The sequence below is a fragment of the Nipponia nippon genome, unplaced genomic scaffold (genome assembly GCF_047370975.1).
Source record: "Nipponia nippon isolate SJK-2023a ecotype South Korea unplaced genomic scaffold, ASM4737097v1 scaffold_40, whole genome shotgun sequence".
Lineage (NCBI taxonomy): Eukaryota > Metazoa > Chordata > Aves > Pelecaniformes > Threskiornithidae > Nipponia > Nipponia nippon.
Window position 1 is genome coordinate 6,394 of NW_028262359.1, and position 112,139 is coordinate 118,532.

At 59.5% G+C, this 112,139-nt stretch overlaps 7 protein-coding genes and 1 pseudogene across 11 annotated transcripts; 1 reads left to right on the top strand and 7 right to left on the bottom strand.

The window, feature by feature from the left end:
- The window catches only part of LOC148053022 (uncharacterized), a 14,044-nt pseudogene extending 3,596 nt beyond the window's left edge, over window positions 1–10,448 (bottom strand).
- A 4,255-nt stretch (window positions 10,449–14,703) lies between these two features.
- On the bottom strand, window positions 14,704–49,961 carry TLN1 (talin 1). Of its 4 annotated transcripts, none has more exons than XM_087777579.1 (57): window positions 49,827–49,961; window positions 43,851–44,014; window positions 41,515–41,612; window positions 41,156–41,285; window positions 40,784–40,936; window positions 40,337–40,479; window positions 39,798–39,925; window positions 39,282–39,342; window positions 38,884–38,988; window positions 38,391–38,546; window positions 38,026–38,127; window positions 37,724–37,800; window positions 37,363–37,543; window positions 36,579–36,692; window positions 36,132–36,240; window positions 35,441–35,649; window positions 35,225–35,323; window positions 33,068–33,235; window positions 32,535–32,829; window positions 32,267–32,433; window positions 32,018–32,146; window positions 31,550–31,663; window positions 31,213–31,326; window positions 30,926–31,060; window positions 30,643–30,771; window positions 30,420–30,522; window positions 30,136–30,344; window positions 29,922–30,041; window positions 29,558–29,755; window positions 29,085–29,224; window positions 28,892–28,985; window positions 28,634–28,723; window positions 28,336–28,458; window positions 28,007–28,150; window positions 27,512–27,673; window positions 27,283–27,423; window positions 26,849–27,030; window positions 26,365–26,497; window positions 26,141–26,242; window positions 25,847–26,017; window positions 25,532–25,681; window positions 25,302–25,403; window positions 25,059–25,178; window positions 24,612–24,758; window positions 23,512–23,678; window positions 23,084–23,267; window positions 22,691–22,816; window positions 22,271–22,387; window positions 22,006–22,191; window positions 21,790–21,897; window positions 18,700–18,805; window positions 18,434–18,558; window positions 18,011–18,136; window positions 17,805–17,867; window positions 17,366–17,548; window positions 16,571–16,696; window positions 14,704–15,931 (listed from the first exon to the last, which is right to left on the bottom strand). In XM_087777579.1, the coding sequence occupies exons 2-57, from the start codon at window positions 43,978–43,980 to the stop codon at window positions 15,800–15,802; spliced, it is 7,626 nt and encodes a 2,541-aa protein (XP_087633705.1). In that variant the 5' UTR covers window positions 43,981–44,014; window positions 49,827–49,961; the 3' UTR covers window positions 14,704–15,799. The 4 variants fall into 4 exon arrangements, with proteins under 4 accessions (XP_087633705.1, XP_087633704.1, XP_087633706.1 ...); XM_087777578.1 differs by having other exon boundaries at window positions 43,851–44,017; window positions 49,827–49,924; XM_087777580.1 differs by lacking the exon at window positions 49,827–49,961 and adding an exon at window positions 44,100–44,239.
- Window positions 49,962–50,290: 329 nt separating this feature from the next.
- Window positions 50,291–57,646, top strand: CREB3 (cAMP responsive element binding protein 3). 2 transcript variants are annotated; one of them, XM_087777687.1, is made up of 11 exons: window positions 50,291–50,363; window positions 51,317–51,438; window positions 52,140–52,277; window positions 52,360–52,633; window positions 52,847–52,959; window positions 53,144–53,236; window positions 53,688–53,794; window positions 55,153–55,221; window positions 55,380–55,464; window positions 55,600–55,681; window positions 56,116–57,646. In XM_087777687.1, exons 3-11 carry the CDS (start codon window positions 52,140–52,142, stop codon window positions 56,475–56,477), a joined length of 1,323 nt encoding a protein of 440 aa, XP_087633813.1. In that variant the 5' UTR covers window positions 50,291–50,363; window positions 51,317–51,438; the 3' UTR covers window positions 56,478–57,646. The 2 variants fall into 2 exon arrangements, with proteins under 2 accessions (XP_087633813.1, XP_087633812.1); XM_087777686.1 differs by lacking the exon at window positions 50,291–50,363 and having other exon boundaries at window positions 50,396–51,438.
- Window positions 57,647–60,885: 3,239 nt separating this feature from the next.
- LOC148053023 (avidin-like) lies at window positions 60,886–62,409 on the bottom strand. Its single transcript, XM_087777688.1, has 4 exons — window positions 62,338–62,409; window positions 61,592–61,802; window positions 61,354–61,486; window positions 60,886–60,919 (listed from the first exon to the last, which is right to left on the bottom strand). The coding sequence occupies exons 1-4, from the start codon at window positions 62,407–62,409 to the stop codon at window positions 60,886–60,888; spliced, it is 450 nt and encodes a 149-aa protein (XP_087633814.1).
- Window positions 62,410–74,008: 11,599 nt separating this feature from the next.
- LOC148053024 (avidin-like) lies at window positions 74,009–76,051 on the bottom strand. Its single transcript, XM_087777636.1, has 4 exons — window positions 75,915–76,051; window positions 74,933–75,143; window positions 74,350–74,470; window positions 74,009–74,280 (listed from the first exon to the last, which is right to left on the bottom strand). Exons 1-4 carry the CDS (start codon window positions 75,984–75,986, stop codon window positions 74,247–74,249), a joined length of 438 nt encoding a protein of 145 aa, XP_087633762.1. The 5' UTR covers window positions 75,987–76,051; the 3' UTR covers window positions 74,009–74,246.
- Window positions 76,052–76,377: 326 nt separating this feature from the next.
- Window positions 76,378–77,950, bottom strand: LOC148053025 (avidin-like). Its single transcript, XM_087777641.1, has 4 exons — window positions 77,810–77,950; window positions 77,468–77,678; window positions 76,805–76,925; window positions 76,378–76,533 (listed from the first exon to the last, which is right to left on the bottom strand). The coding sequence occupies exons 1-4, from the start codon at window positions 77,879–77,881 to the stop codon at window positions 76,488–76,490; spliced, it is 450 nt and encodes a 149-aa protein (XP_087633767.1). The 5' UTR covers window positions 77,882–77,950; the 3' UTR covers window positions 76,378–76,487.
- A 15,800-nt stretch (window positions 77,951–93,750) lies between these two features.
- Window positions 93,751–95,825, bottom strand: LOC148053026 (avidin-like). The gene is made up of 4 exons (XM_087777637.1): window positions 95,689–95,825; window positions 94,673–94,883; window positions 94,092–94,212; window positions 93,751–94,022 (listed from the first exon to the last, which is right to left on the bottom strand). The coding sequence occupies exons 1-4, from the start codon at window positions 95,758–95,760 to the stop codon at window positions 93,989–93,991; spliced, it is 438 nt and encodes a 145-aa protein (XP_087633763.1). The 5' UTR covers window positions 95,761–95,825; the 3' UTR covers window positions 93,751–93,988.
- A 326-nt stretch (window positions 95,826–96,151) lies between these two features.
- On the bottom strand, window positions 96,152–97,725 carry LOC148053027 (avidin-like). The gene is made up of 4 exons (XM_087777643.1): window positions 97,585–97,725; window positions 97,243–97,453; window positions 96,580–96,700; window positions 96,152–96,307 (listed from the first exon to the last, which is right to left on the bottom strand). The coding sequence occupies exons 1-4, from the start codon at window positions 97,654–97,656 to the stop codon at window positions 96,262–96,264; spliced, it is 450 nt and encodes a 149-aa protein (XP_087633769.1). The 5' UTR covers window positions 97,657–97,725; the 3' UTR covers window positions 96,152–96,261.
- Window positions 97,726–112,139: the final 14,414 nt, after the last annotated feature.

A 112,139-nucleotide genomic window follows, 5' to 3' on the forward strand; every position in this document is an offset into this window, starting at 1 on the left:
TCGTGGACCCCGCATCCCTAAACCAGAGCAGGCCAATGCCCTCCACGGCAGCATCCCAAACCCAGGCACCTGCCACGCTGTATGGCTGCAGTTTTGGGAAGGGTGAGAGGACACGGGCATAATGGGGTCAAAACCCACACAGGACGGCAAACCCATGCCGGTGCACCGATGGCAGTGCCAGCCCCCCGGCCCCGCACCCACTTACCTCCTTTAGTTTTTCCCCTAGAAGCTTGATTTCCTCCTCACTTGTCCTCCTTGGTGGAATACTGCAGAGACAGAGATGGGCGCCTGTGAGCCTGCCATGGGACGCCTCCAGCCATTCTTCACCCCAGGTGGGAGACCCCAGCACCCCCAGACCCCCATGCACTCTTGCCCAGCCCCAGCAGCCCCGCCGGGTCCTACCTTATTGTCAGCCTGGGCCTCCAGGGACTTCAAGTTGTTGGTGACAATTTTCAGCTCTTCCTCTGAGGTCACCACATGATTACTATATCCCAAGCAGGGGCCGCCAGGAGGAAGCAGGGCGCAGGGCCGGTGGGGCAGGTGGAGAAGTGAGGGGGGAGCAGAAAGAGCAGGCGCAGGGAAGGAGGAAAGAAAGAGAGAGAACAAGTTGGAGAGAGGGAGAAAATTCAGCGCAGGTGGAGAAGGAGCAGAGCCGCTGCAAGTGGGAGCTGCTGGGACGCATCTGTTCATCTCCGTTCCTCGTGCCTCCTCACACTGCGGACACCCTGTGCATCACCGCCGGCCGGGCTCCTGCCAGCCCTGCCGAGAAGGAGAGCAGGCACAGAGGGGATGGAGGATCGCGCCCAGCCTGCACCTGCCTTCCGGAGTGTGGGAGGCAAGGGCAGGTCGGTGGTGGAGGCAGCGGTGCAGAGAGGAGAGAGGTGGCTTCGCACGGTTTGAGAGACAGCGACAGAGAGAGGGGATCTGCTGCGCGTCGCCCCGTGCCCCTGCCCCAGTACCCTCTTCCTCTGAGGCAATGAGGGATTTGAGGGTCTGGGTCCATGGTCCGCAGCTCTTCTTCCAACTGTCTCACTCGGCTAGGGTGGATGAGGGGCACCCCAGGGGGGGGGACGACAGCAGGAGAACAGGGTCCAAGTATGTGCGCTGACCAGCAGGCTGGCATCCCCTGCCCCCAGCCTGCGAGCCCAGGGACCATCCCAATGGCAGACCCTGCCGTTCCTAGGAGGGACATCCCCGTCCCCATGGCAGCCCCTTGGGGCAAGGGCTGTGTGGGACCCCTGCATGCTGCCCACTGGGAGCCCCGCTCACCCTCTCCCGCCACCTCTGCCCTCTCCTCCGAGCGCTCCAGTTCTCCCTCAAGGACGACCAGCTTGGCGGGCGACCTGTTGATGGCAGCAAGAGGCACATGTCGGCCCTGAGCTTGCCCCGGCTGGAGGCACAGCGCTGTGAGGAGGCGGCCCCGGGTGCTGCCGGAGGTTCAGGACTCCTGGGGGAAGGGGACATGTGGGTGTGGGCACGCACCTCCTCTATTTGCGGTCAGCCTCCTCCGCTATGTGCTTCGCCTCCTTCAGCTGCATTTCCTGGAGCTCCATCTTCTCCTCATCCTTCATGGCCCTGTTTTCGATGACCTTCATGCCTTCTGAGGAAAGCCCAAGCCAGAAAATATTACATTGCCGTGCTGGTTGAGGTGGCACCCGTGCACCTCCTGCCTGCTCGCTGTACCCTGCCGCGCCATCCGCCAGCCCCAGAGACATGGGACATTGTCCAGGGATGCTGGGACTCGCTGGTCACCCCATGCAGTAAAGTCACACCAGTGGTACCCCAAGGATGCTCCTGCACACAATTAAAGCAGCGGAGCTGGCCCCAGGACCATATTCCAGAGTGAGGAGATGTGGCTATGGTGCCTCTCAACCAGGCAGGTCCTGAACCCATCATTTTGGGGGAGAATGTGTGCAGCCCAGGAGGAGACAGCCACAACCTTCACAAAAGCAGCCTGACAGGCCAGCAACCTTTACAAAATACTAAAAAACATCCCATGGCAAAGCCTTTTCCCATTCAGGAGTGACGCTTACGCACAGGGGGTCACCGAACCCCCGCGAACAGGGACTCCTGGAGACTCTTCTCGTCTTGTCTTGCTCAGATGCTGTTGCTCAAACTGGTCTTTGCCAATGGAGAGGAGAGCTCATGCAACTGTTAGGAATGCCGTAACATGTCTGGGCACTCCCGTACAACCTGAGCGCCCTTGCCTGCATGGCTCCTGCCTGGGAAACCTGCTTGCCGCAAGGATGGGGCAACACACTTTGCAGGACTGTTTTTTTGAATTAGGCTGGTTCGTTCCCAAAGCTGACTTTGGTTCCCAGGCACAGATGTCCCCTTCCTGGGCTGTTGTTCAGCCCTTGAGCGTAGCAGGGTACTCTGGGGCAGAAAACAAGCTCCAAGCACCCTCTGGCTTTGGTTACAGCCTGGTATTTGTATAACAGCAGATCAAATTTTTCAGGATTTTATGGGTGCCCTGGAAATTTCAAAGCCTTTTTAAGAATGTCTGTATCTGGGGGACTTCTCTGCATTGTGGCTTTGCTCTCTCCCTTCGGGGTGAAAACCAACGCAAACTTCATACGGTCACTTCAGGGGGACCCCACTGTGAAACCAAGGGGGCTGCCTGCAATCAACGGTGACCCGATGCCACCCCTGCTGTCCCTTCCCATCACACCTCTCGCTCTCATCAGCCGCCTTCTCAGCCTCCTCCAGCTTCTGCAGGGCGGTGGCCAGGCGCTCCTGGGCTCGGTCCAGCTCCTCCTCCACCAGCTGGATACGGCGGTTCAGAGAAGCCACTTCAGCCTCAGCCTGGGGGAGCAGAAACCCCTTGGTCACCCCATGTCTCATGTATATTTTTTATATATATGTAAACCATTTTCAATGGTTACTTCCGCATTCGCTGTCCAGACCACCCCTTGGCACCGTGCAACAAGGCAGCGCCCACTGGAATGGGATGCCCAGCCACGCATCCCCTCGCCTTTCTATAGGGACAACGGGGTTTTCTCCATTCCTAGCACCCTCTTTGATGCTGGCTCCTCCTGGCCACACAACCAGAGCCCAGCACATGCAGCCCCTCCACCGCATCCTCGCACCTCCAGCTCCAGCCCTGGAGAGGAACGAGGTGTGTTTGCCGGGGTAGGGTGGCCGGAGCAGCCATGCTGTCACAGGGATGGTATTTGGGGTTTGCAGAACAGTGAGTAAAGGGGGAGGAATGCCCTGTGCAGCTTCACTCCCGAAAAGGAGATCGGAGCTGCTTGTGGATTTCCTGTTTACGGAGGCGGCGGAGCAAGTCGGGAGCCTCTCCTGCGGGAACCCCCCCGGCCCTGCGCGACGGAGCTGAGCACGAGTCCCCCCACGGATGATGTACAGTGCAGCGCCAGGGGCAATGGAGCGAGTCGCCCTCAGCAAGATGGTGCCTGGCCAAGCTGCAGCCGCCGGGGCCCGCGGGACCAGGGCCCCCTGCTTTCCCAGGCTCCCCGTGCACGGGGCCGGGAGGTGGGGCCGGCTGGGAGCAGTGGCCCTGGCCCCTCGCCAGCCCCTTGACGCCTGGCCTTGCGCTCATTCCATTTGGTAAAGACCTCCAGCCCCTCCGCAACCCCCGGGAAACGCTGCCTCAGCAGCTCCTGGCCCCACTCTCCGCCGGGGGGGCTGCGGGGAGGACAAACCCCGGGTGCAAAGGGATGGGTGGCGATGAGATCTCACCGCGGGGAGCAAGCCCCGTGCACCAAGACACAGGCAGGCATGCACCAGCCCAGGGGGTAATGTCTCCTGCTTATTCACAGGCTGGAGCAGGCCTGGCTGGCTGCAGCGCCCAGCCAGCTCGGCTCCAGCACCGGGAATACCCTGGGGGACATTGGCCAGGCAGGGGGACTGTGGGAGCAGCGAGGGGCTGTCACCCTGCGTGGCCCTGCTGAGCACTCACGGTCCTCCGTGGCGAACCGGCAGGGTGGGGACGGGCACAACCAGCACCTCTCCAAGCAGGGCAGCCCAGCAGCATGCCGGGAGGGTGGCTGGCCCCACGGCTGGCACAACAGATGCCTCTGAACTGTGAACACCCTTTTTTTCTGGGCTCACCGAGAGCTCATCCCCAGCCATACCACTCAACAGGGACCTGGGGCTGGCCCCACGGGGTGATGCTCTGCCTGCGGCATCTGCCTCACCCCAGTGGGAGCTTTTTTCCCAGGGAATCACCCCCAAAGTGGGTCAGAGCTTCCCGGATGGACACTTGGGAACATGAGCTCTCCAGCAGTGCCAAGTGACCGGGGAACCCGATCTGCGGCTGCAGGAAGGGGCCATTTCCTCCACACACCGCCCGAGTGACAACAACCCGGGTACCGCACCCAGCTCTGCCGCTCCTGATATGGTGAGGATGTTAAAGGAGTGGGCATAGGAAAAAGAAAGAAAAAAACCCCAGCCCCAACAACAATGCAAAAGCCAAACCAGGAACAAGCTGCAGCTTGGAAATGCCGTCCCGCTGCCAGAGTGGAAATTTTGGCCTGTGGCAACGCGAAGGGGTGGCTCATCCCCACGAAGCGACACGCTGGAGAGCTGAGGGCTCTGCAACTGCTGCGGCCTGGACCACAGAGCCCGCTGGAAGCCAGACAAGAGCCTGGGCGTGGGACTTTTTAGCTGTGCACACCGCCGGTCTCCGAGGGAGGGGATCCTTTCCCAGGATCTGCCCAGACCCCAAGCAGAGCCGAGGCAGAGCTCGCCGCTGCCCTGCCAGCCGGGGAAACCCAGGGGAGCCCCGCCGCACCGAGCATCCTTCGCAAGACCCATGGAGAAGGCAGCTGGAGGAGGCAGCCCGGGGGCAGGGACGCTGCCCGAAGCCCCCTGCCCCGGGGTCTCTCGCCAGCTGCCGTCGCACCCGGACGGCAGCACCCTCCGGGCCCCCCCCGGACCTGCCGGCCCCCCCCCCCCCGGGGGGAGCCGCCCGGGTTACCGGGGCGGGGGGCTGCGGGGGGGGACCGGGGCCAGCCCGCGGGGAAGGAAGGATGCCGGCGGCGGGGAGGGACGCCGGCGGGGGGGTCGGGGCCGGGCGGGCGTCCCGGGGGGGATCGCCCTGCCCCCGCCGCACCCTGCTCCCCCCCGTCCCCCGTCCCTCCGGCGGCCTTACCCGCTCCCGGGCCTGCCGCCCGGCATCGGCCTCCCGCTGCAGGTGCTCGGCGCGCTCCTCCGCCTCGTCGGCCACCTGCTGCAGGCTCTGGATCTTCTTCTTGACGGCGTCGATGGAGCTGATGCCGGCCATGGCGGGGGCTACCGGCGGGGAGGCCGCTCCGCCGAGCCCTTTATGGGATCCGCCCGGCTGGAGCAGGAAGCGCTCAGGCAGCGGCCGCTCCCGCCGCCCGCCCTGCCTCCATCCCTTCCTGCTCCTCCTCCTCCTCCTCCTGCTGCCACCCGCCGACCTGGGCCGCCGCTCCCCGGGCCGGGTGCACGGTGCCCACCCCCGGCAGGGGACAGTCCCCACATCAGGAGGGGCGCACAGTGTCCGTGTCCGTGTCCGTCCCCCCGACAGGACACAGGGTCTCCCCCTGGGCAGGACTCACGGTCCTCCCCAGGCAGGGGTCACTGTTCCTAGCCCCCCCAAGCAAGACGCGCAGTTGCTTCTGGGCAGGGCATGCTGTCCCCCACCCCGAGCAGGGGTGCACAGTCCCCATCGGCACGGCACATGGCACCCCCAGACAGGGCACACAGTGTGCCCCCAGGACATGGAGGACAGCCCCACCCTGGGCAGGGTGCATGGTGCCCCCCGGGCGGGGGTGCACAGTCTCACTGAAATCCCCAGAGCGATGGAGAGCGATGGAGAGGAGCCACAGTCCATTTCCCCCAGAAAAAAAAGGGCCCAGGGAATCTGGGAGTGCCAGAGCCTGGCCCCTGTGAGCTCCCGTGGGCGCAGGAGCAGTGTACCCAAGGGTGCTCCCCACACTCTGCCCCCCACACCCCCTGCCGCAGAGCTGAGGGGGTCATGGATTTTTGCCCTGTAGGGGCCATAGGTAAGTCAATGAGAGGCATGGGGCAGACGGGGCAGAGCCCGCTCCTGGGCACCCTCCCAGGTGCCTGGGGCTGGAGCCCCGGGGCACAGCCAGGTCCCCAGCAGCCATCCCCCTCAGCCCCTTGGCATCTGCTCCCCCAAGTGAGGACCTGGCTGGCAGCCCCACAGAGACCCGTGGGGCCCACGGAGACCGCTGCACCCCCCAGCTGCCTTGGGGGCTCTGCCCTGTGGGGAGGCCAGTCCCCAGCTCCCGGCCCTGCATCCCAGCTGGGACACACGCCCTGATCCATCAGGAGGGGCCGGCGCAGGTGGCATTCAATCCGCCCTTAAGGAGCTCTGACAGCTCCCGGGCAGCCCTGGCTGCACTTTGCGCCCGTCTCCAGGGAGGCCAATGCCCTGGCTGACCCCACTGGCTGCCTTTGGCTGTGGGGCCAGGGGGTCCTGGGGGGACCCGGCCATGCTGCCGGCAGAGCCCCCTGCAGCCCCGCGTCCTCCTGCCAAGTGGCAGCGGAAGAGGAGGCGCTGAGGGTCCCTTGGGAGCACATGGCCTCGGGCTTGGCCTCAGTCCTGGTCGGCACTGCCCCACTCCCAGCCCGACGCCTGGGTGCCAAGAGTGCTCCCAAGCCGGCGCATGGGGCCTGGAGCTGAAACCGGGGTCCCCGCCAGCAATGGGGCAGGGGCGAGCTGGCTGCAGGCAGGCGGGGGGCAGGTTGGGGGGCAGGTTGGGGTGACAGCCACCCCAGTGCCGCGGTGGCCAGACTGGGTGCCTCCTGTTCTGGCCCCACCCAGGGATGCAGTCACTTCCCAGCAGAGTCCCGTTCCCTCCCACCGGCTCGGGGAATCGCCAAATAAGAGCAAAGTCTCGGCAGGGGAGAGCAACCGGGGCGGGAACTTGGTTGAAGCTTTTCGGGATCATGGCCTGGGAGCGGCGGAGTTTCCCTAGGCCCTGCTGGGGTGGCGGGGGACAGGCCACCGGCGGGGGACGCGGGGGGCTGGAGGGGGCTGCTCTGGTGAAACTCGCTGTCCCGGCTGCACCGTGCCCAGCATCCCCTGCCTGCATCCAGCCCTGGGCGCTGAGGGCTGTCCCTTCTGGGGACAAGTGGTGGTGGGGCCACGGTGGCCTCGCAGAGCTGCTGGGAAGGGGCCGCCAGCACCGTGGAGCTGCTGATCAAGGATCAGGTGCTCCCCCGGTCTGTGCCACCATCTGACTCCCCTCCAAGGGCCCAGGGGGTCACTTTGCACCCCTCAGTGCAGTGCCGGAGGGCTTCATGCACTGCCACCCAGTGCCGGAGGCAGGGCAGTGCCAGAGCAGGGGGAGGTTTATTCTTTTAAGGCATTTGTTGACATTTTTGCCGGGAGCAGGAGCCTGCCTGGATCGCTGTGACGGGCCCTGACCTTGCCAAGGAACGCTCCGTGCTCGCAGGCACGCGCTCTCCTGGCCGCCAAGGGGGGCACGGGAGGCCCCGGGGTGGGCTCCGGGGCCTACCCTGCGCCTCCTTCTCCGGAGCTGGGAGCTGCGCTGCACCTCGCCCCGAGAGGAGGTGACACCAGCCCTGGCACTTAGCATTGTCAGCACGTTCAGGTCTCTGGCGTGGGGACCTGGTGATTCCCAGAGCCCCGCGCGCGGCGCAGCCTGTCCAGGCTTCGGCACGGACCCGGGGTGGCGGTGCTTGTGATGGGCTCCGAGCCCTGCTCGCAGCACCCACTGCAGCCAGCCGGCCCTCCCTGACGCTGCTCCTTCACCATGCCTCCCCCTCCAGCCCTTCCCTGGAGGGGCTGGTGGCTCCCGTCCACCCGTATCTGCTGGGACAGGACTCTTCCGTGCTGAAGCCTGCATATTGGCCAAGCTGCTGTGGACAGAGAGCGGGGACACGCACCCTCCCTGCCCAGGACGGCGCCTCACAGACCACTGCCAGCAGCAAACCACTCCACAACTCATGGCCAGCATCTGCCCTGTGCCACCGTTTGCCCCTTCCTCTGAGCCCCACACTGGGGACGTCCCATCCGTGCTCAGCCAGACCCCAGAGTTTGCCCTGTCCTGCACCGGCATGGATCCAGTCAGACCAGTACGGACCCCGCTACGCGTGGCAGCCACCCCATCCAGCTCAACGTGCCTGCCTCAAGCCAGGATAAACGTGCCCTTCCAGAGGACTGTCAATGTTTTAACTACTTGGTTTAGTATCTAACTAAACCGGGGCAGGTCTGTAGGGTCAGCAAACAATGCTGGGGAGCCCCCCTGCCGCTGCCCGGGGCTCCGGGCTGCCCCAGGGACTTGTGTTGCCACTGCTTGTCCTTGTCTGCTCGCCCCTGTCCTTGGCGGCCTCCTTGGAGATTTGACGCATCTCCCCCATTTAGCTCCATAAACCAGCTGGGATTGAATTTTTTGTTCTCAATCTTAAAAAGCCTGGCTGTGCCCTGCTGGCCGTGCTCCAGCCGGCTCCCCTTTAGCTTCTCCTCCAGTTTCCAGGGTTGGTTTTCATCAAAGAAGGACTGGCTATCGAAAGGAGGATTTATTTATAGGGTGTCAAATACCCTGTGTGGCACCGCAGGTCGTTATACCCCATTGCTGAGCGGCTCTGTGGCCACACACAGCTGTTCCACCCTTCATCCTGGCCGGGCACAAGCCAATTTCAACACCTTCCTAACATCTCCCCGGCGGGATCCATTTCCCTGGAGAAACATCAGTCACAGCACTAAATAAAACTCTTCCTGGCCTTGCCCTTCCTAGGGTACAGGGTGGCACGCTGGACCCCAAAATGACCAAGAGTCCAAGTCCCACACACACCCCGAGCATCCTTCCTTGCATCCAGCACTCTGGCCCCGGGCAAGAGCTTTTTCTATTTCTCTACTCTTTTTCGCTTTCCTGCCACAGTTTAGCAAGTGCCACAGAGTTTTTCCTGCAAGCATTGCAGAGGCACATGCCTGGGGACTGGCAACACAGCTCGGGACACTCATCCCCGTTAGCTTTGGGGAGCCAGGCAAGTGGCTGCCCACAAAGCTCCAGGCAGGACAGGCTGCCCGAGCAGTGCCCACCACAGCTGGCCTGGCCCCTGCACCCTGAGCAGGATCCATCCAGTCCCTGCCCTGCATCTCATCCTGGTTCAGTGTCAACGTCGCAGGAATGGGATCCTGACAGTCTTCCCCACGGACGCTTTCCATATAAGGCCCCCCTCTTCCTTCACCCCCCCGAGGTCCAGTGCCTGCGCAGGCAAGGAGTTGCTGGCGCGCCTACGTACGTCTGTAGCTTTCTTCTCCGCCTGCTCCAGCTTCTCCTGGGCCTCCTTGACGGACTCGGAGTACTTCTCCACCTCATCCTCCGTGCCCTTCAGCTTCTTCTGCAGGCCCTGCTGTTCCTCCTCCAGCTGGGGAAGGGACAGAGGGCACAGGTCAGGGGGATGGCGGTGCCCACAAGGCTAGGGGGATTGGCCATCCTCCTCCTGGGTACACCCAGGCTGTGGGCACAGCAGGAGAACACGGACACACTCCCTCTGTCAACTCTGGGGCCACACGTCCTTGGGGAGCCCTTGGTCCCCAGGGCCAGAGCAGCCCCCAGCATCCCTGAGCCCAGCGAGGGTAAGGGGACTGTGGGCTCCCTCCCTGTGTAGGGGACTGGAGAGGTCCTGACCTGGGGACACAGCGCGCCGGGAGGCACCGAGAAGGTCCCCATCTCCGTGTGGCTAGGGTGGGAGTAGGCTGTCCCCAAGGGCCTCCCTGGCAGAGGAACAGGGAGGTGGCACTGGGGTGTCCCGCCAAGATAAGGCATGTTTGAGGGGACCAACGCGAGTGGTCAGGGGTAACACGCTGGCATGCTGATCCCTGGGGAGAGGCACCCAGCGGGGTGAGGTCCCCAGGGGTGGGCACGCAGCAGGGTGAAGTCCCCACTTACAGGCACCCAGTGGGGTGAGGTCCCTGGGGGTAGGGACCCAGTGGGGTGAGGTCTCAAGGGCTGGGCATCCCTAGAGCTGGGATCCACAACCTGGACGCCCAGCGGGACAAGTTCCCCAGGGCAGGACACCCCTAGGACAGGGGTCCACAGGCTGGACACCCAGTGTGGGGAGGTCCTCAAGGCTGGGCACCCCTAGGGCAGAGGATCCCCAGGCTGGACACCCAGCGAGATGGGGTCTCCGGGGCTGGACACCCCTAGAGCAGAGGGCCTCTGGGCTGGACACCCAGCGGGACGGGGTCCCCCGGGCTCGAGACCCTTAAGGCAGGGGTCCTCGGGCAACGCCGGGGGGTCCATGGGACACCCACCTGCTTGCAGCGGTCCTCCGCCTGCTTCTTGTCAGCCTCCGCCTGCTCGGCGCGGTCAATGGCGTTCTCCTTGTCCAGTTTCAGCATCTGCATCTTCTTCTTGATGGCCTCCATGGTGGCGGTGGGGCGGCGGCGGGGCGCGGGGCGGCGGCGGCGGCGGCGAGGCGCGGAGCACCGGGGGCGGCGGGAGCACCGGGGGCGGCGGGAGCACCGGCACTGAGCCCCCCGCCCCGCCGCACCGCCTAAGAGCCGGGGAGGGGCCGCGCCGGGCGGGGGCCGCCCCGGTACCTCCCCCGCCGCCCGCCAGCACCTTTTAGGGACAGGCTCGACACCGGCCGCTGCACCCAGCGGGACGGGACGGGGCGGGGGGGCGGCACCCCCGGCGGGCACCGCCGCAGCCCCGGCGCCGGGCACCCCCGGGGGCACCGGGCGAGGGAGACCCGGGACCCTGCGCTAGGGGCAGTGCGAGAGGGGCGCTCGGGAGCGCTGCGCTGGGGGCACCCGGGGGCACCGGGTGAGGGTCACCCCGGGACGCGGCACTAGGGGTACCCCGGTGGCACTGGGTGAGGGGCACCCCGCGGCAATGCTCTAGGGGTACCCGGAGGCACCGGGTGAGGGACGCCCCGGGACGCGGCACTAGGGGTGCCCTGGTGGCATTGGGCGAGGGACACCCCAGGACACTGCACTAGGGGTACCCGGAGGCACTGGGTGAGGGACGCCCTGGGACGCGGCACTAGGGGTGCCCCGGTGGCACTGGGTGAGGGACACCCCGGGACGCGGCACTAGGGGTGCCCCGGTGGCACTGGGTGAGGGACACCCCGGGACGCGGCACTAGGGGTGCCCCGGTGGCACCGGGTGAGGGACACCCCGGGACACTGCACTAGGGGTACCCCGGTGGCACTGGGTGAGGGACACCCCGGGACACGGCACCAGGCGTACCCCGGTGGCACCGGGCGAGGGACACCCCGGGATGTGGCACTAGGGGTACCCCAGTGGCATTGGGCGAGGGACACCCCGGGACGCAGCACTAGGGGTACCCCAGTGGCATTGTGAGAGGGACATCCTGGTGGCACTGCATTAGGGATATCCTGGTGGCACTGGGTGAGGGACACCCCCAGTGGTGCTGTGCTAGGGGTACCCCAGGGCACTGAATTAGGGACACCCTGGTGGCAGTGAGCAAGGTACACCCCAGGCCAATGTACTAGGGGGACTCCGGGGGCACTGTGCTATGGACACCTCAGGGCACTGCATTAGGGACACCCTGGTGGCACTGGGCGAGGGACACCCTGGAGCACTGTACTAGGGACACCCCAGTGGCACTGTGCTAGGGACACCCTGGAGCGCTGCAGTAGGGGCATTTCTGGTGGCACTTCCCCAGTGGCACGAGGCTGGGGGGGACACCCTGTGGCCTCTCACCACAGTGGGGAACACGCCGTGTTTGGCCCTGTGCCTGGGGACTGTGCTGGCAGCACGCTCTTATTGTGCCCCAGGGACACCGCCAGCCGTCCAGCCCCAGGGCCTGAGACCTGCCTCTGCTCCGGCCAGACCTGTCCCCGCACTAGAGGACATCACACGGCTGGCACTGCCCTGGGCACAGCCTATGCGCTGTCACTGCACTCTGGGGCCTGAGGGACCCTGCTTGCTGGCACTGGCTTGGGGGCACCTCAGGGGCTGGCACAGCACTTGGGGACACCCATGGGCTGGCACTGAAATCTTGGGGACACTCTCAGGCTGTGATTGAGCTCAGGGATGCCCACGGGCTGTGATTGCAGCTGGGGACACCCATAAGCTGTGATTGCAACTGGGGACATCACAGGCTGGCACTGCAGAGACACCCACAGGCTGTGATTGCACTCAGGGACACCCATGGGCTGTGACTGCCGTTGGGGAAACCGTGGGCTGGCACTGCCCACATGGGGAAAATCCCCTGGGAGAGAAGCGAACTGAGCCCCTGACCTCCCCATCCAGCTTCTGTGGGGCAGGAGGGCCCCAACTCCGTGCAGGGTCCCTGGCACCCACCTCCCTGCTGCCTTGCACCCTGGTGCCACTGTCCCCAGCACCCACAGGGACACTGAGCACACGCACAGCCCATGGGGTGGCATTTCAGGGCGACACGGGGTGCGCGGGCAGCCCACTGCCCCCTCCATCTTTCTGTTCTAAATAAACTGTATTCCACAGGCAAAAAAATGCAAACCCTTCAGATCCTGGCTCCTCCAAAAATAACCCGTGCTTTAATAACGCTCGTAAATGCTTCTGGCGCATTCCCAGCTGCAGGGTGGGCTCTGGGCCGGGGGCTGGAAAAGCCGGCAGAGGGGCTGCGGGAGCCATGCGGCACATGGGGAGGCTGGGATGGGACGGGGACAGGAGGGGTGTGCAGGCTCCCCCAGCCCATCGCCCTGGGGCCGCATCCAGCCCTTGCCTGCTGCAACTTTTTGGCACCGGTGCTCCAAGCTGAGAGAAGTAAAAAGCTTTTAAGAGCTGGAGAAAGTGGCTTTCTAGGAGCCCCCAGCCCCGGGTTGCAGGGGGTGTAGGAGGGACGGGAGCAGCCGAGGACCGAGGGGCTGCTGGCGCCAAGGGGAAAGCAGCAGAAGAGCCGCTGCTGGACTCTGGAGAGTGGCTATTAATACTGACGAATTAGGCACATATTTGGACAGGAGAGTCAGTAACTGCCAGCACGCAGCTTCTGAGGGGAGGGGGAAGATCCGTCTCATGTCATTCCCGGGCGAGGATGGATGGTTTTCTGCGAGATGCTTCAGCCCAGAGCAACTTCATGGGGCTCAGCGCATGAGGGAAAAATGATGATGGGCATGGTGCAAGTAGCCAGGCAGCTGCCCTGGAGCCAGGCAGGGCTTCAGACCTCAGATGTTCCCCCAAACACGTGCAGTTTTCCCTTGCTGCCCACTCCCCTTTGCTCCAGGTGTCACGGCTGTGTCCAACCAGTTGGGGCCACCCAGGTGCCCAGGCCCCCGAGTCTGCCCTCAAGGCCGTCCTCTGGGGTGACCTCTGGGACAAGGGGGTGCAGAGGAATGTGGGTGCGCATCCCTCCCATTGCTGCCCTGTGCCCAGCCCCGTCCTGGGCTAAGGTCTCCGAGGATGGGAACCCTGCCCTGTGCCCTGCTCCAGGGTCCAACCGCCTTCCCAGGGAAAGGCTTGTCCTGCTGGTCAATGGGAACTTCCCAAGTGCAACCTATGCTGCAGCCTGTCGCCCCGTCCCTGGGCTCCCCGAGAAGTGAGGCTGTGGCTTCGCTGCTTGCCCACGACTTGGCTGGATTTGGGTCCCCACAGAGGTGCTGGCACCTCGTGACTGTGGCATCTGTGGTCCAAGCCCCGGCGTGTGCTTACTCAAACCTCCGTGCCAAAATAACCCCTGCCTCCAGTAGAGGAGATTCAGGGCGGTCCCAGTCCCGTGTCCCTCTCCTGGTGTCTGTGCCACCTCCCCTCACCTGCACCCCAGCCCGGAGGACGTGGCGGGGGGTGCGTTTGCAACCCTGTACTGGGGGTGCCGGATCTCCCTTGGCCCTGGGATGCCAGGATAAGGCCAGGGCTGCTGCCGCACTGTGCCCGCTTACTGTCCTTGCTCAGAGGGACCCTGTGCCCGGCTGGTACCTGGGTGAGAGCCTGGAGCCAGGTCAGGCCAGTGCAGATTGTCAGGGGACAGCTGAGAGGACTGGGATGCCTGCAAGAGTCACAAATCCACCCTGGAGCCCAGCCAGGGGTGAGTGTCCCAGGGGCAACAGCCCCTCCACACCCCCGGGGACGTGCCCGCAAGGGGACAGGGGTCACCGGCCATGATGCTGCGGGATGCTGCCCTCACCGCTCATGATATTGGTCCCGGAGGCAGGGGACACGTGCCAGCCCGCCCGCGTCCCCGCTCCACCCCGCAGCATCCCTGCCCGCCCCGCCACGGCTCGGGCCCCCGAACCCCCGCTGAGTGACGGGGTGGGAACAGGTGGGACGCGCTCGGGGCAGCTGCTGCCGTGCAGGTCGGCCCCGGGGGGCTATTTCGGGGCGTGAGCTCAGCGTCGGCAGCCGGGAGAGCTCCGGCCACATTCCCTGACCCACAGCACACCAGGCACTGCCGCTTCCCCACCAGTGGGCCGCCAGTGACCAGGGGGTCCCCCACCTGCACCCCTGTAGCACCCTACCCATGGATGTTTTTGGCTGGCAGCAGGAATGGCGCCAGGAGCCTGGCTAGCCACCCCCCAAGCCCAAATACCCCAGCAATAAAATCCACAGTGCCCCCTCCCCGCGGCGGCGGCCCCGGCAGCACCTGCGAGGGCCGGCACATGGCTGGCAGCGGGGGTCCGGACCGCCGGGTGCCTGGGGCTGGACATGCCTCAAATATTTTCCGTGCTGTATAAGCACCCGTGCTACACTCCCCCTCCTCTGCAGGGAGGGCAGGCGCCCGTGGCCCCCCTGCCCACCAGCCCTCCCTTTCTCTCCGCTGATACCCAGGCAGCAAGAAAGCAGGAAAATCATTTAATTGATGAATGCGTCTTTCCGAGGAGACATCAGCATCCCCCACCCCACCCCGGAGCCTTGGGGGGAGCTGGGTTCCTCCAATGTTTAATATGGGATGATTAAAGTATCAAAATAGTGAGAGAAGCCTCAGCGAGTGCAAAGGGGGAGTGATGGGGGTCCCGGAGCCAAGGAGGGGTGGGATGCTGGGCTGCAGGACCCCGACGAGAGCTGGGTGTTAGTTGGCAGCACACGAGCTGGGGGGGTAATAAATGAACTTTGAAAGCTGCAGGCTCAATACCATAGAAATGGAAAAGTTACAAAAATACTGCAGATCTTGGAAAACGATGCAGGCACTTGGGAAGGAGTAGGAGGGCAGAGCTGGCTGGGGCCGTGGGCGGGGGGAAGCCCCGCGGGAAGGCAAAGAGCAGCTCCAGGAGTGAACCCATTGCATCCCCCCCATCCTGAGCAGAGGCACTGTGGCTTCCAGCCCTGCTGCTCCCCAGAGGGACCCAGGCTGAAGAAGATGCTCATGGAAGGGGCTCAGTGCCTCCCAGGAAAGCTGCGGAAGAAAAGGAAGAGGAGGAGGAGGAGGAGGATTTAGCCAGCAATAAGGCATTGGAGGTTAAAGGAGGCTCTGTGCGAGAGCTCAGCGAGGGACCATGCTGCTCCTTGCACCCCTTCGCACAGGAGAGGGCGAGCCGCCTACCTCGCCCTCTCCTGTGCAGAGGAGAAGAAAGGAGCATGAGTGGGAACGACAAAGGCACACAAATATCCCCTAAATTATAGAGCTCCCCAGCCCCGCGTCCCGGGGCTGTCGGGTGAGCCCTGAGCCGGTGCACCCCAGCTCCCACCCCAGCCTGGTCCCTCCGGGCGCTCTGGCCGTGCCCTTGGGTGCGCGTGGGAAGGTGGGCTGGGAGGAGAAGCGGAGATGCTGCTGCAGCACCAGCTTGGAGTGGTGGCTGGGTTAGTACCGGCGCTCTGGGTGCGGGCAGAGCTCTGGTCTAGCCCAGGCAGCCCTCCGCTCGAGGCGGGTTGTCTTAAATAGGAGCGGTCGGGCGGGCAGCAGTCTGTGCGGTGAGCGGCGGGAGGGCGCGGGGCTCAGTTCTGCTCCTCGTCCCGCAGCTCCGAGGGCAGGAACTTGTACTGCTGCTGCCGGATCATGGCCAGCTTCTTCCGTGCTTCCTCTAGCTCCCGCTCCTTGCGCAGCATCTCCTCCTGGGCGGCGATGATCTGCCGGGAGAGAGCCCTGGGATCACATCTGCCTCTGACAGGGATGGCCGGAGCCTCTGCCATGGCATTGCTGAGCCCAGAGCCAGGCTCTCCGGCTCCTGCTTCCCCCCCGTCACAGCCACAGCCTCCCTGGGCTGGTGTGTCCCTGGGCACGAGGGCTGTTGTCCCTGCGGTGGGACCACAGTCCTCTAGAGATAACGGGGAGCAGCACAGCTCCTGGGGTAAAGCCCCCACATGCCCTGTTCTCAGCTGCAAGCCTGTGGCCAGGAGGCAGCACTGGGACCCGTGGCACCCCATACCGGGCAGCTCTCACCCCTTAAGCGGTGCTCTGCCCTTCACACATGCCACGGACACTGGGATGGTGCGGCCACTGCGCCAAGGAGAACCCAGAGCGTTATGCTCCTGGGAGTGTGCGCCATCACTGGCTGTGCCTGCTGCTACACATGGCAGGACGAGGGTGAAGCCACAGTGTTCAACTGGCGCTGGGTGGGATGGGTGCACCCACAGCATTTTTGTGAGGGTCTCTGGAGACATGCCCCATGCCGGTGGGTGGCAGGACATGCTCCTGAGACAGGCATGCACAGGTTGCAGTGGCAGCCAGAGCTGCCCCTGCTCCATCAGAGCTGCCCTGTTCCTCACCTGTGCAATTCCTCCAACCATCTTCTCCTTGACCACCACCGTCTCATCGTGGTCCTGGAAGGCAGCTGCCTTCTGCGCTGCCTTCACCAGATTGTCCGATGCTCTCTTTACCGCATTGCCAGCGGCCTGCAGCAAGGAAAGAGTGGAGCAGCAGCCTAAGTCCCAGCCCCAGGGTAAAGGAACCCCTGCTCCAGGCCAGGCTGGCTGGCAGGAGAGGCAGCCAGGCGCGCTGGGAGCTGCAGGCAGGGATTCCTTTACATGGCTCGCTGCCTTGCCAGCCGCTCATGACCATTTCAGGCGCTGCTGCTCCCAGCTGGGCTCTGGCTCCTGTCTGAGCCATGGGGCAGGGACTGGAGGACAGCCCTGCTGACCCTCCCCAGCCCTTGGCCCCAAGGGACCAGCGCTAGGACCCGTGTTAACCCCCCAGAGCATGGGCATTAACCTCTTGTGTGCCATGGCTTCTGAGTATTAAGGGTGCTACAAAATATGCCCCCCAAACATTAACCTCTCAAATGCCAGTGATGCAGTGCACACATTTCAGGCGTTCATGTGCCCGTTCATCATCCCTGAATGCTGCCGGGCTCAGCACCCCAGCATCACTCACACGCCTGGCATGCAGCTAGCGGCTAAGTCCAAGCGACCTGAAGCCTGTGCTCCGATGAGCTCACCGTTGATGGCACGCAGGCAGAGAGAGTGAGCCCTGGGGAGCACCCATGTGTCCTCACCCCACTCCCACCCACCCCTCGAGCAGCTGCGAAGAGGCAGCTGGGGCTGGAGGGGCAGCCCGGGACTCACCTGGAGCCGCTTCATAGCCTCCGAGTCATGGTCAGCCTTCACCTTGCAGGCCACCAGGAGCTGCGCCGTGGAGGCAGCCACCTGCTTGGCGGACGAGATGAGCTTCTCTTCGCTGGCATGGCCCTGCACCGCTGCATTGGCGGCTTCGCACAGGTTGTTGGTGGCAGCAGCGACCATGCGTGCCTGTGGCGAGAGAGGCTGTCAGGCTGGGTATAGGAGCCTCCCCCGGGAGGGTATGCCCTGACTGGCCCCAAGGAGGTTGTGGGGCATGGGATGGCAACAAGCAGCTTCCAAGCCATGTCTCAGGTGGTGGGAGAGGGAGCAAGAGGCATGGCTGCTTCTTCCACTGAGGAGAAGCGCAAGGGCAGAGCATCCTCATCTTTGCCATCTGAGCCAAGAGGAGGGACCCCCATCCCCTGTGCATGACCTTGATACTCACAGCTGAAATGAGTCCCTGGGACCACTGTCCATCATCCACGGCGTTGGCGGGGATGGCGCCCACCTGCGAGGAAGGAGAGGAGGAGTAAGGCTCACTGCCCCGTGCACCCCTTGCCATGGGGCACAAGGGCTACAAGCAGCCCCGGGAGAAGGGAGAACCCACCACAGCCCTACGTTTCCCTGCTTCTTTCTCTCTTCCAGCCTTACCTTTCCTTGGGCCACTAATTCTCGCTGGGCCGCTGAGGCTGCCTTCACCAGGGCGCTTGTGGCTGCAGCAATGGATTTGGCAGCTTCCAGGATCTGCTCCTCGAAGTTCAGGCTCTCGTCTGCTTGCTGCGGGCAAAAGTGAGGTGTGAGTCCCAGGCAGGGGTGCTGGGACATACGGAGCAGAGCAGGATGATGGCTGCAGGGGGCTGAGGGGGCACATATAAAGCTGGATAAGGGCTGTGGGGTGCAGAAGGGCATGGGCTGCCCGAGGAAGGTCCAGCTGGTGATGTGGGAGGCAGCGGGAGCGCAGGAAGAGGGACCGGCTGTCGGATGGGGCTTCACATCTGGCTGAAGCACAGGCAGGAGAGCCCCAGCCCACCCCACGCTGAGGCGCAGGGGTCAGCCAAGGCTCAGCACCACTACCTTGGGCTTGGCTCTTGGTTTCAGCTGCTCCAGCTTCTTGGCTGCAGCCTCAATAGCAGCCGCTGCGCCCAGCAGCTCATTCTCAGCGATGACAGTGGGGTCTTCTGGATCAACCCACTCCGTCCCTAGAAAAACCAGGAAGCGAGGAAGGTTAAACCTGCATGCAGCCTCATTTCTGCCTTGCCCTACCTCCTCTGTCAGCTGCTGAGCCCTCCACCCTAATCCCAGCCCTCGGTCCTGCCCCTTTGAGCAGGACCTTTCCTTACCTTTCATGGCCTCAGCTGCCTGGATGAGCTCGGTGACAGAGCTGGCCACGCGTTTGGAGTAGCCTGCCAGCTGCTGCTTCAGCTCGTGAGTTGGCTTCTGCAGGATCTGTGGGGAAGGAGCAGATGTAAGCACCTGGAAAAGGGGGACCTCGTAGGTCTGTTCGGGGTGTGCTCCCCAGGGAAGGAGACAACATTCGGTGTTGTCTGAGATGCCTTCTTGAGTGACCCTGGCTGGTTTCCCCCTGCCCGAGGACAGGATGAGCTTCCCCTTAGCCCTTCTGTATCCACAGCTTCTGGGACATCTTGCAGACACAAGACCCTCAGCACAAGCCTTCCTGCACTCAGCAGCTACCCGCTCCAGGATTTCTTCCCCCCGCCCACAGCATTTTGAGCTCCAGAAGCATTTCCCCCTCACTGTCCCCATTTTGGAGATTTGTCTTCAAACACAAGCTGGGCAAAGTGGGGGACCCTGGAGCCACATCCCAGCTCAGGAGGGCTGGCCCTGCTGGGACAAGGTGGCAGGCAGAGCCGTGAGGGTCCTTCACTGGGGTGGGAGGGACACATGCACACACCACAGCACACACGTGTGCACACACACAGGGTCTGTACGCACAAGCAGAGCTCACCGCTGGCCCGACTTGCACCGCACAGGCAGCAGCTGCCCATCAGCTAGAGCGGGTGTGAATACATACGCACACACGCGGACCCCAGGGTCCCTGTGGACACACGCCAAGTGCCACCCCAGCACTGGGCTGGGCACACAGACACGCTGTGAGCAAGGCTCATGCTGAGGTTAGACACCAGCAGGCACCCCAATGTCGCCTTACTCACCGGCTGACGGGGAGGGAAGGAGAAGAGAGAGAAGAAAGCAGTGAACGCCCTGGCCGGGACTCGCGGGTGCTGGGGACGGGGGGCACGGGGAGGGCAGGAGAAGGTGGGTGCTCTCCTGTGAGGGGTGAAGGGCAGCCAAGAGGAGAGGAGGTGGGAATGAAGGATCAGAGGTCCCGGGTGGGGAGCTGCACTGCCATCATTAGCTCACACTTCAGCCTCGCAGGGCCGGGGGAGCCAGGGCACCTGGATGAGGCTTCCACGGCCGGAGGAGCCACCTACGCCCAGAGCAGCCATGGAGCCGCTCCCCTCCTCGCCCCCTTTACACCTTATTTCTCCCCACCCTGAATTGCTTCACTGCAGTTTTCAGCCACCGGATCTCTGCTTTTGGAAGGAGAGACCTATCGTTACCAAATACCAAGTCCCTGTGGAGGTTCAAATTCCTTCCCCTCCCCAGTGAAATATGCAGGCTTTTGCACTCCTCCGCCGGGAGCCGTGTTTTCCATCCCGAGTCAAATAGCCCTCTTTCTTGAACCCTAACCATGCTTGTTCAGTCTCCGTGCAAGGCACTTCTTCCCATGGGGACCCAGCATACGGCAATGGACTTTCTGCTGCCAGGGAGCAAGGCAGCATCGCATCTGCCATCTCCCCTCCCATTCCCCTACATCCTTCCTGCTCGCAGCTTTCCAGGAACCTGCTGCCCTCCGATAAATGTGACCCACGTGCTTTGCTCCTGCCTTCACAGACCAGAGTGCTGTGGATGCTGCGGGGCCGGGGGGGGGCATGGCTTCATCCTGGACTTGCGTGGGGCCATCCCAAGTAAAGTCACCGGAGCTGCATGTGGCTCGGAGTTTCTGAGCTGATGGCACACAGCGATGGCTGGTTTGCCCTCATAAGCGCATCCAGACTAAATGCCACATTATTAAGTTTGCTATCTGCTCTGAGAATGTGTTTAAAACTGCAAAATGGTCTCTGTCTGGAGCTGAAGGAACCCTGGAGGCCATGAGCTTACTAAGATGCACCTCCAGTGAACATTTCACGGGATGTACCAGTGTATGATATACAACAGATGTTGCATGGCAGCTGGACAGTTACATCCCAAATACAGGGGAACAGCATGTTCCTGCAAGTAGGCTGACCTGGGGCACTGCCACACTCAGTCATTAGCCCCAATCATCTGTTAACAACAGGTCAGCCAGAGAATTTCTCCTCCGCACTCCATCCTTGGCTGCCACGACTTACGTGTGGCTAAAGCATCTTCCAGACAGACATCTGATCTAGATGCAGAGGACAGAAAACTCACTGGTCCCCGTGGAACTGTACCCCAGTGGTTACCTCCTTTGGATAAAACCACCCTTTCACTTCCCCTCCGCCCAGCTTCAATGTCTAACCATCGATTCCTGCCCACCGCCTCTTTGTGCTGCCAGTGTTGGTTACTCTCTGCCTAAAGGGGCTTTCCCTGCAGGAAACCGCAGTTTGAGCTCCACCGCCTTGTACCTGGTGAACCTGAACAGCAGACTCTCACCAAGCCCTTCTAACCAGCTTAGTGAAACCTTGCCAGGGAGCCGAGTCGCCCTCAGTCTTTGTCCTGACCCCGCCTCGAGGGCTCTCGCAGCTCCGCGGGCTGGGTGTGTGCATCCCTCCAGTGCCCCTGACCACCTCTGTGATCTTGCTAAGGACGCAAACCGCTGGAAGGACCTCACTGGATCCTTTCTACCACTCTACAGTCTTAATTTGCTTCTTGTAAACTACACTCATCTTGTAGGACAGCTAATGAAAGCAGCCAGCTGAAGTCCTTGGGAGGACTCAGATAGAGGAAGACCGGATCAAAAGGGTGCAGCTGGTGCTTGCAGTCAACACCTCTGCTATCGCGGGCACTGCCCATCTCCCACTCTGCTGTGACCTTAACAAGCTCTGTTTTCACACTGCCTGAAGTCTCTTACTCCCACCACTTTTACTGGAAGCCGCTTCAGGATTTTGCTCCCATGTTGTCGAATTTCCAGCCTCCATCTGTTTATGGCCAGTTAATCTCCATCTGTTGTTAGCCAAATACCTTTTTTCAGAGCCTGTTCATCTCTCTGACATCTGCTTCCACAGCAGGGGCTCAGCCATGTGCTGTGCCGGCCCAGGCAGTGAAGGGAGACATGCAAAGACCTCAGCGGGAGGAGATGCAGAGCCCGGATGACTTTGGGAATTTGGGGAGCACCCTGGCATCCATGGGCAGCCTCTGCCCACCCTGGGAACTGGGGTGGGGATACTCACCACCAGCACATGCTCCAGCAGCTCCAGATAGCCATCAGCACACTCCTTGCCAAAGCGCAGCGCCCGCTGCCGCACGTCCCCGCTCACCTCCGGGTGGTAGGCGGCTTCCTGAAACACGGAGACAGGGAAGCCCCAATTCACATCCAGCACCATCCCTGCCGGCAGTCATGGCCACCCACAAACCTGTGCTAGACCCACGTCCCCTGCCCGCCCCACCTTGCAGGCGCGCAGCATATCCGCGATGGCACGACGGCTCAGGTTGGCCGTGGCAATGACGTCCTCCTGTCGACATGAGTTGCCAGCAGCCACCGCTTTGGCCGTGGCCATCGTGATGCCTTTTGTCATACGGATGAAGTCCTCTGGGGTGGAGACCTTGGCAGGAGGCACGGGGGAGGAGAAGACCTGCGAGGCGAGAGGCGGCGGTGAGGCACGGGGCAGCTGGTGAGGGGGATGGCAGCTGCAGCACCGCGGCTGTACTCACTGCCAGCTCTTGGCGTATGTGCTCTATCGTGGCCTCCAGTGCCCGCGTCCCCTTCGTGGCCTCGTCCTCGACGGCCTTCACTGTCTTCAGCAAGGAAGTGACGTTCGTCACCATCACCTGTGGAAGGGAGAAGAGAGCCAGGTGAAGCCCCACACAAGCTTGGGCTGCTGCTGGCACCTGTCTCTCCCTCATGGTTTGGTCCAAAACGACCCTGTTCCCATACACTACTTGCAGCACCTCATCTTGTTCTCCCACCAATGCATGTTGTGCCCCACCTTTTATGTGCCCCTTCCTCCCCCACCTTGCCCTGACTGCCTCCCAGTTGTTCTCCTGCCCCCAGACAGGCAGAGGAGCCCCCCTGCTCTTTCTCCAGCCCCCTCCCGGCCCCATCCCCTCCTTCCCATCACGCCCAGCACAGACCTTGGCAGAGTTCTTCAGCTGGTAGACAGCAGGGTCATCCCCAGCTTTGCCAGCAGCTGCCTTGGTGGCACCGATCAGATCCCCAAGTGCCTTGGCCACATCCTTCACAGCATTGATCAGGACTACCTGGGGAGAGCAAGACCAGGACAACAGCTTGGCTACAGTCACACGCAGGCTGGGGCTGGTGTGGCCCAGCGATGGGAAATTTGGGCAGCCCAAGACACACAGTATACATGTATACAGCATACAGCACAGCCAGGACAAGCCAAAGCCCAGCCAGCCCTCTCCATGATACACAGAGTCCAGCCCAGAGCACCAGACAACACCTTCAACCCTCAGCCCCTTCAAGCAAGCTACGAGCAGCTTCTGTTCACCCCACACCTCCCAACCCACCTGAGTCTCCGGGTCCTCAGATCCCAGGCTGGCGGCACCCAGTTTCACCACCTCGGCCAGGCGGGTGATGGTGGACACTGAGGACTGGGCAGCCTGTGCTAGTTTCTCCTGGCTGGCCGTGGCGTTCTGCACCAGCACCTTGGTGTCCTCCACCAGCGCCTTGGCTGTCTTCAAGATGCCCTCCCTGGGGAGAAGAATGGAGTCAGAGAGGACACAGCCCTCTACAGGCACACATGGTCCTTGGGGTGTAGAGAGACTGTGGACCCTGCCTTCTGTATGCACAAGCTGGAGGGGAAACAGAGTCAGCGTGACCTGAACTTGCAGCTCTCCACGGAGCTGGTCCACTGCTCAGAAAGACGGGAGACCACGGGACACAGTCTGACCCCTCGTCTCTGTCTGAGCAGAGGCCGGACGAGGTGCCTGGGTACCTGTGGTCAGCGAAGGTCTCCGAGTTCTCCCGGTTGAGCGTTCCTGCTGTGGCAAACATGATGGTGGTGTCGAGGTCAGCAATGATGCCAGAGACAGCACTGGCTGCTGTGATGCAGGCTTGCGTCCCGCGGTTCCCAGCCTGCAGGGCTGCCAGCACGTGAGACACCTGCGGGGTACGAGTAGGGTGACTGGGGAGCAGAGCAGGTTCAGGCAGCGCCCACCGCACACATTCTCCGACACCTCCCAGGATGGAGCCACTTCACACCAAGGAGGGGAACAGGGAATCACATGGTCTGGACAACCCTTATTTATTTTTACCCTGTACCTATCATGTTTGAGGGTCCAGGAGATATTGGACTGCTAATTTCCAAATGAATAAGGTTTGCATGATGGGCATCAGAAGATTGCAGCTCATTCCTGCTTTAGCTGCTAAACGCAATTTCTGTACCTGGGCAAGCACTCATAGAAGAGCAAGTTTCCCGATGGAAAGCAATCTTGGAAAGGAAGGACCTGCAGGAGGTCCTGAGCGTGTGGGCATGCGCCAGGCACTATGAACAAGTGCTTTGCTTTTCTACTCTTGCTTACAAGCCTTGCTACTCTATCACTGCCTTATCGACTAGAGTCTTTTAGAAATGTGTTCATCTGTTATTCAGAAGTATGTTTTTTAGATTGACCGATGGACAGGACACTTTCCACCACACCAGCAAAGGATGAAGGGGAGATCAATCACCCAGCATGAGCTGCAGGCTTGGCTGGAGATGCAGCAAATGCTACACCCACCACTGCAAGAGCTGATTTGGAGACCCCTGCGCTGCCACCAGTGTGTAGATCAGTCTCCCCTGGCAGGCCATCATCGGCATGTCGGCAGGCAGCACCGGGACATCGCACCCACCCACCACAGCACCAGCTGCCGTTATGGTGCCTGGAGAAGGGGATCCATCCTCCACCCCACCAGCTGGGCAGGGCGAGTGTGGCTGAGAGCCAGCAGAGCCCAGCAAGACCAGGGGAGAACCTAGCGTGGCGGCTCCAAGGGCACATGGCTCAATCCAGCATCCCTCCCACCTCATCACACCATCATCCCTCTCTCGGGGCCGCTCACCTTCTCAGAAACCTTGCGCGCACTTTCTATCAGCTCCTTCTTGGTGTAGGCATCGCTGGGGCTGCACTGCAGGGCTCCAGCCTTGGTGACCAGGGCAGCACAGCCATGACCCAGCTCCTGCACCCGGCGCTTGATGTGGGAGCCGATCTGGAGAGGAACGCGTGCATGAGAGAGCCAGCAGGGAATTAAGCTCTGCATCCATAATACCCGCTGGGAAACACCAGCCACCCCCATCCAGCTCCATTCTCCCAATCCTCCCACTCAGGAAGGGGAAAAAGGAAACACGGCTTTACTCCACGTTTCCACACCGTGTTGCAGGGGAGGTGTGAATGCTGCCTGTCCCCAGCTCCAACGGGAGGTTCAAGTGTCCCTATCCTCTGCTCCCACACCCCAGCAGACCCTGCTCTGCCCCACGGCACGCTCCAGCACTCCCCCCCATGCTCACACCTCCTCGTTCTCGGCGGTGAGTGCAGCCGGCTTGGCCTCTTGTGCCAGCTGCCCGTAGTCGTTGGTGAGTTGGTTGGCCAGTATGCCCAGCTCGTCCGGGTTGGTGGTGGATTTGGTGACCTGCAGATGGAAGAAGAGCAGGAGTTGGAGGGGCCCTACGCTGGGACAGGCAAGCAAGGAGGGCAGTTGCCTGCCTGGGTGGCAGGCAGCACTTTCTGAAGTGACAGGCTTGCTTGCACTCACCATCTCCTGCACAGTCACTGCAATGGCCTTGGCTGTCTTCACCATCGTGGTCTGGTAGTCCACAAAAGTCCCCTCTGGCTCGCCCATCGGCCCCTCATCCAGCTGCAAGAGACCATCAGGAGACTCTGGCTCTAGCTCCAGCCCAAAGACCTTGTTTGTCAGGCTTTGACACCGAGTCTTCCACTCTCCCACCCCCAGCCCTGGCCAGGTCCTCTCCATGCTCCCCTCACCTGGTTGATGGCTTGGGTGATGGAGTCCACCATGCCCCCCACAACACCCGCAGCGCTGGCTGCCTCATTCAGGGTGGTGGTCAGGTCCTCCACCGCTTCCTTCATCATCTGCACGGCCTCCTCCAGAGCCTCCTGGGTGTGGGCAGCTTGCTGCAAGGATGAGCCAGAGTGAGGGAAGGCGGGCAGTGGCTCCCCCCCTGACAGGGATGCTGCACACACTTACCCCGGGTTTCCATGTCTGGCACACGCGTGTGCACCATGCAGCACCCACACGCGAAAGGGAGCATGACGCTGACATGTGCCCCTCCTGCTCACCTTGGGGTTCCCACCCGCCTCCTTGGCTGTGTACAGCATCTGCAGGGCGGACTCAGCCAGCGTTTTGGTCTGGTCCAGGAGGTTCATCTGCTGCTGGTGGTTTGGCGTTTTGGAGGCAGCGCCGATAGCTGCCATAATGAGTGGCTCAAAGTACTGAGCCATCTGGGAGACCTAGGAAAGAGCAGCATCAGCACCAGCAGCTTCCAGTCCCGGCTGCCTTGTGCATCTCCTCCCGCCGTGAGCTCCTCCGCGCGCACCGAGCGCCTGCGTAGCAGCTCCCCATCCCTGTGGTACCTTGTGCCCCAGCTGCGAGGCCTCGGCCCGTGCTGCACTGGCCACGGGCTCAATTAGGTTGCTGATCTCCTGGACAGCCGTAATCATCTGGTTGTGCAAAGCCTGTTGCAAAGAGAGGGCATTGCATGAGGCTAAAGCAGGGCTGGGGTCACCATGTGCCGCTGGGAGCCGGGGGGAAGGACACCCGCCCCCGTTGAGCCTGCAGCAGCGCATCCCCGACCCACCTCCTGGGAGATATCTTCTCGGGGGGCCAGCTGCTGGCTGATGGCAGCGAGGGAGGCCTGGTCCACCTCCCGCATGCATCCGTTCAGGACCTCAATGGCCTCGTCACATTCCCGCTGTCCTGGAGCTTTGTCCCTGTGTGACAGATGGATCAGCCCAGCACCGGTAGGTGCTACGCAACCCCTTCGCCCCCAGCCTCGACTGGTGCCGGTGAGGGGCAGGACTCCTCTCCCGGGCTTCGGGGCAACCCAGTGGCATGGAGCCCAGGCACGCCGGCACACATCCCCACCAACCCATGCCAGGGCTGCAGGAGCAGCTCCCACGCAGGACAAGACGGTTGGCATGTTCCGTCCCGTGCCGTGCCTCCTGCCACCAGCAGCAGCCAAGGAGACGATGAGCCAAAACATCCCCAGGGATGCTTGCTCAGAGCAGGGGTACCTGCCAGCAGGGACAGCGCCACAGTCAAGTGGGCAGGACTCTCCTCACCTCATGTTGGTGATCAGCTTCTTGATGGAGTCTGAGACTGTGCGAGAGTGGCCAGCCAGCACCGACCACTGCGGCGGGTCCTTGGGGTTGACAGCCAGAGAGCGGGCAGTCTGGATGAGGCCAGCAGAGCTCTCCAGCATGGTCTTGGCCGAAGAGACGATGGGCTCCATGGCTCTGCGCCCCTGCACAGGGAGACGATGGGCTGGTGAGGCAAGGGACTGTGCATGGGAAGCTACTCCCTCTCCTGCAACCCTCACTCTGGAGCAGCTCTCAAAGCCCAAGGCTTTCTGCCACCTCCCCATCACACCCCCTCAAAGCACTAGCCCTGGACTGGGACTCCATCCCAAGCTCAGGGGGAGGCACAGCTCCTCTCCACCCTACAGCAGCCCCTGTCACAGCCAGGCCACATCCTCCCTGCCCCTGCGGCATCCCACCTCCGGGCTGATCTGGGCCGGAACGGTGGCAAACTCCGGGTTGGAGGCGAAGGCCGTCAGGTTATCCACGGCCTCTATGAGAGGGGCAGTGGCGGCGCGGCACCGCTCCCGGTTCTCCTCATTGAACTCGCCATCCAGGGCCTGGTGTAGAGAGACCAGAGCAGTTATCCAACCCCCACCATGCCCCAAATCCCATCCCCACCATGGTGCCCCGACAGGGAGGCCGCACCTTGATGGTCTTCACCAGGTTGGCCGTGCTGTTGGCCACCTCCTTGGCTGATTGGACAAACTGGCGCTTGGCCACAGGGTTGGCGGTGCGGGAGGAGGCCAGGCGGCATGTGTTGCAGAGGGCCGAGGTGTGCTTCGCTACGATGGTGGCTGCTGACAGCACCTGTGGGGAAAAGCAGGGTAAGGCAGGATCCACCATGACTCCCCATCCCCACAGCAATCCCTTCTCGCCAGCCCCATGTGGGGCACCAGTAACCACAGGGGTCCCTCTTGGGATCCAAGAAGGATTGCCAAGGTCCTGCATGCCCATACAGCCCCCCATCTGGACTCTCACCATTGCACCAAAGCTGCCAGCTGGTTCCCAGTACACCTGATGAAGCCCAATGAGACACTAGCCATAATCTTGGCCAACTCCTGGAATGCAGCTCTTCCAACTAGCCTCACAATCCCTTTCGTGCAAGAAAATGCCTGTAACGGTGCCCCACCTCATGCTCACCTGGGACTGGGTGCAGGCAGGGTCCACCAGGTTCTGGCAGGCCATCTGGATGGCTTGGTTAGCTCTGGCAAACTGAGTGGGGTCTACCAAGCCCTGTTGTCCAGCCTGGCTGTTGGGATCTGAGACCCCCACAAGGTAGGCAGCCTAGGAGCATGAGAGAGGCGGTAAGAAAGAGCTTGCACATGGTGGGGAGGCTCAGAGCAGGCATGGGCTGCGGAGGAGGCTGGCAGCACTGTCCCACGGGCCAGGCTTGGAGGGGCAGGGGAGGGGTGCGTACGGCAACTACACACCAGGGATAACGCTCAGGGCTGGGACCGAGTGTGTCTCACCTGGGCAGCTGCCTCCGTCAGCCCGCAGAGAGCTTTGGAGGCGGCACTGATGGAGTCGCCGAACTCGGGCAGTTTGCTGTTCTTCGCATTCTGGGAGATGCCAGCCATGGACTCGCCCAGCACCTGCAGGACACACCACGCACTGGTTATGGAGACCATATCTTGCTGCCACAGCGCTCCCAGGCTCAGAGCTCACTGTTCTTCCTCAACAGCGGAGGAGGCACTTTTCCCTTTGCCCTCACATCCTTCCGGAACCTCCCATCCTTCCCCAAATATCTGTCCCCAGCTCAGGGCTCACCTTGGAGTTCTCCATGACGCTGTCGAGGCAGTTGAAGTAGGACATGTCGTTGACAGTCTGGGTGGGGTTCTCCAACAGCTCCTTCACCGTCTGCAGGAATACAGGTGTCACATCCAGGGGAAGAGTCTGTGCCCTCCACTTCATCTCTTCTTTGCTCCCTCCTGCCCCTCGCAGCGGGGTGCAGATCTCCCCTCCCCACCATCTCAGCACCCAGCCATCTCAGCCGCTCCACTGCCTCGTCAAGATGTGGCTTCTCACCTCCAGCTCCCGCAGGGCGTTGTCGCACTCCTTCTGGCCCGGCGCCTGCTGGGTGCACATGGTGATCAGCTGGTTGATGCTGTCCGTCACGGCCCTGCCGGGAACAGGGGAGAAAGACCCATGGATCAACGCCAGCTCCGCCACCCAGACCCACTGCTACAGCGAACACCTCACAGGGAGCAGTTCCTCCTACCGTGCTGCTGCTGCCAGCTGATTCTTGAGGTTGGGGGCTGCAGGGTCGGCGGATAGCGCCTTTGCAGCCAGCAGCAGCTTGCTGGAGGACATGGAGATGCTCTTCAAGTTGGACACCACCTGCGCCTGGTCTTCCTTATTCTGCAAGGAGCCAAGAAGAGTTACCTGCAGCAGGTTTCCAAGCTCCACACCCACCCTGGGTCTTCTCTGGTGGTTTTCAAGCTGAGCTGGTTCCCTTCATCAAACTCATCCACCAACAGCAAGGACATGGCGGCAATGCTTGCTGAACAAATGCAAGCCTCTTTCTCCCTGCTGCTGTAGTTTTGTGCAGCCCCAAACCCCATTTCACCAGTTGCGTTGGCCACAGCCACCCTAACCACTGCTGCCCAGCCACTCTGCCTGCAGTCAGCTGCCTTCCCAGCCTCCCCAAACCTCCACTGTACCCAGGATCCCTCAACAGGCGTTTGCTCTCACCGGGGACTGGCTGGCCATCTCCACTCCCGCCTGCAGGAACTCATTGAAGTCCTGCCCAAATTTGCCAGAGGACTTGGCCAGGTCTTGAGGGGTGCCACGAGACGCCTGCACCAGCTCGTTGGCAGACTGGTTGAGCCCGGCGGCTGCCTGGTTCAGCTGGCTCTGTGCCTCCTGGAAGCTCTTGGTGCTGGGAGGGAACTGGAAGCAGGGAGAGGGGTTAGGAGAAGCAGCGAGGAGGATGGAGATGGGAGGATGTAGGTCTGGCACATGCTTGGGGATATGCTACAGAGGAACCTGGTGGGGACAGACGGGCTTGCATCCCTACAAGGCTTCCCCCTTCCCCTCCCGCCCCTGCTCAGCTCACCGAATCCGTCAGAAGCCTCTTGCTGGCCTCTCCCACCATGCGGATGGCAGCATCCACATCCCGCTGCCCTGGCAGGCAGTTGACACAGCGGCTCAGGGCCTGCGACACCGCCTTGGCCACCTGCAGAGAAGCAAAGAGTGGTTACGGTCCCCCAGCCAGCCCCATGCCCTTCCCATGGGCTGGCGGGGGGCACCAGGGTCCCTGTTCCCCCTACCTGGGCCAGGCGCTGCTGGCTCTCTGGGTCCCCGGGCTTGGCCACTGCTTTCCGCGCCTCCTCGATGAGGTTGTTGGCTTTATCCATGACATCGCTGGCGCACTCCAGCATGGCGCTCTGCGCCTGCGGGTCGGGGGTGCTGGCTGCCACGCCGCGGGCGGCCTGGCTGAGCGAGCGCAGAGCCTGGGCCACCTCTCGCGCAGCGATCCCTGCAGGGATGGAAAGGTCAGTGGCTGCCGGTGCGGCCCCCTCCCCTCTCCCAGCCCCAGTGGGGAAGCTGGTACCTGTGTAGTTCTCATTGCCCTGGGCCACCTCTCCCAGAAGGTGAGCGATGGCAGAGCTGACGGCTTTCGTGCTGTTCCCCAGGTCCTGGGCACACTTCTCCATCTGTGGGGGGATAAGTAGGGACATGCTGATGGGCTGCACCTCCAGCCTCCACCCCCTGGGGCTTCCCCACCCCAGTGCCCATCCCACATCACCCCACGCCACCCTTCCCCATGCCCTCACCGTCTCTCCCGGCAAAGGCTTGAGCTTGCCATCGCGGGCAGCTGCCTTGGCTTCCTGCAAGTCCCTCTCCAGGCTCTGCACCAGACTCAGTGCAGAGTCTATCTCCAGGGGTCCGCATGCCTCCTGAGCCTGCGATGGGGGAAAAGGGAAGGTGAGCAGGGCGACCACTCAGCCCACCCTGCTGGGGCAGAGACCATGACCTGCCACCAGGCCGTCCCTGCTGTCCCCCGCCCCAGCTCTGCATAGCCAGGGTCCCGCCATGGGATGGGACCCAGCCTCTCACCTTCTGGGCGGCCGTGCGGAGCTCAGCCAGAGCTGCAGCCAAGTTCTTGGCACACTGGCTGAGCTGCATCGCGGAGGCTTGGTCCGTGATGGTGGGGACGGTGGCCTTGGCTGCAGCTACCATCTTCCCACCAGGCTGCCAAAACAAAAAGCAGTGAGATGGGGACAAACACGCAGCATCTCTCTGCTGCCCACATGCAGCAGGTTTCTTAGGAGGGCCAGGCAGGGTACGAAAGCTGTAATGCCTGTGCCGAAGCTGGCGTGGGAGGCTCTGGGCAGCGTAGGTACCTGCAGGAAGTTCTGGCTGGCGGCAATGAGAGCCAGCTGGGCGCTGGGGCTGTCCGGCTGGGACTGGCTTCCTCGTACGCCCTGCACCAGCATTGGGATCTGCTCTGCCACCACCTGCCAGAGAGGGAGGGTCACTGGAGAGGCTTGGCTGGGAGGAGACAGATCTAATCCGGGACTGGTGACCGAAAGATCAGCTCCTCGGGGAGCTGCGTGAGGACCCCAAGGTCCTGCTCGCTCCCTGCGGCCGAGCACAGAGCCCCAGCACGGCTGATAGGAGAAGGGACAGGTACAGACGGCACAGGAGACACCAAGATCAGGATCAGGCCTGGGCTCTTACCTTGCAGCTCTGCACCAGTTGTTGCTGCGCGGCAGGGTTCTTGTTGGAGGACGCGGCGTGCTGCGCGGCAGCGATGGTCTGGGTGGCGGAGGCGGCGGCCTGCTTGGCTGCGTGCTGGGAGGGGCAGGCATGGGTTAGCACTGGTGGCAGGGCAGCCTGTCCCAAGCCCTGCCCCCCCCGCCCCCCCCCCCCCCGGGCCCAGCTCCCCCTAAACTTCTCCTCCCATGCTTCTGCCTGCGACACTGGAGCACCCCCAGCACGCTCAGTGCCCGGCATCCCAAAGTGACACGGTGTGCACAAGGGAAGGGAAGGGAGCAGCGGTGAGGTCTCTACAGGATGCAGCACAGATGCTGTACATGAAAAGGACTTTATCCCTCTGGAAGGTGCAGGGCTGTGGTGGCTCCTGGCCAGGTCTCGCTTGCAGACCGTGCCTGCTTGCCGTCCGTGGCCCCTTGCCCGATATCTCACCTCTAGTTTGTGCACGAGCTTCTTCTTGATGGCATTCTGGGCTGCGGCGTTGGTCGCCATGCGGAGCCCCTCTGCTGCCTCACGCAGCCGCTGCTGCTGCTCCTCACTGTCTGGGTGGGCTGCGGCTCCCTGGAGAAAGCAGGAAACCCATCACACCTTGCAGGCACCACCAGGTCCCTTGTCTGCACCGACGGCGTCAGATGGGGCTGGGGGCTAAAGCCAGTGTCCATCCTCCCCCACACCACTGACCTTTGCAGCCTCCACCATCTTGGCAGTGGCATCAGCCAGGATCTTGGCCGCGCTCAGCAGCTTGCGTGAGTTCTCCAGGTCCGTCTCTCCCTCTGCGTCGGCTTTGATGGCATTGACGAGGTCGGAGGTGGCCTGGGCCAGAATACGAGCCTGCCGCACCATTTCCCCTGGGACAGAAAGGAAGGGTGGCCTGTTAGCAAGTCCCACGGGCTCTCCAATACCTCCCCATCTACCATGCTCTACCCCAGGTGCCATCAGCTGCTCTCACCAGCATCGCCCATAGAGCTGAATATGTTCTCGGTGACATTGAGGATGGTGTCGGTGGCCTGGTCGTAGCGCCCGATGGGCTGCCCGCCCAAGGCATGCTGCTTGATGTGCTGCAGCAGGTCGTTCAGGGCCTGGGTGACGGCTGTGGCTGCCATCCCCACCTGCTTCAGGAGCTGGTCATCATCGGTGGCCGCCTTGGAGGCCTCCACGCAGCCCTCCGCCGACTTGGCCACCAACTTGCCAGCCTCGATCAGCTGCTCCTGGCAAACTGGGGAGCTGATGGTGGGAGCCACTACCTGCAGGGGAGGAGAAAGCCTGGGCAGTAAGCGTGGTGAGCTCCTTGTAGGAGCTGTGCAGGGACAGCTGTCCCCAACTTGTGCTCCTCCAAAGAGGATATTCAGTGCTTGGGCACAGTGACAGGGACCCCAGCCCAAGGCAGCCCACGCTTCTGGTGCCAGACCCCTAACATCCCACCTGAGGACATGTGGTCTTGGCACACCTACGACCCCACCAAGCGTTAACCTGGCTGCTTACCTTGGTGCAGGCCACCAGCTGGGAGGTGGAGAGGGCGCACTGGGTGGCAGCAGCTATCACCTGTGTCTGCAGTGCCGCGTCCTCCGTTTTCTGAGCCACGTTTTTGGCTTTGAGCACCAGCGTGGCGGCGGTGCTGGCCACCGCCTTCGCCAGCTGCATAAGCATGTCCTGGGGGGGGACAGAGAGTGTCAGCGTGGGAGCCACGGTGGCAGAAGCACCTCTCGTGAAATATTCAGCAGGGAAACGTGAGCTCTCAGGGGCCTTTCATCCACTTTGTCTCAGCACTGGCAGCACTGAACATATGGAGTGTCTGACAACACCTTCACCCCATCTCTACTGTGTGCTACAGCCGGTGGAGAGGCTGTAACCTGGCCTTGAGCCACAGCCTGCACCACAGCACCACCACAAACGCCACCCAGAGCAGCTCGGGCAATGCTCAGCATCATCCCAAAACTCACGACCTGCTCACTGCCCACTCCCCAGGCAACAACCTGCGCCGAGGTCCTGATTGTACCACAGCAACAACCTGCTGCAAGGCACTGCCAGCACTGCCAAATGGCAAAAAAAAGGACAAACCCCTCCGGCCAAATGGCGGGCACAAGCTGGCCACGACACAGCCACACCAGGGGCAGCTGCCTGCCCACGGGCTCACCCCACCAGCAAGAGGTGAGCGGGAGATGCTGCCCACACTGGTCACCTATACTGCAAGCATGACAGCTATTTTCTAGCTTGTTAGCGACAGACCACATCTCTGCTGTCATTCCCGGGGCTAAAGGAGAGGTATAATGCAGCAACCAGCCTCCTCTCCCCCAGGGGCGGCACGAAAGGCACTGGGCCGCCCTGCCAGCATGCAAGAGGCACACAGCAAACTGCTTTCCCGCAGGGCATCAGAGGTGAGAGCACGCTGCAGACATCAAGATTAGCTCCCGTGGCACGCTGCCAGTGAAAACTGGCAGCACCAGCGCTAGACAGCAATCGCTCAGGGCGAAGACCTTGGTATGCAGGGCAGCGCTCTGCCTGCTGCGCCTGCAATCCTCCTGCCACGTGTGTGCTCACGGTGAGCGGCCCCACACCCTGCACCCAGCACCAGCTAAGTCTCCGTCCACCAAGCCAGAAGTGTCACGGCCTCCCCTCGCCTCCTGCAAGCCAAGACTACTCCCACTGCAATCCACCACCTTTCCAGACAGGAGGAGAGACCAGAGAGCGCATGCACCCAGCTCCAGAGTCCCCAGGCTGCTACATCTGAGCCCACGGAGGGAAGTAGATACACTCGGGTCTGGCAGCTGCAGGGCAGAGGATCCCACTGCATGTCTGCAAATTTTCTTCCAGGTCCTAAATCCACCCCTTGGGGCTGCCCTGTCCTGGCACTGCCGCCTGGCCAAGCACGGCTTCCTGCCCTGGTGCTAGCTTTTCTCCTCCCCTTGGTTATCTGTCCAGGCTTTTCTGCTCGTGTTGAGGCTGTGTGACCATGAACAGAAATCCCTTCTTTCTGGAGTCTGTTTTGGTTTATACTACAGCTGGATCCTCCTCCCCAGCACGGTGTGCTACCTCCCTTGGGCTGGAAGAAGCATTCGTGGGAAAGCAAGCTGGCTGGAAGTCAGCTCAGCCAAAATAAACTACCCGACAAGGCTCCAGCCACCCTGGGTCTCCAATGGGGGCAGGCAGGCAGCTCCCACAGGCAGGGAGCGGCAGGCAGGAGCCAAGGCAGCTGCGAAGGAGGACTTCCAGGGCAGCGCTCGCCCAAGCGGTGACCCGAGTGCATGGACTTCTGAGAACCAACCACCAGAAAAGCAGATGTTTGATAAGAGCCCCTCTCCAAAGAGTTCAGCTGACAGTCCCCAGAGGAGCACTCCTCACGGTGGAGAGGGCAGGGACCACCAAGCCATGCCTACAGCCCCCTTTTACCGTCTTTGGGTCAGAGGCAGGCAGGATCCAAGCACGTCGGCTTTCTGGGATCTACATGGGAATCCACAAGATAAGAGGCGTTATATCACAGCGGCTCTAGGGACAGAGATGGGCAACGGACTGTCCCCTCCCTCAGCAAAGTCACCGCCGGGCACTGGCCAAGCTTTGGCCTGGAGCAATCCTGCAAGGTCCTGTGCAAAGGCCGATGGTTTTAGGGAGCGGGCATCCCTGGGTGCCACCAGGTGCACTCACCTGGAACCGAGGGTCGGTGTCGCTCTCCCCGATCTGCTGCAACAGCTCCCCGCTGGTCTGGCCCACGAGTCCGGCAGCCTGCAGGAGATTCTGGCGAGGCTGCAAGAAATGAGGGAAAATCAACACCAGGTTCGTGAGCAAGCCCTAAAACCTCACCCGATGGTTCCCCTTGGCTTCTACCCTCCTCTCGGCCCCACGGCCCCTCCTGCTCCCCACCTCAGCGCTGGCAGGCTGTGCCGTTTTCAGCAGGTCCGAGACGGCGCTCGCCAGGTTCTTGGCTGCCTGCAGAAGCTGCCGCCCGTTCCCTCCCTCATCCTCCATCAGCGCGGCCAGCAGCTTCACGCCCTTGGACATCTCCGTCAGGTTCGAAGAGATGGTGGTGACAGCGCAGCCCACAGCGGTGTAGTCCGTGTCTGCTGGATCCCCTGCACAAGGAGGAGACAAGTCAGGATGGGACATGCTTCAAGTGATGCTCCAAGAGCAACCCTGCGCCTGTCACTGAAGTGGTTCTCCTTCCTGGGAGTGGGGGGAGAGAACCTCTGCTTCCTAAGCCTGAAAGATGGTTGCATCAGCTGAGTATGGGCAGGAAAGCCTGGGAAAAGAGAGCTGCACTGTGCCATGGCTGTGCCTGGAGCTATGGCAGGGACCGGACAACACATTCCTGGTCAGCCAAGGACTGGAAGGACTGGGCTGGGCACAGGCAGGGATCTAAAGGCAGGGTGAGCTGCGAGGGCATGGCCAGCTCTACAAGCATGTTAGCAGCAGTCGGGGCTGATTTAGCTCTAGCTGGGTCAGGCTGGCTCCTCCAGTCTCTGATGGAGGGCAGGAGCCACGACTTTCAGCCAGACAAGAGAGACCAAGCCTTCTCCAGAGATGAGGCATCCCTCTTCTCCAACCCTCCACACACCTGCAGTGAGGTTGACGACCGAGGCTGTGCCAGCAGTGATAGCATCCACTTGGGAGTGGATCTCATGCTTCGACTCATCCATCTTGTTTTTGCGCCAAGCTTTGGATGCCTGAAATGGGGAGAACAGGGTCAGGAGATGGTGGTGGAGGTGGTGGGTAGCTGCACCCATGCTCACACAGAGAGATGCAGGAAACAGGAGACAAGGAAGAAGGAAGGAAGAACTGCGACCACCCAAAACTCCCCAGCCCATCCTGACCAAGCAGCATGACCAAGCGTCCCCTCCACTCCTGCCCCCAGAGTGGGATACAACCCCACCTCTTTGCAGGCAGCAGATCTTCCCAGGAGCTGCTGAAACCTCTCCTGGGAATGTGGCCAGCCTCACCCAGCCCAGCCAACAATCTCAGCAAGGTCGTCCCCCACAGCACCCCACCTTCACCCAGCACTCACAGCATCCTGCCCGAGGGGCGGCAAGGTCTCAAAGTCGTCCAGCGTGGCCTGGGCTGCATGCACAGCCTGCATGCTGGAGTTGATGGTGCCGGTCAGGGCTTGCTGGGCTGAAGTCTGCAACACAGGGACAGACTGAGGTGTGCCGGAGCTTGAAATCTAGGCTTAAAGATTTGGCTCACGCACCCCCCTGCAACATGGTGATGACAGTGCTGTAGGTAGGCACCTCCACAAAGCAGGGTGCACCTACCAAAAGGGGGTCTCGCCTCTGCACCTCACACTGGGGAATGCCCCGTCCCACCATGGGTACAGGTGAGTCTCACAGTTAACCAGCTCTTGGGGAGTGGGGAGCAGATGCAGTGGGACCTGACAAGGCTTTTACAGCAAGCCCCACAGCAGGCTGAGCGGGGCCAAAGAAAACAGCCTCCTTGTGGCCTTTTCCAAGCACTTCTCCAGCTGCAGAGACACAGAGGCCACCAAAGCCAGGCACAGAGCTCTGCTGCAAACCACGCACTGGTGGGGCTGGCCAGGCACAGCAGTTTGGGGCAGCTCAACCTGAAGGAGAGGCTGCAGCTGCCGGCCAGGGGAAAATGTCAGGGTGTAGCTCAAGTTTGCAGGGAGGATGCCAGCTCAGCCAGGCCAGCAAGCACACGAGGCCAGTGGCACAGAGACTCTGCTCTTCATAGCAAGCCAACGCCTGGCCACAGACCCAAATGGATGGGTCTACACAAGCCTGATGGGCACCTTTTGGAGTTCATGTCCTATGGTGGGCACAGGGAGAGCTTACCAGGGGAGGCATGTGCCCTCGGTGCATCTGGCCACTGGTGATTTGCAGTTGAGGCTGTGGCATCGTGCCCACCTGGAAATTTTCTGGCCCTCCAGCCCCTGTCCGCATGATGGCTGGCAGGGCCACCGAGCCCAGCTCTGCCTTGCCTACACGGTTAAACTGCTGCTGCAAGACAGTCGACCTGAATCGGGGAGAAATACCAGGTGAAGGGATGCCCACGGCACCGGCACCAGGCTCTGCGGGAGTGCTGCCACCGAAGGACTGGCAGCTCTTCCTCCAGACAGCTGTGCTGCAAGCTTGGCTGGAACCCGCTTTCCATTCAACTTCTGCTTGGCAGCTAACTTGCTCCTGGAGGACTTACTTCTTTGGAGACACGGAGTCTTCCAGCATGGTGGACTCCTCATCCCCCTCCAGTCCAAAGTGGTCTTTGCTCTTTTTCTGCAGAGGGAAAGAGAAAATGTGTCAGCCAGCACATATCTCCCAGCCTTCCCCATCTCCTGCAGCCCAGGCACGGTACCGGGGCCACAAGGTCCCCTTGCCCCGTCTCCAGCTCCCCCAGCAGCACCATGTGCCAACGGCTGTCTGGAGGCAGCTGGAAGGGGCACCCTGCACCCCTCTCCGGAGAGGAGCCGGTTATCACTGCTCTTCTCAGCACAGCCTCACCTTTTTGAGGATGATGTCGATGTAGCCGGCAATCAGCTGGGCGATCTGCTCCCCCTCCGTTGTCTGCACTGAGTAGTAACCATCCTGGTAATCTCCAAAATCCTGCAACGGCAGGGCACAGGGTAGCACCGGAGCTGGGCACTGGCGGCCATCCTGAGCCCCTCTGGTATGTGCTAAGCGCCCAAGCGCCAGCCTTTGAAACAGCAGCCAGGAGAGGCACCAGAGGAGGGCAAGGCTGTCCCACTGTGGGGCAAGGCTGTCCCACCGCAGGGCAAGACCCACGAGAGGGGTGGGCGTGAGAGAAGCCCCCTATGGGGGCACCGCCGGGAAGGGGGGCAGGGTGGAGGACCAGGACTGATCCCTACCAGGGTGAAGCTCTTGGGCGAGGCTGCCCAACGCTTGATGTTGGTCAGGCTCCACTCCTGGATCACTTCCTTGGTCTTCTCGTCCACGCGCATCACGCACTCCTTGGTGATCCCCAGCAGCCGTGGCACCAGCTTGTTCTTCCCCTTCATCTTCTCCTGCGGGCCACAAGAGAAGGCTTGTGGGCTGTCCCCGGGATGGATCCATCCAGCCAGAGACCTTTGAGGCCTGCTGTGGCTACTGAACACCGTTAAAGTCACACTTTCTGGTGGTCACAACCATGACATGGGGCTTGAAAATGAGAAAAAGCGTGAACCAAGAAGTGGGAAAGCAGTGCACAGGGAAAGACAAGAAGAGGCAGAGAGTGGAGACACAGGGAGTACTGAAGCAATGTGTGTTGAAGGGTAGCAGCTGGAGACACGAGGGACGGGGGGATGCTGGAGAAGAGGAATTTTGGCCGGTGAGAGGTGGGACCGGGGGAAGCCACTGCTCTACCTTGACCAAGAAGAAGGAGACCCCGTAGGTCTTGAGGGAACGGGCAAGTTTCACGTAGCGAACTTTGGCCTCAATCTCACTCATGTTCCCGCAGTTCTTGTGGGCCTGCAACAGCAAAGAGAGAACATCATGCTAGCTTCACAGTCCCCTGGCTGTGCCACCATCGCCCTGTCACAGCCTTTCCAAGCTCTCCCCGCCCCACCGGCATCCTCTGCCCCTGCTGCAGCATCCCTCTGACCTCTGGGACCTCAGGAGCTGCCTTGCCTGCCCACCTCAGCTTCCTGCTCCTGTTTCTCACCCGCCAAGCTGCTACGTGTTGCCTCCAGACACAGGAGCAGCCTCAAGCTTTGGCAAGGAGGAACAAGCAGCCCAGGTCTCAAAAGCCCCCCTGCACGTACCATGAAGATCTTGCGCTCCCCTTTCTGCTTGATGTACTCCTTGGGCAGGAAATCCTTGAGTCTGCCAAGAGACAGCCAAGCCAGCTGTTAGCAGCAGAGCTAAGCCAGCATTTGTCTTCGACTACAAAGAGGCGCAACCCAGAGCCTCGGACAAATCCCTGCCAGGGCATGGTCTGGGAGTTTTTGGGAGCAGGAAGGATGTGGGAGAGGTTTCTACAGTAATGAAAGCTGCCCCAGGAACTGCCCTGCTGAGACTGGGGTGGAGGTGCCAAGGATGCAGCTCTTCATGCAGCATCAGGGGGGACCGTATGGTGGGCTGGGATCCCCCGCCATCAGAGCTGGCTGCATGTCCTGGGGGGTGCCAGAGGGAGCAGGAGGTGGGGCTGGCACCCCTTGCAGCCGGCGTGGACCTCCACGCTTGGGCACTGTGCTGCAGGGAGGAGAGGGGTCACACCAGAGGCGGTGCTGGGGGCTGCCAAGCTGCTTGAGCCACCTGGGGCTCCCCAGGACACTCACTCCAGAAAGCCTGGCTTGTGCTTCTGTTCGTTGTGTGACCCAAACTGGATCTGGCACTGGTAGCCAGCAAATTCACAGGCTTTGTCAAAGGAGACAGGGTGGGAACCGTTAAGGATGTCATCGCGAGCCTGTGTGGAAAGAGAAGACACTGCTGTGGGCTGGGCAGCCATGCAGCCCTTCCACTGCTCCCCTCCACGCCGGGCAGGACCTGTTTTCCAGACAGAAAAGAAGTGGCCATGGAAAAAAGGAGGATCTAGGGGCAGGCTGTCCCCTGCAGGGACCATCACCATTCCTGGGAGAGGAACAGCAGCAGGACTTCAGGATGGTTCCCACCAAGCAGAGGAGACATGGGATCCCCTGGGGAGCTCCGGAGTATGCAGAGGGCAGGGCTGGGATTGCCAGTGTTGGCTCTTACCCAGGAGATAACTGGGCATCCTGAAGTGCCCCCCCGTGGTGGTTGCTGGCCAAACCCCTCAGCCACCAGCCTTGGCAGGGGACTGGTATGGGGCAGTGGAGCCAGGCACTCTGGGGAGCTGTACCTGCACATAGAGCAGGTTGAGCTGCACCGGATCTCGCGAGTCCACGTTCTGGTCGGAGTAGAAGAACTTGCGCCGCAGCAACAGCGTTTCGTTGTCATCGATGCCTTGCTCGCGCAGGGTCCGGCCGTGGTCCAGCCAATTCACTGTAGGCAACGCCAGGGCGTGAACAAGGACAGGCGCCCAGGCAGGGTCACTCCCAGCCCTGGGGCTGCTCAGGCGGAGCAAGAAATGGATGTCCCTCTGGTGCATCCTGGCTCTCACCCCTCTGCCTGGGCTTCCAAGCAGGAGACACCCCAGGGAGTGTGGGCACATGTCCCCTCATCACAGTCCTCTCCACTGTCGCCTCCACTCCCCTGCATTGGGTCTTCCCCTTGCCAGGGTCCCTGCCCCCCTCCCCGCTACCCTCGGCACGGGCTGACCCTGTTCCCAGCTCATGCAGGCACGTACACTCGTCATCCGTGTGCAACTTCTGCTTGAGCTTCTCCATCTTCTTCTCATCTCGCAGCAAGGTCTTGTCTTTCTTGAGGGTGCCAGTAACCTCCTCCTTCTTCTCTTCCATAATCTCCCGAACAAGCGAGTACTCATCATAGTTGGTGATGCCTGCAGGAGAGCAGAGGACCAAGCTCAGCACGACATTGCTGCCAAATACAGAGCCTGGAGTGATGCAGGGGTGCAGAGCAGTGTCCCCTCCCCAGCGTCACGCACCCTTTGGACATCCCCGCTGCCAGACCATCTGCCGCAGAGCTGCTGCCACTCCCCCAGTACCCCCATCTCTCCCCACCTCCCTTCCACCGCCCTGTCGCTGCTCCCTTCTCTCACCGATCCGGGCACAGATTGTCATGAGCATGTCTGTGACGGTTTTGGAGTCATCCACCATCACTGTTTTCACTGTCCCATCCAGCATACGGATCTTCAGGGGCCGCTGCTTCTTCTTGTACTCCATGGTGTCCTGCACGCACAACAGGGCACAGCTCCCAGCAGTGGCACTGGCGCAGGGCGCCCAGATCCCACCATCACGCCAACAGCTCCCTCTCCCCAGTGCAGTTGTGGGGGGGACATGGGGTGCTGTGGGGCCCAACGCAAGGCAGCAGGGCAGGCACCCACACCACCTCCACACCGAGGGCACATCCAACCACAGGGCCAAGGATCAGCTGGAAGGACGTGGGATGGATGCTTACCCCATTGCGAAGCATGTAGTAGTCCAGAGCCTTCCCAGCCTCCAGCCAGATCCCCTTCTTTGGGTCTTCATCCGAGAGGAACAGCCCAAAATCATTGGCTGAAAAACAGGTAAAGTCTCTGCCAGGGTAATCCTCAGCAGGACAGGGCCACAAAGATGCCAGCCTGCACCCAGGGATGTGCATTGGTGCAGCCCAATGCGTGAAGCACAGCAGCATGGTGAATGCTGGAGCCTAAACCTAATGAGTGGGCAAAAAGCTGGCAAGCAAGCTTCGAGGTTCATGTTTTACCAGTTATCTACGGAAAAAATCATCTGAAGCATGCCTACGCAATGTTGAACTTGGAACTGACAGTCACAACAGAAGGAAAAGCTTGGAGTTGTGGTTGACAGCTCTCTGAAATCTTTGGTGCAACCTGTAGCAGCAGCCAAAGCAAGGCAGTAAAGTGCTGGGAATCACCAGGAAGGGCACTGGGAATTGGTCTACAAACCCTAAGCACATCCACACTTGGAGTACTCCGTGGTGGTGTGGTCTGCACCTCCCCAGAAGGACACAGCAGAGTTTGAAAAGACAGAGAGGCAACTTAAATGATGGAGCCTTTGTATGAGGGACTAAAGGAGCTGGGACTCCTCCGTTTGGGGCAGAGGTGGCTGAAGGAGGATGGGATCAAGGCTTACAAGGTCTCAGAGGGGGTGAATAGGTGGTGTTCACCAAATCCTGCTACCTCAGGGCTGGGGTACCTGGTGAAAGTGCTGCTGCTGGAGCTTGGGCAGTGGCACCCCAGCTCGGACCCGCAGGGACAGCCCTGTTTTCAGGCTGCAAGAGGCCAGGACCACACCTGGCTTTGCCCTGGGAAAGGTCCTTCTCCACCTTTCCAACAACCCCACGCTGCATGCTGCCTTGGCCGGCTGCTAAGTTTATAACGAGTCATCTCGTTGGCAGCCCTCTGTGGGGAGGGACAAATTCCTGAGCCGCCCCGCTCCTGCCTGGCTAACACTGTCGTTAGGATCCTACTAAACAGGGAACAGAAAAATCACAGAGGCTTTGCATTTTATTTTCAAATTTAAAAAAAAAACCAACACCCTATTTTCAAAGCAAATTCCAAGAGGATACCTCTAAAGCACTGAAAACTGAGCAGCTTGCCCCAGATCCATAACTTGGGCAGGCAGAGGCGCCTCCCGAGACAGAGCAAGAGCAGAGCTGGAAACCTACACCGAAGCTCCCCCAGCCCAAAGGTGACAAAAAAACAGGGCAGCTCAGAAAGGGACCGCCGAGTGCCACTGGGTAAGGAGAGCAAAGAGAAACAAAAGCTGCAAGGAACTGATAGGAAAAGAAAAGCTGTGAGCAACTGAAAAGGAACTCAGGAATAAGCAGTTCCCTTTAAGGCATTCCCCTTGCCTTTTTTTGTAAGCAGGCTGGCTCACGCCCAGCAGCAGGAAATGCAATGCTCCCTCCAACATGCCTACAGCCCTGCATCCACATAAACATTCAGTCCCTCTCCAAAACCGAAAGCTGTGGTCCGCTGGACTGCTGGCCAGCCGGGCACGGCGCGAGAAGGCATTTCCTTTCGTCCTCAAGGAATTTGCTGCTCCCAGATGTCGCCGCGCTCCCCCTCCTCTTCCCACGACTCCTGACCTCCTGTTTGCTGCCTCTCCCCCGTGGCACAGCTGCTTTCGGAGGCAGCAGGGACCCAGGAGAACCCCTGAGATGTTGTCCCAGTGCTCCAGCCACCCCCCCCACACCGGGGACAGGCCACGTCCGCATGGGTGTGAATCACATCATGAGCTCATGAGCCATAAGCTTAATTTTGAGCCTGGCGGCAGCAGGAAGCTATTAGAGCTGAGAAGGCTTAGCAAGGTAATGGAGTACCGACGCGGGTCTGGCAGAGAGCTGCCAGTAGGGGACAGACCTGACGGAGAACTATATATCCTCCAAGAAAGGAAAAATTAACTTATATGGTTTATTAACACTCGCTACGATCCCTGCAACTGTTTAAACCCACCTACCCCTGACTAGTAGTGATAGACGCGAGTAGGAGAGAGGAGCAGAGACAGAAAGGGCAGCAGGCTCAAAGAGCTTGATGGGTATTTCACTTCCAAATGTGGTTTCCTACCTTCCAAACCCCAAATTTCTTCTGGGGTGTTGAGGAGGGAGCCCAAAGAGCTCAGCTCCTTGCCTCAAGTGGGCAGGAGGACTTGGACCTGGCTCCCCTCACCCCACCCCTGCTCTGGGAAAGCCCAGATGGGCACAGAGACAGGAGAGGAAAGGGAGACCGGTGAAATGCCAGGAGCTAAGCCGGCATGGCCCTGGCACGACAGCCAGCCCCGCTGTGGACTTACGCTGTCCCATCTGGGCCTCAGGCACCCGCTCGCGGATCATCCGGCAAGCGTCGTACACCATGGTGGAGGGCTCGAACTGCATCGTCTTCACCACATTGCCGATGCTGATTTTCAGTGAGAGGGCGACCATGGTGGCGGCTGGGCTGTCCCCACTCCTGCGTCACCTGCTGGAGGAGACAGGTGGGTTAGCTCTGACTGCTGGCCCCTCCGGTGTGCAGGGTCCTTCCTCCTCCTCCCTTCTGGCAGCACCTCTGCTCCCCGAAAGCCAGGACCCAGCTTCCAGCGGCAAGCAAGGGCTGCACCCTGTCCTGGCAAGCGTGCAAGGGCGTCTCGCTTTCCAGCCCTGTGCTGACCCCGGGGACTCTGGCCAGTGTCGCGACGCTTGTCTCCTCGTCCCAAGGTCCCAAAGCCTGCTCGCCCGCGGGAGCAACAGTAGCTGGTACTCGGCAGAGAGGCTGCCAACGGGGAGGAAGCAAGCGCATGGGAGCATACATGATAAGCCGTGAGAGCGCGACAGACGGGGTTATAATTAAACCTGCCGTGACATAGAAGCCACAAGAGGAAAACCAAGGTTTGACCCAGAGCTGGCAGGGCCCTGCCCTGGCTATCAGGGCCCCCCATGTCACCAGCAGACAGTGCTGGGCCGGCAGCCTGAGCACAGACGGACCCAGGGGGACGGAAAAGCCTGGAGCCGCTTGGGGAGGCGAGATAAGGGCAGCGGGCACCAAACCCACCCGTTAAAAATAATTACCTGGGGAAAGCACCACTCACACCCAGTGAGTGCTCAGAGGTCAGGGTCTATGGCAGCAGCTGCTGCACAAACCCAGGGCCGGAGAACCCCTGCACAGGATGATGTGCAGAAGGGCAAGGGACAAGATGCTGCAGGTTTCACTGCAAAGGCACGCAAGAGCTGCACCACGCCATCTGAAACAGGCCTCAAGCCGGGTCCAGCTTGAAGGATCAGCTTCAAGCTTGAATGATTGCGTAGATCAGCTTCAGAGCAAGTACTTCTCAACAGAGCTTTGACACACCAGGTTTAATAATGCTTAATTAAAACAACGATATTCTTACAGCAGAGCAAATTGAGAAATAAATGACAAAAGTAAAAAAAGGTTGTAAGTAAGCCCCCCGCGTGCCTGCTGCAGCTTGTAGTGCTTGTAGAGCCTGTTCCTTTGGGTTTACCCACTGTGCAGCAGCTTTCAGCTCTTCCCCAGGTTGCTGCACCCCGCAGGGTCCCTGCACCAGGTCCCTGCCCTTCTCAGCATCCCTGGTCCCTAGCTGGCCCCAACCCGACACTCTCCAGCAGCGACACCCCTTCTCCTCTCCCCAAGAGCCTGCTTGTGGGGAAGGAGTCCCCTGCTCTGCTCTGACCCAGGCTGCCTTGTCCTTAAACCCCAGCTGGTGGGAGGATGCAAGAGCACCAGCTGGGATGCACCATATCCGCTTGTTCTCTTTTAGATTGATTTTCTCCTATTAGGCCTCCTATTATGGCTGTCAGGGAAAGGTTGCTGGCCACGTGCACCCTCCGCCTTCCCGGGGAAGGTTCTTGGGCAAGGCTTGCTGGCAGCCTCCCTCGCCTGCCGTGCACTGCAGCGGCACATGATGAGCCTGTGCATCCCTGCCCGGCGCTGCCAGCTCCGATCCCCCGCAGAAGGGGGTACACCAGTGTGGGCTGCTCCCAAGCACAGACCCGAGTGGGCTAGGGGCAGGATCTGCAACGGATAAAAAGCTCCTACATCTGATTTTGGCCAGGAGCAAGTCAGAGGGCAGAGGTCCTGCTCCTGCAGAGCCATAAAGCCATGCTGGTGGTGCAGGGAGGGAGGCAGGGATGGAGGAGTGTGCCGCCTCCGCCAGCACATGGAGCGGCTCCAGCTCTGCATTCCTGAGCCATTCGGCAATGTTTCTGTGGAGGCCCACGGCCCCCACTGGCTCTGCTGACGAGGAATGAAATGCATTTCGGGTCCGGAGCGAGGGAGCCCGGCAGCAGTGGGAAGGAGGCACCCGCCTGTGCCATTGCTGTCCCTCCAGGAACACCAGTGAAGCTGCGGAGCTGAAGGGACGAGGAACACCCTGACATAGAAAGGGCTTTCCAAATATTTCATACGCAGGGTGGGCTGCTGTGATCACCAGGCCATCTTCTCTATATCTAAAAATATTTTCGAGTTGAGCATAAAGCTGCTTTCCGTCCCTCCGCAGGAAAAGGAGAACATGCCACCGCCAGGACAAGGTCAGAGACCACGGAGGAAGGGGAGGGGAGGATGCCGGATGGCAGAGAGGAACCGAGAGGAGCCAGGCCATGCCCAGCCATTTCTGCAGCCTCCTCTTGCCCTCCCAAAGCCAGCCAAAATCAGGTGCTGTGCCAGAGGCACCCCTTAGCACGCCCTTCATGGGGGCCACCACGCTTTCCAAGACCCTGCAGAAGGATGACTGCTCAAGCCTTCCTACTCCTGAGCTCTTACAAAACCGACAGAGCTCAGCAGGGAAGGTGCTCACAACATCAAGGAAGCCCTCAGAGAAAAGGGAGAGGCTTCATTTTAATTCCTATATTCTACAGAAACAGTTCAGGCTCCAGCAGCTGAACTTTGCTGACATCAATGTCTACAGCAGAAATGCTCTCTGCTGCATAAGAAGTGCACCTCCTCAAACCCTGGAGAGATTTGTCAGCAAACGTGGCAATTAATCACACGGGATTTGCAAATCTGCTTCCTTCTCCGAGGGCACCAACACAGGGCTTGGCCCCCATGGACCTCTCCCCTCCGGGTACCACGTGGGATAGGAAAAGCCAGACTAGACATAAGGGATGAGACAGCGTGGGAGCCTGGCGCTGCAAACCAGAAAAATAAAGGAAAAGGACAGTGAAATTCAAGCTGTCCCTCTGGAAAGAAAAAAAAACAAACAACCAAACAAACCAAGTCTCGATGAACACACACCGAATTTCTGTGCTGGCTCACCTCCAGAGCAAGCAAACCCGTTCTCAATCGGTTGTCAGTATGCAAAGGCAGATAAGGCACCGGAGCAGCGAGCCGGCCAGCCGGCAGCCAGATTAACACATGTCTGCATTTTATAGCAAGCTGTGTGCAACCCTTTGAGCCACAAGCACGCTGCTGAGCCGATCCCAAAATGGGGGGGGGGGGGGGGGGTGTTTCTTGATGGGGTCCAGCCCTGCTGGGACCCATCCCGGCTGCCTCCATCTCACCCCACACAAGGTGTGCAAAACCACCACGGCGGTGGAGGTCTCTGGGCTCTGCTTGAGGGCAGGGGCAGCGCAGGCAGGGACGGCTGCGGGCAGCGCCGCGCCGGCCCGAGGAACCACCGCGTCATTGCCGGGACCACTGAGAGCGAGTTTTCCGTCACGTGACGTAACTGCTATATTTGTATCGGCCGAGTTTAGCGCTGTAAGAACGGTTACAGAGGAGGTTTTATATCTTAAAAAAAAAAAAAAAAATCAACAAAAATCCAATAGCAGCCTGCTGGTGCACTCGCGGCAAGTTTCCAGAACAAGCGGCAAATCTTCAAATGCGACAATTTTGCCATTTTTAACATGCTCTTTTGAAGGGAGACTCCGGATGAGGTTTGGGTTTGTTGGTTGTTTTTTTTTTTTTTTTAACAGCAATGCCGAATTTCACTTGGGAAAGGCCCCACACCGGACCACCCCCAGGCTGGGAGTTGGTTGCAGGAAGCTTTATCAGCTGCAAACCGCACCACTGCCGGGGCTTTCCGCAGGCACGGATGCGGCTGCCGTCCCGGCCAGCGCAGCTGCCAGCACAGCCAGGCAAGTACCAGGCCATCGCGATGCTTGCCAGCGGTGGCTTTGCCGGCACATCGGTGTCTGCACAACAGCATGATGAACCGGGTCAAAAATTAACGTGGCAAGAAGATGGACCAGGCTTTGGCTGGGTTTTCCAGTACGGGACCAGTATACACAGCCACGGCAGGCACCAGGGGCATGCGCTCAGCCCCGCGCCGCCGAGAAGGCTGAGCCGGCTGCCCCGGTTGGTGATGGTGCTGCACACTGCTGAGCCCATTCAGCCCAGTTCCTCTTTCCCAGCCGTGCATCCACATCGGATGGGAAGATAGTTTCTTCCAGCCGAGGCCGAGCTTGCTCCCATGGAGTGTGAGCGGCTGGCGAGGCCAGCCCCAGCCCCGCGGCACCCCTGTGACCACTCGGCTGGGGCAGGAGCATCCTCTCATCCCCACAGGGAGGGCAACCCCGCTCGGCATGGGAAACGGGCAGGGGACGGGCAGCGGGGCTGGAGGATCACAGCTGCAGCCTGCCTGCCTGCATGCTCCCCCATGCTGAGGAGAAGCAGCTCTGGCCATTAACTGCTGCCATTTCCCAATCATCCCCAGGCCTGTCCGCTCCTGCCGGGCATCCCCTGCCCTCCAAGGGAGGGGGCACAAATGGTGTCAGCCTCTCCTGCGTCCTTAGTGAGCTGGCCCTCCGGCACAGCACCCCAAAAGCAGCACTCGGGGTGCAGTGGGTGCTCTCACGGCCTCCGGAGAACACCAGGCACCCCAATCTGGGCACCTGCGCTTGCCAGGGCAAGCGACTTGCCTGTTGCTGGCCAGGCAGAAAGGGGAAAGTGACAGGAGAGCGTGGCTGGGTTTTGGGGGGTATTTCTCCACCCAGCAGTTGGCAAAGCTCAGCTCTGGAAAGGAGGCTGCCCCACAGGTCCGTCTTTCCCCTTTCTCAGCTTTCCTACTCCCCATCCCCAAATCTGCTGAGACGCGCCGCTTCGGGACACACCAAGCTCCTCCTGCTGCCGTTGGGCGAGCAAGCTGCCTGCATGGCCGGTGCTCGCCACGCACCATCACCTGCTCATTTAGCGCTTGGGGGTTTTCACCCCACGGTCTGCGGGGGGGGGGGGGGGGTTCGGACCCTTTACCAGGCAACCCGCAGGCTCTGGCAAAATTAAAGATCCCAAAAATATGTCCCCTCCCCTTCTCAGCAGCGAGGCTCGGGGAGAGAGGAAAAAGGAGTAAACAATTATTGCTACCAAATATGGGTCTAACAGCCAGCGATGAAGCCACGGCAGAAGCATGTAGACATCCTGCCGGCAGATTCAAAGGAGCGGGGAGCTTGCAGGGGTGCGGGCAGAATCCGGCAGGGAACAGGCAGAGGACGGGGCAGGGTTTCCCTTGCCCGGTTAGCCGCTCCAGCCGGGGCACGGTGGGAACCCAGGCTTTTCCCCGACGGCGGTCAATCCCGCCCCACAGCGCCCACCCCAGCCCCACGTCTCCCACCCCATCGCCCCGTCCCGGGGGGCCACGACCAGTTCTCCGTCCCCGCAGGACGGGCGGGAGCTGCGGGGCCGTCTCTCCCGGTTGCGGCGTGGCCGTGGGCAGCGTGTCCTCCAGCGTCCCCACCCAAAACCGCGCCGCGGGCTGCGGACACCCTTCCCGCTCGCCTCCCCCTGCCTGCAGGCAGGGTGGGCAGGGGGAAACCTTCCCCGCCGTGCCCGCCCGGCACCGCAGCTCGCCCCCGTCCCCCCCCCCCGGGGCGGGGATGCTGGCCCCGGCCTGGCGAGCGCAGACTTTGGGCCCAGGCCTGCAGCGGCGGCGGTTGCTTTAGGGCAGGGCAAGGACAAGGCTGGGATTAACGGGGGCCGGGCCCAGCCCGGCCCTGCCTGCCCGTGCCGCCCCGGCACCCCCCGGTGGGTGCCGGTGCTCCGGTGCCGCCGGCCCCGGGGGCGATGGGGCGCGCCCCAAAACCGGGCCGAGGCGTGACCGACCCCGGGGAGACGCTGGGTCGCGGCAGCCCGGGGCAGGCGCCCCGGCGGGCGCGGGGGGCCCCGGTAAGCGGGGCGCTGATCGCCCCCTGCCCCCCGGTAAGCGGGGCGGGGGGGGGGTCCCCCCGGTACATCCGTTTCCGGCACCCCCGGGAACCAGGCCGCTACGGGTCACCCCGTGCTTCGCCCTCCTCCCCTCCCAGCGCCCCCCGGTTACCGGGACCCCGTCTCTGCCCCGTCCCCGTACCTGTGCGCGGGCAGCAGCAGCGCGGCGGCCCCGCCGAGGCTCTGCGGAGCGGAGCGGAGCGGGGCGGCACCGCCCGCTTCCCGCCCCGCCGCCCCCCGCCGCGCATGCGCCGGGGCACGGCACAGCTCGCCACGCCGCGGTGCCCCGGGGCTGCGCTCCGCCCGGCTTCCCCCCCACCCCGCCCGCACCCCGCGTCCCGGCCCCGCACCCGGGGCTGCCCGGTACCCGCGCCGCCCCACCCTGCGCCCCGGGGCTGGGCACGGCTCAGCGCCCGCACCCCGCCGCCCTGCTCCGCCCGCTGCTCGCCCGCTCGGGCCTCCGCAGGGCCCGGTGCACCCCGGGGCTCGGCCGGCCGGCCGGCCGCCCCCCGCCCCCCCCCCCCCCCCCCCCCCGGCCCGGTCGCTGCCGCGCGCTCCCGCCCCGCCGCCACGCGCTCCCGCCCCGCCGCGTCACCCCCGGGAGGGGCGGGGCCGCCCCGGGCGCGCGGGGCAGGCTGGGAGCGCGCGGCGTCAGCGGCGGCGCGGTGGAGGCGCTGAGGTGAGGGGCGGGCGGGGCGGGGGCTGCGGGGGTCGGGACCGCCGCCATCCCCTCACCCCGGCCCGGGGGGCTCCGCGGGGCGGCCGCAGCGGGGAAGCGCGGGTGGCAGCCCCGGCGCTGACAGCCCGCCGGTGCGGGCCGCGGCCCACCTCCTCCTCCTGCGGCACCGGGCCGCCCGCTCAGGCCTGGGGCTGTGCTGCCCGGCGGGGAGTCGGCGGCTGAGGGCTGTGCGGGCCCCGCTTGCCCGCGGGCCGGCCCCGCGGGTGGGGCGGTGAGAGGCTTCCCTGGGGCGGGTGTCGGGGCGCGGGGAGCCGGCCCGGCCCGGCCCTGCTCCGCCCCGCCCGCTGCTGGCGCCCCTCCTCCCACCCCGCTTGCTGCCGCCCGCCCCCGCCCTCGCCGCCTGCCCGACGCACGCTGCCGGGGCAGGGAGCCCCCGGTGTCGGTGGAAGCACCGGGCCGCGGCCTTGCCCGGGCTCTGCCCCGCTCCCCCGCCGCTCCGGGGCAGCCCCGCACACCGGCCTCCCGCTCCCAGGCAGCTGGCACAGCAGCCCTGTGGCTGGACCCTGCTGGTTTTGGGTGGGGTTTTTTTTTGGTCTCCGGGGGGGTTTTGGTTGTTTTGGGTTTTTTTTTTTCCGGACTGCCACACCTGCCAGCTAGATGTAAAAGCTTAGCGGTGCTAATGGGGAGGTGTGATGGATGCCCCCCCTCTGACCGAGTGAGCAGTGCTTTGGTTCAGGCATCAGCGACAAGCGGGCCTGACCGATACCAGCCCTGCCAACCCTGAGAACCGCATCTTCTCAGGGACTGGGGCGTCTAGGCCATGTCTTATCGGGAGGTAACAGCAGCCCGCGCTGGGACTAGGCAAAGCTAAAGCTGCCACAGCTGCGCGCCTGCACAAACACCAAGCGGGGGTTGACTGCGAGTCCATCATTTTATGCTCCACATGCCTGTAGCCTCCCCGAGCCCACTGAGCTCCCCTGCACGGCAGCGATCTCCCCCTGGAGCAGGGACACCTCTCACGGTTGCTCCTCGAGGCTGAGAGACCCTTTACTCGGCATCTGATATCTACAGCAACGTAAGCGACATTTTTACATTCAGCCTAAAAGTATATTGTATGCTAGCGACATTGAGATATATATGTATCCAGCTTAATTATTAGAAGTGTGGTCAGAGGTAGAGTGTTTGACCGCTGCCTAAATTATTGTTTAAATCATCGCTTAAATCATTGTCAAATCACTGTTTAATTACCATTCAATTATTGCTTAATCACCATTTGATTGCCATTTCATTTTCATTCAATCGTCAATTAATTATCATTTGACCATTGTTTAATCATTAATAAAACCCTTTTAGTTAACCCCATGACGATGACTTCTCTTAATAATTTGCCTGCGATAGGATGCTGGCCCCACTGGCTGCACGCCGGGGGTACAGCACCTTCAGGCTTCAGGGGAACGGCAGGATCTTGCATGCTCTCCACAGCAAAAAGCCTGGGGCCCTTCCAGTTTCCTTGTCCTGCAGCTTTTGTGTTCTGGGTCGAGCAGGGCTCCTGTGGCTGGGTCCCAGTAGTCTAGTGGGGAAACTGTGTGTGGTGGGGCCACCAGTGCTGGTATGGTAGCCTTGCTGGGGAAGTACTTATGGGCTGGTCGTCGCTGCAGGGCCCTGGCAGCTCTTGCTGTTGCACGGGGAGACTTCATCTGTAGGGGCTGAGGGACATCTCAAAGGAGTGCTGATGTCTGCTACTGTGCCTGTGCTCACTTTGGGTGTCCTGCTCAGATGTCGCGCCCAGAGGAACTGGCTGCTTTGGCAGATGAGGACCTGCTTGACTTCCTCCTGAAGGATGATGCTCCCTGCCCTGAAATCCCAGGGGAGGAGAATGGTCTGCTGGAAGACTGGGGCCTGCCAGAGCCTGAGGTGAGTTCTCTGGGAGGAATCGCTGCCGGGTTGTGGTTCAGGAGGTTTGGCTCCCTGCTGAGTAAAAGCTTTTTCTTCACAGCTCCTGGACAAGGAGATGGATGTCTTCATCAACTCCCTGCTGAGCGCCTTTGAAGATGAACCAGGCATGCTGCAGGGTTATTCGCCTGCTGACAGTGACAGCGGCATTTATGAGGATCAGCATCTGTCCCATAGCCCTGGCAGCGACTTTGCTGGCAGCCCTCGGAGCTCAGACATTGTGCAAGTTGATCACAACTATTCCCTCCATCAGGATTGGTCTGCGCTGGAAAGCGTGAGGTCTGACATGGCAGAAGGAGATGTTTCCATTGACCTTGGTAAGTGATGTGTGAGGGCTCTTTCGCTCCTGGGTACAGGCAGAAAAGCAGTCCCACATTGGCATTTTTTGGGTGGGTGCCAGGCAGTGATGGAGAGAGCCGAATTTAGTGGCTTTCTGCTGCTCTAAAGTTGCAGTTTCATGCTTCTCAAAGTCGGCTGGTCAGGTGCTGCCTCACTGAGGCCCAGCGCTTGACTCTCGTTTCCTTCCCCAGAGACATGGACGGGTTTGGAAGGCACAAGCAAGGCTCTGGAACAGAGCTCTGGTTTCCCCATTGCTGTTGCTGTGGATGCTGAACCCCAGCTTGTACCTGGAGCCATCATGCAGGTACTGATGGCCATGCCTGTGGGCCTTTGCTTCTGGTCTTTTCCTCAGATATCTCTGAGGAAAGCATGATGCTGCTTTGGGAGAGCTGATCCCGGTTCTGTGTGCTTCCTACATGCCCTCTCTGCCCTGGAGTGGACTCCCTTTACTTTGCATTCTCAGCGGGCATATTTTTCCTGTTTTCTAGTCCGACTTCCCAGAGCTGGTCTTGACAGAGGAGGAGAGACAGCTCCTGGAGAAAGAAGGTGTTTCATTACCAACCTGTCTGCCACTGACCAAAGTGAGTCCTCGCTACAGCCTGTCACTCCCAAATGGACTTGGACCACTCGAACGCTTCAGCCAGAGCAGGGCTTTGAAAATACAGGGTGGTGTCTTGATGAGAGCATGGGTGCCCAGGTGCTGTGTTCAGGGCAGCATGCGGCAGGGCTTGGTGTCCTCTTCCTTTCCTTGGTGTGTGTCCGCATGCACAGCAGCCTCTGCTTTGCTGATCACATAGAAAAGCTGCGTGCTTTTCATCTCCCTTACGTATGCCTCACTTTTGCTACACCGGGGAAGCTGCTGGCCGCATCAGCAGGCCAGAGTTTGCCTTGCAGCCCCTGCAGTTCGTTCAGTGGTGTGGGAGGGACAGAGGACAAAAGCATGCGGGCCAAGCGCTGAGATGTGTGCAGGGTTTGTGAGGGCTGGATTGCAACGCCTGTGGGGTTGCTGCTAATGAGAAATGACCCTTGCAGGCTGAAGAGCGGCTTCTGAAGAAAGTGCGTCGGAAGATCCGGAACAAGCAGTCAGCCCAGGATAGTCGTCGCAGGAAGAAGATCTACGTGGATGGCCTGGAAAACAGGTATGGGCACACAGCAGAATCACCCAACACTGAGGGGACAGACAGGTTCTTTTAGGGATCCTTGGCAGAATGATGATGGCACTAAATCGTAGTTTCAATTAAAGCGTTGCGTTCTTAACGTTTTATGATTAATGTAGCACAGAATTTTTGATTAGAATGGCACAGGATTTCTACAAGCAGAATCAATGTAGTACAATCTATAAGCAGCATAATACAGAATTTATAATACAACTTCACTTATAAGTTCTAGTCACCTAGATCCTAATACAACTGAACTTAGGGTTTCTAATCACCCGGACCCTCTGCAGATCAGGTCGGGTCAGATCTTAATGCATGGTTTTCTGAATCAATATAAGGATCATAATCTAGACTTGACAATGACATAAAGGAATACGAGTCACTCCCTCAATCATGGGAGGAAGCAGATGACGGCGGCAGTGTCTGTGGCCAGGGCGGGTCCCAGGTCTCACTGTCCAGCAGCAGCTCCAGTCCAAGTTCCCCCTGAGGACTTCTAACTGCTTGATTTTATGGACAGTGCTCTGTGTGCTGTTACGCTTCCCTGCTCTGTGACAGGGTTGTCAACAACACCGGGCTGGCCGGCTGCCTGGGACCTTCAAGGCTGGTGAGGAAGGGGTAACCGGCCCAGCACCCAGGAACCTTGAGGCCGGCAGGGAGGGGAAGAAGAAATCTGGTTTCTCAACTTGGTGCCAGGACCTTCAGGGCCTGAGAGTGAGGGGAAGGGAACAAATACGTGACTCGCTCGGTCACAGAGAATGTCTGCTCCCCTCATAAAGTGGCGTTTGTTGTGCTGACCACATTGCCAGGGGTCGGGAGCAGGGGGAACCGGTCAGAAGCAGCTGTGCTGCTGATGGGGTCTTGCCACCCTGGGCAGAAAGCGAGGCTGACCCTGTGGGGCAGCAGCTCTCCCTGATCAGGGGGCTCAGAAGCTTGTGGCATAGCCTGCCCTGCTCTCTTAAGCCTGGAGACGGCCCAGAGCTTGCTCTGTTCAAGCCGGGTGCTGGCCTGCCAGGTCCAGCGTGTTCTCCAGGTCAGGCTAGTTTGCAATACAGCCTGACATTGTGGATCTGCAGGGCTGGTGTGCTGCGAGGAGTGAGCATCCTTAGGGATTAGTCTGGTGCTTCTCTGTGGGACTGGGCAGGGCTTACCCCTCCTGAAACCTGGTGTGAGATGTTGCTCTCTGGGCTTTACTCCAGGTAGACCCCAGGAGCAATTTTATCTGCCCCGGCCACCCAGAGGTGGTGGCCGATTCCCTGAGGAGAGACTCTGGTGAAGTCCCTGCTGTTGACTAACAAAAACCTCTCTGTTTTTCCCCTGTGCTGTTCGTCTTTCCTGGGAAGGGTGGCAGTCTGCACAGCTCAGAACCACGAGCTGGAGAAGAAGGTGCAGCTGCTGCAGAAGCAGAACATGTGAGTTCTTATTGTTGGACGTGGCAGGAGATGTGGTGGGGAAGGCTGTTCCTCTTCTTGGGATTGTGGCCTGTCCTTGACTGCACAGGGGGGAGGAGGGGAGCGTGCAGCTCTTGGTTCAGCCGCTGCGCTAACCTGCGTTGCCTGCTCTCCTGCAGGTCACTGCTCGAGCAGTTGCGGAAACTGCAGGCTTTGGTGAGACAGTCCACCACCAAAACTACCACAGCAAAAACCTGCACCATGGTGAGTGCTCTCAGCCCCAGTGTCTGCAGAGGGGTCTCTGCTGTCTGTATAAGTTTGGGAGAGAGGTGTTTATGGCAGCCCATGATGCCTATTCGTGTCCTTTGCTCAAGTCTGTGCTGATCTTTCTGTTTCCAGGTCGTGGTTCTGTCCTTCTGCCTCATTCTCTCCCCCAGCATTGGCTCGTTTGGGAGCAGAGAGCCACAGCCAGAGCTCAGAGGTGAGTGCTGGGGGGCTGAGGCATGGCTCCAGGTGAAGTGCTGCCCTCCAGGGCAGACAGAGCACCTTCCTCAGAGACAGCCCGAACTCTGGGGCTCCTCCAACCCAGCGGCCCCTCGCCTGGGGTGACGGCTAGCTTTGGCTTTGCTGTCTCGCTCCAGCTCTGGACTCTTCCTCAGCTCTATTGCAGAGGCCCACCTGGGGGTAGGGCCCTGGGCCAGGAGCGGTACAAGAACTGGAGGGATCCAGTCCCCCTCGGAGCACAAGCTGTGCTTCTGCCTGGCAGCCGTGCAGCGTCCTCTCCCTGCCTCCCCTGGGAGGAAGCAGCCCTAGTTGAACAGTTTGTTCCGCTCTCGTGGTCTCTGCGGCAGCCCGTGCTCAGAGCAGGACGGTGTGAGGCTGGGAATGACAGGGCTGGCTCTACCTCTCTTGCAGTGCTGTCACGGCAGATCCGTGAGTTCCCAAACCGGGTGGCACCTGATGTGCAGGAGGACGCCGCGCTGGAGGGGTTCAGCCCAGAGCCTGAGGACCCCTCGCTGTTGGGCAGCCTCAATCAATCACGGGACGAGAGGCAGAGTCCACCCAACCCCGATCCCAGATCTTTCAACAGCAACTCATCCTCCGACCCTCCGGTGGCAGCGGGCTCCGAGCTGGGCCCTCCCCAGCCACAGGAGCAGCGTTCCCAGAGCGACCCTTTGCAGGCAGTGGTGCTGGCGGTGGGGAAAGCGAAGAGGCCGGAGTGGACGGAACACGCTGCCAGGGTTGTCATCCAGCAGCACCGAGCCGATGAGATGTGACCACCGCCGCCTCCTGCCTGTCGGGGTGACGCTGGGCACCCTGCTGGGCAGGGACAAACAGAGCTACATTAACAGATAATTTATCAAAGCAGATTTTTCTGAATACCCTCCCAATGGCTGGCAGCTCAGAGGGTTTACTGGGGAGGAATTGTTTTAGGGTTGACATGTTCTGACACTCTGCTCTGTGTATCTATAGCAGGACTCTATCCCAGACGGGGCAGGAAACTCTGGGAACGTTGCTACGGCTGCTGATGTGGCTCTGCAGCCCGGGGTGCGTCCCGTGGCTCGTGGGGATGGGCTGTGGCATGGGGATGGGCTGTGGCATGGAGGGTGAAGGCGGTCGGGCCTGAAGGCGCCCGTACCTGGTCTGACTGGATGCAGTTGGTGATGGAGGCCACTGCCCTGCTTCTTCCCTGCCCAGGTGGAGGTGAACAGGCTGGGTCCTGCACTTCTTACTGTGTCTGGTGGCCACAAGCATCTGTCCCTTGTCCTTCCCCCTTAATCCTGCAGTGTTACCTGATTTCTAGCTGTGAGATAGCTGACCTTCAGTGCCTGCACAGGGAGTGGCCATGCCTTTGCAGACCTGTCAGACCCTGCGTGTCGCCTGTTCCTGCTAGCTTTTGAGCCACGGCCGCAGCTCCTGGCGCAGCTGGGGAAGGTAACGTGAAGTCCTTCCCAAGCTGTGCGTGCCGTTTCCCTTCCGTAGGGACTGAGCCTTTCATGTCCCACAGCCCTGGGAATGGGGCTTCTGGGCCTCGAGCCGGACTGCTGAGGGGGTGTGGAGCAGAGAGCAGCAGAGCTGCTTGCTCTTCTGAAGGCTTTCCTGGCCACTGGACGGTTTCAAAGCTGTGTCCTCGTGTGCCCGAGCTTTGCTGCACTGACCGGTGATGTAGTCATCTGGCTCTAGTTGCTCCCTGGGGCTGAGCAGAAACACTTCGAGCTGGTGAGCGGTGTCTTTCCTGGAGTGCAGCTTAGTGGTACATGTTGCGCATCTCTCCTCATCCTACTTCAGGACATTTCATAGAATCCTATAGAATGGTTTGGGTTGGAAGGGACCTTTACAGATTATCTAGTCCAATCCCCCTGCAATGAGCAGGGACATCTTCAACCAGATCAGGATAATTCATAATTTCTGCAGTAATAACATGTAAATAAATACTAATCACGTGTGACTGTCCCCTCTGCGGTTGTTTCGGTGAGGGGCTGCGCCAGGGGCTGGGAGGTGACCGTTCACTTCCGCAGCCTAACGAAGGGGAGAGGGTGCTGCCTTCCCTTCCCGTGGCTGCGGCTGTGCAGAGGAGCTTGTTGAGGCACGGTGCGAGTTCGCGGGCTGGTTGCTCTGCTCTCACCCCCCTTCAGGGGTGCGAAAACACCCTTGAACCACCTCTACAGACCAGTGAGTGTTGTGAGCACCCAGCACCCACGTGTGACCTGCGTGCACCCAAGACACCAGCGCCGCAGAAGCGAGCAGCTTCCCCGGTAGGAAGCGCGAGGAGCCGGTGTCTGCCCCCACCACCGCTTTCGTAACGGGGAGCTGCACAATCGCAGGAAGCGGAGCAGAGCCAGGGTGGTGCAACGGCCCTGTCCCCTCAGCCGGGGGCCGTGGGGAGGGCCCGGCCTGCTAGCTGGTTGCTAAATCAGGGCTGGGCCCTGGGTTGGGATCGCTGGGTCCACGGGAGGCACTAACGGAGCCTGAGCTCAGGCTGCGGAGCCCGGCGTGGGGTTTGGGGGCGTGGGAGCCCAGCGAGGCGATGGGTCTGCACCCACCCGGGAGGCAAAGGGTGGTTGTGCAGGCCAACGAGCTGTAAAATTGAATGTTGTGTCTCTGCCCTGGGGAGGAGAGACCGCCAAGGGGAGGCTCACCCACGGGCCCTGTCTCAGGACAGGCAGCAGCACGCTCGTAACAGGGTCAGGTCGCAGCTCTGCCCTGGCCGGGGCAGGCAGCCCGTGGGCATCCCCGGGGAACCACTGCACCTTTCTCCCCAGGAGCCGTGCGCGGTGGCAGGAAGGGCCGGGACCCCGTCCGCGCTTTCGTTTCATTTTTTGCAGTTCAAGGCTGGGGTGCGTAATGCCACTGATGTCACCTGGAGTCGCTGGCCCAGCACTAAGTGATACTGCATAAGTCATCTGAAATAAAACACAATGGTGTTGCCAGCAAAGCAGGGAGTGGCCACCAGGGCCGGTGTTGGGCCAGGGGCAATGGGGTCAGCACCGCGCTCCGCAGTGGTGTGGCTCGCGCAGCCTAATGTCAGGAGGGGAGAGAGCTCTGGAAGAGCGGGCAGGGAGCCAGGCGAGCGCAGTGGGCACCTCATCAAACGCAGGTGCTGCTTGCACCAGCCAGCACAGCCCTTCCACGCAGAAAGCTTGCGGCAGAGGCTGGGATATCGCAGAGCCCGGAGCTGGTCCCCGTACTGCACTGGGGACGAGCCTGTGCTGGGAGTTTTGGGAATGGCTGCTCCACGGTCTCAGCCTGTGCTGCCCCAGGGCTGTTATTTTTCACCGTTTTCTGTGTTCTTGCGCCGGTCCCACAGTGGTTAGCTGTGAGCCAGCAAGAGGAAGGAAGCCAAGCCTGGGCCTCACGCCTTGGGTTAAAGGGCAGCAATGATAAAAATGCCCGGAATGAGTTCTTTGGCTGAGGAGGAGGCTCGCACCTTGTTTCCATCAGGCAGAGGAACAGAAAGAGCCTGGTATTTCTGCCACGCTGCTCCTCCTCCTTGCCGCAGAGCCTCCATGACACCTATTTCCCTCGCACGCTGCCGGGATCGGAGCGCAGGCTGTGTGTGCATCGACGTGGCTTGCACGCACGCGTGGCCCCACACTCTGGCTTAGGTTGGTGTTACAGCCCCTGCTTGCCCTCCCCGCTCTGTTCCCTCTGTTTTTCCCAAGATCGACCTGCATCCCATGGATGTCCCAGCAGGTGCCTGCATTGGCGTCGTGGGAGCACGCCAACACAGCAGAAACATGAGCTTTTCAGGGCAAAATATCCTGCTCAGCCCTTGGCAAGTCCCATCTGGGTGTTGCTGAATGGAAACCCTCTCTTTTTTGCGTGGTGACTCCCCGAGTGTCGGTAGTGCCATCTCCTTTCCACCATAGTGACATATTGACAGTTATGAAGGCATGAAATGAAATTTGCCTCCTATTGCTGAGGAGGGCTGTGTGGCCAGTACAAAACACCTCCTGCTCACCGCTTTAAAGGAATGAGGTTTTCCTTTTTTTTTTTTTAAAGGAATCAGGGTTTCTCGGAGAGGTGGGAATTTCAGTCAGTAGCAGCAGTAAGGCACACCCTCCTTTTCAAGGGAAACCTAAACCCCCTGTCAGCATCCATCCTATTTTTATCCACTAGCACCAGCTGCTGGATATTGGTGGGAGCAGAAAAACTCGCAGAAATCTGAGCGCCTGGTTAAAAAAGCAGCTGGAAATACAGCAATGGAGCCATCGTCTTCCCCCCCCGTTCCTGCAACCGGACACCTCAGCCCCGGGGCTGCTGAACCCCCAAAGGAGCCGGTTGTGTTGGGACTGCTTTGGCAAGGTGTCTGAGGCAGAAAGCAGAGAGGTCGGGCTGGGATGCCTGAAAAAACCCCAGCCAGGGCCAGATGCGTCCTCCCTCTCTTCCCTTTCCCTGGCCACGCGCGGTGCAGCAGGGGCTTGGCTGGAGAACCCGATGTGTGCGTTGCTCAGGGGACGTGTCCGTGCCGAGGAGCCTCTCTTGGGACGAGCTGTTTGGGAGCTTTCCCCACCCCTGGGGCGGCTGGCAGCCAGCCGCCACAGCGCATCCGCCGGGGCTGGGAACAGGAGGCTGCCGGCTCTGCAAAAGCCATTTGCAGCTGCTCCATGCATTTGGGCACCCGAGAAACTTCCTCTGCTCCGCTTGCACGGGGAAGGCTCTGCCTGGAGCCTGCCCTGCATCCCTGGGACATGCTGCCCACGGCAGGCCACCGAGGCTGTGCCTCATCCCGCTGCCTGGTCACAGCCCAGTTTGCCCCGCACCCCTGGGCACATTTGGGAGAGACACCGAGGGACAAGTTACCCACAGCACAGCGGCAGGTTTGCAGGCGCAGCACTGCTGCCCGCTGCCAGGGAGGGGACATGGGACAGCCCCCATCCCCAGGGACCCTGCTGCCCTCGGCGATGCTGCACGAAGCCTCCCCATGGGAGGGTGCTTGTGGGGCAAGACAAACCCCGTGGGTTTGAGGCAGGGCAGAAAACAGAGCCAAGCCCTGCATCCCCACAAAAACCCTTTATTTTGCACCTTGTGCCCAGCCTTCACGCTGGGCTGAACTTGCCTGGGAGAGCATGAACCTGTGGGCTGAGAGCTGCTGAAATACAGCACGTCAGCATGGGCAGAGCCTGGCTGGGGGAAGCGCCATGTCATTGCCATCCTGGGCCTCCTGGATTTCCCCACTTGCTGTTATTTTATCCGGGTGAAAACACTGGTGCCAATCCTGCAGGAAACCCCAAATCACAGTGGTTCATCCATCTGGGGTCACCTGTGCTGTGGTGGAGGGTACAGAGGGGAAACCCGAGGGTGGGCACTGTGTTCCCTGCTGCCTCGCTGGATGCTGGTGGTATGCCCTGGGCTCCTATACCCTGTAGCAGAGGCTGCACCGAGTGCTGGTATCATGTCCTGCTCTCTCCCTGCTGGGGAAAGTGCAAGGAGAGTCCCTGGGCCCTGTCCTGGGGTCACCCACCCTGGGGCACGCCTGGGATGCAGGGGCTGGCCAGGTCACAGGGATGCTCCTTAGCCCCTGCTCGTCACTGGTAACAAACCCATTTCACCCTCGCAGTCCTGCCATGCCTCGTCCTGGGGGATTTCTCCCTTCTCCAGCCTGGGGTGCAGGAAAGTTTGGCACAGTGGTGGCCAGGACCCAGTGCTCACCGGGTGGCTTTCCAGTCCTCAGCGGGGCTGTCGGCTGCCTCCCGCAGGAGCCACAGGGCGTGCAGGGTCTCCTCCCCATTGGTGCCCACATAGCACTGGCCCAGGAAGGCAGTCGTCCGGGCTGCCTCTGAGCCTGGAAGGGTATGAGGTGGCATGAGTTGGGGTGATGAGGCACAAAGGCACCCCCCTGCATCCTGCTGGCATCCCTGCTGCAGGGTGATGGCCCCCTCTTGCCTACCTTGGAGCCGCCAGTGCACGGTGAAGGAGAAGGTGGGCTGTGGGACCAGCCCTGCATCCTGCTGGGACCCCTCCAGTGGCGAGGTGAGGATTTCGGAGTCACCGGCGGCTGGCCCCGGCAGGTAGGAACCGGAGAACCTGCCATCCTTGCCCAGGACAGACACGACCATCCGGCAGCCGGTGTCGCTCCGCCACGACCCAGAGAGGAGGCACTGCAAGGCCAGGGCTGTGTCTTGGGGTGCCTGGCCAGGCAGGGGGGGCATCCTGCTCCCGCCTCACCACGCTGGCTCTGCCTGGGGGTGCCTACAGCAGTGGGGGCCATGCCACGGACCCTGTGTGAAGCGGGTGCCACCGGCATCGCCACCATCACACCCGTGGCACTGATTGCCTTCAGCCCAGCTGCTGCTCTGGGCTGTTTGCTGCTGCCACCCAGGGAGAGCGGGTCCTCCCCATGCCAAAGCAGAGGGTGTGCTCCTTTCCCTGCATGCTTGGTGGGAAATGGGCTTTCTCCAGGGCACGGCTCCATTTGCCTGTCTCTGGACAGATTCCCGCAGCAAAGAGCATCCTCGCAGGAGCACTCCCTCCCTCCCAGCCTCTCCACAGCTTCCCTCAGCACTGTGTAGTGCTGGTCCCACCAGCTCCGGCAGCCCAGCCCCGGCTCCCTGGTGAGCACCACGGCCCCAGCAGCAGCCTTCGGGGTCTAGCAGGGTGCCAACGCCACATCCCCATCGCCACCCATCCCCGTACCTTCCTCTCCGCAGGGCTGACGCACGCCACCAGAGCCAGGGTGAGGACCAGGGCAAAGGCACCACTCCCCATGGCCACGGGGCTGCGAAGGGCCTGTTAGGGCTCCCCCCCGGCCCCGTGCCCTGGGCCCTTTATAGGGCTGTAACTGGAGCCCCGCGGGCACCGGGCTGGGAGCCGTGGGGCGGGTGGCCGGGTGGCAGGGTGCCCGGGACAGGACAGGCGAGGTGAGGAGGTCTGCGTGACCTGGGCAGTGCCGGAGGAATGCGGGGATGAGCACGGCTGTGGAGAGAGGTGGGGGCACGGGTGTTTTTTTTAAGGCCTTTATAGCAGCCTGGAAAGCATCAACTACCTCCCTCGGGAATCCGTCTCCTGCGCATGCAGGCTGGAAATCATTACCTGTTTAAACATTTAACCGCTCCCTGCTTTGCTGCTGCCGCTGCCTGAGCAGGGTGTCACCCAGGCGGTGCCAGGGCACCCCTGGCAGAGGCAACTGCAGCGGCTGCAGCGCTGCACGGGAGGGAAGGCTCGCCCTGCCTTCTGCTTTAGCAGCAATAACGTTTCCCCAGCATCTTCTGGATATCAGCTGCTAATTTTGCTGCATTTGCTTTTACAGGCGTTAGAGGAAGAAGTAACCACAGGGGGGCACTGGAGTCCAGGCGAGTGTGTTTGCTAAACACACCCAGCATGCTAACCAGCCTTGCACTTGAACCTCTTCTTTGTACGCGCTGCTCTTAGGGGCTTTGGATGTAGAAAACACAGAGTGCGCTGTCCCTGTGTTCCTGAGCTGCTTCTCTGCTCGCTGCAGTGCCTGGAGCAGTCTTGGGGCTGTGGGCAACTGAAAATCAAGGTGGGATTCAGCTGCATAAACAGACGCTGCTCCCCGGGCAGCAGTGTCTGGGGTGCTGGACGGCCCAAGGGCTGCGGTGTTGTGCATACTGGGGGTGGGGGACTCCCACCCTGGGGTGGCACCGCTCGGTGCCCACCACGAGCCCCAGAACAGCCCGGGACCCCGCCGCTGCGGCTGCTGCTCAGCGCCTCTCCCTGTGGTCTGGGTGACCTCAAAGGCTGGGGCGAGCGGAGACCACCCCTCTCCTAACACACCACTCCTCCTTGTCGCCTTTTACAGTCCCAAACTCATGGGCTTATCATAGGGGCCTGAGAAATCCTCCCCCCGCAGGGGATCTCTTGCCCTTGCCCTGGATGCTACACTCCATCCTTTCGGCCTGGCACCAGGCCATGCCTTTCTGCGCTCTTTGGCAGGGACAAGCTGCCCTGTGTGAGGTGCCAGGGAGGTGGCAGCCACCACTCCACGTCACGGCAGCGTGCACCAGCCTCGCTGGGGCTGGGCCAGGCTCGACGGACTGTACGGCTAGTGTGCTGGCATCCCCAGGCTGGATTCTGCTTGTAACGCTTCTGCAAGAGGCTTCGTGTGCACCCATGGACCTGCCAAAAACTTTGCGTCAGAAGAGCTGACTAAACTTGGCAGGTGTCCACGGAGGCAGATAGAGTGGCACTGCCAAAATGCAGCGGCAGAGAAGGGTAAAATCCCTTGTTGTAACCCAGGGGGATGGGATGGGATGGGATGGGATGGGATGGGATGGGATGGGATGGGATGGGATGGGATGGGATGGGATGGGATGGGATGGGATGCAATGGGACCCAATGGGATGCAATGGGATTCAATGGGATGTGATGGGATGGGGGCTTTAACTGTGCACATTTTACTTCGGGTGCTGTGCAGCACAAAGGAGGCACTTTGCTGGCACCTCCCATCTACTGGTACCGTTACCTCCATCACCCAACCCTATGGAGCATGGAGTCCCGGGACTGGAAAGGCATCTGGTGGGGATGGGTATGAAGGCACTGCAAGGAAGGCGGCTGGATTCGGGGTGCTGATGCCACCTCTGCCACCAGCAGGCAGGCAGGGAGTGATGGCGCAGGGTGGAAGTTCGGGTTAGGATGAGGGGGGAAATGACCCCAGGGAACTGGATGGAGGGAATCAGTGAGGGATGCAGATGTCCCTGGGGAAGGGCAGTGGTCAGCCCTTGCCTCTGGAGGGGTACCCCTGGGAACAGAAGGTGCCTCATTTTTTTAAAAAAGACTACCACAGCGGACAAGATTTTTAAATTTTATTTTTATGTGAGAGGCCGGTTTTGCTTGCCTTGTGGGGACCAGGCTACAGCCAGAGCATGCCGTCATGGGGTGGGCCAAGATGCGTCCTCACAGGATGGGGACAAGCTCGGCAGGATCTTTCCTTTTGGGATGCGTTTGCGTGTGAAGACGTTTCTGCCCACCCTGTGGGAAGCAGAGAGTTCCTGTGGGATGACCTGCAGACATGGCTCACTCAGGGCTGCCAGTGCCGGCAGGTGACAGGGGTGTCCCTAAATGCCCCACAACTTGCCTGGAGCAGCTGCCTGATGCTCCTGGCCAGGGGAAGCCCCTTGCCAGAAGGCACTGGCAACCCCGCTGCAAACCCACCCTGGGGGGTTCCCAGGGGTGCTCCCCTCGCTCAGGGGGATGCTCATCTTCAGGGGTCCTAGGAAGGGCCCCTCTGTGGGGCCGCTGCCCCCACATTCCCCCACTACCTCGTGGCTTTCCAGTCCTCCTTGAGGGACCCGACAGCTTCGCGCAGCAGCCACATGGTGGTCAGCGTCTCCTTCCCGGCCGCATCCACGAAGCACTGCCCCGCGAAGGCGGTGGTGGCGTCTGGGGGAAGGGGTTGGTGGGGGGTTGGTGGGGACGGCACCCACGCTCACTGGCTGCTTCCCCCTCCCCGGGGTCCTCCCAGCCGCAGCCATGTTCCCACTCCAACGGCTGCCCAGCCCATGCCAGGTGGACCTGCCCTTCCCAAGCGGCTCCCTCGGGTGAGACAGGCTCTGCAGCACGGCATCCACCGTGCCCTAACGGGGTCCGGACCCACCACGGTCACCTTGGGCTGCCCAGCAGGGATGGATGCAAAGGTGCTGGGTGAGGAGAGGCTGCCTTGTGTGAGCCCAGCATTGCCCATTAGCCACATGCTGGGCAAGCACCGCTGCTTCCCTCTGCTTAGCTGCACCACAGCATCACCCAGCAGACTTCCCAGCAGAGGAAAAATCCACCTGCGCGGCTGCCGGTGTCCCTGCGGTGCCGTCCCCAGTTGTCCCAGCACTTACTGGAGAACTTGTCCCAGCGCACGGTGAAGGCGAAGGTGGGCCAGCCTCCCTCGCCGGGCTGCTGTTGGGCGCCTTTCAGGGGGGAGGCACGGGCGCAGCCACCGGTGAGGGTGACCTGCGTGAGGTATTTCCCATGGAAGTCTCCGTCGTCCCTCACTGCCGAAATCTCCATCAGTGAGTCCTGCTCATTCCTCCAGAGCCCGCTGAGCCGGCACTGAAGGGACATGGCCACGGGCCCTCTGACCCCGCACATGGCACGGAGCGGGACCCCATCCCTCCCATGGCCGGAGCTGCAAACCCTGCTGTGAGTGCGACTGAGAGGCGCGGCTCTCCCCGTCCCCAGTTTGGGGAAATGCTCCCCCAGGTGCTGCTGGCTGCTGAGTGGATGGTGCAGCGAGGCCAGCGCGTCCCAGCCCATCAGCACGCATGGTACAGCCAGACACAGACCCCATGGGAGGGGATGCCCTGCACACTGTACCCCCTGAGCACAGACCCCATGGGAAGGGATGCCCCGAGCATGGTGCCCTGGACACATATCCCATGGGAAGGGATGTCCCATGCACGGTGCTCCCAGGCACAGACCCCATGGGAGGGAATGCCCTGTGCACGGTGCCTCTGTGGGAGCAAAGCTTTGTGGAGGTGGTCCCAGGTGGCTGGGGGTGACCCAACGATACCCTGCCCGTTGCCTGGACTAGGTGCTTGCAAAGTTCTCCTGCTTGTCCCAGTCTAAAACAACATTTAAGAGAGAACCCCTGGCTGCCCACACAGCATCCCACTGCCATGTCTGCCATGTCCCCATCATCACCCGTCCCTGTACCTTCCTCTCCACAGGGGTGACGAATGCCGCCAGAGCCAGGGTGAGGACCAGGGTGAAAGTAACACTCCCCATGGCAAAGGGGCTGTGAAACGCCCAGCACGGCTCCCTCCCAGCCCCACACCCCAGTCCCCTTTATAGGGCTGTAACTGGAGCCTCACGGGCACCGGGCTGGCAGCCGCGGGGCAGGTGGCCGGGTGGCAGGGCGCCCGGGACAGGACAGGCGAGGTGAGGAGGTCTGCGTGACCTGGGCAGTGCCGGAGGAATGCGGGGATGAGCACGGCTGTGGAGAGAGGTGGGGGCACAGGGGTGGTTTGCACATCCACTATCCAAGAGGCTCTGCCAGCCCATTCCTTGCTCGGCAATGGAGTCCTTGGGGTGGGCACAGCCTGGCGCTGCCCCACTGCCACCGTCCCAGTGCTGCCATCCAAACACAGCGCTGCAGCGTGCACAGCCTGACCAGCTCTTCTCTGCTGCACTGCGGGGTGGTGTGTCTGCCCACGGGAGCTCGTCCTCGTGGCAGTCCCCTCCTGCGTTACAAGTTTCTGCTGCGCTTTCTAGGCTGTTTTTTCTCCTGGCTGTGCTGGGCTTTCCCTGGGTCTGAGAGCTCCCACTGCAGTGGGAGCACTAGGGCACCTCAGAATTAATCCCTCTTGTCAGTGCAGAAAGGCTTTTCTGGAAGATAGGTAGGTATTAAAATTTGCTTGTTCCCGTGGAGGGGATGCCCTGTGCATGGTGCTCCCATGCGCAGACCCCATGGGAGGCGACACCGCATGCATGGTGCTTTGAGGCTGGGCAGGGTACAGCTCCAGGGCAGAGCCCTCTCTGAGCCCTCCCAAGGGGTCCCTAGTGATACAAGAGCGTAGCAAGGGTGGGCAGGGGTCCTTGGACCGCCTGGCTCTTGCACAGGGACATGGCACAGCCACCTCCTCCAAGATATCCCTGCAGCTGGGTGAACACATCGCTGCTGATGCTGCAGGGGAAGACAGAGCTGGCAGCTGGCTGCGTCCAGTTCAGGAGGGATCTCTCTGGCCCCTGCCCTGCACAGGGGATAAGCATCTGCTTGGAGCATCCTCCAGAGACACATCTGCCCTGGGCTTGAAGACACCAGGAGGGCCACTCTCCTCTTCCCGGGGAGCAAAGCATGGCCCACAGAGGTGGTGGTGGAAACCACGGGGAAGGGGTGGGAGGTGGGAGAGGGTGCTGGGGTGGGGTCTTCTCTCTGTTAGGCAGCCAGCTTGCCAGTTTGGGAGTGGAAAAGGCTGCTTGTGGGTGGGCGACGTTTCCCTCCCCAGCCTCCTGTCCTGCTGGCACCAGGGACACGGCACTGGACAGGCATGGGATACGCAGGCCGTGGTGGGATGAGCCCAGCTGAGCCTGCATCCAGCTCTGTCTCACCTCGTCCTGGGCGGGATCTGCCTGGACAAGAGCCGGAGGTGGGGAGCAGGAGATGCCAGCAGCCATGCAGCTCTGGGGTTGGGGATGGGGGAGCACTGGGGACAGTGCAGGAGAGGGGAGGGGACCATCAAGGACACCACAGGGAGGGCAGGGGAGCTCTGGGGACACTGCAGAGATGGGGAAGCATTGGGGACACCACAGAGGAAGGCGGGCGATCATCAAGGATGCTGCAGGGAGGGCAGAAAAGCATCAGAGACATCCCAGGGAGGGCAGGGGAGGTCTGGGGACGCTGCAAGGAGGCTGGGAAAGGAGAAGCACCTGAAAATCTCCAGTTGACGGTGAAGCTGAAAGTGGGCTGCCTCTTCTGGTTCGTATGGTGCTGGGACCCCTGCAGTGGTGACAGCCATGTCTTGTTCATGGTGGCTGTCTCAGGCATGCGGTAGGAGCCTGCAAAGTCACCTTTTCCATTCACGGCCCCGACGGTCATGTTGGAGCCCAGGTCGTTGATCCAGTTCCCGGTCAGCACGCACTGGAGTGGAGGGGACTCGGCGCTGGTGCCACAGCACAGCCCGGGTGCGGGCAGGGTGGCAGGAGCGGGCACCCGCCGGAGCCTCAGAGGGGAAGCTGTCCTGAGACAGATGATGTGGGGCACTGAGATGTTCAGTGCTGAGACATTTCTGAACAGTCGATAGGAACAGTCCCTGCAGAAATGGTTGCATAGGATGGTCTTCCAGATACGGTTAAGACATATAAGTGCTGGAGGACCCCTGCAACAGCGACTCCTTCTCCATCCAGGCAGTGACCGACTGTTTGAGGGATTTGATCCCCTATGTGAGCGTGCCAAGATCCCAGTACATTAGTTTTTCTTTTTTTAACGAATGCACTGTGTGAGCACCTGTGCAACACAGACGCAGCAGCAGTGATACACTGCGTGTGACTGCAGGGTGCCTCCTCCTGCTCCCCGTGCCCCTGAAGGCGTTCATGGGGAATGACCACGACCAAGGCTTGCCATGCAGCGGCTGGTTTTCCTCCCAGAGGGAAGTCTGCAGCGGGGCTGAAGGGGACCCCGCTGCTCACCTTTGCTGTGCCAATGAGCTTGAGCTGGAAGAAGGCAAGTAGTGCCGGGTTTGCAGCTCGGAGAGGCAGAGCAGGCACAAGCAGCGTGCAAAGCACTGCGAGCAGGTCTTGCAGCTGGGTAAAACCCAGTGCTGATGAATGCCCAGTGCCCATGGGGAAGCGTTCTCAGCCACAGCATCCCCCCGGCCCCTGTGTGCACCCTGGCACACCACGTCCTGTCGCCTGCCACCCCAAAAACGAGATGCTGCATGCATCTCAGCCTTGCTGGGTGCCCCGATATAGGGACTGGCCTTGCAAACAGCTCTGCCAGTCCATGCCCACTGCATTTCTCAGCGGCACCGTGGCTGCCTGCAAGGCTTTGCAGACTGCTCAAACCGCGGTCAGCACTGCTGCCTTGCTGGAGCACTTCAGAACTGCTGCACAGCCCCCAAGGAGCCCTGCCCCAGGGAAACGTTGACATGAAGGCAATAATAAAATCAGGAGGATGCATGCAGAGAGGATGCATGCAGCAAGGCTGCAGGCTTAGCGGGCCGCCCCTCCACTGAGCTGGCCACGCTTCAGGGTGAGAGCAGAGTCCTGTGGTCCCTCTGCCACCCTCTTTCCTGATTCTCGGGTTCCTCTAAAGCAGGTAAAAGGCTGCACAGGCCAAAGGACACCACAGCAGAGGGCTGAGGTAAGAGCATGCTGCTCAGAAAGGCTGTAAGGGAACTGAAAAAGCTGGAGAAATTCCAGGGAGGCACCGCGAAAGAAGCAGCAGCATCGCTCCAGAACCAGAAGATGGAGCCAAGGGAGAAAAACATGAAAAGCAAACCACATGCAAGACTGCAACGAGGTGGGCTAAAACACAGAGCAGGTGGAAAACTTGCTAAAGCCACGGATGCTGTTAGCAAAGCTCTCCCACGGCATTCATGGCAGGAAACCTGGGGGAAAAGCGGGAGGTGGCAGCCCTGCCAGCCCACTCCTGCCTTTCGGCTGCTCGCATCCCAGGCAGGGTGCCAGCGTGGGGCGTGCAGCACCGTCCGGGTTTTTTTTGGGACTGGACAGCTCGAAGACCAAATTTCAGATTCAGACCTGGAGCTGAGTTTCCTGGAAATCATTCCTTTTGGCTGGGAGGGGTGACTGAGGCAGCACTGGCACTGCCCATTACAGTAAGTCACAAAGTCTGGCAGGCAAGGAGTTTGGGGCTGGATTTGCTGGATGTCCATTTTCCAGTAAATCACACACGTGTTCCTAGGAGGAGCTTTGGGGCTGGATGTGCTGCAGCTACTGGCGCTGTGCTGCCGGTACGAGCAGCCCTCGCTGCTCACCAGGTTTGCGGACACAGCCAAGCCCCCGTGCCGGCCTGCCTGAGGGCTGCCTAGGAGCCAGGGGGACTCCCAGCCAGGTTTTTGGGGTGCAGAAGGGCCCCCCAGCTTCCCCTCCCATCATCTTCACCTGGCATTGAGCAGGGAAGAGCCAGTGCTAGCCTGTGCTTGGTGTGAGAGGGTCACTTTGGGGACACACCATCCCATTTGGGCTGGAAAAGGGGCTTTCTTGCAGACGGTCTCTTCCTGGAATCACAGGGTGTTAAGTCCCGGTCTGATTGTAAGGCTCGGGGAAGGTTTGTAATGATCCCAAGGGTGAAATTAAGACACAAACGAGGTCATATGCCGCCAATCAGACATTTTATTGGGTAAATATAAAAGAGTAAAGCGATAGGAAAGGCAGGAAATACTAGGAGGAAATTAAGCAAGCATTCAGAGAGATAAGCAAAGGATAGTCACCACCGTGGATCCAGCGGCGTCCCGTTGGTCCTCAGTCTTCAGTTTTTCGGTGGTGGATGGCCACACTCAGGTTTTGTTGTGCCGTCTTTTAGCTGGTGTTGGAGAGGGAGTTTGCCCTCTCGTTTCCGTTTGGTTACCCAGGGCAACATCCTGGACCCAACACATGCCCATCAACTGGTGGGGCAAGCGGCCTGACCCGGATACCAGTTGGTGTCCTATTCCTGGTGGTACCTGGTAAGCCAAAGAATGGCCTGCTGCTTCAGCAAGTTTGCACAAGTTGCCTTGCCAGATGGTGGTACTTGATAAGCCAAAGAGTGGTCTGCCCTCGGGTCTTATCAGACAAAAGAGTGGTCTACTGTCCGGTCTGACCAGATAAACACACACAAGCAAGCTTTGAGACAATTGTTCTTAACACTTTGGTCTCTTACACAGGGTGAGAGCTTCACCCCACACCTACGGCCGTGCTTTAGCCTAGCTGCCCCAGGACATATCCACAGACTGCACAAGGTTGGGTTTAAAGGAAAAAAAATTAATTTTATTTGGTTTGGGGGGATACCTTCCCCCAGAGCTGCTAACAACCCCGATGCTGGTACACACTGATGCTGCTGAGGGGTCTCCCAAGCCCAGCTGAAGTGAGAGGGTTCTCCCTCCTCCTCTGAGCCCATCCGAGTGAAGACGTTGTGGCCGGGTCCTGCGGGGAAGCAGAAGTCCATCAGTGCCCAGCCGGCGGAGAGGCAGGAGTCCCAGGAGGGGGTCCCGTGGCTCAGCCGGTGGCTTTCCAGTCGCTGGGTGGGAAAACTTCTTCCAGTTGATGATGAAGCCGAAGGTGCACTGCCCATCCTCATCCGAGTGCTGGGAGCCAATGTGGGCGGCCGGCTCGATGGCTTTCTGGGCGCTCAACACAGCGGTGTGGTACTCGCCGGAGAAGTTGCCCTGGCTGTCGACTGCAGACCCGTGCGTCCTGGAGCCCAGCTCATTCTCCCACCAGCCGGCCAGGTCGCAGTGCTGGGGGACAAGCAGAGGTGTCCCTGGGGGCTGCCTGCACACTGCCCGGACCCCTGCCCCGCGGGCTGACCCCCTGGCAGCCGCACAGCAGGGTGCCTCCAGAGCCCCGCGTGTGCTCAGGCGCTCATTTTTAAGAGACATGATTTTGTAAAGTCACTGCCACCTCAGCCATGTCAGGAGGGCCAAAAGCTGGGGCAAGCCAAGCAGAAGGGGAGCGGTGAAGAGGAAAAGCTAAAGGCAGGAGCCCCAGAGAGGTAGGAATACAGGAAGGACCCCCGCTCCAGCCCCACCAGGTGAGCTGTGTGACCCCAGGACACGTCTGCCTGTGCATGTTGGGGATGTGTGCTGTGCTCAGCACCGATGTGTGGCACGAGTGGAGAGCCCACTGGGATGGGCAGAGCCTTTGGGTTCATGGTGGGCTCCTGCACAGCCAAGCAGGCGGCACAGCCGGTGCCCTGCAGCATCCCTCCTGCAAGGCTCCGGCTGCAAGCGCTGCCTGTCCTCTCCCACACCGCACCTCGCCGGGCAGGGGCAAGCCACCCCTTGGGGCAGGGCCCCTAGGTTATCCCTGCACCAAATCCCCTGCCGGGGGGGTCCCCACATGCATGCCCCCCTACAGCAGGGAAGGGAAGGCATCCCCATGCACATCCCTCCTAGGGGACAAGGACGACACCCGGAGCATCGCCCCCTGCCTCAGACTGGGATGGGGACAGGGGTGGGGATGGGGACAGGGATGGGGATGTAGGCAGGGCTGCCCGGAGCTATCCGCTGACACATCCCAGCCTGCGGGTCCCTGGCCTGGGTCCCAGTGCCTCCTGGCTGAGGGCTGTGCCTGGGCTTCACCCCTGCCCTGCAGGAGCCCCTGCGCCCCAAACCATCCCCAGGTTACTACAGGGCACGGACAGAGGGACAGGGAGTCACGAGGGCAGGGCGAGGGAATGTGTGCGGGGAGGGCGGGTGATCTGCAGTGGGTCCAGGGATTTGACAGACGAAGGAAGCGAACCTGTCCCAACAGCAAGAGGAAAACCCCAGGGCAGCCCTGCTCGCACGGAGCAGGCGAGAGCAAAAGGCCAGTGAAGGTCGGGGCAGGATCGGGCCAGGGTGGGCTGTCGGAGTGGGGAAGCAGGACAGCCCCTGAAGGAACAGGGACGGGGCCGGATGGGAAGCAGGGCCAGGATGGGGAACGGTTGGGACAGCTGGCAGCGTGGCGTGGGGGGCGGTGGCGGTGACACTGTCGGTGCCGGCTTTCTGCAGACCTTATGGTTTTGCTTTCTGTTTCCCTTCCCCTGTTCAGCAGGCAGGAGGCTTCCATCGTCTCCTGTCGCGTGGGCTGCCTTCTTAGGAGACCCCAAGAGGCAGGGAATTTGCAGCCGTGGGGGTGATGAAAGGACAGAAAGGAAGTCTTGCTCCCCGGGGGTCCCATACGGCTCTCGATGGCCCCACGTCCCCTTCCCCCACCAGGGCTCCCAGCCTCATCCTCCCACTCCCGCGGGCGTCCCAAGGTTTTAACCTTACAGCCTGTTTGGAGAAGTGTTTGGGGACCCACTCGTGCTGCTGGTGACAGCCACAGCGGGAGTTTGGGGAGGGTGAGAAAGAGCACGGGGTAGTCAGGGCAGTGCTAAGGATGGCAGTGTGCAGCGGGGCTGAACTGCGGGGCTGCGTGTGGAAGGCAGGGGTGAGGATGAGGGTGCAGGGTTGAGGATGAGGATGCAGGGGTGGCTTCCCGTTGAAAGCTGAACCACCGGGCGTGTCAGCCCGTTGGGCTCGGCTGGTACAGGCATGCCCAGGATAGGCTCTGCTCCGTGACCTCTCCAGGAGCCGTGGGGGCTGAGAGCAGCCCCAGAGCCCAGCAGGGGAGGAGGGAGCGGAGCAGAGGCTGAGGAAGGCTGGGGAAGTGCGGGCACACCGGAAGAGCAAGAGGATGGTGGACAGGCCCTGACACTTTCCCAGGCTGCTGTGTGCTCGCTGCCCCAAAGTCCCTGCCCCATCCAACAGCCTCTTCCCCCAGCAGCCCTGCAGCCCCAGGCAGCACCCTCCTTCAAGCCCTTCATGCCTCCCCCTGCCTGCACAGCTTCTCCCCGCTGGTGCCTGGGGTGCAGAGATGCAGGATGAGGCCAGGCAAGTGTGCTGGCTTGCCTGCACGCAGCCTTCACCCCGACCCCTGGCTGTGTGGTGTCCCGCTGCTCCACGCCAGGGATGCTGCCTGGGGCCACCCACCGCAGAGCCCCTGCGGGGGCCCCGAATGGGCGCACGGTCAAGAAGGCACCTGCCGAGGCCCGAAGCCATGCCTGGGAAGCGGGATTACCCAGCTGCTGTCCTCCCCTTGTCCCCCAGCCCCGTCCCTCCCCATCCCCCAAAACACCACCCTGCCCTCCCCGAGACACCGCCCGCCCCCCACCTTGCCCTGCCCACGGCCACAGAGTGGCTTCTTGCACCCCAGGGACAGACGGGGCACGGCTCTCTGCCAGGCAGAGCAAGGTTTATTCAGCTCCAGGTGTGGCGGCAGCAAGCTCTGGGAAGGGGGAGCCCACCAGTAGGCTGCTGGGAGGCGCTGGGAGGCACTGGGAGGAAGCAGGGCAGGGTGAGGGTGTGTTTCCCAGCCAGGATGCTGGGAGCAGGCGGGAGCGCAGCTCGGGAGCAGGGCAGCAGAGAGCCTCGGTCATGCAGGCAGGGTGCAGGCAGCTCCCGTCCCCATCCCCATCACTTGACGCGGGTGAAGACGGAGGTGCCGACCCTGCGGGGAAGCTGTGTCAGCAGCAGGGCAGGCAGGGCTGTGGGGCAGGAGGGCAGGGTCAGCACTCACCTGGTGGCTTTCCAGGCATCCCTGTGGGATGGGACCTCTTCCCGCAGGAGCCACACGGTCTCCAGCATCTCCTTCCCACGGCGGTCCACGAAGCACTGGCCCACAAAGGCGGTGGTGGAGTCTGGTGGGGTTCAAGTGGGGCAGAAGGGGCTCAGAGCCTGCACCTCCAGACTGGGCAACCTCGGGCACCTGATCCTGGCAGACAGACAGACAGACAGACAGACAGACAGACAGACACCCCCCCCCCCCCCACATGCCCTGGACAGACAGATGGACCTCCCTGCCTCATTGCCCAGATGGGTGGCTTCCACCTTGCCTGGACAGAGAGATGGGCACCATACCTGCTGTGTCCCTCGGACAGATAGACAGACAGACAGACATCCCTGCCTTCCACCCTGGACAGACAGCCCTCCCCCCGCCCTGTCCCATGTCAGGAGCGATGTGCATGGCTGGTCTGTGACCACAGCCAGGGTTTCTCTGGGTGCCACGGCGGGTATGTGGGACCAGCCGGGGGGCACCCTGCTCCCGTCACGGGCAGGGGATCCATGGCTGCCCTGGGATGCTGTGCCGGGTGCTGCTGTACCTGCGAACTGCCACTGCACGGTGAAGCCGAAGGTGGGGTGCCCCTTGTCACCGGGGTGCTGCTGGGCCCCTTGCAGAGGTGACACCAGGATCTGCTTGTTGGTGGCCGTCACGGCAGTGTGATAGGAGCCCGAGAAGGTCCCAGCCGTGCCCAGGGCTGAGAGGGTCATGTTGGAGCCCAGCTCGTTCCTCCACAGGCCCTGCAGGTTGCACTGGGGACCGGGGGTTGTGCCGGTGCCTTGGGCAGTGCCGAGCCATGGCCCCCCTCCAGCTTGCCCGGGCAGTGGGACATGTGCCCCGTGTATCTGGGGCTGGCACGGCCCCTCTGCACGGCAGCTGGGACCGGTGGCACGGGCACAACCCGGGCCAGCACCTCTGCCTCCTGTGGCAGGGCAGTGCAGAGCTGGGGGTGCCGGGTACCCCCTATAGCAGGGGGAGGTGACCAACACTCCCCCTGGGGACAGCACAGCCAGAGCTGGCAGCCCCCTCGGTCGTGCACACTGCACCCTGGGATGGCACAGCCTGGCATGGCACGGCACAGCAGAGCACAGCGAGAGCAGGCAGCCCCGAGGACACAAACGCTGTGTGCTGCGATGGCACAGCACAGCATGGCACGGCGGAGTGGAAGCGTGCAACACACTCAGCCGTGCACACTGGGCTCCAGGGGTGGCACAGCACAGCACTGCACAGCACAGCACGGCACAGCCCAGCACAGCATGGCATGACACACTGTGCCAAAGCACAGGGAGGCACAGCGCAGCATGGCACATCAGGGCACCAGATGGCACAGCAAGAGCAGGCAGCCCCTTGGCGGTTCACGCTGCACCCCAGGGATGGCACGGCATGGCACGGCACGGCAGAGCCAGGGTGTGCAGCCCCTCGGCCAGTCACCCTGCACCCTAAGGACAGCACGGCATGTCACGGCATGGCAGAGCAGGAGCGGGCAGCCCCCCGGCCGGGAGCTGCCCCCAGGCTGCCCTTACCTTCCTGGCAGCAGTGGCGCGGGGGCCGAGCAGGGCCAGGGCGAGCAGGAGGCAGCAGCTGAGGCTCCCCATGGCAGCAGCGGCGGCAGGGGCGGCCGTGCGTGGTGCCCGGGCTCTGCCTGTGCTGCTGCCCTGCACCCGCTCGGCCCCTTTTCTAGTGGAGGGAGCTGCGGCTGGGCAGCGGCCGCCCACACAGGGCCTCCTGCCAAAGGCCACCCTGGTGGGAGATGGGCCACCAGCCACCGTGTCGGACTGAGCGGGGTCCTGCTCCCTCAGGCGAGGCAGGGATCCCGAGGGAGCACGGCGGGGCAGTGGGGGCTGCGACGGAGGAGGTCGAGCTAAGGGGGGATTCACGGCAGGGGACACACACCGGGCATTGGGAACGGTGACAGGAGAGGCCATGGGATGCCGTGGCGGGGACGGGGGAATGTGGGCACTGAGCCACGACACAACAGGAGCCAGGTGGTTGTTTACAGCAAAGCTTTATTGGGAGAAGCAGGTGGTGGGGCAGGAGGAGGGGGGTCTGCATCTCCGGCACCGCTGCCGGCCAGGGAACACCCCGCGCTGCCGCCCTCACTCCTTCTGCGGCTGCAGGCGGACGAAGACGTTGGTGCCGACCCTGCAGGGACAGAGCAGGAGGAGACATAAGGGTGGGACATGCAGCCTTGCACAGGGCAAATGCACCCTCCCCGTGCTGAACGCCCCCTCCCACCCGCCAGCAGCATTTACACCGTGGCAGGACCCCCAGGGAGGCCGTGCACAAGTACCCCATCCCCCGTCACCCCCACGCTGGCAGCAGCTCCGACGGGCGCTGAGCACTGCGGGGTGGGAGAGCCCCGACCCCCAGGGATGCGCAGGGGACCTGCCTGGGGCAGGGACAGGGGGCTCACCTGGTGGCTTTCCAGTCGTCCTTCATGTTCTCCACACGTGAGCGCAGGAGCCACATGGTCTTCAAAACCTCCTTTCCATTCTTGTCCACAAAGCACTGGCCCGTGAAGACGGTGATGGAGTCTGAGGGGACGGGGAGGGGGTCAGTGCCGAGATGTGGCCCTGCAGCCTGCCCCAGCACAGGGGGCAGTAGACCCAGGCTGTCCCTGCCCTTGGGGACAGCGGTGATGGGGAAAGCAGGCAGGAGGGGGTCAGAGGGCTGGGGGTCTCGTGTGGAGATGGGCAGACAGTGGCGGGCTTCAGCCCCCAGCGCACCCTCTGCGCGCTGGGACTGGGAGATGACACCAGCCAAGGAGCCCTGGGGTCAAGGGCGGGGGAGCATGAGGGGCACCACAGGGGACGGGACAGCACTGGGGACACTGCAGGGGAAGGCAGGGGACCATCAAGAACACTGCAGGGGAGGAGAGGGGACCATCAAGGACACCACAGGGAGGGCAGGGGAGCTCTGGGGACACTGCAGAGATGGGGAAGCATTGGGGACACCACAGAGGAAGGCAGGGGATCATCAAGGATGCTGCAGGGAGGGCAGAAAAGCATCAGAGACATCCCAGGGAGGGCAGGGGAGGTCTGGGGACGCTGCAAGGAGGCTGGGAAAGGAGAAGCACCTGAAAAGTTCCAGTTGACAGTGAAGCCGAAGGTGGGCTGGCCCTTCTGGTTCGTACGGTGCTGGGACCCCTGCAGTGGTGACACCGTGGGCTCGTTTGTGGTGGCTGTCACAGCTGTATGGTAGGAGCCAGTGAACTCGCCTTTTCCATTCACGGCCCCGATGGTCATGCTGGAGCCCAGGTCGTTGGTCCACTTCCCGGTCAGCACGCACTGGAGCGGAGGGGACTCGGCGTTGGTGCCACAGCACAGCCCGGGTGCGGGCAGGGAGGCAGGAGCGGGCACCCGCCGGAGCCGCAGCCCTCCTGCCCACCCTGCCCCGTGCACCCCAGCCCTGCCGTTACCTGTCTTGAGGAGAGACTGGGAGTCACCAGGGCCAGGCTGAGCATCAGGAGCAAGGGAGTCACTTGCACCATCTCTGCAGCGGGCAGACAGCTGGCGTACCCGGGGATGTGCTCCTTGCAGGGCTCTGCCAATGTGCCTGCTCTCCCGCCTTTTTATTGCTGCCAGGGCTGCAGGTGGCAGCTCTGGCCAGAGCATTGTGCAATCGGGGTGTTTCCCAATTTGCAGTTCCCGGCCGTTAGAGAGGCAGATATTGCCAGAAGAGCCTGCTGAAACCGTCCCTCTTTGCTCACTCCTCCCTGGCACCTCAGGGGGAGGCCCTGGCCCCTGCAGGTCAGTGACTGCCAGGATGGATGCTTAGCCAGGGAAAACCCCTCTCGGGGGCTGTTGTCTCTTCTGCCACCCAATGCGCCCCAGGATCAGCCACAGCACACGGCCTCACCCTGCTTCTCCTCACCAGGTATCCTCCTGCAAACCCCGCCAGCACCGGGCTCCTTCTGGGGCTTTGCTTCATTCCCCTCCCTGGTACTGAAGTGGCCGCAGATCAGGCTACACAGCGCCCCGTCTCCTCTCGCCTGGGGCTGGCATGAAGCCTTGCTGCTCTTTTGACAAACTGGTTTTTGTTGGAAGGAAATTATGTTGTTTATGAAAAACGAACATTGCCTGCATATCTTGTACGGCACTTTTAAATGCTGACAAAAATTGTATTCACACAGGGATTCTTAAATAACTTGAAGTATGTACTTATATCATTCCCTTTACGTTATAGTTGTTGCTGGCCAGGGAGGCTGAAGTGGCTCGGTTCACACCAGATTTTCCCACCCATTCCTCCGTGAGTTTCAAGGCAGTCTCCTAAAAGATGTGTATTTTAACTGCACAGACATCACAGCAAGGGCTGATGGAGCCCTGTTCACCCAAAAGTGCTCCTTTTCTTAAAATGGAAGCAAGGCAACTCTTTGCAACACCTCAGAAATCCTTCCCAAATTTTGCTTTCCCTTTAATCTCCCATTTGACCCCCATTGCTCTCCAACAGTAGAATTCATCGCTACCCAGGCTGGGGAGCATTGCATTTAGGCTGCCGGCATCTCAAGGCCCCGCTCTCCTCTCTGCAGGAGACCCACAGCCCTCTCGCACCCCTGCCCGCAGGAGCTCCCTGGCCAGAAAGCTGCCTGCCCGCGGGAAACTCCTGCCCCAGTGTTGGCCTTCCTCTGTCTTAGAAATCAACTGCACGACCAGGTATGTTTTTCCCACACAGCTGCTCTTTGCTTTGGCTGTTTTTTCAGCAGGCAGGCACTACCGAGAGCATGGCCGTGGTTCCTGATGAAGAGCACGGTTGCTCTGGGAAGGCTGCAGGGGACAAGAGGGGCAGCCATCACCCCCTCGCCATCACCGCCTTGCCACCATCCCCTTGCCATCACCTGGGTTGAGGGAGCTCACGGAGGGATCCCATGGCTACCGGTGGGCACGGGGATGGGTAACACAAGGTCTCCGTGCTGGCACCGCTGCTGATGGCAACCCACAGCTCATTTACAGCCGTAGGTTTATTTTAGCGTCACACAAACAATATTGGTGCTATCTGCCCATAACCTTTATTTTTCCTGTATTTAACAATCCCCATCCCAGCGGCGTATCCTGCAGGTGCAGGGACCAGCTCAGTGCTGCAGGAGGTAGATTTCTTGACCAGCCTCAGCCAAGTCAACAGTAAAACAAGCCAAGAGCTGGGGGACCTCCGTGAGGTTTGTACCCTCCAAAGGGCAGCCAGTGAAGCGGCTTGGGTCTTGATACAAAAATTCACGGATGCTTCTCCGCACAGCCCGAATCTCCCCAAGGGAGAAACGGAGTATTCAGAGAGTCCCCGAAATGAAACTCAATAGCAACGAAGTTACTATTAAGCAGGTATGCTTTATTGCAGCGCTGGGCAGCGCTGGGGATTCTCCACCATAAGTGCTCCAACGAGTTGATGAATTTTTAGAAAATATCTACTACGCAATCCTAAATATTCACAGGATTTCCGGGAAATCGTTTACATAAACATGAGATTTCCCCAAACTTATTAGCATATGTAAATATCCAATTCGCATGCGCAGTCATCTCTCGTGGTGGTCTTCAAGTGGTCTTTGGGGGTCTTCAGATGAACGCTCGTAGTCTTCTTCACTGTGCTCGCTGATTGACCCTTGCTTCTGCGCAAGCTCAGTCCTAGGATCACGTAGACATTGTCCTTCAAGGCTGTTGTTGCCATTCTTCTGTTTCTTTCTGTCTTCATGGTTCCATGTATCTGGTCTCCCAAGGCCCAGTTGCCTGTAACAAGATTATCCCAGAGCCCCCGCTTGCTTATAACTATTCTTCTAGCTACTCCGTAAATCACAACAAACCATAAGGCATTCACCCCACCCTTAAATCACACCAGGATGTCTTCTGATGTCATGAAGTGGCTAGAGTATTTACGACATCTTTCCTGCTCTTGTGGTTTTTAGCCCTTTCATTTCCCCACTACCTATTGAGGGTTGCAGCTCTTTAGAGCCTCAGTCAACGTTCAGAGAGACTGGAGACACAAGAGCAGCATTGTATCATAACACAGGCTAGGATGCATACGTAGATCACCATTATCCCCATTACAAACTGATTCCTTAGCCATGTCCAATTAGGTAGCCGTGAGGTAAGATCATGCCATAATTCTTCAAAACCCCAGGATGTGTTGTCTTGGGCAGTCTGCTGTAAGACTTCCGTTTGTTCCCACATTTCTGCCAGATCCGTAGAGATCCTCCCCCTTTGATCGACATACGTACAACAACCGGTATTGATTACAGCACAGACTCCCCCTTGCGAGGCCAGCAATACATCAAGGGCCATTCTGTTTTGTAACACCACCTGAGACAGACTGGACACTTCGATTGGTAACGCCTGTGTGGCGTCTGTGGTTCTATTTACCATCTTTTCCATTGCAGCAGATACGTTTACGGTTGTTTTCTCTAGCTCACGTGCGCCAAGCCGAGGGAGGAACCATCTTGCAAAGCTGTGAAAAGTGTAAGGGCGATCTGCTACGGCATTATGAGTCCTTTTAATTCGTTTAAGATAGGTTTTTATCCAACCACTTTGTTCCTGTAACCTATTGATATTGTCATGTTAGGGACCACTGTTCCTAGTGTTCACGTTCCCGACCAATTTGGAGGCAAAGCTTTTCGGGCTTGGCCACCGCATAACCAATACCGACCGCCACCTCTAGGAACATTCCAATAATCATTCTGCTGTTTCTTTCTTCGTAGTTGCACCGGCCGATCGCAATATGGGTAACGTCCTACTGAAATATGACCCATTCCAGTCTTGTTTGTCGTTACGCGCTTGACATTGGAAAGATTAGGGTTCCATACATCCCAAATTTGAAGGTTGGTTTCATTCTTTTTGGTGAATTTGGGATTTATCCACAAATTATTCCAGGATGGATTGAAAGGAATTGGTATTCCTATTAGAGGCACTCCCTTATTGCCATATTCGGGAAAAGGAGGCAGCGTGCTTCTCCAGCTTGACCGCAGTGTAGGTCGTGAGCAGAACTTGGAAAGGGCTGCTCCGTTTTCCTTCGAGGGGATCACTTGAAATATTTTTAACATAAACCCAATCTCCAGCTTTAAACAGATGTATCGGGGAGTCTAAACCCCATGCTCTATTGGACATGACTAATTCATTTACCTTTTGTGATTGTTTCCCTAATGCTATTAAATATCGTTGCAGATTAACCTCTCCCACCTGGGTAAGATCTTGCCCCTGATACCTGCTTTGAAATGGTCTCCCATACAGGATTTCAAAAGGGCTCAATTTTTCCTGAGTCCTTGGTTTGGTTCTGAGTCTTAGCAAAGCAAGAGGGAGGGCTTGCTCCCATCTTAAATCGGTTTCCTGACAAATTTTACTTAGTTGTGTTTTTATTAAATGGTTCATTTTCTCCACTTGCCCGCTTGCTTGCGGGCAATAAGCTGTATGTAATTTCCAATTCATCCCTAAAAACTTACTAACTTACTGGACCACTTGTGATACGAAATGTGGTCCTCTGTCAGAAGACATCGCCTCTGGTACTCCAAATCTAGGAATAACTTCCTTTGATAGACTTCTTGTTACCTCTCGGGCTTTATTTGTTCTGCAAGGGAAGGCTTCAGGCCGTGCAGAAAAAGTGTCAGTTAGTGCCAGCAAACACCTATATCCCCCTTTTCTGGGGAGTTCCGAGAAATCTCTCTGCCAGTTTTGACCTGGACTATCTCCGCTGCTGCTATTTCCAGACCTCACACGCTTTTCTACTTTTGGGTTGTTCTTTAAGCACACTTCACATCTATTAACGACACTCTCTAGAGTCTGATATAAATTTCTAGCTACAGTTTGCTTAATAAGAGAGTTGTATGAGGCTTCAGTTCCCCAATGAGTTTTGTCGTGCTCTGTTTTTACAAGTTTCCACAATATGCTAACGGGAACTATTATTCTGTTATCTTTCAACAGTGCCCATCCTGATGGGCCGATTTCAGCTCCTAAGTTAGTGATCAGCTTTTGATCCTTTTCCTCATATTCAATTGTTTCAGGTAGTGGCAAAGATTTTTCAGGGATTAAACTTAATACCTCACCTTGCTCTGCAGCTCGCCTTGCCTCGTGATCAGCCAATGTATGTCCCACTTCCCTGTCAGTGCTACCTTTCTGATGCCCTTTGCAGTGCATAATCGCCACTGCTGACGGAAGTTGTACAGCGTCTGAAAGTCGCAAATTTCTATCAGCATGTTTTATACCTTCCCCTTGAGCAGTCAAGAGTCCTCGTTCCTTCCAAGTTGCTCCATGGGCATGGACTACACCGAAGGCATGTTTTGAATCCGCCCAAATATTTACTCGCAGCCCTTCGGCCAGCTCCAGCGCTCTCACTAGGGCCCTTATTTCAGCTCGTTGTGCAGATGCACCCTTAGGGACTGAGTTTGCTTCCACCAGTTGGTCGGTGGTGGTTACAGCATACCCTGCCGTTCAAACTCCATTCTTTACGAAACTGCTCCCACCAGTAACGAAACTGCTCCCATCAGTATGCCACCTTCGGTCGGCTTCCTCCAGTGGCTCCTCCTTCAAGTCGGGTCTGCTTGCATATACAGTTTCTATAGTTTCTGTACAATCATGCACGACAGTCTCCATTTCCTGTTTATCGCTTATGATTTCTATATCATCTAAAACGGAGCTTACAGTGTGGGCAGTGTGCGCAGTCATCTTTTGTCCCAAAGGAAGTTTTCGAGCTGCTTGGATAATCAAAACCGTGGCGGCCACTGCCCAAAGGCATCCCGGCCATCCTTTGCTTACTCCATCCAATTGTTTAGAGAAGTATGCTACAGCTCGTTTATAAGGACCCAGCCTCTGGGCCAGAATTCCCAGAGCCACTCCTTGCCTTTCATGCGAGAACAGCCAGAAAGGTTTCCTTACCTCTGGTGGGCCCAAAGCTGGAGCCTTCATTAGCTCCAGTTTCACTTCCTTGAATGCCCTCTGAGCTTCATCAGTCCATATGAATTGTCTCTGGCTGTTTTTCAACAGTTCATACAGAGGTTTAACCAAAAGTCCATACTCACAGATCCATAGTTGGCACCAACCTGTCATTCCCAAGAAGGTTCAAAGCTCTTTGACCGTGGTTGGTTCCGGAGTTCTGCGGATACCTTCCTTTCGGTCCTTCCCGAGCTGTCTTTGTCTTGTGTTAGAAATCACGAATCCCACGTATATTACTTCCTTCTTCAGGATTTGGGCTTTCTGTAACGAGACTCGATAACCACTTAATCGCAGAAAATTCAACAAGCTCGCAGTCCATTCCTTGCACTCTTCATCCTTTTCTGTGGCTATGAAGATATCATCCACATATTGCAAAAGAATCCCATTTCCTGGCGGCCTCTCCCAGGTCTCTGATTCCTTAGCTAATTGATTCCCAAAACTGGTAGGGCTGTTTTTAAGTCCTTGGGGTAACACTGTCCAGGTCAGTTGGGTTTCTCGTCCTGTATCAGGCTTTTCCCATTCAAAGGCAAATAAGTTGCGGCTTTCTGGAGCCAAGGTCAGGCAAAAGAATGCCTCCTTTAAATCTAATACAGTAAACCATTCATAGGGTTCCTTTAAACTGGTCAGCAGAGTATATGGGTTTGCCACTACCGGATACAAATCTTCAACTATTTGATTGACATTGATTACATCTCAAACTGCCCTTACCTCTGTTACTCATTCCTCGCCCTGCTTGCCCGGCTCCTCCTGGTTGCATTCTTTCCAAATTTTGCTGAGCTAACGCAGCCACTGTCTCCTTTCCCAGTCTCCTTCTGTCCTCCCCCTCCCCATTCCCATATACTCTCCACGCTTCCTCCAGCAGCTGTTCTAAATTCCTTATATCTGGTTCCCTAAGTTTCTGAAGTTTCTTTCTGGTATCATTAGTGGGTTGTCCCAGAAACAGAGATAGCAGCTGCTGTGTGGCAGCTTCTGACTCCGGTTCCATGGTAGCAAATCCTCTCACAGCAGCCCGTAAGCGATCTAAAAACTCCGTGGGCGCTTCAGTCTGCCCCTGCTTGATAGCATACAGAGCAGACCAGGTAACCGCCTTTGGGATCGCGTGTTCTATTGCAAATTTGATCCGGGTTCGGTATCGTTGCAACGAACGGCATTGAGCTGGATCCTTAGGGTCCCAGCCCGGGTCCCTGGAGGGCACAGGACCTTTGGCCGTGCCCTGTAAAACTCCTCCCTCACCCTGCCTTTCTACATGAGCTCGGGCTGCCTTCAACGCAAGCTGCTTCTCAGTTTCAGTCATAGCATCTAGCATAAGATCCACAGCTTTCCAATCCGGGTCCAAATTCTTAGTAATCCACTCAAACCTTTTCACAACGCCACTTGGGTCCTCCCCGTACCCCTTAACTGCATCCTTCCACTTAGCCACGTCACCCACCTGGAGAGGCACTCTTATTACCCTGGGTTCCCCAGGGCCCATTGCCTGCCTTAAAGGCGCCTCTACAATCCGTCTCGTTTTACTGCGGGCCCTGGTCGTAACTGGGGAAACAGAGGGTCCCGCGTCTCCTTCCGAAACCTCCTCCTCACTGTCTGGGACCGTTGGAGAGGTTGAAGTTGAAGCTGGTCCCGGACCCCCGGGTGCCACATAGTCCTCTATCCTTTCCTCCGCCTTTCCGGGTTTCTCTCTCACCTTCAAACACCTCTGTCCAATACTACATGCCGAACAACACCGCTTCAGCTTCCCTAACTCTTTCTGATTTTCCTTTTCCAAAGCCAACACCATGGGATCTTGGGGAGCAAAGTTAAAACCACAATCTTTCTGCCACGCAGGGTGATTTCGGAGGGTGAAAAACGTATCTGCATCCGTAGCTTCGTCCCGTTTTCCCGCCCTCCTTAAAAATAACAGGAGTTGCAGCAAGGCGTTATACTTCAGAGTCCCATTCACAGGCCACTTTTCTTCATCATCTAATTTATACAATGGCCATCACTGATTACAAGACTCAATGAGAGTTTTCTTGCTCACGTTTCCCCCAGGAGAACCCCCTACGTCCTTCCAGCGATATAAAATGCAACCTGATGGAGATTTCTTTGGTACCTCTTTACTCGGCTGTGACCCTCCCATTTTATTGGTCCCAGTTCTCTCCTGTATTCCCGCAGTATCTTAACAGTTAGTTCCATGCTCCACACTTTGCCACTTAGGGGGTTACAGAATTACTGGTTTACATCCTTACAACCTTTTTCTTTCGCTTCGTCCGCCTCCGGCCGTTTCCCTCGCGGGACAACGCAACCGCGGACCAGGACTCCGCACTCGCTTCGTACTGAAAGTGCGTCTCATTCGCACACGCGCAGGACAGCATAGACACTTTTGACAACAAAACGCTCACATACCAAAACAATGAACAAAAATCCTAAAAGCAAACACAGAGCAACTACTTGTCCTCGTAACATGCCAAACCCAATCCCCAAATCAAATAACTGAGTTCCACAGCCAAGATGCAATATACCCAAATGCAAGAGTTCCAAATAACCACCAAATGAGCACCAAAGTGCCACCAAATGAGCACCCAAGTGCTCCCCAGTGTATACCTTCAAGGCGCTAGCAGCCCGGTATACTCCACCCAGCGTGAACCACTCACGGCTTACACGGGTTTCTGACAAATGACTAGGCCCAAACCAAATTTAAGAAAGAAGACCTTTTTCCAAAGATGGTCCTTGCCTGCTCCCGCAGCGATCCGATGGAGGCAAGGACTCCCTCCGGAAATTTTCCGGGGGTACCCTGGGGAGTCCCGTTCTCAAGGGGTCCTGCAGCCGAGCAGAGAGGGTCCCACCTGGGTCGCCAAAACTGATACAAAAATTCACGGATGCTTCTCCTCACAGCCCGAATCTCCCCAAGGGAGAAACGGAGTATTCAGAGAGTCCCCGAAGTGAAACTCAATAGCAACGAAGTTACTATTAAGCAGGTATGCTTTATTGCAGCGCTGGGCAGCGCTGGGGATTCTCCACCATAAGTGCTCCAACGAGTTGATGAATTTTTAGAAAATATCTACTACGCAATCCTAAATATTCACAGGATTTCCGGGAAATCGTTTACATAAACATGAGATTTCCCGGAACTTATTAACATATGCAAATGTCCGACCCGCATGCACAGTCATCTCTCGTAGTGGCCTTTGGGGCTCTTCAGATGAAGGCTTGTAGTCTTCTTCACTGTGCTCGCTGATTGACCCTCGCTTCTGCGCAAGCTCAGTCCTAGGATCATGTAGACGTTGTCCTTCAAGGCTGTTGTTGCCATTTCTTCGGACGACACCCGGAGCATCGCCCCCTGCCTCGGGATGGGGTTGGGGACAGGGCTGGGGATGGGGATGTAGGCAGGGCTGCCCGGAGCTATCCGCTGACACATCCCAGCCTGCGGGTCCCTGGCCTGGGTCCCAGTTCTGGAAGACAGGTAGGTATTAAAATTTGCTTGTTCCCGTGGAGGGGATGCCCTGTGCATGGTGCTCCCATGCGCAGACCCCATGGGAGGCGACACCGCATGCATGGTGCTTTGAGGCTGGGCAGGGTACAGCTCCAGGGCAGAGCCCTCTCTGAGCCCTCCCAAGGGGTCCCTAGTGATACAAGAGCGTAGCAAGGGTGGGCAGGGGTCCTTGGACCGCCTGGCTCTTGCACAGGGACATGGCACAGCCACCTCCTCCAAGATATCCCTGCAGCTGGGTGAACACATCGCTGCTGATGCTGCAGGGGAAGACAGAGCTGGCAGCTGGCTGCGTCCAGTTCAGGAGGGATCTCTCTGGCCCCTGCCCTGCACAGGGGATAAGCATCTGCTTGGAGCATCCTCCAGAGACACATCTGCCCTGGGCTTGAAGACACCAGGAGGGCCACTCTCCTCTTCCCGGGGAGCAAAGCATGGCCCACAGAGGTGGTGGTGGAAACCACGGGGAAGGGGTGGGAGGTGGGAGAGGGTGCTGGGGTGGGGTCTTCTCTCTGTTAGGCAGCCAGCTTGCCAGTTTGGGAGTGGAAAAGGCTGCTTGTGGGTGGGCGACGTTTCCCTCCCCAGCCTCCTGTCCTGCTGGCACCAGGGACACGGCACTGGACAGGCATGGGATACGCAGGACGTGGTGGGATGAGCCCAGCTGAGCCTGCATCCAGCTCTGTCTCACCTCGTCCTGGGCGGGATCTGCCTGGACAAGAGCCGGAGGTGGGGAGCAGGAGATGCCAGCAGCCATGCAGCTCTGGGGTTGGGGATGGGGGAGCACTGGGGACAGTGCAGGAGAGGGGAGGGGACCATCAAGGACGCCACAGGGAGGGCAGGGGAGCTCTGGGGACACTGCAGAGATGGGGAAGCATTGGGGACACCACAGAGGAAGGCGGGCGATCATCAAGGATGCTGCAGGGAGGGCAGAAAAGCATCAGAGACATCCCAGGGAGGGCAGGGGAGGTCTGGGGACGCTGCAAGGAGGCTGGGAAAGGAGAAGCACCTGAAAATCTCCAGTTGACGGTGAAGCTGAAAGTGGGCTGCCTCTTCTGGTTCGTATGGTGCTGGGACCCCTGCAGTGGTGACAGCCATGTCTTGTTCATGGTGGCTGTCTCAGGCATGCGGTAGGAGCCTGCAAAGTCACCTTTTCCATTCACGGCCCCGACGGTCATGTTGGAGCCCAGGTCGTTGATCCAGTTCCCGGTCAGCACGCACTGGAGTGGAGGGGACTCGGCGCTGGTGCCACAGCACAGCCCGGGTGCGGGCAGGGTGGCAGGAGCGGGCACCCGCCGGAGCCTCAGAGGGGAAGCTGTCCTGAGACAGATGATGTGGGGCACTGAGATGTTCAGTGCTGAGACATTTCTGAACAGTCGATAGGAACAGTCCCTGCAGAAATGGTTGCATAGGATGGTCTTCCAGATACGGTTAAGACATATAAGTGCTGGAGGACCCCTGCAACAGCGACTCCTTCTCCATCCAGGCAGTGACCGACTGTTTGAGGGATTTGATCCCCTATGTGAGCGTGCCAAGATCCCAGTACATTAGTTTTTCTTTTTTTAACGAATGCACTGTGTGAGCACCTGTGCAACACAGACGCAGCAGCAGTGATACGCTGCGTGTGACTGCAGGGTGCCTCCTCCTGCTCCCCGTGCCCCTGAAGGCGTTCATGGGGAATGACCACGACCAAGGCTTGCCATGCAGCGGCTGGTTTTCCTCCCAGAGGGAAGTCTGCAGCGGGGCTGAAGGGGACCCCGCTGCTCACCTTTGCTGTGCCAATGAGCTTGAGCTGGAAGAAGGCAAGTAGTGCCGGGTTTGCAGCTCGGAGAGGCAGAGCAGGCACAAGCAGCGTGCAAAGCACTGCGAGCAGGTCTTGCAGCTGGGTAAAACCCAGTGCTGATGAATGCCCAGTGCCCATGGGGAAGCGTTCTCAGCCACAGCATCCCCCCGGCCCCTGTGTGCACCCTGGCACACCACGTCCTGTCGCCTGCCACCCCAAAAACGAGATGCTGCATGCATCTCAGCCTTGCTGGGTGCCCCGATATAGGGACTGGCCTTGCAAACAGCTCTGCCAGTCCATGCCCACTGCATTTCTCAGCGGCACCGTGGCTGCCTGCAAGGCTTTGCAGACTGCTCAAACCGCGGTCAGCACTGCTGCCTTGCTGGAGCACTTCAGAACTGCTGCACAGCCCCCAAGGAGCCCTGCCCCAGGGAAACGTTGACATGAAGGCAATAATAAAATCAGGAGGATGCATGCAGAGAGGATGCATGCAGCAAGGCTGCAGGCTTAGCGGGCCGCCCCTCCACTGAGCTGGCCACGCTTCAGGGTGAGAGCAGAGTCCTGTGGTCCCTCTGCCACCCTCTTTCCTGATTCTCGGGTTCCTCTAAAGCAGGTAAAAGGCTGCACAGGCCAAAGGACACCACAGCAGAGGGCTGAGGTAAGAGCATGCTGCTCAGAAAGGCTGTAAGGGAACTGAAAAAGCTGGAGAAATTCCAGGGAGGCACCGCGAAAGAAGCAGCAGCATCGCTCCAGAACCAGAAGATGGAGCCAAGGGAGAAAAACATGAAAAGCAAACCACATGCAAGACTGCAACGAGGTGGGCTAAAACACAGAGCAGGTGGAAAACTTGCTAAAGCCACGGATGCTGTTAGCAAAGCTCTCCCACGGCATTCATGGCAGGAAACCTGGGGGAAAAGCGGGAGGTGGCAGCCCTGCCAGCCCACTCCTGCCTTTCGGCTGCTCGCATCCCAGGCAGGGTGCCAGCGTGGGGCGTGCAGCACCGTCCGGGTTTTTTTTGGGACTGGACAGCTCGAAGACCAAATTTCAGATTCAGACCTGGAGCTGAGTTTCCTGGAAATCATTCCTTTTGGCTGGGAGGGGTGACTGAGGCAGCACTGGCACTGCCCATTACAGTAAGTCACAAAGTCTGGCAGGCAAGGAGTTTGGGGCTGGATTTGCTGCTGGATGTCCATTTTCCAGTAAATCACACACGTGTTCCTAGGAGGAGCTTTGGGGCTGGATGTGCTGCAGCTACTGGCGCTGTGCTGCCGGTACGAGCAGCCCTCGCTGCTCACCAGGTTTGCGGACACAGCCAAGCCCCCGTGCCGGCCTGCCTGAGGGCTGCCTTGGAGCCAGGGGGACTCCCAGCCAGGTTTTTGGGGTGCAGAAGGGCCCCCCAGCTTCCCCTCCCATCATCTTCACCTGGCATTGAGCAGGGAAGAGCCAGTGCTAGCCTGTGCTTGGTGTGAGAGGGTCACTTTGGGGACACACCATCCCATTTGGGCTGGAAAAGGGGCTTTCTTGCAGACGGTCTCTTCCTGGAATCACAGGGTGTTAAGTCCCGGTCTGATTGTAAGGCTCGGGGAAGGTTTGTAATGATCCCAAGGGTGAAATTAAGACACAAACGAGGTCATATGCCGCCAATCAGACATTTTATTGGGTAAATATAAAAGAGTAAAGCGATAGGAAAGGCAGGAAATACTAGGAGGAAATTAAGCAAGCATTCAGAGAGATAAGCAAAGGATAGTCACCACCGTGGATCCAGCGGCGTCCCGTTGGTCCTCAGTCTTCAGTTTTTCGGTGGTGGATGGCCACACTCAGGTTTTGTTGTGCCGTCTTTTAGCTGGTGTTGGAGAGGGAGTTTGCCCTCTCGTTTCCGTTTGGTTACCCAGGGCAACATCCTGGACCCAACACATGCCCATCAACTGGTGGGGCAAGCGGCCTGACCCGGATACCAGTTGGTGTCCTATTCCTGGTGGTACCTGGTAAGCCAAAGAATGGCCTGCTGCTTCAGCAAGTTTGCACAAGTTGCCTTGCCAGATGGTGGTACTTGATAAGCCAAAGAGTGGTCTGCCCTCGGGTCTTATCAGACAAAAGAGTGGTCTACTGTCCGGTCTGACCAGATAAACACACACAAGCAAGCTTTGAGACAATTGTTCTTAACACTTTGGTCTCTTACACAGGGTGAGAGCTTCACCCCACACCTACGGCCGTGCTTTAGCCTAGCTGCCCCAGGACATATCCACAGACTGCACAAGGTTGGGTTTAAAGGAAAAAAAAATTAATTTTATTTGGTTTGGGGGGATACCTTCCCCCAGAGCTGCTAACAACCCCGATGCTGGTACACACTGATGCTGCTGAGGGGTCTCCCAAGCCCAGCTGAAGTGAGAGGGTTCTCCCTCCTCCTCTGAGCCCATCCGAGTGAAGACGTTGTGGCCGGTCCTGCGGGGAAGCAGAAGTCCATCAGTGCCCAGCCGGCGGAGAGGCAGGAGTCCCAGGAGGGGGTCCCGTGGCTCAGCCGGTGGCTTTCCAGTCGCTGGGTGGGAAAACTTCTTCCAGTTGATGATGAAGCCGAAGGTGCACTGCCCATCCTCATCCGAGTGCTGGGAGCCAATGTGGGCGGCCGGCTCGATGGCTTTCTGGGCGCTCAACACAGCGGTGTGGTACTCGCCGGAGAAGTTGCCCTGGCTGTCGACTGCAGACCCGTGCGTCCTGGAGCCCAGCTCATTCTCCCACCAGCCGGCCAGGTCGCAGTGCTGGGGGACAAGCAGAGGTGTCCCTGGGGGCTGCCTGCACACTGCCCGGACCCCTGCCCCGCGGGCTGACCCCCTGGCAGCCGCACAGCAGGGTGCCTCCAGAGCCCCGCGTGTGCTCAGGCGCTCATTTTTAAGAGACATGATTTTGTAAAGTCACTGCCACCTCAGCCATGTCAGGAGGGCCAAAAGCTGGGGCAAGCCAAGCAGAAGGGGAGCGGTGAAGAGGAAAAGCTAAAGGCAGGAGCCCCAGAGAGGTAGGAATACAGGAAGGACCCCCGCTCCAGCCCCACCAGGTGAGCTGTGTGACCCCAGGACACGTCTGCCTGTGCGTGTTGGGGATGTGTGCTGTGCTCAGCACCGATGTGTGGCACGAGTGGAGAGCCCACTGGGATGGGCAGAGCCTTTGGGTTCATGGTGGGCTCCTGCACAGCCAAGCAGGCGGCACAGCCGGTGCCCTGCAGCATCCCTCCTGCAAGGCTCCGGCTGCAAGCGCTGCCTGTCCTCTCCCACACCGCACCTCGCCGGGCAGGGGCAAGCCACCCCTTGGGGCAGGGCCCCTAGGTTATCCCTGCACCAAATCCCCTGCCGGGGGGTCCCCACATGCATGCCCCCTACAGCAGGGAAGGGAAGGCATCCCCATGCACATCCCTCCTAGGGGACAAGGACGACACCCGGAGCATCGCCCCCTGCCTCAGACTGGGATGGGGACAGGGGTGGGGATGGGGACAGGGATGGGGATGTAGGCAGGGCTGCCCGGAGCTATCCGCTGACACATCCCAGCCTGCGGGTCCCTGGCCTGGGTCCCAGTGCCTCCTGGCTGAGGGCTGTGCCTGGGCTTCACCCCTGCCCTGCAGGAGCCCCTGCGCCCCAAACCATCCCCAGGTTACTACAGGGCACGGACAGAGGGACAGGGAGTCACGAGGGCAGGGCGAGGGAATGTGTGCGGGGAGGGCGGGTGATCTGCAGTGGGTCCAGGGATTTGACAGACGAAGGAAGCGAACCTGTCCCAACAGCAAGAGGAAAACCCCAGGGCAGCCCTGCTCGCACGGAGCAGGCGAGAGCAAAAGGCCAGTGAAGGTCGGGGCAGGATCGGGCCAGGGTGGGCTGTCGGAGTGGGGAAGCAGGACAGCCCCTGAAGGAACAGGGACGGGGCCGGATGGGAAGCAGGGCCAGGATGGGGAACGGTTGGGACAGCTGGCAGCGTGGCGTGGGGGGCGGTGGCGGTGACACTGTCGGTGCCGGCTTTCTGCAGACCTTATGGTTTTGCTTTCTGTTTCCCTTCCCCTGTTCAGCAGGCAGGAGGCTTCCATCGTCTCCTGTCGCGTGGGCTGCCTTCTTAGGAGACCCCAAGAGGCAGGGAATTTGCAGCCGTGGGGGTGATGAAAGGACAGAAAGGAAGTCTTGCTCCCCGGGGGTCCCATACGGCTCTCGATGGCCCCACGTCCCCTTCCCCCACCAGGGCTCCCAGCCTCATCCTCCCACTCCCGCGGGCGTCCCAAGGTTTTAACCTTACAGCCTGTTTGGAGAAGTGTTTGGGGACCCACTCGTGCTGCTGGTGACAGCCACAGCGGGAGTTTGGGGAGGGTGAGAAAGAGCACGGGGTAGTCAGGGCAGTGCTAAGGATGGCAGTGTGCAGCGGGGCTGAACTGCGGGGCTGCGTGTGGAAGGCAGGGGTGAGGATGAGGGTGCAGGGTTGAGGATGAGGATGCAGGGGTGGCTTCCCGTTGAAAGCTGAACCACCGGGCGTGTCAGCCCGTTGGGCTCGGCTGGTACAGGCATGCCCAGGATAGGCTCTGCTCCGTGACCTCTCCAGGAGCCGTGGGGGCTGAGAGCAGCCCCAGAGCCCAGCAGGGGAGGAGGGAGCGGAGCAGAGGCTGAGGAAGGCTGGGGAAGTGCGGGCACACCGGAAGAGCAAGAGGATGGTGGACAGGCCCTGACACTTTCCCAGGCTGCTGTGTGCTCGCTGCCCCAAAGTCCCTGCCCCATCCAACAGCCTCTTCCCCCAGCAGCCCTGCAGCCCCAGGCAGCACCCTCCTTCAAGCCCTTCATGCCTCCCCCTGCCTGCACAGCTTCTCCCCGCTGGTGCCTGGGGTGCAGAGATGCAGGATGAGGCCAGGCAAGTGTGCTGGCTTGCCTGCACGCAGCCTTCACCCCGACCCCTGGCTGTGTGGTGTCCCGCTGCTCCACGCCAGGGATGCTGCCTGGGGCCACCCACCGCAGAGCCCCTGCGGGGGCCCCGAATGGGCGCACGGTCAAGAAGGCACCTGCCGAGGCCCGAAGCCATGCCTGGGAAGCGGGATTACCCAGCTGCTGTCCTCCCCTTGTCCCCCAGCCCCGTCCCTCCCCATCCCCCAAAACACCACCCTGCCCTCCCCGAGACACCGCCCGCCCCCCACCTTGCCCTGCCCACGGCCACAGAGTGGCTTCTTGCACCCCAGGGACAGACGGGGCACGGCTCTCTGCCAGGCAGAGCAAGGTTTATTCAGCTCCAGGTGTGGCGGCAGCAAGCTCTGGGAAGGGGGAGCCCACCAGTAGGCTGCTGGGAGGCGCTGGGAGGCACTGGGAGGAAGCAGGGCAGGGTGAGGGTGTGTTTCCCAGCCAGGATGCTGGGAGCAGGCGGGAGCGCAGCTCGGGAGCAGGGCAGCAGAGAGCCTCGGTCATGCAGGCAGGGTGCAGGCAGCTCCCGTCCCCATCCCCATCACTTGACGCGGGTGAAGACGGAGGTGCCGACCCTGCGGGGAAGCTGTGTCAGCAGCAGGGCAGGCAGGGCTGTGGGGCAGGAGGGCAGGGTCAGCACTCACCTGGTGGCTTTCCAGGCATCCCTGTGGGATGGGACCTCTTCCCGCAGGAGCCACACGGTCTCCAGCATCTCCTTCCCACGGCGGTCCACGAAGCACTGGCCCACAAAGGCGGTGGTGGAGTCTGGTGGGGTTCAAGTGGGGCAGAAGGGGCTCAGAGCCTGCACCTCCAGACTGGGCAACCTCGGGCACCTGATCCTGGCAGACAGACAGACAGACAGACAGACAGACAGACAGACACACCCCCCCCCCACATGCCCTGGACAGACAGATGGACCTCCCTGCCTCATTGCCCAGATGGGTGGCTTCCACCTTGCCTGGACAGAGAGATGGGCACCATACCTGCTGTGTCCCTCGGACAGATAGACAGACAGACAGACATCCCTGCCTTCCACCCTGGACAGACAGCCCTCCCCCCGCCCTGTCCCATGTCAGGAGCGATGTGCATGGCTGGTCTGTGACCACAGCCAGGGTTTCTCTGGGTGCCACGGCGGGTATGTGGGACCAGCCGGGGGGCACCCTGCTCCCGTCACGGGCAGGGGATCCATGGCTGCCCTGGGATGCTGTGCCGGGTGCTGCTGTACCTGCGAACTGCCACTGCACGGTGAAGCCGAAGGTGGGGTGCCCCTTGTCACCGGGGTGCTGCTGGGCCCCTTGCAGAGGTGACACCAGGATCTGCTTGTTGGTGGCCGTCACGGCAGTGTGATAGGAGCCCGAGAAGGTCCCAGCCGTGCCCAGGGCTGAGAGGGTCATGTTGGAGCCCAGCTCGTTCCTCCACAGGCCCTGCAGGTTGCACTGGGGACCGGGGGTTGTGCCGGTGCCTTGGGCAGTGCCGAGCCATGGCCCCCCTCCAGCTTGCCCGGGCAGTGGGACATGTGCCCCGTGTATCTGGGGCTGGCACGGCCCCTCTGCACGGCAGCTGGGACCGGTGGCACGGGCACAACCCGGGCCAGCACCTCTGCCTCCTGTGGCAGGGCAGTGCAGAGCTGGGGGTGCCGGGTACCCCCTATAGCAGGGGGAGGTGACCAACACTCCCCCTGGGGACAGCACAGCCAGAGCTGGCAGCCCCCTCGGTCGTGCACACTGCACCCTGGGATGGCACAGCCTGGCATGGCACGGCACAGCAGAGCACAGCGAGAGCAGGCAGCCCCGAGGACACAAACGCTGTGTGCTGCGATGGCACAGCACAGCATGGCACGGCGGAGTGGAAGCGTGCAACACACTCAGCCGTGCACACTGGGCTCCAGGGGTGGCACAGCACAGCACTGCACAGCACAGCACGGCACAGCATAGCATGGCACGGCACAGCATAGCACGGCACAGCCCAGCACAGCATGGCATGACACACTGTGCCAAAGCACAGGGAGGCACAGCGCAGCATGGCACATCAGGGCACCAGATGGCACAGCAAGAGCAGGCAGCCCCTTGGCGGTTCACGCTGCACCCCAGGGATGGCACGGCATGGCACGGCACGGCAGAGCCAGGGTGTGCAGCCCCTCGGCCAGTCACCCTGCACCCTAAGGACAGCACGGCATGTCACGGCATGGCAGAGCAGGAGCGGGCAGCCCCCGGCCGGGAGCTGCCCCCAGGCTGCCCTTACCTTCCTGGCAGCAGTGGCGCGGGGGCCGAGCAGGGCCAGGGCGAGCAGGAGGCAGCAGCTGAGGCTCCCCATGGCAGCAGCGGCGGCAGGGGCGGCCGTGCGTGGTGCCCGGGCTCTGCCTGTGCTGCTGCCCTGCACCCGCTCGGCCCCTTTTCTAGTGGAGGGAGCTGCGGCTGGGCAGCGGCCGCCCACACAGGGCCTCCTGCCAAAGGCCACCCTGGTGGGAGACGGGCCACCAGCCACCGTGTCGGACTGAGCGGGGTCCTGCTCCCTCAGGCGAGGCAGGGATCCCGAGGGAGCACGGCGGGGCAGTGGGGGCTGCGACAGAGGAGGTCGGGCTAAGGGGGGATTCACGGCAGGGGACACACACCGGGCATTGGGAACGGTGACAGGAGAGGCCATGGGATGCCGTGGCGGGGACGGGGGAATGTGGGCACTGAGCCACGACACAACAGGAGCCAGGTGGTTGTTTACAGCAAAGCTTTATTGGGAGAAGCAGGTGGTGGGGCAGGAGGAGGGGGGTCTGCATCTCCGGCACCGCTGCCGGCCAGGGAACACCCCGCGCTGCCGCCCTCACTCCTTCTGCGGCTGCAGGCGGACGAAGACGTTGGTGCCGACCCTGCAGGGACAGAGCGGGAGGAGACATAAGGGTGGGACATGCAGCCTTGCACAGGGCAAATGCACCCTCCCCGTGCTGAACGCCCCCTCCCACCCGCCAGCAGCATTTACACCGTGGCAGGACCCCCAGGGAGGCCGTGCACAAGTACCCCATCCCCCGTCACCCCCACGCTGGCAGCAGCTCCGACGGGCGCTGAGCACTGCGGGGTGGGAGAGCCCCGACCCCCCAGGGATGCGCAGGGGACCTGCCTGGGGCAGGGACAGGGGGCTCACCTGGTGGCTTTCCAGTCGTCCTTCATGTTCTCCACACGTGAGCGCAGGAGCCACATGGTCTTCAAAACCTCCTTTCCATTCTTGTCCACAAAGCACTGGCCCGTGAAGACGGTGATGGAGTCTGAGGGGACGGGGAGGGGGTCAGTGCCGAGATGTGGCCCTGCAGCCTGCCCCAGCACAGGGGACAGTAGACCCAGGCTGTCCCTGCCCTTGGGGACAGCGGTGATGGGGAAAGCAGGCAGGAGGGGGTCAGAGGGCTGGGGGTCTCGTGTGGAGATGGGCAGACAGTGGCGGGCTTCAGCCCCCAGCGCACCCTCTGCGCGCTGGGACTGGGAGATGACACCAGCCAAGGAGCCCTGGGGTCAAGGGCGGGGGAGCATGAGGGGCACCACAGGGGACGGGACAGCACTGGGGACACTGCAGGGGAAGGCAGGGGACCATCAAGAACACTGCAGGGGAGGAGAGGGGACCATCAAGGACACCACAGGGAGGGCAGGGGAGCTCTGGGGACACTGCAGAGATGGGGAAGCATTGGGGACACCACAGAGGAAGGCAGGGGATCATCAAGGATGCTGCAGGGAGGGCAGAAAAGCATCAGAGACATCCCAGGGAGGGCAGGGGAGGTCTGGGGACGCTGCAAGGAGGCTGGGAAAGGAGAAGCACCTGAAAAGTTCCAGTTGACAGTGAAGCCGAAGGTGGGCTGGCCCTTCTGGTTCGTACGGTGCTGGGACCCCTGCAGTGGTGACACCGTGGGCTCGTTTGTGGTGGCTGTCACAGCTGTATGGTAGGAGCCAGTGAACTCGCCTTTTCCATTCACGGCCCCGATGGTCATGCTGGAGCCCAGGTCGTTGGTCCACTTCCCGGTCAGCACGCACTGGAGCGGAGGGGACTCGGCGTTGGTGCCACAGCACAGCCCGGGTGCGGGCAGGGAGGCAGGAGCGGGCACCCGCCGGAGCCGCAGCCCTCCTGCCCACCCTGCCCCGTGCACCCCAGCCCTGCCGTTACCTGTCTTGAGGAGAGACTGGGAGTCACCAGGGCCAGGCTGAGCATCAGGAGCAAGGGAGTCACTTGCACCATCTCTGCAGCGGGCAGACAGCTGGCGTACCCGGGGATGTGCTCCTTGCAGGGCTCTGCCAATGTGCCTGCTCTCCCGCCTTTTTATTGCTGCCAGGGCTGCAGGTGGCAGCTCTGGCCAGAGCATTGTGCAATCGGGGTGTTTCCCAATTTGCAGTTCCCGGCCGTTAGAGAGGCAGATATTGCCAGAAGAGCCTGCTGAAACCGTCCCTCTTTGCTCACTCCTCCCTGGCACCTCAGGGGGAGGCCCTGGCCCCTGCAGGTCAGTGACTGCCAGGATGGATGCTTAGCCAGGGAAAACCCCTCTCGGGGGCTGTTGTCTCTTCTGCCACCCAATGCGCCCCAGGATCAGCCACAGCACACGGCCTCACCCTGCTTCTCCTCACCAGGTATCCTCCTGCAAACCCCCCCAGCACCGGGCTCCTTCTGGGGCTTTGCTTCATTCCCCTCCCTGGTACTGAAGTGGCCGCAGATCAGGCTACACAGCGCCCCGTCTCCTCTCGCCTGGGGCTGGCATGAAGCCTTGCTGCTCTTTTGACAAACTGGTTTTTGTTGGAAGGAAATTATGTTGTTTATGAAAAACGAACATTGCCTGCATATCTTGTACGGCACTTTTAAATGCTGACAAAAATTGTATTCACACAGGGATTCTTAAATAACTTGAAGTATGTACTTATATCATTCCCTTTACGTTATAGTTGTTGCTGGCCAGGGAGGCTGAAGTGGCTCGGTTCACACCAGATTTTCCCACCCATTCCTCCGTGAGTTTCAAGGCAGTCTCCTAAAAGATGTGTATTTTAACTGCACAGACATCACAGCAAGGGCTGATGGAGCCCTGTTCACCCAAAAGTGCTCCTTTTCTTAAAATGGAAGCAAGGCAACTCTTTGCAACACCTCAGAAATCCTTCCCAAATTTTGCTTTCCCTTTAATCTCCCATTTGACCCCCATTTCTCTCCAACAGTAGAATTCATCGCTACCCAGGCTGGGGAGCATTGCATTTAGGCTGCCGGCATCTCAAGGCCCCGCTCTCCTCTCTGCAGGAGACCCACAGCCCTCTCGCACCCCTGCCCGCAGGAGCTCCCTGGCCAGAAAGCTGCCTGCCCGCGGGAAACTCCTGCCCCAGTGTTGGCCTTCCTCTGTCTTAGAAATCAACTGCACGACCAGGTATGTTTTTCCCACACAGCTGCTCTTTGCTTTGGCTGTTTTTTCAGCAGGCAGGCACTACCGAGAGCATGGCCGTGGTTCCTGATGAAGAGCACGGTTGCTCTGGGAAGGCTGCAGGGGACAAGAGGGGCAGCCATCACCCCCTCGCCATCACCGCCTTGCCACCATCCCCTTGCCATCACCTGGGTTGAGGGAGCTCACAGAGGGATCCCATGGCTACCGGTGGGCACGGGGATGGGTAACACAAGGTCTCCGTGCTGGCACCGCTGCTGATGGCAACCCACAGCTCATTTACAGCCGTAGGTTTATTTTAGCGTCACACAAACAATATTGGTGCTATCTGCCCATAACCTTTATTTTTCCTGTATTTAACAATCCCCATCCCAGCGGCGTATCCTGCAGGTGCAGGGACCAGCTCAGTGCTGCAGGAGGTAGATTTCTTGACCAGCCTCAGCCAAGTCAACAGTAAAACAAGCCAAGAGCTGGGGGACCTCCGTGAGGTTTGTACCCTCCAAAGGGCAGCCAGTGAAGCGGCTTGGGTCTTGATACAAAAATTCACGGATGCTTCTCCGCACAGCCCGAATCTCCCCAAGGGAGAAACGGAGTATTCAGAGAGTCCCCGAAATGAAACTCAATAGCAACGAAGTTACTATTAAGCAGGTACGCTTTATTGCAGCGCTGGGCAGCGCTGGGGATTCTCCACCATAAGTGCTCCAACGAGTTGATGAATTTTTAGAAAATATCTACTACGCAATCCTAAATATTCACAGGATTTCCGGGAAATCGTTTACATAAACATGAGATTTCCCCAAACTTATTAGCATATGTAAATATCCAATTCGCATGCGCAGTCATCTCTCGTGGTGGTCTTCAAGTGGTCTTTGGGGGTCTTCAGATGAACGCTCGTAGTCTTCTTCACTGTGCTCGCTGATTGACCCTTGCTTCTGCGCAAGCTCAGTCCTAGGATCACGTAGACGTTGTCCTTCAAGGCTGTTGTTGCCATTCTTCTGTTTCTTTCTGTCTTCATGGTTCCATGTATCTGGTCTCCCAAGGCCCAGTTGCCTGTAACAAGATTATCCCAGAGCCCCCGCTTGCTTATAACTATTCTTCTAGCTACTCCGTAAATCACAACAAACCATAAGGCATTCACCCCACCCTTAAATCACACCAGGATGTCTTCTGATGTCATGAAGTGGCTAGAGTATTTACGACATCTTTCCTGCTCTTGTGGTTTTTAGCCCTTTCATTTCCCCACTACCTATTGAGGGTTGCAGCTCTTTAGAGCCTCAGTCAACGTTCAGAGAGACTGGAGACACAAGAGCAGCATTGTATCATAACACAGGCTAGGATGCATACGTAGATCACCATTATCCCCATTACAAACTGATTCCTTAGCCATGTCCAATTAGGTAGCCGTGAGGTAAGATCATGCCATAATTCTTCAAAACCCCAGGATGTGTTGTCTTGGGCAGTCTGCTGTAAGACTTCCGTTTGTTCCCACATTTCTGCCAGATCCGTAGAGATCCTCCCCCTTTGATCGACATACGTACAACAACCGGTATTGATTACAGCACAGACTCCCCCTTGCGAGGCCAGCAATACATCAAGGGCCATTCTGTTTTGTAACACCACCTGAGACAGACTGGACACTTCGATTGGTAACGCCTGTGTGGCGTCTGTGGTTCTATTTACCATCTTTTCCATTGCAGCAGATACGTTTACGGTTGTTTTCTCTAGCTCACGTGCGCCAAGCCGAGGGAGGAACCATCTTGCAAAGCTGTGAAAAGTGTAAGGGCGATCTGCTACGGCATTATGAGTCCTTTTAATTCGTTTAAGATAGGTTTTTATCCAACCACTTTGTTCCTGTAACCTATTGATATTGTCATGTTAGGGACCACTGTTCCTAGTGTTCACGTTCCCGACCAATTTGGAGGCAAAGCTTTTCGGGCTTGGCCACCGCATAACCAATACCGACCGCCACCTCTAGGAACATTCCAATAATCATTCTGCTGTTTCTTTCTTCGTAGTTGCACCGGCCGATCGCAATATGGGTAACGTCCTACTGAAATATGACCCATTCCAGTCTTGTTTGTCGTTACGCGCTTGACATTGGAAAGATTAGGGTTCCATACATCCCAAATTTGAAGGTTGGTTTCATTCTTTTTGGTGAATTTGGGATTTATCCACAAATTATTCCAGGATGGATTGAAAGGAATTGGTATTCCTATTAGAGGCACTCCCTTATTGCCATATTCGGGAAAAGGAGGCAGCGTGCTTCTCCAGCTTGACCGCAGTGTAGGTCGTGAGCAGAACTTGGAAAGGGCTGCTCCGTTTTCCTTCGAGGGGATCACTTGAAATATTTTTAACATAAACCCAATCTCCAGCTTTAAACAGATGTATCGGGGAGTCTAAACCCCATGCTCTATTGGACATGACTAATTCATTTACCTTTTGTGATTGTTTCCCTAATGCTATTAAATATCGTTGCAGATTAACCTCTCCCACCTGGGTAAGATCTTGCCCCTGATACCTGCTTTGAAATGGTCTCCCATACAGGATTTCAAAAGGGCTCAATTTTTCCTGAGTCCTTGGTTTGGTTCTGAGTCTTAGCAAAGCAAGAGGGAGGGCTTGCTCCCATCTTAAATCGGTTTCCTGACAAATTTTACTTAGTTGTGTTTTTATTAAATGGTTCATTTTCTCCACTTGCCCGCTTGCTTGCGGGCAATAAGCTGTATGTAATTTCCAATTCATCCCTAAAAACTTACTAACTTACTGGACCACTTGTGATACGAAATGTGGTCCTCTGTCAGAAGACATCGCCTCTGGTACTCCAAATCTAGGAATAACTTCCTTTGATAGACTTCTTGTTACCTCTCGGGCTTTATTTGTTCTGCAAGGGAAGGCTTCAGGCCGTGCAGAAAAAGTGTCAGTTAGTGCCAGCAAACACCTATATCCCCCTTTTCTGGGGAGTTCCGAGAAATCTCTCTGCCAGTTTTGACCTGGACTATCTCCGCTGCTGCTATTTCCAGACCTCACACGCTTTTCTACTTTTGGGTTGTTCTTTAAGCACACTTCACATCTATTAACGACACTCTCTAGAGTCTGATATAAATTTCTAGCTACAGTTTGCTTAATAAGAGAGTTGTATGAGGCTTCAGTTCCCCAATGAGTTTTGTCGTGCTCTGTTTTTACAAGTTTCCACAATATGCTAACGGGAACTATTATTCTGTTATCTTTCAACAGTGCCCATCCTGATGGGCCGATTTCAGCTCCTAAGTTAGTGATCAGCTTTTGATCCTTTTCCTCATATTCAATTGTTTCAGGTAGTGGCAAAGATTTTTCAGGGATTAAACTTAATACCTCACCTTGCTCTGCAGCTCGCCTTGCCTCGTGATCAGCCAATGTATTTCCCACTTCCCTGTCAGTGCTACCTTTCTGATGCCCTTTGCAGTGCATAATCGCCACTGCTGACGGAAGTTGTACAGCGTCTGAAAGTCGCAAATTTCTATCAGCATGTTTTATACCTTCCCCTTGAGCAGTCAAGAGTCCTCGTTCCTTCCAAGTTGCTCCATGGGCATGGACTACACCGAAGGCATGTTTTGAATCCGCCCAAATATTTACTCGCAGCCCTTCGGCCAGCTCCAGCGCTCTCACTAGGGCCCTTATTTCAGCTCGTTGTGCAGATGCACCCTTAGGGACTGAGTTTGCTTCCACCAGTTGGTCGGTGGTGGTTACAGCATACCCTGCCGTTCAAACTCCATTCTTTACGAAACTGCTCCCACCAGTAACGAAACTGCTCCCATCAGTATGCCACCTTCGGTCGGCTTCCTCCAGTGGCTCCTCCTTCAAGTCGGGTCTGCTTGCATATACAGTTTCTATAGTTTCTGTACAATCATGCACGACAGTCTCCATTTCCTGTTTATCGCTTATGATTTCTATATCATCTAAAACGGAGCTTACAGTGTGGGCAGTGTGCGCAGTCATCTTTTGTCCCAAAGGAAGTTTTCGAGCTGCTTGGATAATCAAAACCGTGGCGGCCACTGCCCAAAGGCATCCCGGCCATCCTTTGCTTACTCCATCCAATTGTTTAGAGAAGTATGCTACAGCTCGTTTATAAGGACCCAGCCTCTGGGCCAGAATTCCCAGAGCCACTCCTTGCCTTTCATGCGAGAACAGCCAGAAAGGTTTCCTTACCTCTGGTGGGCCCAAAGCTGGAGCCTTCATTAGCTCCAGTTTCACTTCCTTGAATGCCCTCTGAGCTTCATCAGTCCATATGAATTGTCTCTGGCTGTTTTTCAACAGTTCATACAGAGGTTTAACCAAAAGTCCATACTCACAGATCCATAGTTGGCACCAACCTGTCATTCCCAAGAAGGTTCAAAGCTCTTTGACCGTGGTTGGTTCCGGAGTTCTGCGGATACCTTCCTTTCGGTCCTTCCCGAGCTGTCTTTGTCTTGTGTTAGAAATCACGAATCCCACGTATATTACTTCCTTCTTCAGGATTTGGGCTTTCTGTAACGAGACTCGATAACCACTTAATCGCAGAAAATTCAACAAGCTCGCAGTCCATTCCTTGCACTCTTCATCCTTTTCTGTGGCTATGAAGATATCATCCACATATTGCAAAAGAATCCCATTTCCTGGCGGCCTCTCCCAGGTCTCTGATTCCTTAGCTAATTGATTCCCAAAACTGGTAGGGCTGTTTTTAAGTCCTTGGGGTAACACTGTCCAGGTCAGTTGGGTTTCTCGTCCTGTATCAGGCTTTTCCCATTCAAAGGCAAATAAGTTGCGGCTTTCTGGAGCCAAGGTCAGGCAAAAGAATGCCTCCTTTAAATCTAATACAGTAAACCATTCATAGGGTTCCTTTAAACTGGTCAGCAGAGTATATGGGTTTGCCACTACCGGATACAAATCTTCAACTATTTGATTGACATTGATTACATCTCAAACTGCCCTTACCTCTGTTACTCATTCCTCGCCCTGCTTGCCCAGCTCCTCCTGGTTGCATTCTTTCCAAATTTTGCTGAGCTAACGCAGCCACTGTCTCCTTTCCCAGTCTCCTTCTGTCCTCCCCCTCCCCATTCCCATATACTCTCCACGCTTCCTCCAGCAGCTGTTCTAAATTCCTTATATCTGGTTCCCTAAGTTTCTGAAGTTTCTTTCTGGTATCATTAGTGGGTTGTCCCAGAAACAGAGATAGCAGCTGCTGTGTGGCAGCTTCTGACTCCGGTTCCATGGTAGCAAATCCTCTCACAGCAGCCCGTAAGCGATCTAAAAACTCCGTGGGCGCTTCAGTCTGCCCCTGCTTGATAGCATACAGAGCAGACCAGGTAACCGCCTTTGGGATCGCGTGTTCTATTGCAAATTTGATCCGGGTTCGGTATCGTTGCAACGAACGGCATTGAGCTGGATCCTTAGGGTCCCAGCCCGGGTCCCTGGAGGGCACAGGACCTTTGGCCGTGCCCTGTAAAACTCCTCCCTCACCCTGCCTTTCTACATGAGCTCGGGCTGCCTTCAACGCAAGCTGCTTCTCAGTTTCAGTCATAGCATCTAGCATAAGATCCACAGCTTTCCAATCCGGGTCCAAATTCTTAGTAATCCACTCAAACCTTTTCACAACGCCACTTGGGTCCTCCCCGTACCCCTTAACTGCATCCTTCCACTTAGCCACGTCACCCACCTGGAGAGGCACTCTTATTACCCTGGGTTCCCCAGGGCCCATTGCCTGCCTTAAAGGCGCCTCTACAATCCGTCTCGTTTTACTGCGGGCCCTGGTCGTAACTGGGGAAACAGAGGGTCCCGCGTCTCCTTCCGAAACCTCCTCCTCACTGTCTGGGACCGTTGGAGAGGTTGAAGTTGAAGCTGGTCCCGGACCCCCGGGTGCCACATAGTCCTCTATCCTTTCCTCCGCCTTTCCGGGTTTCTCTCTCACCTTCAAACACCTCTGTCCAATACTACATGCCGAACAACACCGCTTCAACTTCCCTAACTCTTTCTGATTTTCCTTTTCCAAAGCCAACACCATGGGATCTTGGGGAGCAAAGTTAAAACCACAATCTTTCTGCCACGCAGGGTGATTTCGGAGGGTGAAAAACGTATCTGCATCCGTAGCTTCGTCCCGTTTTCCCGCCCTCCTTAAAAATAACAGGAGTTGCAGCAAGGCGTTATACTTCAGAGTCCCATTCACAGGCCACTTTTCTTCATCATCTAATTTATACAATGGCCATCACTGATTACAAGACTCAATGAGAGTTTTCTTGCTCACGTTTCCCCCAGGAGAACCCCCTACGTCCTTCCAGCGATATAAAATGCAACCTGATGGAGATTTCTTTGGTACCTCTTTACTCGGCTGTGACCCTCCCATTTTATTGGTCCCAGTTCTCTCCTGTATTCCCGCAGTATCTTAACAGTTAGTTCCATGCTCCACACTTTGCCACTTAGGGGGTTACAGAATTACTGGTTTACATCCTTACAACCTTTTTCTTTCGCTTCGTCCGCCTCCGGCCGTTTCCCTCGCGAGACAACGCAACCGCGGACCAGGACTCCGCACTCGCTTCGTACTGAAAGTGCGTCTCATTCGCACACGCGCAGGACAGCATAGACACTTTTGACAACAAAACGCTCACATACCAAAACAATGAACAAAAATCCTAAAAGCAAACACAGAGCAACTACTTGTCCTCGTAACATGCCAAACCCAATCCCCAAATCAAATAACTGAGTTCCACAGCCAAGATGCAATATACCCAAATGCAAGAGTTCCAAATAACCACCAAATGAGCACCAAAGTGCCCCCAAATGAGCACCCAAGTGCTCCCCAGTGTATACCCTTAAGGCGCGAGCAGCCCGGTATACTCCACCCAGCGTGAACCACTCACGGCTTACACGGGTTTCTGACAAATGACTAGGCCCAAACCAAATTTAAGAAAGAAGACCTTTTTCCAAAGATGGTCCTTGCCTGCTCCCGCAGCGATCCGATGGAGGCAAGGACTCCCTCCGGAAATTTTCCGGGGGTACCCTGGGGAGTCCCGTTCTCAAGGGGTCCTGCAGCCGAGCAGAGAGGGTCCCACCTGGGTCGCCAAAACTGATACAAAAATTCACGGATGCTTCTCCTCACAGCCCGAATCTCCCCAAGGGAGAAACGGAGTATTCAGAGAGTCCCCGAAGTGAAACTCAATAGCAACGAAGTTACTATTAAGCAGGTACGCTTTATTGCAGCGCTGGGCAGCGCTGGGGATTCTCCACCATAAGTGCTCCAACGAGTTGATGAATTTTTAGAAAATATCTACTACGCAATCCTAAATATTCACAGGATTTCCGGGAAATCGTTTACATAAACATGAGATTTCCCGGAACTTATTAACATATGCAAATGTCCGACCCGCATGCACAGTCATCTCTCGTAGTGGCCTTTGGGGCTCTTCAGATGAAGGCTTGTAGTCTTCTTCACTGTGCTCGCTGATTGACCCTCGCTTCTGCGCAAGCTCAGTCCTAGGATCATGTAGACGTTGTCCTTCAAGGCTGTTGTTGCCATTTCTTCGGACGACACCCGGAGCATCGCCCCCTGCCTCGGGATGGGGTTGGGGACAGGGCTGGGGATGGGGATGTAGGCAGGGCTGCCCGGAGCTATCCGCTGACACATCCCAGCCTGCGGGTCCCTGGCCTGGGTCCCAGTTCTGGAAGACAGGTAGGTATTAAAATTTGCTTGTTCCCGTGGAGGGGATGCCCTGTGCATGGTGCTCCCATGCGCAGACCCCATGGGAGGCGACGCCGCATGCATGGTGCTTTGAGGCTGGGCAGGGTACAGCTCCAGGGCAGAGCCCTCTCTGAGCCCTCCCAAGGGGTCCCTAGTGATACAAGAGCGTAGCAAGGGTGGGCAGGGGTCCTTGGACCGCCTGGCTCTTGCACAGGGACATGGCACAGCCACCTCCTCCAAGATATCCCTGCAGCTGGGTGAACACATCGCTGCTGATGCTGCAGGGGAAGACAGAGCTGGCAGCTGGCTGCGTCCAGTTCAGGAGGGATCTCTCTGGCCCCTGCCCTGCACAGGGGATAAGCATCTGCTTGGAGCATCCTCCAGAGACACATCTGCCCTGGGCTTGAAGACACCAGGAGGGCCACTCTCCTCTTCCCGGGGAGCAAAGCATGGCCCACAGAGGTGGTGGTGGAAACCACGGGGAAGGGGTGGGAGGTGGGAGAGGGTGCTGGGGTGGGGTCTTCTCTCTGTTAGGCAGCCAGCTTGCCAGTTTGGGAGTGGAAAAGGCTGCTTGTGGGTGGGCGACGTTTCCCTCCCCAGCCTCCTGTCCTGCTGGCACCAGGGACACGGCACTGGACAGGCATGGGATACGCAGGACGTGGTGGGATGAGCCCAGCTGAGCCTGCATCCAGCTCTGTCTCACCTCGTCCTGGGCGGGATCTGCCTGGACAAGAGCCGGAGGTGGGGAGCAGGAGATGCCAGCAGCCATGCAGCTCTGGGGTTGGGGATGGGGGAGCACTGGGGACAGTGCAGGAGAGGGGAGGGGACCATCAAGGACGCCACAGGGAGGGCAGGGGAGCTCTGGGGACACTGCAGAGATGGGGAAGCATTGGGGACACCACAGAGGAAGGCGGGCGATCATCAAGGATGCTGCAGGGAGGGCAGAAAAGCATCAGAGACATCCCAGGGAGGGCAGGGGAGGTCTGGGGACGCTGCAAGGAGGCTGGGAAAGGAGAAGCACCTGAAAATCTCCAGTTGACGGTGAAGCTGAAAGTGGGCTGCCTCTTCTGGTTCGTATGGTGCTGGGACCCCTGCAGTGGTGACAGCCATGTCTTGTTCATGGTGGCTGTCTCAGGCATGCGGTAGGAGCCTGCAAAGTCACCTTTTCCATTCACGGCCCCGACGGTCATGTTGGAGCCCAGGTCGTTGATCCAGTTCCCGGTCAGCACGCACTGGAGTGGAGGGGACTCGGCGCTGGTGCCACAGCACAGCCCGGGTGCGGGCAGGGTGGCAGGAGCGGGCACCCGCCGGAGCCTCAGAGGGGAAGCTGTCCTGAGACAGATGATGTGGGGCACTGAGATGTTCAGTGCTGAGACATTTCTGAACAGTCGATAGGAACAGTCCCTGCAGAAATGGTTGCATAGGATGGTCTTCCACATACGGTTAAGACATATAAGTGCTGGAGGACCCCTGCAACAGCGACTCCTTCTCCATCCAGGCAGTGACCGACTGTTTGAGGGATTTGATCCCCTATGTGAGCGTGCCAAGATCCCAGTACATTAGTTTTTCTTTTTTAACGAATGCACTGTGTGAGCACCTGTGCAACACAGACGCAGCAGCAGTGATACACTGCGTGTGACTGCAGGGTGCCTCCTCCTGCTCCCCGTGCCCCTGAAGGCGTTCATGGGGAATGACCACGACCAAGGCTTGCCATGCAGCGGCTGGTTTTCCTCCCAGAGGGAAGTCTGCAGCGGGGCTGAAGGGGACCCCGCTGCTCACCTTTGCTGTGCCAATGAGCTTGAGCTGGAAGAAGGCAAGTAGTGCCGGGTTTGCAGCTCGGAGAGGCAGAGCAGGCACAAGCAGCGTGCAAAGCACTGCGAGCAGGTCTTGCAGCTGGGTAAAACCCAGTGCTGATGAATGCCCAGTGCCCATGGGGAAGCGTTCTCAGCCACAGCATCCCCCCGGCCCCTGTGTGCACCCTGGCACACCACGTCCTGTCGCCTGCCACCCCAAAAACGAGATGCTGCATGCATCTCAGCCTTGCTGGGTGCCCCGATATAGGGACTGGCCTTGCAAACAGCTCTGCCAGTCCATGCCCACTGCATTTCTCAGCGGCACCGTGGCTGCCTGCAAGGCTTTGCAGACTGCTCAAACCGCGGTCAGCACTGCTGCCTTGCTGGAGCACTTCAGAACTGCTGCACAGCCCCCAAGGAGCCCTGCCCCAGGGAAACGTTGACATGAAGGCAATAATAAAATCAGGAGGATGCATGCAGAGAGGATGCATGCAGCAAGGCTGCAGGCTTAGCGGGCCGCCCCTCCACTGAGCTGGCCACGCTTCAGGGTGAGAGCAGAGTCCTGTGGTCCCTCTGCCACCCTCTTTCCTGATTCTCGGGTTCCTCTAAAGCAGGTAAAAGGCTGCACAGGCCAAAGGACACCACAGCAGAGGGCTGCGGTAAGAGCATGCTGCTCAGAAAGGCTGTAAGGGAACTGAAAAAGCTGGAGAAATTCCAGGGAGGCACCGCGAAAGAAGCAGCAGCATCGCTCCAGAACCAGAAGATGGAGCCAAGGGAGAAAAACATGAAAAGCAAACCACATGCAAGACTGCAACGAGGTGGGCTAAAACACAGAGCAGGTGGAAAACTTGCTAAAGCCACAGATGCTGTTAGCAAAGCTCTCCCACGGCATTCATGGCAGGAAACCTGGGGGAAAAGCGGGAGGTGGCAGCCCTGCCAGCCCACTCCTGCCTTTCGGCTGCTCGCATCCCAGGCAGGGTGCCAGCGTGGGGCGTGCAGCACCGTCCGGGTTTTTTTTGGGACTGGACAGCTCGAAGACCAAATTTCAGATTCAGACCTGGAGCTGAGTTTCCTGGAAATCATTCCTTTTGGCTGGGAGGGGTGACTGAGGCAGCACTGGCACTGCCCATTACAGTAAGTCACAAAGTCTGGCAGGCAAGGAGTTTGGGGCTGGATTTGCTGGATGTCCATTTTCCAGTAAATCACACACGTGTTCCTAGGAGGAGCTTTGGGGCTGGATGTGCTGCAGCTACTGGCGCTGTGCTGCCGGTACGAGCAGCCCTCGCTGCTCACCAGGTTTGCGGACACAGCCAAGCCCCCGTGCCGGCCTGCCTGAGGGCTGCCTAGGAGCCAAGGGGACTCCCAGCCAGGTTTTTGGGGTGCAGAAGGGCCCCCCAGCTTCCCCTCCCATCATCTTCACCTGGCACTGAGCAGGGAAGAGCCAGTGCTAGCCTGTGCTTGGTGTGAGAGGGTCACTTTGGGGACACACCATCCCATTTGGGCTGGAAAAGGGGCTTTCTTGCAGACGGTCTCTTCCTGGAATCACAGGGTGTTAAGTCCCGGTCTGATTGTAAGGCTCGGGGAAGGTTTGTAATGATCCCAAGGGTGAAATTAAGACACAAACGAGGTCATATGCCGCCAATCAGACGTTTTATTGGGTAAATATAAAAGAGTAAAGCGATAGGAAAGGCAGGAAATACTAGGAGGAAATTAAGCAAGCATTCAGAGAGATAAGCAAAGGATAGTCACCACCGTGGATCCAGCGGCGTCCCGTTGGTCCTCAGTCTTCAGTTTTTCGGTGGTGGATGGCCACACTCAGGTTTTGTTGTGCCGTCTTTTAGCTGGTGTTGGAGAGGGAGTTTGCCCTCTCGTTTCCGTTTGGTTACCCAGGGCAACATCCTGGACCCAACACATGCCCATCAACTGGTGGGGCAAGCGGCCTGACCCGGATACCAGTTGGTGTCCTATTCCTGGTGGTACCTGGTAAGCCAAAGAATGGCCTGCTGCTTCAGCAAGTTTGCACAAGTTGCCTTGCCAGATGGTGGTACTTGATAAGCCAAAGAGTGGTCTGCCCTCGGGTCTTATCAGACAAAAGAGTGGTCTACTGTCCGGTCTGACCAGATAAACACACACAAGCAAGCTTTGAGACAATTGTTCTTAACACTTTGGTCTCTTACACAGGGTGAGAGCTTCACCCCACACCTACGGCCGTGCTTTAGCCTAGCTGCCCCAGGACATATCCACAGACTGCACAAGGTTGGGTTTAAAGGAAAAAAAAATTAATTTTATTTGGTTTGGGGGGATACCTTCCCCCAGAGCTGCTAACAACCCCGATGCTGGTACACACTGATGCTGCTGAGGGGTCTCCCAAGCCCAGCTGAAGTGAGAGGGTTCTCCCTCCTCCTCTGAGCCCATCCGAGTGAAGACGTTGTGGCCAGTCCTGCGGGGAAGCAGAAGTCCATCAGTGCCCAGCCGGCGGAGAGGCAGGAGTCCCAGGAGGGGGTCCCGTGGCTCAGCCGGTGGCTTTCCAGTCGCTGGGTGGGAAAACTTCTTCCAGTTGATGATGAAGCCGAAGGTGCACTGCCCATCCTCATCCGAGTGCTGGGAGCCAATGTGGGCGGCCGGCTCGATGGCTTTCTGGGCGCTCAACACAGCGGTGTGGTACTCGCCGGAGAAGTTGCCCTGGCTGTCGACTGCAGACCCGTGCGTCCTGGAGCCCAGCTCATTCTCCCACCAGCCGGCCAGGTCGCAGTGCTGGGGGACAAGCAGAGGTGTCCCTGGGGGCTGCCTGCACACTGCCCGGACCCCTGCCCCGCGGGCTGACCCCCTGGCAGCCGCACAGCAGGGTGCCTCCAGAGCCCCGCGTGTGCTCAGGCGCTCATTTTTAAGAGACATGATTTTGTAAAGTCACTGCCACCTCAGCCATGTCAGGAGGGCCAAAAGCTGGGGCAAGCCAAGCAGAAGGGGAGCGGTGAAGAGGAAAAGCTAAAGGCAGGAGCCCCAGAGAGGTAGGAATACAGGAAGGACCCCCGCTCCAGCCCCACCAGGTGAGCTGTGTGACCCCAGGACACGTCTGCCTGTGCGTGTTGGGGATGTGTGCTGTGCTCAGCACCGATGTGTGGCACGGGTGGAGAGCCCACTGGGATGGGCAGAGCCTTTGGGTTCATGGTGGGCTCCTGCACAGCCAAGCAGGCGGCACAGCCGGTGCCCTGCAGCATCCCTCCTGCAAGGCTCCGGCTGCAAGCGCTGCCTGTCCTCTCCCACACCGCACCTCGCCGGGCAGGGGCAAGCCACCCCTTGGGGCAGGGCCCCTAGGTTATCCCTGCACCAAATCCCCTGCCGGGGGGGTCCCCACATGCATGCCCCCCTACAGCAGGGAAGGGAAGGCATCCCCATGCACATCCCTCCTAGGGGACAAGGACGACACCCGGAGCATCGCCCCCTGCCTCAGACTGGGATGGGGACAGGGGTGGGGATGGGGACAGGGATGGGGATGTAGGCAGGGCTGCCCGGAGCTATCCGCTGACACATCCCAGCCTGCGGGTCCCTGGCCTGGGTCCCAGTGCCTCCTGGCTGAGGGCTGTGCCTGGGCTTCACCCCTGCCCTGCAGGAGCCCCTGCGCCCCAAACCATCCCCAGGTTACTACAGGGCACGGACAGAGGGACAGGGAGTCACGAGGGCAGGGCGAGGGAATGTGTGCGGGGAGGGCGGGTGATCTGCAGTGGGTCCAGGGATTTGACAGACGAAGGAAGCGAACCTGTCCCAACAGCAAGAGGAAAACCCCAGGGCAGCCCTGCTCGCACGGAGCAGGCGAGAGCAAAAGGCCAGTGAA

What these genes read in the sequence shown, in the direction of transcription:
- TLN1 (XM_087777579.1), bottom strand. Translation starts at nt 43,980, where the DNA reads ATGGTCGCCCTCTCACTGAAAATCAGCATCGGCAATGTGGTGAAGACG. An exon ending in GCCAGCAGCGCCTGGCCCAG is followed by an intron (nt 30,042 to 30,135) that starts GTAGGGGGAACA and finishes GCTTCTCTGCAG; the next exon opens with GTGGCCAAGGCGGTGTCGCA. An exon ending in AAGCTGATCACCAACATGAG is followed by an intron (nt 26,498 to 26,848) that starts GTGAGGAGAGTC and finishes TCTGTCACACAG; the next exon opens with GGACAAAGCTCCAGGACAGC.
- CREB3 (XM_087777687.1), top strand. Translation starts at nt 52,140, where the DNA reads ATGTCGCGCCCAGAGGAACTGGCTGCTTTGGCAGATGAGGACCTGCTT. An exon ending in GGGGCCTGCCAGAGCCTGAG is followed by an intron (nt 52,278 to 52,359) that starts GTGAGTTCTCTG and finishes TTTTCTTCACAG; the next exon opens with CTCCTGGACAAGGAGATGGA. An exon ending in CTGCTGCAGAAGCAGAACAT is followed by an intron (nt 55,222 to 55,379) that starts GTGAGTTCTTAT and finishes GCTCTCCTGCAG; the next exon opens with GTCACTGCTCGAGCAGTTGC.
- LOC148053023 (XM_087777688.1), bottom strand. Translation starts at nt 62,409, where the DNA reads ATGGGGAGTGGTGCCTTTGCCCTGGTCCTCACCCTGGCTCTGGTGGCG. An exon ending in TCAGCCCTGCGGAGAGGAAG is followed by an intron (nt 61,803 to 62,337) that starts GTACGGGGATGG and finishes CTGGCCTTGCAG; the next exon opens with TGCCTCCTCTCTGGGTCGTG. An exon ending in GAGGACTGGAAAGCCACCCG is followed by an intron (nt 60,920 to 61,353) that starts GTGAGCACTGGG and finishes GGTTTCCTGCAG; the next exon opens with GATTGGCACCAGTGTTTTCA.
- LOC148053024 (XM_087777636.1), bottom strand. Translation starts at nt 75,986, where the DNA reads ATGGGGAGCCTCAGCTGCTGCCTCCTGCTCGCCCTGGCCCTGCTCGGC. An exon ending in GCGCCACTGCTGCCAGGAAG is followed by an intron (nt 75,144 to 75,914) that starts GTAAGGGCAGCC and finishes CCCGGTCCCCAG; the next exon opens with TGCAACCTGCAGGGCCTGTG. An exon ending in GATGCCTGGAAAGCCACCAG is followed by an intron (nt 74,281 to 74,349) that starts GTGAGTGCTGAC and finishes GCTTCCCCGCAG; the next exon opens with GGTCGGCACCTCCGTCTTCA.
- LOC148053025 (XM_087777641.1), bottom strand. Translation starts at nt 77,881, where the DNA reads ATGGTGCAAGTGACTCCCTTGCTCCTGATGCTCAGCCTGGCCCTGGTG. An exon ending in CCAGTCTCTCCTCAAGACAG is followed by an intron (nt 77,679 to 77,809) that starts GTAACGGCAGGG and finishes CCTCCGCTCCAG; the next exon opens with TGCGTGCTGACCGGGAAGTG. An exon ending in TGTCAACTGGAACTTTTCAG is followed by an intron (nt 76,926 to 77,467) that starts GTGCTTCTCCTT and finishes CCGTCCCCTCAG; the next exon opens with ACTCCATCACCGTCTTCACG.
- LOC148053026 (XM_087777637.1), bottom strand. Translation starts at nt 95,760, where the DNA reads ATGGGGAGCCTCAGCTGCTGCCTCCTGCTCGCCCTGGCCCTGCTCGGC. An exon ending in GCGCCACTGCTGCCAGGAAG is followed by an intron (nt 94,884 to 95,688) that starts GTAAGGGCAGCC and finishes CCCGGTCCCCAG; the next exon opens with TGCAACCTGCAGGGCCTGTG. An exon ending in CGTGCAGTGGCAGTTCGCAG is followed by an intron (nt 94,213 to 94,672) that starts GTACAGCAGCAC and finishes GAACCCCACCAG; the next exon opens with ACTCCACCACCGCCTTTGTG.
- LOC148053027 (XM_087777643.1), bottom strand. Translation starts at nt 97,656, where the DNA reads ATGGTGCAAGTGACTCCCTTGCTCCTGATGCTCAGCCTGGCCCTGGTG. An exon ending in TGTCAACTGGAACTTTTCAG is followed by an intron (nt 96,701 to 97,242) that starts GTGCTTCTCCTT and finishes CCGTCCCCTCAG; the next exon opens with ACTCCATCACCGTCTTCACG. An exon ending in GACGACTGGAAAGCCACCAG is followed by an intron (nt 96,308 to 96,579) that starts GTGAGCCCCCTG and finishes CTGTCCCTGCAG; the next exon opens with GGTCGGCACCAACGTCTTCG.